This window comes from Colossoma macropomum, unplaced genomic scaffold (genome assembly GCF_904425465.1).
Source record: "Colossoma macropomum unplaced genomic scaffold, Colossoma_macropomum, whole genome shotgun sequence".
Classification (NCBI taxonomy): Eukaryota; Metazoa; Chordata; class Actinopteri; order Characiformes; family Serrasalmidae; genus Colossoma; species Colossoma macropomum.
The window spans coordinates 1,734,113-1,874,542 of record NW_023494796.1 but is presented as its reverse complement, the minus strand read 5'-3'; the positions used below and the strand labels follow the sequence as shown (position 1 = coordinate 1,874,542).

Sequence of the window (140,430 nt, the reverse complement as noted above, 5' to 3'; positions counted from 1 at the left end):
AATCTCTCACACTCACTATCAAATCTCTCACACTCACTATCAAACCTCTCACACACACCAACAAATCTCTCACACTCACTAACAAATCTCTCACACTCACTATCAAACCTCTCACACACACCAACAAATCTCTCACACTCACTAACAAATCTCTCTCACACTCACTATCAAACCTCTCACACACACCAACAAATCTCTCACACTCACTAACAAATCTCTCTCACACTCACTATCAAACCTCTCACACACACCAACAAATCTCTCACACCCACTACCAAACCTCTCACATTCACTATCAAACCTCTCACACACAGCAACAAATCTCTCACACTCACTATCAAATCTGTCACACTCACCATCAAATCTCTCACACTCACTACCAAACCTCTCACACTCACTATCACACCTCTCACACTCACTCATACTCTTAGGCATTCTTGATAGTGAATGTGAGAGAGTTTGATAGTGAATGTGAGAGAGTTTGATGGTGTGTGTGAGTTTGATTGTGAGTGTGAGAGAGTTTGATAGTGAATGTGAGAGTTTGATGGTGAGTGTGAGAGGGTTTGATAGTGAATGTGAGAGAGTTGAACAGTGAATGTGAGAGAGTTTAACAGTGAATGTGAGAGAGTTTGATGGTGAGTGTGAGAGAGTTTGATGGTGAGTGTGAGAGAGTTTGATGCTGAGTGTGAAAGAGTTTAATAGTGTGTAAGAAAGTTTGATCGTCACATTTTCTGATTGGCTCACAGGTTTTGATTGTCACATTTTTTGATTGGCTCACAGGCTTGCCAATGTGCAGTTACTGTTTCTGATTGGCTGATTAGCGTTCTCCATGTACCAATGTACCATCCTCTTCATCCTCTTTTCGTCCATGATGGTAAAGAAAGTGAGCTGGAAAAAATGTTTGGCTGCATTTCTCATCTATTTATGACAAGAACTATGAATTTTTTACATTTTTCTTTTCCAAGTTCATGTTTTGTTTCTGGAAGTGAAGGAAAATGATAACATTATCAAGTTCTTTGATAATGCTTTTCAATGTATTCAGGACATTCAGAGGGAAACTGAGAGATCGGACAACAGCATGGGACTGGAAAGGTTGCACAGACAACTTGATGACCATACAAGGACTATTTCTTTTTTCCTACCCATTGTACAGGAGTCTGAAGAGGCTGGACGTAGGGAGTGCATGCAGCAGCTGGAGGCAGTCTACATGTGTTTTCGTTGCTTGCTTACTGACTTTCAAAACAGACAAAGATTTCTTGAGGGAACTCGGAGGCTGAGGTCTAGTTCATTTGTGCCATCAACGATTCGCAATGGACAACCTGGTCATCCACGAAACAGTCTGTCATATCAGCAAATTGCTCGTTGTGTATCTCTTGGGATGAACTGGCAAAGGCTTAGGGATCAGCAGACGAACACCGTACAGATACAGGCAACTACTTGACATCCCACCACAAACATATACAGCAATGTCCAATGATGCATTCAATGTGCTGAAATACTACAAAACACCCCAAATGCAGGAGAAAGATATGTGATAGGAAGTCTTCGATCACGCAATATCCGAATACAACGCTGGCGTGTCAGACACAGTTTGCAACAACTTGATCCAATTGGTCGGTCCTTCAGACGCTGTCAGGCAATTTGGCAACGGAACTACAGCGTCCATACCTCTAATGAACTATGGTGAGTAACAGGCAAAAATTTACCCTCTAGTTAACTATTCCATGCTCTGCATTCTTTCATAGTTAACATTGCTAGGTTGGACAAGCTTTAAATGATCCTGGCAAAAGTTCCATTCTACCCTATGGGAATTTTCTGCTCACAACTTGCATAAGTTGTCTTTGTTGAAATAGCTGAATTTAGAGTGTGTTAATAATTTTGATTGATAAATTTTAATTTCAGATGAACAATTGTGTGTGTATGTGATACATCACCCTGTTATAACAAAGCAGTGGAGTTTTTGTCATTTAATCAAAGATTTATATATTGGGATATGTTTTAGAAATATATTTCTAGGATATACTAAGCAGAAAATTTCTAAGAACCAAAAAAAAAATTATTATACACATGCAGTTTTTAAACCTCCAATTCTTTTGACCTTCAAAAAGAACGTAAGTGATCATAAATGGTCTCAGTAGGAGCTATGTACCATATTCGTTATCCTAAAGATGAACAGATCAGAAAATTAAATCATTATTTACTTTAATATCTTTTCCACCCATTACTCTAAAACCACCGACAATGAAGATTTTAAGTAATTTATTTTTCATTCTTATTTTGTTACTATATGAATTTTAGAAGACTCGGAATATGGCACACGAGTCTTATGTCAAGGATTTCAGTGGTTAGGTTTTTCCTTTTTTTTGGTCAAAATAACTGGTCACCATCCACTTTCATTTAAAAGAACTTTTTTGCCATGAAACAAAGGTACTTTGTTTGGATCTATTCATTTCTTACCTTACGGTTCTTGATACATAAGAATGTAGAAATAGAATATTTAGCACACAGTTTGACTCCGAACTTAGTTTAGTACATAACTTGCTCTATTATCCTCTCTTGACAGGCACATTAATGGGAACCACAAGCTTGTTAGATGGAGAATGATCTTTCATGGGTGTGTTGATGGCAACAGCCAAACTATCATTTACTTGCATTGTCTCAACAACAACAGGGCTTCTAGCATCTTAGAACTCTTCCGCAATGGTGTAGCAAATTTTGGGCTACCATCAAGAGTTTCTCGTTATATGTTGGAGAGATGGGGACCCAACAGACAAAGTGTAATCACTGGCCGCAGTGTTCACAATCAGGGGATAGAGAGGTTGTGGGCAGAGCTGAATAGAGTAGTCACAGTTCATTTTTAGCAACCTGTTCACCTTCATGGAAAACTATGGTGTCCTGGATTCAACCGACGAGCACCATCTTTTTTGTTTACGCTATATTTACTTGCCAAGAGTTCAGAGAACAGCTACTGAATTCAGAAATCAGTGGAATAACGTTGGTCTGTCTACACAGGGTGGGCAGACCCCCTTACAATTATGGCAGAAAGACATTCTTAATGTTGCAGGAACTCGTAACACTGCAGTCGACGGTGTTTCAAGCAGATGAAGACTTTGGAAGTGACGAAGATCGACCTATTCCTGAGATGCAAACTGAAAACAATGTTGTTGTTCCTGAAAACGAGTTTATGATCAATGAGACTTGAGACATTGATTCAAGATACAGTGCACCCACTTGAAGACGACGATAACAATGGCATAAATTTATTCTTGGAACTTGTGCATTTTCTTCAAGAAACCCAATGAAAAAAAAAAAAACACAAAGAAAACTGCAAGTGCCTACAAATCATATTCATCAAAGTAAAAGATTCAAAGAAATTGGACAAAGAAACTCCCAGCACAACTTTGTGATTTTCCTGCTTTAAGACCACTAAACCTGATAACTAACTGATGGCATGAACTGAGAATGTTTGAGCAGGAAAATCAAGCCATGCTGGACTGAAGCCCTCCAGATTAATTGAAGTTTAAATTGAAAAGAAAAAAAAATGCTAATGTGCATGCTCCTGGCATTCATTTCAGACGGAAAAAATAAAGACACACGTAGTTATCCAAAGCTCAATTTCTCTGCCTACTTTTTTTTTTAATCTAGCCACATTTTTAAAATCACCACCAGAACATACACTATATTTCCAAAAGTATTCACTCACCCAGTCAAATCATTGAATCCAGGTGTTCCAATCACTTCCATGGCCACAGGTGTATAAAACCAAGCACCTAGGCCTGCAGACTGCTTCTACAAACATTAGTGAAAGAATGTGTTGCTCTCAGGAGCTCAGTGAATTACAGCGTGGTACCGTGATCGGATGCCACCTGTGCAACAAGTCCAGTCGTGAAATTTCCTCGCTACTAAATATTCCACAGTCGACTGTCAGTGGTATTATAACAAAGTGGAAGCGATTAGAAACGACAGCAATTCAGCCACGAAGTGTTCGGCCATGTGAAATGACAGAGCGGGGTCAGCGGATGCTGAGGCGCATAGTGCGCAGAGGTCACCAACTTTCTGCAGAGTCATTCGCTACAGACCTCCAAACTTCATGTGGCCTTCAGATTATCTCAAGAACAGAGTAGAGAGCTTTGTGGAATGGGTTTCCATGGCCGAGCAGTTGCATTCAAGCCTTACATTACCAAGTGCAATGCAAAGCGTCGAATGCAGTGGTGTAAAGTGCCACCACTGGACACTAGAGCAGTGGAGACGTGTTCTCTGGAGTGACCAATCACGCTTCTCCGTCTGGCAATCTGATGGATGAGTCTGGGTTTGGTGGTTGCCAGGAGAACGGTACTTGTCTGGTAGTTGGCAACCTCTGCGCACTATGTGCCTCAGCATCCGCTGACCCTGCTGGAATTCACTGAGCTCCTGAGAGCGACCCATTCTTTCACTAATGTTTGTAGAAGCAGTCTGCATGCCTAGGTGCTTGGTTTTATACACCTGTGGCCATGGAAGTGATTAAAACACCTGAATTCAATGATTTGGATGGGTGAGTGAATACTTTTGGCAATATAGGGTATCTGATCCAGCCAACCAGGGAGTTGGGAAGTGGTTGATTAGGTGGAGTAGGTGTGGAACTAGGCTCTGCAGGAAAGCAGCTCTTCAGGACCATGGTTGGAGACCACTGCTGTATCTGGACAACTTCAGTATTAAAATAACTGACAGGAAATTGAATTATAATAATGTAAGATTTGTGCCATGACCTATTGTCTTTCATAGTTGTATTAACTTACACATGACTTTGAGGACTAGCCAGTATTGCTTGGTTCAATTCTTCATCATCTGAAGACATGCACGTTTGAAGCCATGATTGAGAGATAAGTAGCATATCCACTGTCACTTACTGACGCAACCTGGCTCAATGAGGTTACCTCACCCAAGGAATGCTGCAGCCCTCTGGCTTGGTTTACAACAGTCACTGGAGCCATGCTGTACTGCTGTAGTCTGGTCGACATTGGTCACTGAGTTGCCATTATCACCAGAGTCTTGCTGTATTGTAGTGGCGTTGTTTGCCCTGTCCCCTTGAGGAGACAGGATTGCTCAAGGCTTGCAATGAAGCAGTGTTCTGGTTTGGATTGGCGCTTCTCATCATATTATCACTGAATTGCTGCAGTGCTGTGGTCTGGTTAACACTGGTGATCGAGTTGCCATCACTGGATGTTGGTTGTGGTCTTATGATCTTGTTTGCCATGGCCCCTGTGGTCATTCAATTATTAAGCTGAGCCGTTGTGCTCTGGTTCATGACTACCATGTGATCGCTGGAGACACTTGCAGTGGATAGCGTGTCCACTTCCACACAACTATCACCATCATCAGAGTCTGAGGAGTCAAACGTAACAAGAAAACAGATAAGGCAAACCTTGGCAACTAAAATAGCCTAAGAAAGTAAAACTCATTGTTACTGATTTCTGAAGATCTTACCGGAAGGGACCTTAATGGCCTAAAATACAAGCTCCTTGATTTAAATACTTTGTGGATCATAAAGCCATTGAGCTCCTGGCCTTCACGTAACTTTGGGGAAACAAGCAGGTTTTTCAGGCTTATGCAAGAGAAAGGCACAGATTTTTCACATTTCAGTGTTTCAGTTTTTACAGAACAAATAATGAGAACTTTATAAATAACACAAAATAACACAACATAAGGTCTAAATGTGCCAATGTATTTATATCACACAGTGCAAAAATCAACCCCCACCCCCACTGAGCCATGTTGCACCAATAAATGACAGTGGGTGTAGACCTTATACCCATCCTTATTGTAACTGCCGCACCAACCGTACTGTGGTATTTAAGCCACTGGTAGCTGTAATACATTCTTTAAAAAGCTGGTTCTGCAAGGGTTCTATAGCAAAGATAATGGTTCTTTAGGAACCATAAGCACTGAAAGAACCCTTTGTATGATTAAAGGATTACATCATGAAAGGATTCTTCAGATTAATGGGGAATGTGCTGTAGATGGTTCTATTTAGAACCTTTTTGAAAAGGCTTCTATATAGCAATAAAATGGTCCTTCTATTGTGATGTCAAGTTTATAACAATAGAAAAAACATTTTTGGGTGCTATATAGAAACTTCCTGAAAAAGATTCTATGTAGAACCAGCTACAGCACATTCTCCATCAATCTGAAGAGCGCTTTCACGATGTAAAGAATCCTTTGATCATACCAAGGGTTCCTTTGAGTGCCCATGGTTTGACATGGAACCATTTTCTTTGCTGAAGAATCCTTGAAGGACCATCTTTAAGAGTGCAGATTTTTATCCTAAACAAGCAATCAGTGACAGACTGTTAACAGTATAATTAGGGGTGGCCCATAAAGCAAAAACATCATATCACAATACTTTTTCATCATACATGATGTGCATCACAATATTTTGAGACATTGAGACAAAACACTAGTGGCACTACATTTAACAACAAATATCAAAAACTCACTAAATTCAGCAAATTCAGTTAAACAGGACTAATTACGGGGCGGCACGGTGGCGCAGGGGGTAGCGCTGTTACCTCACAGCAAGAAGGCCTGGGTTCAGTTCCCGGCCGGGCGGCCAGGGTCCTTCTGTATGGAGTCTGCATGTTCTCCCCGTGTCTCCCCGGGTTTCCTCCGGGTACTCCGGTTTCCTCCTATGGTCCAAAAACATGCAGTTAGGCCAATTGGACATACTAAATTGCCCCTAGGTGTGAGTGTGTGTGTGATTGTATATGTATGTATGTCTGTCTGCCCTGCGATGGACTGGCGACCTGTCCAGGGTGAACCCTGCCTTCCGCCCAGTGACAGCTGGGATAGGCTCCAGCACCCCACTGCGACCCAGGAGGATAAGCGGTTTAGATGATGTATGTATGTAGGACTAATTACGCTCTCTTTGTAAGGAACATGGAGTTGGTCACTTTTCCACGATATGCTTAGAAAAGCACTTTATGATAATTTATCACGCTAATGGTTAAAGACCAATATATTGCCCACCTCTAAGTATAATGTTGCTAGCTAGCTATATTTAGGAAGCAGACTAACTTACCTCACATGCTCAGGAATCTTGTCTTTAAATGCATGAAACTGCAGAAAGTATGCAAGCCTGTAAGCTCGCAAAGGCGTTTTTTGGCTTTGCGCAAACCTAGAGAATTTCGTTTCGCAAGAAGTGTGCTGAGGCCTTAATTATTGAGTTTAGGTGTTTCATCGACACTCATTGCTGACAGATGTATAAAATCAAGCACATAGCCATGCAATCTCCACAGACAAACAGTGGCAGTAGAATGGGAGCTCAATGACTTTAAATATGTCACTGTCATAGGATGCCACCTTTACCGCAAATCGGTTTGTGAATATTTCTGCCCTGGACTTCTGTAAGTACAATTATTGTGAAATGGAAGCGTCTAGGAGCAACAACGGTTCAGCCACGAAGCAGTAGACTACACAAACTCACATGCTGAAGCATGCAGCATGTAAAAATCTCCTTGCATTACTCAGTATAGAGTTCCAAACTGCCTCTGGAAGCAACATCAACACAAGACGTGTGTGTTGGGCACTTCAGAAATGGTTTTCATGGCCGAGCAGATCAACACAAGTCTAAGATCACTATGTGCAATGCCAAGCGTCGGCTGGAGTGGTGTAAAGCGCCGCTACTGGACTCTGAAACAGTGGAAACGTGCCATCTGTAGTGATGAATCAAGTGTCCCTATCTGGCAGTCTGATTCACAAATCTGGGTTTTTTTTGATGACAGGAGAACGCTACCCACTGGAATGCACAACAGTAAAGTTTGGTGGAGGAGGGATAACGGGCTGGGGCTGCTTTTCAGGGTTTGGGCTCGGGCCCCTTTAGTTCCAGTGAAGGGTAATGTTAATGCTTGTGCTAATATTGCTCCCAGAGGCACTTTGAAACTCTGTAGTGAGTGATGGGTGTGGCTGCAACACCTGAACTGAATAATTAGGAGGGCTGTCCACATACTTTGAATACAGTGAACACTGGCAATGTCAAAGAAGGCATTGGAAACACAACACACGCTTACAAAAACATATCAAACTTTATTGTGTACAACACCGCCATCCCAGTTAAAGATGGTAAACAGTTCGTCAAATACAATACTGTAAAAAGACTTATAATAATCAAACAAATCACATCAACCACATCAACACACAAAAGTAGTTAGTACTATTTAAGAGAAAAAACCCTGTTTAGAAGTGTTACTAGTGCCAAATAAGGAATCTGTGGTTTTCATACGCCAATCAGATTTCTCAATTCTGATTGGCTGTGTAGAGAAAAGAAGCTTCAAGTTCAGTCATTTACAGCAGCAGTAAAAAGTTTGGCCACGCCCACTCCCAAGGTAGAATTAGAACTAGAAAATGAAAATATGTGAACAGTAAGGTGGCTTAACGGAAAAAAAGCTAAAATAGTCGAAGATTGTTTTTAAACTGTATTGCTTATATTGTGTTTATGTGTTTTGGGGGTTATTTTAAGCTGAAATTTGACATTGTTTGGTAGTGTAAAGTGGTTTTCCAGGTGGTTGCAAAGTAGCCGGTTTTAGTGATATTCTGGGTAGTTGATGTGTTTTTGGGTTATTTTAAGCTGAAATTGTTATTGACTTTGTTCGGTAGTGTAGAGTGGTTTTCCAGGTGGTTGCAAAGTAGCCGGTTTCAGTGATATTCTGGGTAGTTGATGTGTTTTGGGGGTTATTTTAAGCTGAAATTTTTATTGACTTTGTTCGGTAGTGTAAAGTGGTTTTCCAGGTGGTTGCAAAGTAGCCGGTTTCAGTGATATTCTGGTAGTTGATGTGTTTTTGGGTTATTTTAAGCTGAAATTGTTATTGACATTGTTCGGTAGTGTAGAGTGGTTTTCCAGGTGGTTGCAAAGTAACCGGTTTCAGTGATATTCTGGGTAGTTGATAGGTTGTTGCTTAGCAGCTGCTATGGTATCGCAGTTGGTTGCTAGGGTGTTGACAGGTGGTTGCTAAGGTACATCAAGTGGTAGCTAAGATGTCGTTAGGCCATTATGTTATCCCAGGTGGTTCCTTAGATAGTTTGTTTGTAGCGTTGATGAGCGTTTGTAGTTTGTATTTAATGCATTATTGAATAGTAGCCGTATTATTATTGTGTATAAGTGCGTCTATGTGCATGTGTATGCAGTGTGTAATAACTGTGTAACTACTGTGTAATTACTGTGCATTAGTGTGTTTATATCGGAATCTGCTGGTAATGTCCATGAGTTTGAGAGTTGTCCATTGGCACATCTTATCATAAGCATATCCTTTGGGCAAAGTTTGTTGGTTCTAGCTCATAAGATAACTTAATTATTCCAAATTTCCCCTTGGCGAAATGAATAAAGCATATCTATCTATGTAATTGTAAAGACATCAAAACTAAAAAAAACACATGAAATTCCTACATTCCTACAAAAAAATTAAGCATTTAAGCATAAATCTGCAGAGAAAACGTCTTTAAGGTTATGAAAAACACACATTTAAGCAGGAGGGTCCAAACGTTTAACTGCTACTGTAAACCGACAGCACAAATATGCTTTCAGTCAAAGTGAAAAAAATAATATTCATCTGTATTGACACATCCTGCCCAGCGAACATGGGAAATAGCTTGTCCTGTAAGCTAAATGTTGCTGGACGATCATGACTACAGAAGCTTGGGGAAACCAGAGTGCAGGTGTTTAAACATGAGGAGCCGGAAAAGTTAAAATAAAATGAAAAAACAAAAAGTGCCACCGTCACAAAATATATCAGTCGACTGTCTCGGCTTGCTTAATAAACCTTGCTACGCTAACGTTACATCTTTAATTATTAGAACAAAACTTTGCATAAAAAACAACAAAAGAAAAACAGAGTTACAAGGTTTTGATCTGACAAAGCAAACATCTTTTCTCCAGTTTCGGCAAACTAAAGTCAAAATTGACGCTACAGTCCAAACTAAAGGGAATTTCTGTAAAGCTAATTTCACAGAAATGTTCAAATTTTGAAAGAAACAACAGTTTCACCAACATTTAAGCTAATAATTTATATCATCATGTCTATTATGAGATCATGAAACTTCCTAATTTTGGCGGAAGGTCATCACAAAAAGTACAAATCACTAAACTAAAGACATCCAAGAACAATGTAGTTGGGGAATCATCTGAACTGTTAAGCCGCAGTCACACTAGAGACGTGTTTACAGGCGAGATTAAAAATTTACAATGAAAAAAATTCTTCTATTTTGGTGAAGCTAAAAATAATAGTAGCTGTACTGTCTGTACTTTTGCTAAGCTTGCCAGTACTTGCTAGCTACATTAACTACATTATGCTATGCCATGTGGTTGCTAAGGTGTCGCTAGGCTGTTTTCTATGCTATTCCAGGTGGTTGCTAAGGTTTTGCTTGGCCAGAGCTATGCTATCTCATGTGGTTTCTAGGGTTTTGCTAGGCCATTGCTGTGCTAAGTTGGTGGTTGCTAAGGTTTTGCTATCATACTTGTATGATGGTGATGTATGGTGTCTTTGGCGGACTGTGGTGGTGAACTATTAAGCCACAGTCACACCAGAGACGTGTTTACAGGTGAGATTAAAAATTTACAATGAAAACAATTCTTCAATTTTGGTGCAGGTAGCAATTTAGCCGTGACTTTAGCAGCATTTCAGCTGTGGCTAGCGAGACTGTGGTGAAAATGAGGAAACCATCTAAACTGGCTGCTAGCCTAGCTAACTCGCTACGCTAAGATAGTCATACCATTTAATTCACAAAGACAGCATATTTATAATAAACTGTATATAATTATATAAACTGTTATGCTAAGAAGCTGCTAAAACGAGCTCTTTCTCCATTTTGGATCTGCTATAGGACGTTTTGCATGCGAAATTTCATTGCTAGCGTTAGCATCGGTTTGCTAGTGTGACTGGGCCGTTAGCATTAGCTCAAATGATAAACAGCCACAATGTTCTTGGGAAGCTCATTCCAGAACCTCAGTTCAGCTATTGGGAAGGAAAGTTGTCGCCCCCTGCTGTCCGCGTTCAAAACGCAGGTTAACAGCTTAACGTAAATATATTTGACATGTCTGAATTATTAGTTGACGATTAAGAAATACAGTTTTTAGGAGCGTTTCCCCCCAAAAAACTGACCACACAGCCCATGAGGTGCCACCAACACCGAGCTTTTGAAGCTCGACTGTATTTTAGCCTTTATACTTACATGGCTCAGCAAAACGTTCTGTTATTATATTGTATTTGTCGCTAATGTTGTTTTATGGTCACAAATTGACTGTTTCACCAAAGGTCTTAATCGGAAAAAAAACTCCCTTTGGCGAAATGAATGGAGATTCAAGGTTTGAACGTAGCCAGCAGATGGCGCGCTTTCCTTTCCCACAGGTTTTCCACCAGCCCAGCTGCCTCCTGGGGCACTTTCTGGAATTTCGCCCTTCATTTACAGACCTCCAAGCAGCATTCAGTAACATCTGTGTGCATTAAAAGCAAAACTACGCTATCCAGGCTATCTATTCAAAACGTTCAGCTTTAATTACGCTAACTAAATGAGCTAACTTAGGTGCAAAGTGCTCTCAAGTGGAGAAGGATACAAATTAGCATCGCATTCCGATGTATCTTTCAAATCCATTTAACATTCAAAGCAGAATCCGACCGACCGACATTCCGAGCCGCGTCTGAGCCGAGTTATCGCAAGGGCTCGAGTGGGAAAACATCGCAGTCGATGTTAAAATCTATTAAATCCATACTGATATACTTATCGTCGCTCACGACAACAAAAGAAGAATGTTATAATTTAACACTTTAGGAAAGTCGAATGTTAGTCCAGTACGCATGCAGTGCCTTTGTCTTCTCGACCTGAAACGAGGTGTGTTTTTACACAACTGATTAAAGAGGCAATGTCTGACACCACCTAACTTCTGTTTACAAAAAAAAAAGCAGTGCTTACAAATGACTTCTTATGTACACTTCACATCTTAATGAAAGCGACGTCTCGAGAACTTCATAGAAAGATGCAGATGAGTGACTGTGGTGAGAGATGAAAATAGGTCTGAAGCCCCGTTCGGTAATTGTTACAGCACCATGGATGAGTGTATCTGCAGGACTCCCAGGTTAGCTATGGATTCAATTTAGATTAGCTTAAATCGAGCTGAACAGACTAACTCTGGGCAGCTCCATGCTGGCTTAATCTGCACCAGTTAGCATGCTAACTTGACCAGCGGGCTTTGTTGCATTGTTGTTGTTGGAAGGCCTCTGTTGGCCCACCTGTTGAAGTGATTCCAGACCAGATCTTCAAAGGAACAGTTTAGTGTAATATCTAATTTACAGTTTCCCTCCTTACTGCAAATGCAGTCAATCAGCCAAGACAAGTTTGCTGATGTGCTCTCTGGCTCAGTACGACATGTTGGTAGCTATAAAATTGGTCAAAAGTATGAAAAATATAGCTAAAAATAACAGTAGCTGAACTGTCTGGACTTTTGCTAAGCTTGCCAGTACTTGCTAGCTACATTATGCTATCCCATGTGGTTGCTAAGGTGTCACTAGGCTGTTTTCTATGCTATTCCAGGTGGTTGCTAAGGTGTGGCTCGGCCAGAGCTATGCTATCTCATGGGGTTTCTAAGGTTTTGCTAGGCAATTGCTGTTCTAAGCTGGTGGTTGCTAAGGTCCTGCTAGGCCATCGCTGTGCTAAGCTGGTGGTTGCTAAGGTTCTGTTAGGCCATCGCTGTGCTAAGCTGGTGGTTGCTAAGGTCCTGCTAGGCCATTGCTGTTCTAAGCTGGTGGTTGCTAAAGTCCTGCTAGGCCATTGCTGTGCTAAGCTGGTGGTTGCTAAGGTTCTGTTAGGCCATCGCTGTGCTAAGCTGGTGGTTGCTAAGGTTCTGCTAGGCCATTGCAGTGCTAAGATGGTGGTTGCTAAGGTTCTGCTAGGCCATCCCTGTGCTAAGCTGGTGGTTGCTAAGGTTCTGCTAGGCCACCGCTGTGCTAAGCTGGTGGTTGCTAAGGTTCTGCTAGGCCACCGCTGTGCTAAGCTGGTGGCTGCTAAGGTTCTGCTATCATACTTGAATGGTGGTGATGTAAGGGGACTTTGGCTGACTGTGGTGGAATAATAGGTATTAGCATTACTTATTTCATAAGTGGAATGATTCCATTTCAGGATGTTGAGCGTTCCTCCATTCATTCCTATGGAAAAAACTCAAACGCCGTCTCAACACCGCTAGCCAAACCAGTTAAAAAGCACAAGCAACCTACTGGGGTAATGGAAACGTATACCCCACCAGTTAGCACTGTAGAAAACCTCGATGAGTTGCTGAGTAATCTCAAATAGACTTTCTGACACCGTATGACAAGTTGATGTCTATTAAATTGGATAAAATTATGTCACTTAGCTAAAAACAATAGCAGCATCTTGTCTGTACTTTTGCTAAGCTTCCTATTACTTGTTAGCCACATTAGCATCATAGCTCCAGTGCTAAACTGAAGAAGCGAACATGTCTTGTCTGCGTACATCTGAGTTACAGGAGGGAACTGGTTCAATCAGATTTCTGTCAAATACTTCTTTGAAAGGAGGCAGTTTTCTCGAGTTCTACAAAACACTGGGCGGCTCTTCATGGGCAATACTGTAACTACAGTGACATCCTGTGGTCACTGGATGTACTGCAGCCTTTCAACAAGTCTATACAACAGGAACACGAGACGACTATTTCTCTATCCGAGGCTCTGAGCCGTATTTGAAAAAGTGACAAAATCTCTGGATGTTCACTGTCGTCATGGTAACACTTTTAACCGCTTTAAGAAGAAAAAAAAGATGAAAGTATGAAAATGGAGCTCCTCGTTGGTTGCTAGGATACCGAGATGAGGCTGTGTCGGCCGTGTTGCCAGGCGACGGGGAGTTGAGTGGGTTCGGCTCATCAGGTGAACAGACTGAAAGGATTTTAGGAAGAAGTCAGATGAGATTCAGGAAAAGAAAACAAATAAGGTTTACTGTCATTTTGTAAGAGTGCAAAAACAAAGGCTGTTTCTGTATCGCTTTTACAGGCCATGACTGACTTGTACTCACATTTTTCGCATCTTAAGTGTTGTTTTTCTACTAAATTAGCTTAAAATACGTTTATTAGAGATGAGCCCATGGAGAGCGAGAGATTAAGACAATAAATGTAGACTTCAGCAGCAAAATGTGCCCAGAAACCACTGAAATTTGGCACGTTTTACATTTTAAAGCCATACAAATGGCAACAGAGCAATAAAACACTGAATATTTCAAAACTAAACCGTTCATTCATCATTATTAGAAACCTAAATGCTATATTTCTGACAGCAGCAAAATAAGAGGGCCATTGTGCCACCATTTTCATTCAGGATCTGAAGTTCAAGCCTCACAATCATTCACATACACCGATCAGGCATAACATTCTGACCACCTCCTTGTTTCTACACTCATTGTCCATTTTATCAGCTCCACTTACTATATAGGTGCACTTTGTAGTTCTACAGTTACAGACTGTAGTCCATCTGTTTCTCTGCATACTTTGTTAGCCCCCTTTTACCCTGTTCTTCAGTGGTCAGGACCCCCATGGACCCTCACAGAGCAGGTACTATTTGGGTGGTGGATCATTCTCAGCGAGTGTCCACTCACTGTCCACTCTATTAGACACCCTTACCTTGTTGGTCCACCTCGTAGATGTAAAGTCAGAGACGATAGCTCATCTGCTGCTGCACACTTTGTGTTGGTCATCCTCTAGTTCTTCATCAGTGGTCACAGGACGCTGCCCACAGGACGCTGTTGGCTGGATATTTTTGGTTGGTGGACTATTCTCAGTCCAGCAGCGACACTGAGGTGTTTAAAAACTCCAGCAGCACTGCTGTGTCTGATCCACTCAGACCAGCGCAACACACACTAACACACCACCACCACGTCAGTGTTACTGCAGTGCTGAGAATGATCCACCGTCCAAATAGTACCTGCTCTGTGAGGCTCCATGGGGGTCCTGACCACTGAAGAACAGGGTAAAAGGGGGCTAACAAAGTATCAGAGAAACAGATGGACTACAGTCTGTAACTGTAGAACTACGAAGTGCACCTATATAGTAAGTGGAGCTGATAAAAAGGACAATGAGTGTAGAAACAAGGAGGTGGTCATAATGTGATGCCTGATGTATGAGCCGAAGTCAGCGACGGCATTTAAAAAAAACAGGGCTATGAATTAAAAGCTGTATTGAAACTCCACGTCTTGTCAGTTCTTACCAGCTCTCTCTCACGGCCTCGATGTCACTCAGCAGATTCTGAGCCAAACAAATCCCAAAAATCTGAAACCAGAAAGAAAAACCTGCACATTCACCTTTATATCCTTTACATTTTTGTCCATTTTTGACATCAAAACAAACAGAAATTCAGACTCGAACCTGTCCACACAGCACACGTACGTAATGTATTACGTAGTTGGGTAATATTACATTATTATTAAATAGTTATGTAATGTAAATAGCCTAATCCAGTCACCTGTAGCAGCGCGATTCCTATGAAAATCCCGGCTACCACTGTGAGATGCTCCTGCAGCCACTTCTCAAACTGCGGCACACAGCCTTTAGTGTAAATAAACGTCTTCTGCTCCGACTCCTGCACCCAAACACACAAACACACCATCTGGTTTTCAAAAAGGTACGTTTTGGAAAAGGCCTCTGAACCCTCCTAATGCTGACCACACACTGGAAGACCTCGCGAAGACCTCGAGAAGACCTTGAAAGACTAAAGCCTGACACCCTCTCACATCTAAAGACAGTGTCACAGTTTTTAGTCACAGACTGTGATTTTGCAAATCTTGCAGGGTCACTATTTGCAAGACTGCAACTAGAGTTCTGAGTTTATTTCCCATCATGCACCTGGTGGAAATTTACAAGCAGATAAACCCTTTCCTTCCATTATATAGTGATATAGATGGGAAAATGCATTGGCTGGGCGTGTAAAGATCTGGGGCTCGGATTAGTTCATTGTAGAGCTGTTTACTCTGGCAGATCATCGCCCAGAATCTTTTAAATGAACCTGTAAAATAACGATTTACACATCAACACAACATGCAGCGATTCAGCATTGCTGATTGGGTGTTATGAACTAAACCAGGGGTGCACAACTCCGGTCCAGGAGGGCCGATGTCCAGCAGATTTTGGTAGCTGCCCTGTTCAAACACATCATCTAAACCTGGCAATTGACAGATGAGTATAATCAGGTGTGTCTGAGTAGGTAAATCACCAAAATGAGCTGGATGAAGCCCTCCAGGACCAGAGTTGTGCACCCCTGAACTAAACCATAAGAAACAAAATAAGAAACCAGTGTAACAGAAAGCAAAAAAAAAACATAGATGATTCTTTAATAAAGCCATTCTTAAAGTCATCTGCACATTTCCTTACATCACTGTTACACTCAGTGGACCTGAAATATTAAAACAGCCAGTTTACAGTTTAGGGTAATATGATTATTGTTTTAAAAGGGAGCAGATTTGCCTTTTTGTATAGAGATTTCAGGCACTCACGCATGCATTTTCTCCCTTGCCCTCTCTCTCTCTCTCTCTCTCTCTCACTCTCTCTCGCGCTCTTTCGCGTCGCGCCCATGCGCTCGCTCGCTTGCACTCGCGCACCCCTGGCACGTCACTATTTGCATGAGCCAAGACTTAAAACTTGTGATAATATTAAACACGGTTGATTTTGTCGTAGCGTCAAGACGAGAAAAAGACTGACTTAAGACGGCCGTCCGGACCACCTCACACTACACAATCGAGTTGACGCGAGTGCGACACGACTCTAGCAAGACTCTCATGATTTTATTCCGACACTGCAAATTTGTCTCCGACAGTGAAATCGCTTGAAAAGGTGTGAGGCCGGCATAATATAAGACTCGGCAGAGCAGAAAATGTTTTCAGCGACAGGTGTTATGGGTCAACAACAAGTTCTAAATATCTAACAGGTGCAATAACACCTCTAGAGGGCGGCGGTGAGTAATGTTTGTTTATTTGAGCTGGAGCTCATTGTGTTTTTAGTTTTAAATTCTCCTTGCAGTTGAGGCAAACGTAACTGAGAAACAATAGCTATGCTCACGTTACAAGCCTCGTTGCTCAAATCCGATTTTTTGCTCAAATCCGATCTCTCTGACACGATGGTTCACACTCGTTTAGGTGACTCAAATCTGTCATTAATGTGACGAACCGGCGTCCTGAAATGACCCTCATGAGCACATCCTACTCAGTAACGTCACGTTAATGAATCACGTTCATCATCAGCAACAAACTAACGAGCAGAACGAGCTTCGCTGAGAAGATAATTAACTCTGATCAGCTCTCAGCTTCATTATTAGAGCGAGACGAAGGAGAAAAAGGTGAGATGAGCTGCTTTTCCACCGTTACAGGCTTTAACTTCTGTTTGGCGCTGCTGCCATGGTAATGCTGAATGATGGTCCAGTGGAAAAAAGCACATGAATTCCGATCTGAGCGTCACATTAAGGTCACATGGCCACGAATCGGATACGTATCCAATCTAGGACCACATATGAAGGTGGCTCAGGTCGGATTTGAAAAGATCAGATTTGTGTCCACACAGCCATGAAAACATCAGATCTGAGTCACATTAGGGCAGAAAATCAGATTTGTGCCACTTCAGCCTGGTAATGTGAACGTAGTCAATCAGACTTACAGAACTCTTTACTCTTCCAGGTGAGGATAAAATCACCTCGCACTATTACATCACCACTAATATCACCAGAACAGAAACTATATACACTACACGAATGCTACTTTGAAAAACTTTGTAAAATGTTTGCTAAGGTATTAATAGCTAGCTAGGTGGCTAACATTATTAGCATGTTTGCAAACACTGTCCCATTACTGTCCAGTCAAAAATGAACAGATACGGTTTTGGGAAGATGATACAGGGTTATGTTGTGCTTGATTGGGTGATAAGGTCAGTGCAGATGGTCTAATATGGATGATGTTTCCTAAATGTTCTTTTAGCAGAACAATCTAGATGGACGAATGACAGAAGACAAAGTAATATTCAATAAAATGAAGATTTTTTCTGTTGTACTCACAACTTTAGCTCTGATGTCGTAACCACACTGAGTATTAATCACGTCCTCCTGCAGGGAAAGAGAGAAGAGTCAGAAAGAAACGCCTGCAATATCAGAAAAAAAGACTTTAATGTCTGCTATAGGGCAGCACTGCTGTGTCTGATCCACTCAGACCAGCACAACACACACTAACACACCACCACCACGTCAGTGTTGATTTTATCAAGAGAGCCACGAACAAGAGCACTATGATCACAGATTCTATCAGAGCAACATACAGCGTGCTGCAGCTGGGCTTCAGCCTGCACTACTACAGACGGGACTAAGGGGCAAGCATTAATGACACTGAAAAAATGTGTGGTGTTAATACAAATTATTTACATTTTAAATGTGAATTTCTTTACAGTCGAGGTGATATGAACCAGGGGTTGCCATGTGCACAACGCAACACCAATATAGTGTTATATGGAACGTTGATGATGATGGTAAAATAGTGGAAAAAACTGAGAAAATCTGTTTTCTTTCGGGGCTACTTTGCCTCGCATCACCTGCATCTACCCCTCCTCCATGAACGGATTTTAAAAAATCTGTTTTATTGTTCACATATATTTCACGTAATAACTTCCTGTGAGGGAGCTTTTAGAGGTGGACGTCTGGTTCCTATCACCACCACTGTGAACAACCCTGACTTTCTCTAGAACAGAGCATTTCACAGCAAACCACTCTGAATGATCTGTTTACATCTTAATCATTGAATTATGTTGATTTTTTTAAATTCCCCTTTTAACTTTGACATGACTATTAACTACATTTTAAACGTGTGGGAAAATAATGATAAAAACTCTGGACTCGTATGGGTTAACGTTCTGGACATTCTGTCGCTGTAAGTGAAAGACGACCTTGAGTGTTTGTATTGTGTCTGCCACAGACAGGAAGCCGCTGCACCATCCTGTTTACAGTCTCGGGGTCTCTGGAAATGAGGAGTGACGTTCTGAGGTGGTGATATAAGTGGTGGTACAGTGTGTGGTGTCTGGACTCACAGCAGGGTCTTTTGTGCAGCAGGAAAACGGCACTCCACATTTCTCCCGGCTCAGGTTGGTTTCGGTGCAGTTGAAGTAGATGTTCAGATTCCAGTCCTCCGGCCCAAACGCTCCACAGCACTCCCACTGCACACACATACACACGCACCTATCATCTCAGTACCTATATGTAATATACACCGGTCAGGCGTAACATTATGACCACCTCCTTGTTTCTACGCTCATTGTCCATTTTATCAGCTCCACTTACTATATAGGTGCACTTTGTAGTTCTACAGTTACAGACCGTAGTCCATCTGCTTCTCTGCATACTTTGTTAGCCCCCTTTTACCACTGTGTCCACTCACTGTCCACTCTATTAGACACTCCTACCTTGTCGGTCCACCCTGTAGATGTAAAGTCAGAGACGATAGCTCATCTGCTGCTGCACAGTTTGTGTTGGTCATCCTCTAGTCCTTCATCAGTGGTCAGAGGACGCTGCCCACAGGACGCTGTTGGCTGGATATTTTTGGTTGGTGGACTATTCTCAGTCCAGCAGCGACACTGAGGTGTTTAAATACTCCATCAGCACTGCTGTGTCTGATCCACTCAGACCGGCACAACACACACTAATACACCACCACCACGTCAGTGTTACTGCAGTGCTGAGAATGATCCACCACCCAAATAGTACCTGCTCTGTGAGGGTCCAGGGGGGTCCTGACCACTGAAGAACAGGGTAAAAGGGGGCTAACAAAGTATGCAGAGAAACAGATGGACTACAGTCTGTAACTGTAGAACTACAAAGTGCACCTATATAGTAAGTGGAGCTGATAAACTGGACAATGAGTGTAGAAACAAGGAGGTGGTCAGAATGTTATGCCTGATCGGTATATATATATATATATATATATATATATATTTACATATAATAATATTATTCTTATACTTACGAATTCCTGTGTGAAGTCGATGAGGTTCTGCAGGTCGATGTCGTCTCTGTAGGCTCTGATGTTGTTGTTGATGAAGAATTTAAGCTGATCTTTGATCCAGTCTTTAAAGACGAATGCCAGAACTCCAGTGGTCAGCTCCAGGAAAAATATAATCCCCAGGAACACGGAAAACTGGAGGAGAGGACGGAGGACAGAGAATGACATTAGCTGTGAAGCTGTGATTTGTGTTTTAGGGCACTACTGAGTACATTGGTCATTTTTCTCCTAGTGTCCAAACTGTGGGATGGACTTCCAGAATGATTCTGAGGGCAATATATTCTCTATTGTGAGTCTCTTGTTACTGAGCAATGGGCCGAATTTTAACCACTTATTTACCCACATATGAAATATCAATGATCAACCTAATCATTAGTTCATTGATAATCACAATTCATACATTTTTAACATACAATATTAATTATTCACTTAGTTGCATAAAAACTCATAATGGTCATGAATAACAACTATTTGTCTTCATCCTGTTTTAAATGATAACCTTGCCACAGCTGGATTACCATAGCAATGGCCTAGTGACACCTTAGCAACCACTTGGAATAATATAGTAACAAAACAGCAACACCTTAGCAGCCACTTGGGATAACGTAGTAATGATATAACAACACCTTAGCAACTATGTGGAATTCTGTCGCAATGACCTAGCAACATCCTATCAACCACTTGGTAAAGCACAGCACCACCTTAGCAACCACCTGAGATTTCATTGCAACGACCTAGCAACACCTTAGCAACTCCTTGGGATAACATAGCAACGACATACCAACACCTTAACAACCACTTGGGATTACATAGCAATGGCCTCGCGACATCTTAGGCACCACCCAGGAAAACACAGCAACAAACAGTTGCAAAACAAGTCATGAGACTCCTGAGAGTTAAGGCGCTGCACTTCTCTCACTTTGTACTCGCTGACCGCCAGAAAACACAGCCCACCCTGATGACATCACTGACTGTAAGCAGATGTTGGTGAAAGTGAACGAAGCCACTGAGTCTCTCTCTCTCTCGCTCGCTCACTCACTGGGAACAGACGCTCTTTTATTCAGTTTCTGAGAGACTGAGAGAGAAAAACAAGAGAGTGGAAAAGTTCACAGTCCAGTCTGAACCTGATTCAACTCCTCCGGGCGGTGGATTTTGGCCTTAAAGGGGAATTCCACCACAGTGGTGGTGATAGGAACCAGACGTCCACCTCTAAAAGCTCCTTCACAGAAATTGTTGCATGAATAGTTATTAATACACTACCTGATGTCTGAGACACGGTTATATGATAGATTTGGGAAGATTTTGGCCTCAAAATCCATTCATGGTGGAGGGATACATTATATGCAGGATGTTGTGAGGCAAAGTAGTCCCCAAAGAAAACTTTCAGATTTTCCACTATTTTGCCATCATCAACGTTCCACATAAAACTCAGAAGACATGTGTAGGTTCACTGGTGGTTTTGGATAGGAACCACCTTAGCAACCACCTGGGGTTTCATAGCAATAACCTAGCAACACCTTAGCAATCACTTTGGATAATGTAACAACAACATGCCAACACCTTAGCAACCACTTGGGATTCCACAGCAATGGCCTAGCAACATCTTAGCAACCACTTGAGATTCCACAGCAATGGCCTAGCAACATCTTAGCAACCAGTTGAGATTCGACGGCAATGGCCTAGCAACATCTTAGCAATCACTTAGTATAACAAAGCAACACCTTAGCAACCACCTGGGATTTCATAGCAATGACTTAGCAACACCTTAGCAATCACTTGCGATAACATGGCAGTGACATGCCAACACCTTAGCAACCATATAGGGTTCCATAGTAATGGATAGCAACATAATAGCAACCATTTGGGATTCCACACAATGGCCTAGCAACATCTTAGCAACCACTTGAGATTCAATGGCAATGGCCTAGCAACATCTTAGCGATCACTTGGTATAACAAAGCAACACCTTAGCAACCACTTGGGATTTCATAGTAACAGCGTAGCGACATCTTTGCCACCAACATAGCAACACCTTAGCAATGACCTGGGATAACATGGCAATGACATGCCAACACCTCAGCAACCACTTGGGATTCCATGGCAATGACCTGGCAACATCTTAGCAACCACCTGAGATAACACAGCAACACATTAGCACCACCTGGGAATTCATAGCAATGACCTAGCAACACCTTAGCAATCACTTGGGATAACATGGCAACGGCATCCCAACACCTTAGCAACCACCTGAGATAACATAGCAACACATTAGCAACCACCTGGGAATTCATAGCAACGACCAAGCAACACTTTAGCCACCAGATTTGATACAGAATGTTAAAAAAATCCATAATTGTAAAATCTCTTTGTTTCAGCATTTAGACAAAGTTTCAATTCAAGAATCGAACTTTAAATTATTATTTTAAATACTTAAAATGTTTTATGCAAGCAGCCCCACGACTTCCGCTGCAGTCATGACAACCAGGAGCTCCTACTTCCTGCCTAAAAGTGCTCCTGCAACTTCAGTATTCCAGAATCAGACTCACAAACTTGAGCAGGAAGGAGTTTTCCCGCAGCGCTCCGATGCAGCCGGCAAAACCCAAAACAAACATCACCCCACCGACCACCAGGAACAACCAGACCGGATCAAAGCCCCCCAGATCAGTGATGGAGGAGATGTTAGAGAGAACTCCCTGAGAAAGAGACAGAGAGAGAGAATGGGGAGAGAGAGAGAGAGAGAGAGAGAGAGTAAAAGTTATTACATTGTATGTGGTAATTTCAGGTCATGTAAATGTACTTAGTGCTCATGAACGATCAGGTGTGATAGTGAGTGATAGTGAGCGATGGTGAGCGATGGTGAGTGACGGTGAGTGATGGTGAGCGATGGTGAGCAATAGTGAGTGATGGTGAGCGACAGTGAGCGATGGTGAGTGATAGTGAGCGATGGTGAGTGATGGTGAATGATAGTGAGTGATGGTGAGCGATGGTGAGTGACAGTGAGCGATAGTGAGTGATAATGAGCGACAGTGAGCGATGGTGAGTGATAGTGAGCGATGGTGAATGATAGTGAGTGATAGTGAGCGATGGTGAGTGACAGTGAGTGATGGTGAGCGATGGTGAGTGATGGTGAATGATAGTGAGTGATGGTGAGTGACAGTGAGCAATAGTGAGTGATGGTGAGCGACAGTGAGCGATGGTGAGTGATAGTGAGCGATGGTGAGTTATAGTGAGTGATGCTGAGCGATAGTGAGTGACGGTGAGAGATGGTGAGTGATGGTGAGCAATAGTGAGTGATGGTTAGTGATGGTGAGTGACAGTGAGCGATGGTGAGTAATGGTGAGTGATGGTGAGCGATAGTGAGTGATGGTTAGCGATGGTGAGTGACAGTGAGCGATTGTGAGTGATGGTGAGTGATGGTGAGCGATAGTGAGTGATGGTTAGCGATGGTGAGTGACAGTGAGCGATGGTGAGTGATAGTGAGCGATGGTGAGTGATGGTGAATGTGTTCACCCACCTTCTCGCTCCAGGCCCATAAAGCCACGGAGAGGAACGCCACCCCCAGCAGCTAAGGAGCAGAACACAATCAGACCAGCTCAGTTTCACTTCACAAACAGCAGCGCCGACTCATAACACTTATACAGAGCCACCATCAGTTCATATAACACCCCACATTCTTTACCATTACAACATAAGAATAACCCAAACCATTCGTATTGTTTCCCATGTAATTACTGCGTTATAATACTTAGGATGTAATCAAATTCTGAGAGTTTAAGAGGTTAAACATATTACTACTTCCACAACTACTATTATTATTATTATTATTATTATTATTATTATTGTTGTTGTTGTTGAAAATGGCAGAGTATTTTAATAATATGCATACAATATTGTGAAAAAGACATCAAAGCATGGACTTTAAATTATTTAAAACCATTTATTTTTGCAATTAGTCTGATGTAAATCTGCATGTAGAGCACCATATGTCATTAGAATTAATACAAATTAACATAAACAAGAAATTATTGATTCTAGAAAAAAAAACTCTGTTATGAGATGATAAGAAGAACAGAGTTTGTTTCCACATCTCCTCAAACGGGTTTAACTTCCATAACAGCACACTTGACGTAACATAACGAAGTAGGGAATGGATGATAACTTCGAATAACATTGGGTTTCCTTAAGGAGAAGTCTGGAAATTCTCAAACAAACACAATGACAGATGCAGAATCACTACTTATTGTATTAATGTAGTGTTTTCATTCTAATGTTAGCGGTTTTTTTTGAGCAAATAAAAGATTACTACCCTATTACACCTTTATTTAACCCCTTAAATTCCCAGGGCCCACCGCCAGGCCCAAAGTCTTATTACACACTTCTATAACCTAAGAATTGCTCAACCAGTTTGCACTGAAGTCCCTGTGGTTAATGAATAATAAGCCTTAGTATGTAATAAGCCTGAGATTTTGGGGGTTAATTACATTTTCTCAAGTGCCAATGAATTTTTTCATATTGAGTAATGTATATAACAATAACAACAATGCTAACTGTATATTTGCTTAAAGAGTAACTCCACCATTTTTTTTGTATAGAAATCTGGACCTTTACAATCAACCACTTCACACCAGACCACTCTGAATGACTCTGTTTACACCTCAACCTCGGAACTCTTTTGAAAAATTGGTGGAAATCCCCTTTCACTTCAGTGCTTGGACCCCTAAGAATCGCAGATGTAATGGGACTAAAACGTGTGGCTAAAGCAGTGATTTAAATCTGGGGTTAAAATTGAGGAGGTTCGCCAGTTTAATGTTCCGTTTTTCCCGTTCCACCTTAAAAGCTGCAGCAATTACATTCTGGAGCCTCGGTCGCCACAACGTAACAGCTGCACCATTTAACTCTGCAGACATTTTGAAAGATTGGTGGAATTCCCCTTTCACCTCAGTGCTTGGACCCCTAAGAATCGCCGATAGGACTCAGCTCTGTGGTGACACCGATCTGACAGATATGTTGATTTGGGGTTCGTAAAGGTGCTGCAGCCAGTAAAACAGATGTTATGGGACTAAAACCTGTGGCTAAAGGAGTGATTTAAATTTGGGGTTAAGACTGAGGAGAAACAGCCGCGGTTCTCCAGCCTAATGTTCGAGTTTTTCCGGTCCACCTTAAAAGCCGCAGCGGTTACATTCTGGTGCCTCGGGCGCCACAACGTAACAGCTGCAGCATTTAAGGTGGACCGGAAAAATTCGAACAAGAAGCTGTGTCCTCACCCAGAAGATGATGTTGAAGCCGAAGATGAAGTATTTGATGCAGCAGCCCACTTCGTGGACGTTGAAGTGTTTTCCCGACATGATGTCGGCGTTTTAAAGCGATTCTTCAGCCGCCGTTTCGACACAGAGCGCTGATCATCGTCCGTTCATCGCCGCTCTGAGCCTCAGCATCCACACCGCCCCGGCTCTCTCTGCGTATATATCACTGAAAATACACTGAAATACGAGGTCTAGTTGAGCGGACGAAGCCTGACCGCTGATCAGGTCCGAATAACGGAGCGGCGCTCCCTAGAAAAAAAGGACTTTTGTGACGGCAGAGGCCACTTCCGGTCAATTTAATCTCCCCCAACGCATTTTCTTCAAAATAAAAGTTGGGTTATTTCAGGAGGCGGAGGGTTTCGCGCTACTTAAAGTGAGCGAATGACTCGCCTTCAAATTTCAAGTTCATTGAACTCCACATAATAATTATGATTATTGTTCTGTTAACTTACTTTCAGACATTCACTGATCTCATTTTTTTTTTACATTTTTTTTAAATTATACCATCAAATCATTTTCTACAGAGTGAGGTGAAAAAAATTTGAAAATGAATATTAGCCAGCCATTCCAGTATAAAAGCTGTGAAGGTTCGCTGGTGGTTTTGGATAGTAAATGAAATGTCTATATCTGTGTCGTAGACATGGTGACCCCTGGTTCCCATCACCACCACTGTAAAGAGCCTCTACAATCAAGCATTTCACACCAAACCCCTCTGAACGACCCTGTTTACATCTCAAAGCCTAAACTGTGCAGGAATATCGGTGGAAATTCCCCTGAAATTCAGAGACGTCCAGAGAGAGAAAGTACAAGCTTGCGTAGGACTTTTAACATGTCACAAAGAGAAGCGGAAGCTGCGTCTATAGCATGCAGACTTCCTCCGTTCGGTGTGGCGGTTGGAGGAAGAGCAGAGCGCGGCTCCGTTTCTCTCTCCGTTTTCTCTCCGTTTTCCGCTCTTTGCTCGGTTTATCTGCTCGGAGCTTTTGTGTTCGGGTTCTGCTCTCTGTTTCAGGCGGGTTTGCGGGATAATACGAGCTGAGATGTCCGCGGAAGAGGCGGAGAAAGCGGCCGTGCAGGAGCCGAGCAGCGCGGGGGACGAGGAGGAGGAGTGGCTGTACGGAGGTCGGTTAACTGTGTGATAATATACATAAATACACTGATAGGAGGAGGAGTGGCTGTACGGAGATCAGCTCAGTGTGATAATATACATAAATACACTGATAGGAGGAGGAGTGACTGTACGGAGATCAGCTCAGTGTGATAATATACATAAATACTCTGATAGGAGGAGGAGTGGCTGTACGGAGATCAGCTCAGTGTGATAATATACATAAATACACCGATAGGAGGAGGAGTGGCTGTACGGAGATCAGCTCAGTGTGATAATATACATAAATACACTGATAGGAGGAGGAGTGACTGTACGGAGATCAGCTCAGTGTGATAATATACATAAATACACCGATAGGAGGAGGAGTGGCTGTACGGAGATCAGCTTAGTGTGTGATAATATATATAAATACCCTGATAGGAGGAGGAGTGACTGTACGGAGATCAGCTCAGTGTGATGAGATGCATAAATACACCGATAGGAGGAGGAGTGGCTGTACGGAGATCAGCTCAGTGTGATGATATACATAAATACACTGATAGGAGGAGGAGTGGCTGTATGGAGATCAGCTCAGTGTGTGATAATATACATAAATACACCGATAGGAGGGGGAGTGGCTGTATGGAGATCAGCTCAGTGTGATGATATACATAAATACACTGATAGGAGGAGGAGTGGCTGTACGGAGATCAGCTCAGTGTGATGATATACATAAATACACTGATAGGAGGAGGAGTGGCTGTACGGAGATCAGCTTAGTGTGTGATAATATACATAAATCTACTGATAGGAGGAGGAGTGACTGTACGGAGATCAGCTCAGTGTGATGATATACATAAATACACTGATAGGAGGAGGAGTGGCTGTACGGAGATCAGCTCAGTGTGTGATAATGCACTGATAGGAGGAGGAGTGGCTGTACGGAGATCAGCTCAGTGTGTAAACAATAGAAATAAATGTTTACATTTATACTGATAAACACTGTTTATTCACTCTGTGACTGGAACCGGATTGTTTCCTATGAAATGTGAACAGGAACAAAAATCCAGAATCCACTTTCTTCGTAATCCTATTCATACGTGTTCCTATGTATTTGTGCATGTGTAGTTTGAAATCGTTTGATGTGAATGATGGACAAATAAACAATCAAGAAAACGCGAAGAAGAAAAATCAGATTTTTTAAAATTCCAGTGTAAACCCATAAATTAAATAGTACGTTTTCATGTAATTTTAAATTTGAGTTCAAATCTTAATCATACTGCATGAACAGTGAACCAAAAAAAGAAAACACAGAATCAGACTTTTTTCCCCAGTTTGTCCAAACCACATGTTCATACATACTCCTGAATTCGAATTATCAGATTTTTTGTGCATGAAATTGGAATTTGATCGTTTTTATGAGGGAAGCGAGTAAAGAAAGGCCTCAGAGTCTGGATTTCTAATGTCCACTTCAGACCCATATTTTAATTTGTATGCTTTTCGTGTGTGATTTGAAATTTGATTCCAAATCTGATTTATTTCCACATCAGGTTGTAATCGTAGTGTGTGAACAGTGAAAAAAGGAACAGAATCTGATTTTGTTTACATCTTAAATGTTTAACTATGCAGAAATTTTGAGAATTCTGCTTTAATAAGCGAGTGACCGGTTTAGCTTTACAGGCTTTGCTCTTAGCTTGATCTGGTCAGCGTCTTTCTGCTTAAATGTTGTTTCTGTTTATGCAGATGAAGGAGAAACCAAAGAAAACGAGGAGGAGGAGGAGGCCAAACTGACCGCAGCCATCAGGTGAGCAAGTCGCTTCTAATAAGTATCACAACACATCAAGCGTATTGAACGACCGGGTAAAATAAAGGGGCTTTCATGGAAGAGCTTAGACTGTATTTTAGTTCTGATCATTCGCTGAATCAGACGTCTCGGTGAAAAAGTGTGAATGCTGGCAAATCGTGATTGAAACGTCTGTTTGGGTGTGATGTCGTCTTTAGGGATGCCTGTAACAATAACCAGTAACTAACACCTGTAGGAGTGGGTGATGTGACAAAAACAAATGATCATACTATAGAAAAAAGGCCCAATCCCATTTCACCCCTCGCCCCTACCACTCAGCCCTTAGCCCTCTGTTTTGTGCCTTCACGTCTAGGGGTAGGGTCTCCCGGTTTGTGTTGAGATAGAGGGGTAGGGCGAAGTGTTAGGGGCTACATGACCCTCCAAACGGAGGTTTTTCAGAGACTCCAAACAGAGAGTTATGAGAAAAAAGAAAAACCGGCAAGACGGCTGAACAAGAGACCAAAGAAACCCACAAATGTGAGAATTTTCTCTGTTAAAAATTACGATAATCACTGTTTTATCTTAGTTTAGTGTCGTTTCAGTGTATTTTGGTTGTTTTCTTCATAACAAGCATAAAAATTGCTAATAGCATGCTAATGTCTCGGTAGCTAGCTAGCTAACTTTCCCGTTCCACCTTAAATAGTCCAGCAGTTCTGATGCCTGAAGCGCCAGAATGTAGCTGCTGCACCATTTAAGGTGGAACGAGAAAATTTGAACAAGAAGCTGGTGAATGTCTGACTTCAGCTTCGTATCACTGAAGAATTAGTGGTGGGTGATAATAAATAATTGCCCCCCTCTTTGAAGGCATATGATGCCCTAAATGTAACTAAAGCCCAGCAGTGAGGAGCTGAACTTTACCCTCCTCTGCTGTCACTGCAGACTGGCAGGGTCGCCTACAGAGCAGCGCTGGTAGCTGTTAATGAAGTGATGCTCTTTTTATTTGAGGGTCACATTTCAGAGGGAAGATTTCAACCACTACTCTGTAACTCAGTTCCAAGGGGTTAGGGTGATGCTCAAAAACAAGGGGTAGGGGTCAAAAGAAGCAATGGGATTGGGCCTTAGTGACACGTAAAAATTACTGTCAAACATTCAATGATTTTTTTTTATTTTATTTTTTATAATTTAACTTTTATTTTGTATGTGGAAGAGTGGGTTATATTTATGGGTCATATGTGTGGATTATATAGAGAATTATATTATTTTATTATTTATCTGTAAACAGTTTACTGGCAGCCAGTATCTTGTACAACACCAGTCTTCCTGTTTATATGTAGAAGTAACAGAGGCGGATTTGGAAGCCTAAGTTGAGCCTAATTGGTCAGTCCAGTTCATGCTGTAACTGGTGTGGTTTGATTGATCTCCCTGCTTTTCTCCTCAGCGCCCCAGCTGCCCCTCCTGTTACTGACGAGGTCCCCGCTGGCAATGGAGTGGCCACTAAGGTAAAAGCAGATCTAGGGTTACAGTGAATTTAAGTCCTGACCGAAATATTGATCATCTGATAATATGGGTAAATACTGAGGTCTCTCAGATTTATTGGTATCAGTGTAAGAAACGGGCACCTGTGCTCTTTTTCAGCCAAGTTAAGGCAGGTAAACATCTACAACTTCGAAAATCATGATGGAATTTTTTTTTGTTAAAATCAGTGGAGAGTTTAATGTGTCGTTACTCACTGGAAGCTGATTTAGAACTTTGGCAACCAAAGCTGTGACAGAGTTGAGAGATTTAGGAGCAAAATGTGTAAACATGAGGCTTGACATCCACCAATAGGGGAACAGCGTGGCTCAAAATCCATCAATAGGGGAACAGCATGATTGAAATCCACCAACAGGGGAACAGCATGATTGAAATCCACCAACAGGGGAACAGCATGATTGAAATCCACCAACAGGGGAACAGCACGATTGAAATCCACCAGCAGGGGCACAATGTGATTGAGATCCACCAATAGGGGAACAGCATGGCTCGGAATCGACCAGTGGGGTATGGCGTGGCTCAGAATCCACCAATAGGGGAACGGTGTGATTGAAATCCACCAATAGGGGAACAGCATGGCTCGGAATCCACCAATAGGGGAACAGCATGGCTTGGAATCCACCAATAGGGGAACAGCATGGCTTGGAATCCACCAACAGGGGAACAGCATGGCTCTGTATCCACCAATAGGGGAACGGCGAGGCTTGAAATCCACCAATAGGCGAAGGGAGTGGCTTAAAATCCACTAGTAGGGAAACGGTGTGGCTTGGAAACCACCAATAGGGAAACTGCATGGCTCAGTGTCCACCAGTAGGCGAATGCCATGGCTCAGAATCAAACAACAGGGAATTGCCGTGGCTCGGAACCCACCAATAGTTAAATGGCTTAACTTGAAATCCACCAATATGGGAGCGCCGTTGCTTGAAATCCAACAGTAGGGGAACTATATGGCTCGAAATTCACCAAAAGGGAAACAGCGTGGCTCAGAATCCACCAACAGGGAATTGGCGTGGCTCGGAACCCACCAGTAGTTAAACGGCTTCACTTGAAATCCACCCATAGGGGAGTAGGGAGACTCTGAATCCACCAATAGGCAAATGGTGTGGCTCGTAATCTACTAGTAGGGAAACTCATAATCCACCAGTACGGGATCAGCGTTGGAAGCACAGATTAAGTGGGCGGAGCTGAATGTGATCATTTTCCTGCGTTGCTCGCTGATGATAATGATCACTATGTAATCTGACTGCAGCCCATGGCGACATACATGGTAACACAGTATGAGGGAATTTTACTGAGGTCTTATAGGGATCGTCTCGTTCAGTGTCTCATACAGTAAACTGCTGTTATTCCATAGTTTACTGAGGGCTTTACACTCTCACAGAACCAGACCGTTAAACAGGTTCTTACCGTTTTAATAGAAAAGGAACCTATTTAGCCTCAGCATATCTAGGAGAAATGAAACACTGTTCCTGTAGCTTCAGCGGTGTGACGGTGCTGTGTTTTACAGGAGGAAGCCCCTGGAGAGGATGAAGACAGCGAGAGCGACAGTGATGATGATGACGATGATGTCCGCGTCACCATCGGTGACATTAAGACGGGCGCGCCGCAGTACACGTGAGTATGATGAGTTACTGAAGGGAGCCCTACGTTTAACAGGAGTCCTCATCTAGTCTGAGAGACCCGGCCTTGTTTTAACGGACCAGTATGAGCCACATTAGTCCTGACTCAGTTCTGATCCTTTATTAAGCCTCTTTTTACCACCCATTAAAAATAAACATAGTGTCCGATGTTTGTGTTCAGTGTGTCGCTCTTCACCTTTATTCCAGCTTCCCTTCTTTTCAGGAGACTCACTTTCAGTTCCTCAAAGAATCTGCAGACGCTCCTCCAAAGTTCAGTCTTAGAAGTTTTAGGTTGATCATTTTCTGAAGTAATCAAACACATTCAGTGATTTTTGAGGCCTGGACTCTGGGGTGACCAATAGGGGGAAAGCCATGGCTCAAAATCCACCAATTGGGAGCTTTAAGTGCTGTTTGTCTGAGTTAAAACACTCAGATTGGGAGGGGAGCTGAAACAATTGGATCATGAAACCCCATTCAAATGACTTACACTGATGTTGCTGTTTGGTACTTTGCGTGACTGTGATGTGCTGCATTGTAAATTTGTGCTGTGCTGTGTTTTTTCAGGTCATACGGGGCAACACCGGTCAATCTGAACATAAAGACCGGCACCAGCAGGCCTTATGGAGCAGGTACAGACAGCGACTCTGTCCATGTTACTGTCATTAAATCATAGTGTTAAAATGAATCATGTTGGCTGGGGGCTTTACAGATAGGCGAAATGTGCTACGATCAAACCACCGTTATTAGAGAAATAAAAATGAATTTTCTATTATACTGTTTTCAAAAACTCTTTACATCCAAAATAGTCGATACACAGCATTGTGGGATTAAACTCTACAAACGACATGATACAAATCTGTAAATTAGACAGACTGTGCGGTTCTATTGTAAAGCTAATGGATGTTATCAGTGGATGTGTTGTGCACATTTGCATTGTTATTGCTGGGAATGCTTTAATTAGGCGTTTTATATCAGATATTAATAGTTATTTGTGTCCAATTTTGACCGTATTGCTCCTCCGTCTCAGTTAAGGATGGTAACGTATTTGTTGGTCGTGTGTTTTTGCGATTTAGTGGGAACGAAGGTGAAAGGTGTGGATCTGGACGCTCCAGGAAACATTAACGGCGTCCCCGTGCTGGAGGTGGACATGGAGTCCTTTGAGGAAAAACCCTGGAGAAAACCTGGTCAGTGTCTTTTAGTATTTATTTTTAAATGTTCCTCACTTTTTACAAAAAAAATCTGTACTAGTTTAATGATGAATGTAAACACTGTTAAACTTTTAAAAACATATTGTTCGCTTGACAGTTCATAAGTGGAAACTAAGCCTGTGATGTCACAAAAACAAACATGTTTACATATATTGCATATTCAGTGTAGCCCCGCCCACTCACACTGAGGTTATACAGAGTGTTCCAGCCCGGGCTGCTTTTTTGAACGAGGCACAGCCAATCAGAACCAGAGCTCATTCAGTCTTAAGGACGCAGTAACAAAAGCAGCCTGTTTAATTGTGAGGGATAAAGAGAGGCTGGAAAACGGTCATGTAGAAATGAATTATGATATTTTTGATACATGAAACCACACAAACCAAGTGGACCTAAATAAAATAAAAGAAAAAAGACAAGAAATGTGTAGGATATGGGCCTTTTAATCTCAGATCCAGCTCATTACATGTGACTAGTATCTGAATTCAGTCAATCGTTTAACCTGTATGTAAACTTGGAGTACATTGAGGGTGACTCACATTCACAGTGCAGCCCAGCTTTATACAAAAAGAAGGGACTGAAAAGAGTAAATATGCAGTTGTGATAGTAAAAGTAGTGAAAGTATAGCAACGAAAATAAAATATGACACAAAAAAAATTGTATTAAAACAGTACATAAAAATAACAGTTAGGAAACCTTAAGACAAATCAAGAAAGCCGAATTAAACGCATTAGTAATAAAATCCATTAATAATAAACATAAGTCAAGAGAACAAAAAGAGAACAATAAAGTTAATGATATTAAAACAATAATAGCAATGATGAAGTGGTAAAATAATAAGTGAAATAAATGGCAATAAAAAAAGATAAATCAACCGAAAGAACTAAAATAAAATAGTTTTATAAAACACATATGTTTTTACACACACACACACACACACACACACATATATATATATGAATTATGATATTTTTATTATATATATATATAAACTAAATCAACTAAAATAGTTGAAAAAAGTAGGCAAAACTACAAAGTCAGTCATTTGTCTGATGCGTATCTGTGTATTTATGTGCTGCACTTCTTATTCACTACTTATTCTCTCTTTCGTGTTGGTCTGCAGGCGCCGACCTGTCAGACTACTTTAACTACGGCTTTAATGAGGAGACGTGGAAGGCCTACTGCGAGAAACAGAAGCGCCTGCGCATGGGCATCGACCCCAACATCAGCTCCACCACCAGCAAGATCTCCGTAAGTCCTGCTGAACCTTCTGACTACTGACTAACCAGATGTTTCCCAATAGTGTGATCTATAAAAACAGCTAAAAACACACCGATCAGGCACAACATTCTGACCACCTCCTTGTTTCTACGCTCACTGTCCATTTTATCAGCTCCACTTACTATATAGGTGCACTTTGTAGTTCTACAGTTACAGACTGTAGTCCATCTGTTTCTCTGCATACTTTGTTAGCCCCCTTTTACCCTGTTCTTCAGTGGTCAGGACCCTCACAGAGCAGGTACTATTTGGGTGGTGGATCATTCTCAGCACTGCAGTAACACTGACATGGTGGTGGTGTGTTAGTGTGTGTTGCGCTGGTCTGTAGAAACAGGGAGGTGGTCAGAATGTTATGCCTGATGAGTGTTTATAAGAACGTATATGAAAGTAGTGTTTTAATCTAATATTTTTAGCTGCCGAGGTCGTTAACTCTGCTAATTCTCTGAATAGTCAGTGCCGTTGTGAGTGAATGGTCAGCTGCCTTTGTCCTCCTTTCCAATAAAGAGCCCAAATGTTTTCGCGTTCAGCGACTGAACCACTCGGCATTCCTGAAACTGCGAACGGAGATTTGAACGCAATCAGCTTCAATCCATGAAGTCAAGCGCCAGCCTACTAGCACCTCATTTGCATATCATTTACATGAAGCAGGCCCTAATTCATGCGGATATTTCGGTCGGGAGCCAATAAAACGACAGCGTTCAGCAGCTTGCGAACCGATGGCTGTGCTTATTGGAGGAGTTTGAGGTGGGGCAGTGAGTGCACAGCTCCCCCTGCTGACCAAACTTAAGTGTTAAAATTATGACAACTGAAAAAAAAATCAAATTGAAAATAAACAAAACAGCTTAGTTTGTTTTTAGGCAGTGGAATGATGTGATTGTGTAATGCGATTAAAATTATTTTAGGAAAATATTTATATAATATTTAAAAGCTGTATTTCTGCAGTGTGTGACACTATCTGCGTTTTGCATTGTTTATTTTGTGGGCGGAGTCAGTCTTTAAAAAGAACATGGAATAATTGCAGGATTTGTTTATCAGAAGTGTTACTTTTTGTCTATTTTCTAATTTTATTCTTATTATTGGTATTATGGATGATGCTGGTTATAGTTTTGGTTACTGCAAATCAAACTCATCTGTTTTTTTCAGGTTGTTAAACTATTATGCTGTAAATTCCATGCAGTCCTACTAGATGTTAGTTTGATCATACAGATACGCCGAAGATGAAACTGACAAACAGCAAAATCATGGGTGGAATTCGCGTGCGCTCATTTTTGACGGCAACTTTGGTGAGATAAATTTTGGATTTATGTCTTTTTTATTTATGTATGTATTTGTTTGTTTCTGTGTCTCTCAGGTTCAGCAGGGCAGGACAGGTAACGATAAAGAAGTCTCTGTTGCTGCTCACGTCACTAAAACTGACTTCACCTCCCCTCCCAGCATCTACAAGACCGCCCTCAACCCGGCCAGGTACGCCCACCCCCACCCTCGGAACACGCGCCTGAACGGGTTCTCACAGCCGAGAACTGTGACTATTAAATTTATTAAAATTTATTAAATTCTGTTTATTAAAATGTAATTTACTTTAATCTACAGATTGGAGTCTATATGCTTATACAACGCTGCATATAGAGCTGAAATGTAACATAACACTTCAAGAAGTCGTCATGATACAAAATATATAACAAAATGTTTATTTTTTCTTACATCTGTTCATTTAGAACAGACAAAGGTCCAGTCCCATTTCTTCTTTTTACCCCTACCCCTTGTTTTCGAGTGTCACCCTAACCCCTTGGAACTGTGAGTTACTTCCCTTGTAAAATGGGACAACCCTCAAATAAAAAAGGACATTATTTCATTAACAGGCTACTAGCGCTGCCCTGTAGGCGACCCGGCTTTAGTTACATTTAGGGCATCATGTGCCTTCAAAGAGGGGGGCAATTATTTATTATCACCCACCTCTAATTCTTCAGTGAAGCTGAAGTCAGATATTCACCAGATTCTTGTTCAAATTTTCCCGTTCCACCTTAAATGGTGCAGCAGTTACATTCTGGAGCTTCTGGCGTCAGAACTGCTGGACTATTTAAGGTGGAACGGGAAAGTTAGCTGGCTAGCTACGGAGACATTAGCATGCTGTTAGTGGTTTGTTATGCTTGTTATGAAGAAAACGACCAAAATACACTGAAACGACGTTAAACTAAGATAAAACAGTGATTATCATAACTTTTAACAGAGAAAATTCTCACATTTGTGGGTTTCTTTGGTCTCTTGTTCAGCCGTCTTACCGGTTCTTCGTTTTTCTTCATAACTCTCTGTTTGGAGTCTCTGAAAAACCTCTGTTTGGAGGGCCATGTAGCCCCAACACTTCGCCCTAGACATGAACGCGCAAAACAGAGGGCTGAGGGCTCAGTGGTAGGGACGAGGGGTGAAATGGGACTGGACCAAAGTAGTGCCACGTTTTAAAAACTACTATCAAGTAAAATTACGCCTAACCAGATAATCATTATTTACATCATTTACATGTTTTTCAATATCGAATAGTACAGATAATCACGTTTCCCCATAGTGTGACAGACAAAAACAGCTTAAAATATATAAGAACGAATACAAAAGTAGTGTTTTATTCCCATATGTATAGCTACCGAGGTGGTTAACTTGGCTAACTGAAAATGGCTAATGCTATTTAAAAAATATTTAAAGGTAGTTACTCTCTACTAACTGAAAATAACTTTGCTAGCTGTAAATATTGACAAAAGTATGCTGCAAAGCTGAAAACATAACTTTTTAAGTTGAGAATTTACTTAAATCTACAGATTGGAGTCTATATGCTTACATAGTGCTGTATATAGAGCTGGATGAAATGGCAGAAATATAACTATAATTATACTTCAAGAAGTCGTCATGAAACAACATATATAACAAAATGTTTATTTTTCTTACATCTGTTCATTTAGAACAGACGAAGTAGTGCCACGTTTTAAAAACTACTATCAAGTAAAATGATCAGTATTTTATATTCCCCACACTGCGCTGCACTAAATCCACCAACACAGGACTATTATCAGTGTTTCAGACATGCGGCTGGGAGGCGTTCGTGCTGACGATGCCCAGAATAGACTCAGAGAAGCGTATTGTGATATAACTTCTCACAATAATGATATTTATTGTCCAGTTATATTGTCCTGTAGTTGTCGTATTTAGATCCTGCTGTGGTTCGGCTCCTTTCACTGCAGAAAACAAATGGAAAACGGTTCTGTGTAGCACCAAAAAGGTTCTTCTGTTGTTATAATTGTCAGAGCGTATTCGACAGAAGAACCCCTTTTTGGTGCTTTATAGAATGCAGCACGTTTTCCATCAATCCGAAGAACCATTTCACTTTGCAAAGAACCATTTCAGCATGAAGTGGTTCTATGTAGAACTCATGGTTCTACATAGAGACATTCTCTTTATTAAAGAACCACTCTTTTTTTTTAAGAGTGTGATGCTACTACTACTACTAATAATAATAATAACTATGAAAATAATAATTATAATTGAGCCCCTCCAATAAAAAAAACCATATATTAACCATTCCACTCTTTTTTAGATTATCAGTTATTTTGTTTTCTGTTTTATTTTGTACAATCATTTACATTAAAAAGCTACACTGTGCTTTATGTACATTTTAGTGATGTCTTTATTTGACATACAGGGCATCAAGCAATGTCAAACCGTGTTTACATGTTTTATTTTAAAAAATGTCATCATTGGGTCTTTTTTTTTTTTGGGTGAACTACCCCTTTAATGTCACTAACAGGTCCTCACAAGTGTGGTATTGTAAGTATTTCATATGTGTGTGTGTGTGTTGTGCAAGAGAGGGGGCGGTAACTCTTCTCTGCCTGTCTCCCCTTACTCATGCCCTCATAGGATATCCCCTCCGCAGTGGGCGGGGCCAGCCACTCAAGACACGCCCTATTATACGTAAGTGGGTGTGGACACGGGCCTGGCCAAAGAATTCATGAGTTCAATTAATCCACTGAAAGGTTTCTTGTTTTTTTAAAGGGCTCATATCAGGGAAAACTGACCAATGTAGTTCTACAGTTACAGACTGTAGTCCATCTGTTTCTCTGATACTTTGTTAGCCCCCTTTTACCCTGTTCTTCAGTGGTCAGGACCCCATGGACCCTCACAGAGCAGGTACTATTTGGGTGGTGGATCATTCTCAGCACTGCAGTAACACTGACATGGTGGTAGTGTGTTAGTGTGTGTTGCGCTGGTCTGAGTGGATCAGACACAGCAGTGCTGCTGGAGTTTTTAAACACCTCAGTGTCGCTGCTGGACTGAGAATAGTCCACCAACCAAAAATATCCAGCCAACAGCGTCCTGTGGGCAGAGTCCTGTGACCACTGATGAAGGACTAGAGGATGACCAACACAAACTGTGCAGCAGCAGATGAGCTATCGTCTCTGACTTTACATCTACAAGGTGGACCGACAAGGTAGGAGTGTCTAATAGAGTGGACAGTGAGTGGACACAGTGTTTAAGAACTCCAGCAGCACTGCTGTGTCTGATCCACTCAGACCAGCACAACACACACTAACACACCACCACCACGTCAGTGTTACTGCAGTGCTGAGAATGATCCACCACCCTAATATCTGCTCTGTGAGGGTCCATGGGGGTCCTGACCACTGAAGAACAGGGTAAAAGAGGGGCTAACACAGTTGATACTCAGTGTTAACAAACACAGCCCGATTTCTTTATTTGTTCATTTATTTGTTTATTTATTTTAGTGCATAAACTCGTGTCCTAATTGGACGTCAGGGACCAGAAGATGTAAGAATAAAAGCAGGATATGGGCCCTTTAACGCTTTTTTGTTGTTTATGACTTTTCACCTAAAATCACAGATGGTGATTTTTTTTTATTTATATTTTGATATAAAGCTTTTTTTGTTTTGGTGCATAAATCTGATGTAGTCGGCTGGTCTGGCTTACAGCTGCCGACACATCAGCAAAGCATTTTGTTTATGATTTCTTTAACACCTTTTTGGGATAATTTTGATTTCTGTATGTTTGTGTGTGAACCTGTTTCACTCTCTACTTGACAGATAAACCAGTGATTCTGTGTGTTTGTGTTTTGCAGGAAGTCCAGTGGGACCATCGACGTGATCGGTGGACAAACGGCCACCATCAGCCGAGTGGAGGGACGACGCCGACACAACCTGGAGGGAAACAACATCCAGGTAAAGAAACAAAAAAACAAAGCTCTGTGTAGTATCTAAACGATCCAGACTGACCCCAAACAGTCAGCAGACCACTAAACACTAGTACGAGTTGTATCTGGGGTTTTGCAGTGCTTGTGCAAAAGTTTGAGCGCCCGGTCAAACGACATGCTTTATTGATTAAACACACTGAAATTTTCCATTTTTTCCTCATTTTAGTGCAGTTTCTGTTTATATGCTCTAATGTTTAAAACATCATGTTGAAATGACATAAAACATATGTGAAAAAATAATATAGAAAATATTACTATAAAATAAAAGATTTAAAAATATTCACCGCCGTCTGAAAAAAAAGTATCTCCAGAATAGTAACTTTACAGGAGAAGGCAAAAACACTGACGATTCAATGTAAGTTAATGTAAGGAGATTTTATTCCGAGTAATTTTGGAGCATTTCTATTGGTCCGTTCATCATGAAATTCTCAGCATCCTCAGCACTGCAGTAACGCTGACGTGGTGGTGGTGTGTTAGTGTGTGTTGTGCTGGTATGAGTGGATCAGACACAGCAGTGCTGCTGGAGTTTTTAAACACTGTGTCCACTCACTGTCCACTCTATTAGACACGCCTACCTTGTCAGTCCACCTTGTAGATGTAAAGTCAGAGACGATAGCTCATCTGCTGCTGCACAGTTTGTGTTGGTCATCCTCTAGTCCTTCATCAGTGGTCACAGGACTCTGCCCACAGGACGCTGTTGGCTGGATATTTTTGGTTGGTGGACTATTCTCAGTCCAGCAGCGACACTGAGGTGTTTAAAAACTCCAGCAGCACTGCTGTGTCTGATCTACTCCTATACTGTAAGTGGAGCTGATAAAATGGACAATGAGCGTAGAAACAAGGAGGTGGTCGTGATGATGTGCCTGACCGATGGACGTTACATGTTTGCAAATAGTTTTATATCAGAATTAAAGCGAGGCCGATTGAGTGGGCGTGTCAGTAGTGTAAGCCCCGCCCCTTCACTCTGATAGGCAGGTCTCAGATGCGTAGTTCAGTCCCTGGCTGGTGTAGCTGAGTGGAGACCGTAGACAGTGAGGAGTGAGTCAGTGCAGCTCTGCAGTCTCTGTTTACAGTCGTTAGTGTTCCCGATTGATGCTGTGCTGATCGTTACATTGTTGCTATGGTGATGATCAAGTTCTCTCTCTCTCCGTCGTCCAGGTGATTTCGGAACACTCGTCTACAGAGGCTGAACCCATGCCCGCCAAAATGCCCGCCTTCTTTCCCCCGGGACCCTTGCCTCCAAACTTGCCTCCCCCACCCTTCCTGCCCCCACCGCCGGTCAGCCAGGCTCCACCGCTCATCCCTCCGCCAAGTCAGTGTCTCTCTCTCTCTCTCTCTCTCTCTCTCTCTCTCTCTCTCTCTCTCTCTCTCTCTCTCTCTTTCTCTTTCTCTCTCACACTCTCTGTCTGTCTCTCTCTCTCCCCCTCTCTCTCTCTCTCTGTGTCTCCCCCTCTCTTTCTTTCTCTGTCTCTCCCACTCACTCGCTCTGTCGCTGTTTCTTTCTGTTTTTTCTCTTTTTCTTTCTTTCATTCTTTCTCTTTTCTCTCTACTTTTATTTCTCTCTTTCTCCCCCTTTTTTTCTCTCACCCTCTGCCTCTCTCTCTCTCTCTGTCTCTCTCTCTCTCCCCTATTCACTCGCTCTGTCACTGTTTTTCTCTCTTTCTCTTTCTATTTTTATTTCTCTCTCTCTCTCTCCCCTTTTTTCTCAACCTCTGCTCTTTCTGTCTCTTGTGCTCTTTTTTGTCTTTCTTTCTCTCCCTTTTCTCTTTTTTCTCTCTTCCTCTGCTCACTCTCTCTCTCTCTCTCTCTCTCTCTACCAGTTTCGCCTTCTGCTCTTTCTTCTTCTGTTCTCTCGTCTCCTCCTTTTTCTCTCTTGCCTTCTCTTTTCTGTCTTTCATCCTGTTTTCCCTTTTTCCCTCCCCCTTTTCTCTCTCATATTCTGATTTCTCTCTCTTTTTTGCCTTTTGCTCTTTTTCTTCGCTCTTTTCTCTCTTCTCCTTTTCTCTCTTGCCCTCTCTTGTCTGTCTTTCTTTTTGTCATCCAGTTTTCTTTTTTCCCTTCTTCCCCCTTTCTCTTTTCTTTCTCTTCCTCTGATTTCTCTCTTTCTCTCTCTCTACCTTTTTCCTTCTGCTCTCTTTCTTTCTGTTCTCATCTCCTCCTTTTTCTCTCTTGCCTTCTTTTCTGTCTTTTTTCATCCAGTTTTTTCTTTTTCCCTCCTTTCCTCTCTCTCTCTCTCTCTCTCTCTCTCTCTCTCTCTCTCTCTGTGTGTATATATGTATATAACTCTCCCGTCTTATATATATATATCTGTTTCTGTGTTCATGGACATTTTTTGTTTATCATTGACCTGAATGTGTTTCTCTGTGTCTGATGTTGTTTACAGGGCTGCCCATCACTGTTCCTCCTCCTGGTACGTTCTGTTCTCAGATAAACTCTTTATTGAAAATTTGTAAATCTGTGTAAAAACGATCAAAGCTATAAATTAAGATCTAAATGTTTCGTTTGTGTTGCAGGTTTCCCTCCACCTCCTGGAGCTCCGCCCCCTTCACTCATCCCAACCACAGACACGTAAGATCACAGCCAATCATCTGTCAGATTCTCACCGTGTGGGAGGGGCCTGATTTTCTATTGAAGTCAGTGTGACTGTTTCAGTAGGACATGCTGGGCAGATGAATGTGCTAAAGAAGCTCAGACAGTTACTGTTTTAATGAGAACCGAACATTAAAACCCGCTTCTTTCTGATAACGAGCGTCTTTTATAAGGTGCTGGAGGAGGTAAGCAGCTCTGTGGTCTCCCTGCAAAGCACACGGCAGGACAAACACGCGTTTACAAAGCTATGATCTGAACAGACAACCGGAGTGAAACTCCTGTACGGTTTACACAGTGCTGTGCAAAAGTTTGTGCACCCCTGGTCAAATTATTTTCACGTTTGTAAGTGTAAATATGTTACTACACCCTCCACGGGGAGCACACTTACGCACATTTTAATACTCAATTACCGTTTATTTAGTGATTTTAACATCACGAAGATGAAAAACAACATAAAACGTGGCCTGTGCAGAAGTTATGGCACATTTTATGCTACACGTTTTATTTTCTCTGACATGTTTAAGGGCCCCATGTTCCACATCGTTGTATGCCATAGTTTTGGTCCACTAAATTTCATACTGTTTGTTTACCAAAAAAAAAAAGTCATAATTCATTTTTCATGACCTCTCTTCATCCCTTAGAATTAAACGGGTTGTTTTTGTTGCTGTGCCTTTAAGACTGATGTATGTAAATGAGCTCTGTTCTGATTGGCTGTGCCTGTCTGACCTGAAACACTCCTTATAACTTCAGTGTGAGTGTTGGGAGGGGTTATACTGCTATAGGCTGGATAGGCGGATGTTTGACATCACAAAAAGGATGAAATCAAAACGATCTGTTCTTGCAACTTGGTTTACGTTTATAGACGGGTACGTTTTTAAAACGTCAGCAGTGTTTACATACTACAGTGAACTTAACAGCCTGTTTAATTCTAAGGCATAAAGAGGGGTTCGAAAATGGTCATGATTACCATATATGGTACATAAAACTGAAAAAAAAATACAGGGAAAATGTGGCATATGGGCAGTTTAAAGAGGGCTTTGTTTGAGCACCAGAATAAAGCGGTCCCCTATCGGGCAGCTGTTACAGAAGGTTTCCTGTGGTTTTTTTATAATGACTGTTTCGTTCTGCAGCAGTGGGCACCCTGGAGGATACGACTGCCGTCCGGTCGCCCCGTACCCTTTCCCACCAGGTCAGTGCGAGACTTGATTCAGTACTCCTACAGTTAGGTCCAGTCCCATTTCTTCTTTTGACCCCTACCATTTGTTTTCAAGTGTCACCCTAATGGAGTTACAAGCAGTAGTGGTTGAAATCTTCCCTCTGAAATGAGACCCTCAAATAAAAAGAGCATCACTTCATTAACAGCTACTAGCGCTGCTCTGTAGGCGACCCTGCCAGTCTGCAGTGACAGCAGAGGAGGGTAAAGTTCAGCTCCTCACTGCTGGGCTTTAGTTACATTTAGGGCATCATGTGCCTTCAAAGAGGGGGGCAATTATTTATTATCACCCACCCCTAATTCTTCAGTGATGTGAAGCTGAAGTCAGATATTCACCAGCTTCTTGTTCAGATTCTCCCGTTCCACCTTAAATGGTGCAGCAGTTACATTCTGGCGCTTCAGGCGTCAGAACTGCTGGACTATTTAAGGTGGAACGGGAAATTTAGCTAGCTAGCTACAGAGACATTAGCATGCTATTAGCGATTTTTATGCTTGTTATGAAGAAAACGACCACTACCCCTAGACGTGAACGCGCAGAACAGAGGGCTAAGGGCTGAGTAGTAGAGTCGAGGGGTGAGATGGGATTGGGCCTTAAAAACAGCTCAGCTGAGTTTCGTCCAGCAGGTGGTGCCGTTGTAGTATTTATGGATTTGAAAGTATAGTATCAGATGTACACTGCAGTCCACTTACACCAGGTGTAGTAGGACACAGTATGACGTGCTGTGAGCTATGAAAACGCTCCCAGTAGCTTTTTCACATAACAGTGGTGTAGTGCCGAATTCTGACTCCCCCGCAGAATCTAACACACTTCACACACAAACCTCTGGACACTACAGAAAGCCTGTGGTGCATTCAGTGAATGTTTCTGTCCATCACAATCAGCTTAAGAGTTCCTGTGTGTATTAACTAACGTTTTATTTAGTTCAGTTTAGTATTATTATGTATTTATTTATCTGTCTGTGTTTTTTTTTTTATTATTATTTTATTTTCAGGTGGTTACCCCCCACCCCTGCAGGGTCCTGTGAACAGCTGGTCCGGAATGATGGATAACTCTAAGCAGTGGGATTATTACCCCCGCCGAGAGAAGGAGCGAGACAAGGAGAGGGAGAGAGAGAGGCCGAGAGAGCGAGCACACGACAGAGAGAGGGAGAGAGAGAGAGAGCACAGCCCGGCTTCCATGGCCTACAACAGGTCAGCTCTGAACTCTAAAAACCATGACAGCATTTCAGAAAATATGTATGTATATTTTTATTTATATATATAAATATATACGCATACACATACATACATACCGATCAGGCATAAACATTATAACCACCTCATTGTTTCTACGCTCTTTGTCCATTTTATCAGCTCCACTTACTATACAGGTGCACTTTGTAGTTTGTAATAGTGGATCAGACACAGCAGCACAGCTGGAGTGTTTAAACACTGTGTCCACTCACTGTCCACTCTATTAGACACTCCTACTTCGTCAGTGAACCTTGTAGATGTAAATTTTATATATATATATATATATATATATATTATATGAAATTTACATTAATGACAGATTTGAATCACTTACCTAAACGAGTGTGAACCATCCTGTCAGAGAGATCGGATTTGAGCAAAAAATCAGATTTGAGCAACTAGGCTTTGTAATGTGAACGTAGCTTTGATTTGATATTCAAACGTATCACCAGCTAAATATTTTGTCCACCCCTCCAGTGATGAAGAGCGCTACCGCTACCGCGACTACGGCGACCGAGGGTACGACAGGCACCGCGAGCGGTCGAGCCGAGAGAAGGAGGAGAGACACAGAGAGAGAAGACACAGAGAGAAGGAGGAGGGCCGACACAAGTCGTCACGCAGGTAACTTACAGGCTTTCTAGAGAAGCGAGTTTAGAGATTGTATTTCTTTATAATTTTCCTCGCCTTGGTGTTTCAGCAGTTTTGCCTGGACTGATTTTTTTTTTTTGAATGAGACACAAGATGGCCAGTCAGAGCAGAGCTCATTTGCATATGTCAGTTTCAAAAGCACAGTAACAAAAACAGCCTGTATACCTGTAAAAATCACCTGTTTTTGGACATGAAGCCACTTAAATGGTAAGAGTGGACCTGAAGGTTGGAATCAAAAATGAAACAGAAAATAAATGTAGAAGAGTGAATCTCAGAGTGGGACGAAGGTCATTGTGCTTTCATCCTCTCACACCATCTCTATCATCCCTTCTCTCTCCCTCTCTCTCTCAGCAGTAGCAGAAGGAGGCACGACAGTGAAGAAGGCGACGGCCATCGCAGACACAAACATAAGAAGTCCAAGAGGAGCAAAGAGGGCAAAGAGCCAAGCGAGGAGCGAGCAGCTGACCAGGAGAACCAAGAGGCCATGGAGTAACCACCCTGAACTGGGGGTTATTTCACAAAGCAGGATTTACTGGGTTTACTGGAATAACTGGATATCTTTAGTCCAAAAGGAACGGATCCCTTTACTCCTGTTGGATAGGCTTGAGTTCTGGTTTAAAGGGATTCTCCAGGATTCTCCAACCTAATCACCATCTACCGCAGATGGTTAACTACCATTAACGGCCGTTTTTAGGCCTTTCGTCGTAATAAAAAAAAGAACAGCCAGACAGAAAAGACTGAATAGAAGCCAGTGTGCAGTTGCTTCAGCGACAGCCCATTGACTTCCATTATAAGTGTGTTTCAAGTCAAGGTGTTTAGTTCTTTTACTGTTGAAATTGTCGTAATTAATCACACGTTGCAGACGCAGCAGATGGAGATTAGGGCAAACAAAGTACTGGAGGCCTCTAAGTTATCTGGCTAATGTTCGATTCCAGCTTTGTGAAATAACCCAGGAGAACCAGGAGTGGAGAACCATGGAGTAAACGCTGTCCTCCAAACGCTGGGGGTCAGCAGGATCATGCTCGCAGTAACCTAACCAGATCGTCTGTAGTGTCTCTGAATCGCAGCAGTTTTGTCATCTTTTGTGTTTTAGTTTTTGTCCTTTTTTGTTTTTGTTTTTCTAAGTACCATGTAGGTGTTGATTTGTTGGATTAAAAAAAAAAAAGGCATTTGGTAATTTCTGTAACGACTGTGGTGTGGTTTTTGTCCGGCAGCATTCGGATCAGAACGAATTCCAAAGCATATTTGAACCTGGTTAGCCTTGCTTTTCAGATGAAGTCATGATATAAAGGAAGAATTTGACACAAAAATGTTAATTTCTACTCCCTTTCAGCCCAAATGTGTTTATGAGTCAAGACACTGGACCTACAAGGCTAATGTGGCTAATAAGTGATGGAGGCCTATTAGCTGGCAAATTAGCATGGCGCTAACTGCAGGCCTAACTCATCGCACTCGCCTCAAACCGTGTACAGCTGTGATCTCTTATAGATCTAAACTTGATTATGTGGTTTCTGACTTTGAAAGGCACACTTATCTATAAACATGGATTAAATTAGCATAGCTAAACCCAAACGCTAACAAGCCGTCTTGAAGCCTGTGTGTGCGCACTTTCCTCATTTTTAATATATTTTGAGCCAAATTGAACAACAAGAAAGGAACTTTATTCATTTTCCAGCCAAGACATGTTCGGGGTCTGAAGTTAGCTTCATTAGTATTGAACTGCTACGATGCTAACACAGCTAACAACTGAAGAAAGCTTGAGGGCTGGAGCCGCAGATATACACATTTGGACTTGGTTAGCCTTGCTTTTCTACGGAGCCCCGCTGGTGACATCCTGTATGAATAAAAATAATGCGTGGCCACGACTTAGTAAGGCGTGGGAACGAGATCACGGCTTACTAAGTCGTGGCCACGCGTTAGGATCTCGTTCCAACGCCTTACTAAGTCGTGGCCACGCATTATTTTTATTTATACAGGATGTCACCAGCGGGGCTCCGTACTTTTCAGACAAGGTCATGAAACCTAGATGCCGCGTTGTCTGTTGTTCTCTATCTGAGGCGATACGTCTGCGCGTCCGCCATGTTGGAGAGGTCAAGATCTGCTTGTGAACAAATTCACTTGTATCGAGAGACGAAGAGTCTCAGGATTAAACCGGCCACAACTTCCTTACTACTGAACCGATTTTCACCAAATTTGTTTAGTTATAATCCTCAGACACAGATTAATCTAGGTTACACTGCTCTCGGTAGCTTTTATTACTTTAATAACTGATTGTGGTAATTAGCCGTCCGGACCGGCAGGAAAGTATTCAGTACGCACCTGACGTTAAAAACTGGGTTTAGCGCTTCAGTAGAAACACAATCAGCAAATCCATCAAAGTGTGAGTCGCTTCTAATCTTTATACACATAAAAATAAAACAACCCCCCCAAAACACAGAATGACGAAGAATGACACAATAAGAATGACGATGATAAAGTTGGCTTCCTATTTGCCAGCTTCTTGTTCGAATTTTTCCGTTCCACCTTAAATGGTGCAGCAGTCCCTTTCTGGTGCCTGAAGAGGCACCATTTAAGGTGGAAGGGGAAAATTCGAACAAGATCCTGGTTGATGCATCATTTAAGGTGGAACGGGAAAATTCGAACATGAAGCTGGAAAAGCTAACCTCAGATGCCTCAGGTGCTAACGTTCATCTATTATGAATATCTATAGGGATTAAGGAATGCTATAACGTACCTAGCTCCAAAACATTAACCACCATTGTAAAAATATAACTACTACATAAAGTTAAAATAAAATAAGCTTAATATAAAACCAGACGAAAAACAATCACATCAGCAGGTTCTCTGCGCCTCACCAACCACACGGCCATATCTACACATAAACACCACACAAACAATACGCATCACACAAACATGAGCGTGGATCACTGCGTTCCCTCCGTTATATAATCCTATCCCACTTTCTGAGTGTAATATTCCTGAAACAGTGTAATTCTGGACAGTATCTGTCTCAAACTGCCGCTCTGTGATGGTACTAAATGCAGTCCAGCGGCGATGTTGACCGCCCCAAAATGGCGGTGCCGTTGACGCGCCTGGCTGGACCCAACGCGGCACCTAGGTATGTATATCAATGGCTGGAGCAGCGAATACAGACTGCACTGCTGCTACTGCTGTTATTAGCTATGCTAACACACTTTAGTTCATAGATAACAGTCAGAAACCACTTAATCGAGTCTGTTAGAGGTCACTGAGCAACAAAGGGTTCCATTACATATTAGCTACATTAGCCTGATAGACTGCTTTTAGAGTCAGAGGGTGCACTGGGTACATGTTTCTCCACTGATGTTTAACTTAAACCCTGATTTTAGGTTAAATAAATGTAACAACTGATGTACATTTGGGGAACCAGAAGCATCCACTGGTGGTGTTCAAGACATTGAACAGTCATTCACTCTTTCATATGGAAATGTTGATAACAGATCAAAATTCATTTTAAAGGGGATTTCCAGAGGAATTCCACTATTTGTTTTTCCACAAACCCTCCATAATTCAGTGAGAAACAGTCGTTCAGAGTGGTTTGGTGTGAAATGGTTGATTGTAGAGACTCAGATCTCTTTACAGTGGTGGTGATAGGAACCAGGGGTCGCCATGACTACAACACAAATATAGCCACTTTATTTACTATCCAGAACCACCAGTGAACCTACCCGAGTCTTCTGAGTTTATATATTAAATGTTGATGATGGTAAAATCGTGGAAAATCAGGAAAAAAAGTTTTCTTTGGGGACTATTTTGCCTCACAACACCCTGCATGTATCCCTCCATCATGAATGGATTTTAAGGCCAAAACTACTGAAAAATATCATAAAAAGTGTCTCAGTCATCAGGCAGTGAATTCATAACCATTTCACGTAGTAACTTTCTGTGAGGGAGCTTTTAGAGGTGGATGTCTGGTTCCTATCACCACCACTGTGAACAATTCTGACTCTTTTTTGTAGAATTTCTGTAGAATGGAGCATTTTACTCCAAACCACTCTGGATGACTGTTTAAATCTCAACCATTTAATTATGGAGAATTTTTGAAAAAGAAATAGTTCCTCTTTCAAGCTGGAAAATCTGTAAAACAGTCATAGTAGCTATTAATACAGCATATTAGAGGTATTCTGCTGCGCAACATAGCTACAACACCCATGGCCTAGTATGGGTGCTGCTTCGTGAGGTGCCGTCCGTGTGACTGCTTGTCAGCAGTTTTGGAAAACGCTGGTAAAAACCATCTTTTGTCAATTAATTATTTTGCTCTCTGACTGTTTCCATCGACTCTGTGTGCAAATTAGGCGATTAAATAAAACCGCGCTGATGTTTTTGCCCAGCTGCTTGTTTCCAGCAGACTGCTTCCCTGACTTCCACACAACCTACTGATAAGGAAATTTAATTAGTTTATTTTGTGTGTAAGGAATCGGTCAGGCCTGCTGAGAAAAACATCATTGTCCATTTTATCAGCTCCACTTACTATATAGGTGCACTTTGTAGTTCTACAGTTACAGACTGTAGTCCATCTGTTTCTCTGATACTTTGTTAGCCCCCTTTTACCCTGTTCTTCAGTGGTCAGGACCCTCACGGACCCTCACAGAGCAGGTACTATTTGGGTGGTGGATCATTCTCAGCACTGCAGTAACACTGACGTGGTGGTGGTCTGTTAGTGTGTGTTGTGCTGGTACGAGTGGATCAGACACTGCTGGAGTTTTTAAACACTGTGTCCACTCACTGTCCACTCTATTAGACACTCCTACCTTGTCAGTCCACCTTGTAGATGTGAAGTCAGAGATCATAGCTCATCTGCTGCTGCACAGTTTGGGTTGGTCATCCTCTAGTCCTTTATCAGTGGTCACAGGACGCTGTTGGCTGGATATTTTTGGTTGGTGGACTATTCTCAGTCCAGCAGTGACACTGAGGTGTTTAAAAACTCCAGCAGCACTGCTGTGTCTGATCCACTCAGACCAGCACAACACACACTAACACACCACCACCACGTCAGTGTTACTGCAGTGCTGAGAATGATCCACCACCCAAATAGTACCTGCTCTGTGAGGGTCCATGGGGGTCCTGACCACTGAAGAACAGGGTAAAAGGGGGCTAACAAAGTATGCAGAGAAACAGATGGACTACAGTCTGTAATTGTAGAACTACAAAGTGCATCTATATAGTAAGTGGAGCTGATAAAATGGACAATGAGCGTAGAAACAAGGAGGTGGTCAGAATGTTATGTGTGATCGATGTATATATATATATATATATATATATATATATATAATGAACATTGTGAAAGTATTTGCCTTATTTCATGATCAGCTTCAGACGTACGCAGGTTTATGGGTATTTTATTACTGTACATACACAGTACTTAAATACTCTTTAAAGAGATAAAATAAAAAAGAAGGATGGCCAGGTCCTGGGTACAGACGGACGTAAAGAAAGGTGGATTCGCCATTTTAGTACAACATAAGGAACATTTCTCACATACACACCAACATGTACAGGGTGGATTTGGTGTTTTAGCGCCGCGTGGTTCACATTTAAACCAGAACCCTGACTTAGCGGCACAAACATGCTCAACATGAGGTACACGCTTTAAAAACGATGGTTGTTCAAGGGTTCTTTAGTAAAGGGAATGATTTCTGCAAAGAACCATTTAAGCAAGAAATGCTTCTATATAGAACTCATGGTTCTAAACAGTTCCATTCCCAAAGAACCCTTGAAGAATCACTGTTTTAAGTGTGTAGCTGAGTTGACACCAGCAGTTTTACCTCAACCAGTTAGCTCACATGCTAATTCACCCAACACGGTTTTGTTCTCCCCTCATATCAGCTTTGAAACCAAGGAACAGCCTTAGCTTCCGAAACCAAAGTAGGGCACAACACCACAGAGTCTACTTTGCCGAGGCTAAAAGCCTCTCAGCCACTTTAAAAAGTAAAAAGAGAATATTTGAATAGCAGGATCTGATCTTCACAACGCTAACTAGCATAGCATTGACTTATTAACAGAGTGATGTGTTCTTTTAAAAGGATAACAGATCCATTTGCTTAGATTCTGCCTTTCTGCCAGATGTGGTCATCATCCAGGACGTGTTTGGTGTCTGAAGTTTGCTTCTCGGGTTTGAGCTCTGCAGCTATGAGGCCAGTGTAGCTAACATGTAATGGAAGCGGTCAGCTGATTAGCGTGGTGCTAACCGCACGACTAAATCACCACACACTGGTTTTAAACCGTGTTCAGAATCTCTGTTAGACTTAATTATGTGGTTTCTGACACGGTGCCACATACTTTTAGCTGTAAACACAGACAAGTGTACATTAGCATGGCTGTAAACAGTGTCGAGTAAAGCTAGTTTTGAATTTTGTCTGTGTTTCTTGCTACTGAAACACCTCAATTTCCCTTCGGGAGCAATAGAGTTCTATCAGTCTGTCTGCCTGTTTGTCTGTCTATCTATCTATCTATCTATCTATCTGTCTGTCTATCTTTATAGATAACAGTGTATTATTATGCCGGCGTTTTAGGGCCACTGTTAATAAAAATAAAAATAGCAGACTTTGAGAATAAAAGTCATAATATTTCAAGAATAAAAATGTTACTATTTTGAGAAAAGTCATAATATTTTGAGAATAAAGTCGTACGGCATGATATTTCAAGAATAAAGTAGAAAGATTTCGAGAGTAAAGTCATACTATTTCATGAAAAAAAGTCGCAATATTTCGAGAAAACAGTCGTAGAATTACGACATTAAAGTGACATTAATACCAGGAAAGGTCGCAATATTGTGGCCAAAGGCTTTGTGAAGGGAAGCAGCGCCTCCTGGTGTTAAATGAGAGGCGGTGAGTTGGTGGAGTTATACTTTCATATCAATTCACCCATAAAGAAACACTCAGTCTCCCTGTCTCTCCTGCACATCAGCACCAGCCTGTTATTAGGATAAGACCAGGCTGAGCAGGAAACTGAGTTTATCTAGAATAAAGAGCCAGATGGACTCGGAGGAAACTGTCTGTCTGTGTTGTTGAAGGAGAATCTCAGGCAGGGTCGTCTACGCGGCTATCGGGGGCTACATCTCCCCCCATTCAAAGAGGGCATGAAGTTTCACAGACAGTGAGAATGATGATCAAAATGATCCACAAAGAGACAGGAGTGAGTGGAGCTCCGGCGCCAGTACAGCAACCGAGACCCCAACACGTTATGGCAGCCACCCTACAGTTAGCCCCCCTACAGTTAGCCCCCCTACAGTCAGCCCACTTTATCCTCCAAATATTACGACTTTACAAGATATTACAACTTCTACTACTTGTTAGCTACATCAGCCTCGTATCTCCAGTGATAAAACCCAGTTCTGTAATGGAGATGAAGGAATGTATCTGAAGGATGAATCGATCTGATAACATTGGGCCTCATTCACCAACAGTTCTTAAGAAGAAATTTCTTCTTAAACCCCACTCAGGCAGTTTTCATGAATATTCTAACATTCACCACTGTTTTCTCATCTGGGATTTGTCCTTAGTAAGTAGACTTTGTAGACATTTTCTTAAGACCTTTCTCAAAAATAAATTTAATAAAAAATTTAAGACATTGGTTAATGAGGCCCGCAGTCTCTTATTCGTTTTAATGTTACACAGAAGCTTAAAATGAGACTAAAATACAATCTTGTGCTTTATGACTTTCAGGATTCGTCAGTCCAAAAGCTAGTAAACTAGCTACCTTCGCAAGCAGCCGACGAGCTCTGTACGATTTAAAATTTGGTTTCCTTTTAAATGACGGAAAACTACGTCCAAGTATTCCCTCCAAAAATAAAAAAATACAGATTTTTAATCGTTGGGTTAAACTGGAATGATTGAAAGAAGATACACTTAGCCTAATATCAGAGCTTGGAAACTGCCTGTTCATTAATTAGACCAATCAGAAGCAACCAAACGACGACAGGCCGCGACATCACAACCACCACTAACTGGCAGTCTGGCATGTTCAGGGTTTCAAGCCAGAAAACGTGGTCAAAATAACAAGCCTGGACTTCAATTTATAGAAAATAACCGCAATTTGAATCACAGTCGCAATATCGATCAGAAAGATCACAATTAGAACAGAGATTTTTCCTCCAATCGTCCAGCCTTTACTGTACCAAAGGGGCTGCAGGTCAGATATCATCGTATAGAAGTTATCTAATGTGCTTAATTATGATTTCCTATGTGATGAAAGTAGAAACACATTAACAATAAGCTGTAAAGCATTTCTTAGCAACCAGTGCTCTGGTGAGGGCTACAGTTGTTCTGGGAAAAACGTAGCTTAGCTCGAAAAAGCTAGAACGCTTCTAAACCAGACTGTGTTTTATTAAACAACACAGTTTAAGGTGAACGTGTGGTTTAATCATTCAGCGATATGCTAACTGGCTAACTTCCAGCACTTGTTAGCTACATTAGCCTTGTAGCTCCAGCGCTAAAACAAAAGACGCAAACTTCAGACACCAAACGTGGCTCGGATGATCGGCTACGTTTGAAGTAAATGAGGACATTAAGACTTTTTGCCAGGTTATAATTTTAAGGAGGACCGAATGAATAAACAGGTCATACTTAGCCAAAAGTAAAAGACCAGGGTTTACAAGAACGTCAAACATGACACAAAAAAAATCTTAAAATATATAAAACAAAGTATAGAAATAATCCACATCTTTGCATTTCATTTCATTCTGTCTCCTCACACTAACACTAGACCCACGGACAGTCGGGGCAGGAAGGAAAACTGGTGTATTCATTGGGAAAAAAATGCAGTCATCTTTCAAAACTGACCGATCCGCTCGGCTTGGGAACCAAATAGAAAGATGACGGGGTTTTATTCCCCATTCAAGGACGGACCAAATACAACCACTCGCACACAAAATCAAGTCAGAAAACATCAGCTGCTTGTTATTTACCACCAAGCAGCTAAACGAGGCTAAAAAATTACCATAAAAAAAGGACGAGAAAAACAAAAACAAAAAAAAACGAAATAAAACACAAAATCATTCTGTGCTGCATCGCTGAAACCCGGCTGCGACTCCCAGGAAAGTCTTTCGAGTCTGAAACGTGTTCTTTTTAATCAGACTTGGACGAGATTTAAGCTCTTTGAGTCTTGTCTGAGTTTCGGCCCTTTAGCGGCGCAGCCAGTGTGATTGTCTCTCTCAGGGTTTGCTCTGTGGGCAGGTTTATTATGGGATGATGCTGCAATCCTTCGTTCTTCCGCTCGTCTGTTCAGAAATCCTCTTTCTTAAAAGAAATTCCACCAATTTTTTCATAACTTTCTGCAAAATTCAACAGTAAAGATGTAAAAAGAGTCATCCAGAGCGGTTTGGAGTAAAACGCTCCGTTTTAGACAAACTTTCCGAGTCAGAATCGTTCACAGTGGTGGTGATAGGAACCAGACGTCCACCTCTAAAAGCTGCCTAATAGAAAGTTACTACATGAAATGGTTATGAATTCACTGCCTGATGACTGAGACACTGTTTTACAAAGGTTTCGAGAAGATTGTGCCAGACTTAAAATATTTTCCTGGTGGAGGGATACACGCAGGGTGCTGTGAGCAAAAATAGTCCACAAAGAAAATTTCAGATTTTACCATCATCAACATTCAATTTAAAAACTCAGAAGACTCGTGTAGGTTCACTGGTGGTTCTGGATAGTAAATAAAATGTCTATATCTGTGTTGTAGTCATGGCGACCCCTGGTTCCCTTCACTACCAGTGTAAAGAGATCTGAACCATTTCACACCAAACCACTCTGAATGACTCTGTTTACTTCTTTTAATGAATGAATTATGCAGAATATTTGAAAAATCTGTGGTTTTTAAGATCCAACATAAAGGAAAAGGCATGAAATTAAATTTACGTTTATTTATTTTCCCCTCTTAGCCCAAATGTAGTGAATCAGCCGAGACGTGTCTGGTCATGTCTGGACATGTCTGGAGACTTTAGGTTCAAACTGCTACGATGCTAACACGCTATGGGCAGGTGCAGTGCGCTATTAGCAATGTGCAAACTGCACACAGATCTATTTCATTTTAAAATAGACTTGCTTATAAGGATTCGGACACTTGTCTGTGAAAATGGACCAACATTCAAGATGCCGCTAATACTGTTTTTAGCCTGGGGCTAACTGCACAGATCATCTTACTCGCCTCAAGGCGTGTGGAGATTCAGTATCTCTAATGAACTTGATTATGTGGTTTCTGACACTGTATGACACACTGTTATCTATAAACATGGACTGATGTATGTTAGCATAGCTAAAAACATTAACAACCACCTGGAATCCCCAAGTTTGCCCTTACTTGTTCATGTCCATGTGTAACAGCACGTCATACGGTGTCAGAAATCACTTAAATCAAGTCTACTTTAATTTACTGAACTCCATACGTGATGGTTTAGTCGGAGAATTACCACTCTGTAATGTCTTCTGGGTTTCCTCAACACTAGAGGGCGCTCCTGAGCGAGTCCAAAATGAATGGGTTGATATGGAGCATTTGAGCAAAATCATAGTTTATAAATGCTTAAACATTTTTAATGTAAAACAATCCAACCTTTTCCTGAACAAGGAATAGCATAAAACATGCACTGAGCTTTTAAACTCGAGATATAAGAGTTTAAAACGGCGCCTCATGAACGTTCATGACATCAGTGAGCGCGAACAGCCAATGAGCTGCTCCGCTCGCCAGCCAATCAGCACTCAGTAGCAGTAATGCCCGCCTTCTGCTGCCCAAAACCCGTTTGCTGTGGAAAAAAAGGAAACATACAGGCGAGTTTTCTTTGTTGTTTTAGTGAAATCCATCCTTTTACTGTCTAAAATTAAAGAAACGTTCTGGTTCAGTGATTAGAAACTATTTTAACTTTTCGTTTTTAGCCATTGAGCTCCATTCACTCCCATTCATTGAGGACTCACTCGTGGGCGCCCTCTGCTGTTTAGCAGTCCTGTTTTTGATATAACGGGGGAAATAGGAAGCGGCCAGACTCCTCATAAACCAGCTCTGGTTTAGCTTCTCCGTTAGCCTCCGTTCAGCTCCGACGCTGAAGTAAAGAAGCTGTGTTCGGACTACATTTGTGCTAAGGGGGGTAAATCTGATTGTTTGCCAAACTGTTCCTTTAAAAAGGCGGCTAGCAGACGAGCCTTGTGCTGTGGAATAACTCCGCTTGGTTGGCTCCTCGCTAGCTGCTCCACTGGTGGCCAAACGCAGCTTGTGGTCATCGCGCCGGTGTGAATGAAGGTGCAGGTCTGAAGGTCGGGGGGGGTTCCAGTTTTGGGGGGGTGTTAAGATGTATGCGTGTGGGATCCTCACAGCTTCATGTGAGCCACAGTTACAGTTTCTCGATGCTTTTGAAAAACATAAACGTTGGTTCTGCGGTCCGTGAGGGTGCGTGGAGGTCGTAAACGATGCTCTGTATCGTTCAGAGCACTGACTGTGTGATAAGTAGCATATATAATATATATAAGGAGGAGAGTCTGTAGTCCAGGTGAGGGGTCAGAGGGCACATGGAGACCGTGACAGTACCAGAGAAAGGCACCATAAGGCAGAGAACAGCCGCTGCAGCTGCTAGTCCGGCCTGAAGATGGGGATTTTGGGTAGAAACTCTATTAGGATCACCTGCGCACATAAGAGACAAGAGAGAACCGGTGAAAACAAAATACTGAGGTTACGATCCAAAAGTCTCATACTTGTACACCAGAGAAGCACTTTACTCGTGGTATCCAGGTTCTGACAGTTCATTGCAATATAGGTAATTAATTTGATTCTTCAGCTTTTGAAGGACAATTTAAAAGTCCATAAAAGCTACATAAATAATAAATAAATAGGTTTAAAAGCTAATCAGCAAACAAAAAGAACAAAAATAATAATTAAACAAATTGTAAATAAACAGATTAACAAAAAAAACATTAAACTACAATAAATACTAAATAGATCAGTTAGAAAAAATAAAATAAATAAAAAGCCCATAAAAACAAGCCATACTATAAAAAATTTGGTTGAAAAACTAAACGACTCCATAAAAACTAAATAAAAAGTGAATAAATAGGTTTAAATTCTGACAAAAACAAAACAAAACAAAAACTGCAATATAATAAAACGTAATAACAATAAAAAAAAATAAATATATATATATATATATATATATATATATATATATAGTATATATATATATATATATATATACACACATATATATACACACACACACACATAAAAAAAACATTTAATAACTTTTTATTATATTGTAGTTTTTGTTTTCTATTATAATTTAAACCCGTTTCATATATATGTATATGTATATATATATATATATATATATATATATATATATATGATATATATGTATATATATATATATATATTCACACGAGGAGGGTTGAACCAGTACAGTTTCACATTTCAGTGAACTCGTTCACTTTAAGGATTTATCGATGCAGCACTGAAACAGCTACACTCTTCATAGGCTCACTGTATGAGGGCTGCGTGTGTTTGAGGGACTTACGTATTCCATCATGTTGTTGGTTTCACACTTCCTTTTGCTCAGCCTCCAATGCAAACACAGCTGAAAACAGAGACGGGTCAGCGAGAGGAACTGGACACGAGAGAGAGAAAAAATAACTCGGCGCTGGACACAAACCACGCAACCACACTTACCTTGTGATAGAGTCGACTGTTCTCCCACTCCAGTAGCTTCTCTATGGATCTGCGCGTCTGAGAGACAAAGAGGGAGGAATGAACATACAGACTCTGGACAGCCAGGTTATTAGATACTACTACCTTGCATCTACACTCACTGGCCACTTTATTAGAAACCCCTACCCTATACATCCCCTTTATAGGCGTGCAATTAGCTCCTGTACCCCGTTCATCACTGGAAAGGGACCGACAGCAGTGACTGTAGTCTTGTAGGGTCATGCATGTTATGTTACCGGGACAACTTGATAACCTTTCAGTGCTGGATTATGATGAAATCCGCCACTGACAAGCGTACGTCCCCTTTAATTTATAGAGATGGACGTGGCGGACGGTAAGAGAGGCTGGTCATTGTGTTAGTTTTATCCTGGGCTTGTAATGAGTGGTATATAGAATTTTAAGTAGCCCATCATGCACCGGTCAGGCATAACATTATGACCACCTCCTTGTTTCTACGCTCATTGTCCATTTTATCAGCTCCACTTACTATATAGGTGCACTTTATAGTTCTACAGTTACAGACTGTAGTCCATCTGTTTCTCTGATACTTTGTTAGCCCCCTTTTACCCTGTTCTTCAGTGGTCAGGTTCCCCCATTGGACCACTACCCCTTGTACCTCAGTTCCAAGGGGTTAGGATAACGTTGTAATCGAAGGTTAACAACTCAGTATTAAACACACTGTGATTCGTTTAATATTCAAAAGAGTTTTAAATATGATAAAATGTGGTTAAACACATTTTAACTGGCAGTGAAAGTTTAGTCCATCCTTTAGTCTCTATCCTTATGCCCACCCCAATCACAATCAACTTTCCATTTCATCCTCAGGGTCTTTAGGGAGCTCAGTCATGCTGGAAAAGGAGAGGGTCTTCCCCAAACTGCTGACACAAAGCTGGAAGCATATAATGGTCTCACATCAGCCCCAGCCCATCATCCCATCTCCACCAAACTGGTAGGTAATGTTCTCCTGGCATCTACCAAACCCAGATTAATCCATCAGACTTCCAGATCGTGAAGTGTGATTCATCACTCCAGAGAACACGTTTCCACTGCTCCAGAGTCCAGTGGCGGCGAGATTTACACCCCTCCAGCTGACGCTTGGCATTGCACATAGTGGTTCTTAGGCTTGTGTCCAGCTACTGGGTCATTTTACAGAAACGTCCATTTTTGTGTCTCTAGCATTTACAGATATATTACACTTCAAAAACATGTTAGGTTTACAATTTGTTTATATTTGAAAATAAAACACTACATTGTTTTAACAGTTACACCTTTTTGAGCCTCAATTCAGCAATATTGGTTTTTAAATCAATTATCTAGAATTCCAAGCATTGCAGAAGAGCTCGTCCCCACCTCACAGTCATGTGTGAAGGGTGAGGCCATATTTTGAGGTAAAAAACTTTTTTTTCTTTAGTTTTAATTGCAATAATCTATACATGACTATGAAATATATGAATTAAATGACATTAAGAAAACAAACAAATATTATAAAATATATAATGAAAGTTGTGTCCCCAGGAGTCGTGTCACTGGTGTTACTGCGTAACAAAAATCTCTTATTTTGAAATAAGTCACACTGATGACATCACTCGACTTCCTTTTACCTGTTTTCTGAGGATCTATGAGGAAAAGCACATGGTGAGTCCACTGTGTCTTTCAGTTATCAGAGATTTTCTCATTTAGCTCATGATTTCATATGAAGCTTTTAGCTGAAGTCACTGGTGTGACCGACTTTATTCTGAGGTAGTTGTGAAAAAATAGAATACAAATGGATTAAATTACATATTTTAGTGGATATTCTATGATTGATGACATGTGGTTTGATGCTCTGTAGCAGGTATTTAGTAAAATGCATTTTTCATTAAAAATGTCTCTGGTGTTTCCTTTCTTATGTGTAACACCAATGAGGTTCAGTAACACCAGTGACTCCTATGGAGAGACAGAAAAGTGGACGTTACTTTAGAATGACCCTACTCAGCCAGGCAAACTCACTTTATGAAGCTCCCAATGCAAAGTGATTGTGCTGATATTGTATTCAGAGGCAGTTTTGAGCAAAAATAGATGATTTTTATCCGCTCTGTGAGTTTGCATGCGCTACCACTTCGTGGCTGAGCTGTTGTTGCTCCTAGACGCTTCCATTCCAAACTGACTTGTAGCAAAGGTGGCATCAAATCACTGAGCTTTTCAGTACGACCCATTCGACTGCCAGTGCTTGTCTGTGGAGATGTGTGAATACTGTGCTGGTCAGTGGGGTCACTCACCCGTTTGCTGAGGCAGATTACAGGCCACAGGCTGAACCCCAGCGTGCAGCAGCAGCACAGACAGCCGCACAGCAGCCACCGCACGTTTACAGGCAAAGTCTTCCTCAGGCAGCCGTTCACTCGGTTTATGCTGGCTTTAAACTCCTCCGGTGCTACCTGACCAGGAGAGCAGACACGTACACGTTAATCGTCCGGCTCGATGACCGGCGTGAATGAGAGGCGGAAAGGTCAGGAAAAGGACCGACACTCTAATCCACTGATTTTTCAACATGTCTGCATAACTGAGAGGCTAAGCTGTAATCAGAGTCGTCATTTACACCGATCAGGCGTAACATTATGACCACCTCCTTGTTTCTACGCTCATTGTCCATTTTATCAGCTCCACTTACTATATAGGTGCACTTTGTAGTTCTACAGTTACAGACTGTAGTCCATCTGTTTCTCTGCATACTTTGTTAGCCCCCTTTTACCCTGTTCTTCAGTGGTCAGGACCCCTATGGACCCTCACAGAGCGGGTACTATTTGGGTGGTGGATCATTCTCAGCACTGCAGTAACACTGACGTGGTGTTGGTGTGTTAGTGTGTGTTGTGCTGGTCTGAGTGGATCAGACACAGCAGTGCTGCTGGAGTTTTTAAACACCTCAGTGTCACTGCTGGACTGAGAATAGTCCACCAACCAAAAACATCCAGCCAACAGCGTCCTGTGGGCAGCGTCCTGTGACCACTGATGAAGGACTAGAGGATGACCAACACAAACTGTGCAGCAGCAGATGAGCTATCGTCTCTGACTTTACATCTACAAGGTGGACTGACGAGGTAGGAGTGTCTAATAGAGTGGACAGTGAGTGGACACAGTGTTTAAAAACTCCAGCAGCACTGCTGTGTCTGATCCACTCAGACCAGCACAACACACACTAACACACCAACACCACGTCAGTGTTACTGCAGTGCTGAGAATGATCCACCACCCAAATAGTACCCGCTCTGTGAGGGTCCATAGGGGTCCTGACCACTGAAGAACAGGGTAAAAGGGGGCTAACAAAGTATGCAGAGAAACAGATGGACTACAGTCTGTAACTGTAGAACTACAAAGTGCTCCTATATAGTAAGTGGAGCTGATAAAATGGACAATGCGTGTAGAAACAAGGAGGTGGTCATAATGTTATGCCTGATCATTGAACATTTCTTTATATTTAATATTGCAATATTGCTTTAAAACGTGACTAAAACAGTGAAACGGTGTACTCACCTTTCCCGTAAGTGCTGAGGGAAATTCCGACTCAAATTTATTGCTGAGTCCAAACCTGGGGGTTGATTAAAAACAAAGCGCAGTCAACATTTGACCTCATTTCTTTCAGCCACATTTATCAGTCTTTTATCACTGTGTTGTGGTTCTTACTGCCTCGGCTACAGCTTTTTTACCTCACCACCTTCATGGCACACTTCCACATTTTGCTGCTCTAATAAAAGTGTTTTAGATCAAGAACGACTTGATCTTTAGCTAATGATGTGATTTGGACGGAGAGGAGAGAATGAAACTGGCCACTGGCTCAAAACATAATTATAAAATCCTGCTTCCTAAAAGATCCACTGTGCTGCAGATCAACCGCTGAGGAAATCTATAAAAATGTCTGCATAATTAAAGGGTTAAGATGTAAACCAAGTCATTCAGAGTGGTTTGGTGTGAAACGCTCTGTTTTAGAGTCAGAATTGTTCACAGTGGTGATGATAGGAACCAGACATCCACCTCTAAAAGCTCCCTCACAGAAAGTATTTACATAAAATGGGTATTCACTGCTTGTTGTCTTAGACACTAGTTTTGAGAAGATTTTGGCCTTAAATGTTTTGTTGATCCATTTATTTTAATCTATTCATGGTGGAGGGATATACGCAGGGTGTTGTGAGGCAAAATAGTCCTTAAAAAGGTCTTCATATTTCAGATTTTCCACTATTTTACCATCGTCAGCATTCCATATGAAAAAAACTCACGTCTAGGTTCACTGGTGGTTTTGGATAGTAAATAAAATGGCTATATTTGTGTTGTAGTCATGCTGACCCCTGGTTCCTATCACCATCACCTTAAAGACCTCTGAGTCTCTACAATCAACCATTTCACCCCAAACCATTCTGAATGGGTATTTCACAAAGCAGGACCGTCCTAATTAAATCGCTAATTGAGCCAAAGCTTAAACCTGTCCTATAAGGGAAGATGCTGGGGACGTTCCTACTAGGCATTCCTCAGTTTGGGCTTAAATGATCCAGTACGCTACAGTAAGTACACTGTGATTGGTATGCTTTCCTTCATTGCTGGTCTTAGATGGTCACTATGGTGGCCAAACCATTTTTAGCCTAATAAAAGCACCTTACAGTTAATTCTGCTAGACTACAGTAAGCTCAGTAAGGTCATCATCTGTCAGGTGGTGGTGGACTGTATGATGCCAAACCATGTACAGCTTTAAAAACATGCTTTATGGCCTCCTGCCATTCCCTGGGGGCCAAATGGGTGAGTGAGGTGGTGAGTGGACTTTACGAAGATCCAAAAAGCTGAAAAACTAACAGAAGAACTTTAATATCAATTCCACTAGAAAACACTAAGCTCAACAGTTCATCCACTGACCAGTCTTCTGCTTCAGCACCAACAATATGAGCCTCCTACCATCCCTAACAGGTTGGTGGTGGGTGGACTCTATGAAGATCCCAAAGGCTTAAATTACAATTAACAGAAAAAAAAACATTGAAATTTATTTTATCAGACAAAACTAAGCCCATCTGACCAGGCTGCAGCTTCAGCACCAACATTATGAGCCTCCTACCATCCCTAACAGGTCAGTAAAGGTGATGAGTAGATTGTATGAAGTTACCAAACCAATTCTAGCACTAAAAACTAACAGAAGAACCTTAAAATCAATTCTGTTACAGAACAAAAGGCTCGACAGTTCTACTTCAGAACCAACCTTTTGGGACTCCGACCATCCCGAACAGGTCACTAAGATGGTGAGTGGACTGTATGAAGATCCAAAAGCCTTAAAACTAACACTAAAACCCTAAAACCAGTTTTACTAGGCAAAACTAAGCCCATCCACTGACCAGCCTGCAGCTTCAGCCCCAACACTATGAGCCTCCAACGGTCCCTAACAGGTCACTAAAGATGATGAGTAGATTGTATGAAGTTACCAAACCAATTCTAGCACTAAAAACTAACAGAGGAACGTTAAAATCAAGAACCTTAAAATCAATTCTGTCATAGAACAAAAGGCTCGACAGTTCTACTTCAGAACCAAAATTTTGGGACTCCTACCACTGAGGAGTGGTCACTAAGATGGTGAGTGGACTGTATGAAGGTCCCAGAGGACTAAAACTAACAGAACGACCTTAAACGTAGGCTGTATGAAGATCCAGAAGCCTTAAAACTAGCACTAAAACCCTAAAACCAGTTTTACTAGGCAAAACTAAGCCCATCCAGTCACCAGCCTGCAGCTTCAGCCCCAACACTGTGAGCCTCCTACCATCCCTAACAGGTCACTAAGGCGCCGAGTGGACTGTATGAAGACCCTCAAGGCTTAAAACTAATAAAAAACCGTTAAAATCAATTATATTGCATAGAAATAAGCCAAATCATCTCAGTAGCCTTCTGCTGTCCGGCCTCCTGCCCCTCCTCAGGTGTCAGTGAGATGGAGAGTGGACTGTCCGGTAAAAGCCGGTAAGTCAGCTTCTTATTCGCCGGCTTTTTCTCCGTTCCACCTTAAATGGAGCAGCAGTTCCATTCTGGCACCTCAGGCATCATCATCACCAGAACGTAACTGCTGCCCCATTTAAGGTGGACCGGAAAAATTCGACACAAGAAGCTGGCGGACAGGAAGCGGACAGTTAAGATGGTCCAGTGGGCTGCTGTTAAGTGTGTTAAAGGTGGTCTTACACTGTGACCCGGCCCGATCCCCGAACCAGCACCGGCTCCGGGGCGTATTTGAGCAGCTGCTCCTCCGCGGCCCTCTGCTCGTCCTCCTCTTCTTCGTCCTCCTCCTCTTCCTCCTCGTAGATCTCATCAAAGTCCTCCATCATGACCCGCCTCGGCCTCCGGAGAGCCGGAGGAGACTCTCTAACCCGCTCAGGCTTCAAAACCGGCGCCGGTTTATCGATTATCGGCGTTTTATTCCCGTTTTCGTGATTATTATTGACGAGCCGAGCCACAACAACATCAACATCCGCCTCACCTCTCGCCACTTATCGCGAGGTTTCGAGGCGAGAGCGTGACGTCGCAGCTTCTCGGTTCTGAACTTGATAAATATTTATTAACTCCAAGTTACACAGTGAATGGGCAAAATTATTATTATTTAAAAAATATGAAAAAAAAAATAAAATTCCGCGTGCTTAAAGCGTTTGAGAGCTTCGCGCCATCCGCTGGAGTATAACTACTATCGTTCTGTTAAAGGGGAATTCCACCGATTTTTAAAAATTCTTCCATAATTCAGTGTTTGAGATGTAAACAGAGTCATTAAGAGTGGTTTGGTGTGAAATGGTTGATGGTAGAGACTCTTTACAGTGGTGGTGATAGGAACCAGGTGTCACCATGACTACAACACAAATATAGCCATTTTGTTTACTATACAAAACCACCAGTGAACCTACAGGAGTCTTTATACAGAATGTTGATGATGGTAAAATAGTGGAGAATCTGGAAAAAAAAGTCTGTTTTGCCTCACAGTGCCCTGCCTGTACCCGTCCACCATGAACAGATTAAAATAAATAGATTAACAAGATATTTAAGGCCAACATCTTCTCAAAACTATCGTTAAACAACGTCTCGGACATCAGGCAGTGAATTCATAACCATTTCATATGTGAACTTTCTGTGAGGGAGCTTTTAGAGGTGGACATCTGGTTCCTATCACCACCACTTCGAACAACTTGAACAAATCCATGAATAGATTAAAATAAATGGATCAACAAAACATTTAAGGCCAAAATCTTCTCAAAACTAGTGTCTAAGACATCAGGCAGTGAATTCATAACCATTTCATATGTGAACTTTCTGTGAGGGAGCTTTTAGAGGTGGACGACTGGTTTCTATCACCACCACTGTGAACAACTCTGTCTCTAGAACGGAGCGTTTCACACCAAACCACTCTGAATGACTTGGTTTACATCTTAACTATTTAATTATTCAGACATTTTCTAGACTTCATCAGCTGTTGATCTGCAGAGATCTTTAATGAAGCAGGATTTCATAATTAATGTTTGAGCCTGCAGTGTGAGTCTAGGCCTGTGACCAGTTTCAAGCTCTTATCTGTTTTTAAATGATGTAAACTGGGTGGTCCTAATCTTGGGTAATGCTTCCGTAAGCACTCCCCTGACCAATCATAAGGCTGCGTCTCTTGCTCCGCCCACACAAACCAGTTTCAGAGTCAGAGAAACTCAGTGAGCTAAAGTTAACCCAGCAGAACCAAAAGCTAGCAAGCTAGACCGCCTGTCTGTCGCCCGTTCATTCGTTTATCTACACACCAACACTGTTCGCCCACCCACTCCTTCATTCACATATTGCTTTGTCCGTCCATCTGCATGTCTGTTCGTCCGTGACTTTTGTCGTCCAGTTAGCGTCACATAAAAGCTGAATAATGATTTTAGTACTGTATGAGCAGCAGAGCCATAGATATACATACCGAGATGCCGCGTTGCCTGTTGTTCTCTATCTGAGGCGATACGTCTGCACGTCCGCCATGTTGGAGAGGTCAAGATCCGCTTGTGAACAAATTCACTTGTATTGAGAGACGATGAGTCTCAGAATTAGATCAGCCACAACTTCCTTACTACTGAACTGATTTGCACCAAATCTGTTTTGTTATAATCCTCAGATTAATCTAGGTTACACTGCTCTCGGTAACTTTTATTACTTTAATAACTGATCGTGCTAATTAGCCGTCTGGACCAGCAGGAAAGTAGTCAGTCTGCACCTGACATTAAAAACCGAGTTTAGCGCAAGTAAGAAGGACGAAGCCGAAGTTGGCTTCCTATTCGCCAGCTTCTTGTTCATATTTTCCAGTTCCACCTTAAATGGTGCATCAGCCAGCTTGTTGTTTGAATTTTCCCATTCCACCTTAAATGGTTCAGCAGTCACTTTCTGGTGCCTGAAGCTGCACCATTCAAGGTAGAACGGGAAAATTCGAACAAGAAGCTGGCTGATGCACCATTTAAGGTGGAATGGGAAAATTCAAACAAGAAACTGGCGAATAAGCAGCTAACTTCGGCTTCGTGTGAGAAGATGCTAACGTTAATCTATTATGAACATCTACATGGATTAAGGAGTGCTGTAACTTACCTAGAAAGCATTAACCATCATTGTAAATAAATAAATACCACGACGTTAAGATCCCCTGAATAGACTATTAAATGAAATAAGCTTAATATAAAACCAGAGGAAAAACAATCACATCAACAGGTTCTCTTATTTTTTATTTAAGCTTTGCTGGATGTTTAATATAACACTCAAGTTTAGTTTAGAGACTGTTCACTGGTTGAATAACAAACAGGGAAGCTCATAACACTCAACATGGCGTCTGTCTGCAGAGAAAGTCCCGGCCTTCAAGACAAAGAGCCAATCAGCTTGCTGGAGGAGGGTCGACGATATTGTGCTGCTAGCGGGAAAAGACATTGTGGAAATCTGGCCAGAACAAGTCGAAAACCGCCATGGCAGCGGTGAGAGATGCTGTAATTTGTAAATAGTTGTCATTGTGCAGTTAAAAGATGTAGATATGGGTTACTTGTGTGCTGCTGTGCTGGGTTGTGGGTAATTGGGGTAGTGTTGGTAATTACCGTCAGGGTGAAGTGCTGAGCAGCGGGTCTTCCATACTGCAAGGTTAATTAAAGCACTTGATTGAGGCGCTACGATTCCCGTGTCGTCTTCTTTTACGCCGATGCCACAATTTGATTATTCAACAACAGGTTTCAGTTAAACTGAAGCATCAAACTGTAGATTTAGCAGCTTTTATTTTATCCATAAATATGCAAACATTCCACATTTATTACAGTGCAGTCGGACAGAGCAGTCTCGATATTCAGCCGTTCAGCAGCAGCGTTTTCAGACAGCGTTTCTGCCTTCACTCCTCCCACGCATCTCCATATTTGTTTTTCTTCACTGCACAGAGAGAAGAGCAAAGATCAGACTTCAGAAACCTAAAATCTGTTCTACACGGTGTTCAATACAACCTTATAACTAGACTTGCACCGATTTAAAGTTAGACATACAGTCAAACGCAGTATTGATGACGGCGATGAGGAAATGATACCAATGATAAATTCCAACAAATAAATGCCAATCATTCATAAAGTGGAACATTATAAATACCAGGACCTACAAGCTAGTCAGGTTAGAGAGCGTTATTATTGGTATTGATACTTAGTACTGGTCGATATTCAAGGATCAGGTATCAGTATCGGAAGGGGAAAGTAGTATCGGCACATCTCTGATTATAATTTCTTGAAGGAAGACTAAAGATGAAAATGTAGACAAATAATGTGCAGTACTGTTACTGCTCGATCTAAGGAGGAGGAGCGACTAACTGCATGCTAACTGAAAACAGCAGCGCTAATTAAACTGGTTGTATTAATTCACTGAAGTTATAAAGACTGTTTCAGCCTGGGCTGCATTTTGAATAAGCCTACTTACCACAGGTAAAGGGGGGTTTACGCTACTTTACTCCATGCCTAACAACACCCCTTAAAATCCCAGTAACACACAGGTAAATGGGAGGTTTACTCCACTTTACTCCATGCCTAACAACACCCCTTAAAATCCCAGTAACACACAGGTAAAAGGGGGGTTTACTCCACTTTACTCTATGCCTAACAACACCCCTTAAAATCCCAGTAACACACAGGTAAACGGGGCGTTTACTCCACTTTACTCCATGCCTAACAACACCCCTTAAAATCCCAGTAACACACAGGTAAATGGGAGGTTTACTCCACTTTACTCCATGCCTAACAACACCCCTGTAGCACAAGTCCTCTCATGGATAGTTGCTGTAATCAGCAGCAACAAATGTTAACAGTGAACAGTTCTGACCCTGGTGGGATGGTCTCTGCTGGGGGTTTGTTTCCTGTTTCAGAGTGACCTCATAGCTCTCCCTGTTCCTGCTCCACAAATCCCCGCAAAGAATCTTCCTTTTCTGCACCTAATCATCATCAATATGCTCTATTACAGGTGAGGAGTTAGAGATTAGCCACTAGCCAACAAACAATGGAAGCTTATACCCCACCAATTAGCACAGCGCTAACCTCAGCCTCAAAGCAGAGACCATCCCACCAGGGTTAGAACTGTTCACTGTTAAATTTGCTGCTGCTGATGACAGCAACTATCCATGAGAGGACTTGCGTTACTGGGATTTTAAGGGGTGTTGTTAGGCATGGAGTAAAGTGGAGTAAACCCCCCATTTACCTGTGTGTTACTGGGATTTTAAGGGGTGTTGTTAGGCATGGAGTAAAGTGGAGTAAACCCCCCATTTACCTGTGTGTTACTGGGATTTTAAGGGGTGTTGTTAGGCATGGAGTAAAGTGGAGTAAACCCCCCATTTACCTGTGGTAAGGAGGCTTATTCAAGAAGCAGCCCAGGCTGAAACTTCAGTGAATTAATACAACCAGTTTAACAGCCTTGTAGCACCAAAACCAAGGAAGAAAGGAAACTTTAGATGCCAAAGATGACGTAGCTGATTTAAAGGGGGTTGATTCTGCATAATTCAGAGGTTGAGATGTAAACAGAGTCATTCAGAGTGGTTTGGTGTGAAATGGTTGATTGTAGAGACTCTGATTTCTTTACAGTGCTGGTGATAGGAACCAGGAGTCGCCATGACTACAACACAAATAGAGCCATTTTTTTTACTATCCAAAACTACCAGTGAACCTACAGGAGTCGTCTGAGTTTTATATGGAATGTTGATGTTGGTAAAATATTACAAAATCTAAAATACAATTTCTTTGGGGACTATTTTGCCTCGCAACACCCGGTGTGTATCCTTCCACCATGAATGGATTTTGAGGCCAAATCTTCTTAAACCTTTTGTAAAACAGTGTCTCAGACATCAGGCAGTGAATTCATAGCCATTTCACGTAAGAACTTTCTGTGAGGGACCTTTTAGAGGTGGACGTCTGGTTCCTATCACCACCACTGTGAACCATTCTGACTTGGTAAGTTTCTCTAGAACGGAGCGTTTCACTCCAAACCACTCTGAACGACTCTGTTTACATCTCAGCCATTTCATTAATTTAATTTTGAAAGATCAACTGAACACGTCTGGGGGGAGAGTGGAGGGATTAGAGATTACCCTTTGACTGAGGGTAGCTGTGCTGTGCTGATTGTGTACTCTGGCTGTCAGACTGGAACGAACTCTCAGAGTGACGCTGTTCCTCATTCAGCTCTGACTGACCACAACCGAACCTGAACAACAACAAAGAACAACATGTTATCAGCTGTTCATTGGCTGATCATTGTCACAGGGCTGTACAACATGGGCAGACACTAGATTACATTCCTGATTTCTGCAAAATGATCAAATTCAATGCTTTTGTTAAGAAGTTATTTAACTGCAGGAAATATTAGTTTCGGTAGTGACATTTCTTACAGTCATAAACTGATTTTCAGACTTTATGACGCATTTACTTCAAAACAACGAGATCTAACTGCTCACCATGTGGCCACAGGGACAGGGATGCAGTCTCACTTCCTGCTCTAAAATGCAGGGGCGTGGCTAAAACAAGGCTCCGCCCACATACTACAACTTTCTGTGTTTTGGAAGTGACGTGAAAATGTGTCAGCATTTTTTTTTAAATTAAACTCTCAGTAAATCTAAGTCTTTCAACTTAACTTTAAAAGAACTCAAAAGATCTTAAAAAAACAGAACATTTAAAGCTGCACTATATAAGATGTTTCAGTGGTCCAAATCTGATTTTTTTCCTCATATGTGACACAGAAGTGTGTCTGCGTGTCAGTGTGAACAGCAAAAACACACTGAATCTGACATTTTCAATTCCGATTTGAGACGCTTTCATATGTGGTACTGAAATCCGATACGTATCCGATCTGTGGCAATGCGACTCAGTCTGAACAGCCAGATCGGAACTCATGCGGTTTTTACATCAGTCCAACTCGACATTCGTCATAATTTTGCGCTGCTGAGACTCAAAAACATTTGAGGTGATATTTCTGAACAAACATTATTAGAGACGTATCCAAAACTCTCCGCAGTAGGAGAACGAGGCTGCAGCGTCAGAGAACAGTTAAAAGTCTGAAAGTAAAGTTTAAAGAATCCGAGGACGCGAACCGAAGAAGTGACCAAACGCTTTTTACGGCTCGAGCACATTGTGGGTGATGAACCCAGCTGTCAGTCAGTGAAGCTTGGCAGTCGTCATTGTTTACTTCTGGATGAGCCACATGAAACAGTAACGCGTTGTTCTTTTGCACATGAGGGTCAGTTTAGGAGCTGATCTGTTCAGACTGATGTCTCAAGAAAACCTCGTATCTACATTTTTTGCTGTTTTTTTACTTTTTAACATAATTCAAAAATACTTGTTGCCCTTTACATTGTATGTAAATTTCATGATGAATGGACCAAAAGAAATGACCTAAAATGACTTGGGGGAAAAAGTCTGCTTCCACTGACTTACATTAAAAGTAAAGTATGTTTTTTCCTTTTCCTGTAAAGTTACCATTTTGGAGATACGAGGTTTTTCTTCCGACAGCAGCGAAATGTTCTCTAAAACGCAGCACTGTGTTTGTTTATTTCACTCTGTATGTGTATGTGCGCTCACGGTGGACGACGTCCCGCTCTCTGCCGGAGCGCTTCTCCTAACGGCGAATTCTCCAATCGCTTAAACTTCTCCTGGCAGGTCTTCATGTAGGAGAGCTTCCCTGCGAAGTAGCCACAAGCACCAGCGACTACACACAGACACACACGTTCAGCACCAAACGAAGTGCTAACATGATAATAAACATGACGATACTACAACTCACAGAGGACTTTCGGCACTGATCCAAACCGCGGCGACGCCGTCAGGGTTCCTGCAACGAAGGAACACACGACATAATCCCGATTTGCATTTCCAGCGAACGTAATGCAGCCGCTTGTTTACTGAGAGATGATGTGAACAGTAAACAGGGTAAACTGACCTCTGGAGATTAGGAACTGTGTGAGAGCCATGCTGGAGACGGATATGGGCACCGCTGAGGGAGAGAGAGGTTTCAGTCAGCTGTGCATCTTAAATTCAGTTAACATTCACCGGTCAGTCATAACATTATGACCACCTCCTTGTTTCTACGCTCACTGTCCATTTTATCAGCTCCACTTACTATATAGGTGCACTTTGTAGTTCTACAGTTACAGACTGTAGTCCATCTGTTTCTCTGCATACTTTGTTAGCCCCCCTTACCCTGTTCTTCAGGGGTCAGGACCCCCATGGACCCTCACAGAGCAGGCAGTATTTGGGTGGTGGATCATTCTCAGCACTGCAGTAACACTGACGTGGTGGTGGTGTGTTAGTGTGTGTTGCGCTGGTCTGAGTGGATCAGACACAGCGGTGCTGCTGGAGTTTTTAAACACTGTGTCCACTCACTGTCCACTCTATTAGACACTCCTACCTTGTCGGTCCACCTTGTAGATGTAAAGTCAGAGACGATAGCTCATCTGCTGCTGCACAGTTTGTGTTGGTCATCCTCTAGTCCTTCATCAGTGGTCACAGGACGCTGCCCACAGGACGCTGTTTAAAAACTCCAGCAGCACTGCTGTGTCTGATCCGCTCAGACCAGCGCAACACACATTAACACACCATCACCACGTCAGTGTTACTGCAGTGCTGAGAATGATCCACCACCCAAATACTGCCTGCTCTGTGAGGGTCCATGGGGGTCCTGACCCCTGAAGAACAGGGTAAGGGGGGCTAACAAAGTATGCAGAGAAACAGATGGACTACAGTCTGTAACTGTAGAACTACAAAGTGCACCTATATAGTAAGTGGAGCTGATAAAATGGACAATGAGCATAGAAACAAGGAGGGGTCATAACGTTATGCCTGATCGGTGGTTTCTAGGCTGTGGCTGTGGTATCCCAAGTAGTTGCTAAGGTGTTGCTAGGCGGTTGCTATGCTATCCCAAGAAGATTTTTTTCCTCACCAATGTTTCAGTCCAGCCTCGATCATGCAAGACAATGGAACTGCAAAAGTGCGAATGTATTAGGTATTTTAGAGATGAGAGCTGTTGTTATGATGAGTCCCAACAAAGGCATTTACTGCTGTCTTTTATTTCCATTAATTTGCCTCAACCCAACGAACCCAGTACAAATTAGATCAAGGAATCCAATAACTGAGGAAAATGACTGGGGGCAACTTAAGTAATAGGCAGTTCATGGTTTCACTCGGAAATCATTCATCAAAAAGATTTGCCATTTCTTGTGGAGTCCCTCAAGGTTCAATCTTAGGACCTTTGCTTTTCTCTTTATACATGCTACCTTTAGATGATGTCATTAGGAAGCATAGTATAACGTTTCATAGCTATGCTGACGACACCCAGCTATACATTTCTATTCCTTCTGAAGATCGGGACTAGCAGACTAACCAGCTGTGTGTCAGATATTTCTCAGTGGATGTCGCAAAATTTTCTACAATTAAATCATGAAAAAACTGAAATACTGATCATTCATAAAGAAATTTAGAGAAAAGTGATTTATGGGAAACTTGGTTCTTCAGCTTCATCTACCAAACCTGCAGTACGAAACCTGGGTGTGATCTTAGACTCTGAACTGTTTTATTATGCATGTAAACAAAGTCACTAAAGTAGCTTTTATCATTTAAGAAATATCACTAAAGTTCGGCCTTTTCTGTCTCAGAGCGATGCAGAGAAACTTGTTCCAGCAGAGTTGATCACTGTAATGATCTTCTTACTGGACTTCCTAAGAAAACAATACATCCTTTACAACTCGTACAAAATGCAGCATCCTAACAAAAACAACACAGAGAGATCAGATCAGTCCTGTTTTAAAAGAGCTGCACTGGCTGCCTGAATCATTCAGGATAGATTTTAAAGTTCTGTGACTAGTTTTTAAAGCTCAAAATGACCTTAAAGCACCGTTTACATCACAGAGCGTCTGTCTGTTTAAGATCTTAGATCTGCAGATTCTGACCTTCAACAAACACCCTCAGTAAAATACAGAAAACGTGGAGAGACTCGTTCAGTTATTCTGCTTCTAAACTGTGGAACTCAATTCCACCTTTTATCTTCTAATTTGATCGTTTTCTTCTGATTCTAAATAAATACTAATGATTTCTTGTATAACTATGTTTTGTCATCTGTCTGTAAAGCACCTTGAGCTGCCACCGGCATTAAAAGTGCTATATAAATAAAAATTATTATTATTATTATAGTTTTGGCTAATGTAATAATAATTAATAACAGTCCTATCCACATGCAAAGGAAGTACACATCAAAATATGTGTTCTTTTTTTAAATATGTGTTTTTTTTTTATATGTGTTTGTAAAATACGTCCATATATGTTTGGCACATATGTAAACATTAAAAACGTTGGCACTATTGCATGAGTAGGAAACTTTTATTAACTAAATGACTAAAACATCCATAAAGGAATGTTGTAGAAACTCTATTACACACTTATTATACTGTTATTACCTTTATTATAAGCGTTAATGTTGTGAACTCACATCTGTACCAGAAGCTCTCCTGATTACACTCCTTAAAAACCCTCCTCTCCTCCTCTGTGGGCATGTAGTCCATCCCCAAGGGACCCTAAACATCAAAATAACAAACATTCCTGTGAGAAAACGACGCTGAAACTGGCTTTTTATTGGATTTCTTTCCGTTCCACCTTAAATGGTGCAGAAGTTCCAGGCGCCAGAACGTCAACGGCTGCACCATTTAAGGTGGAACGGAAACTCTGATCCACAGCCCACACTGACCTTCGCGCTAGCTGACTTCAGCTGTGTGGGCGTGTAATCCGTCTGCTCTGCCGGGAGCGGGGTGGTCTCCCCCGGGTGGTCCGACCCTGTAAAGCCCGATAAAGATGATCGATCCATTTTCAAACCTCTACCTTTTCCTTCAACGCCACACGCTGCTTCTTCTGCGGCGCTGTTCAAGGTGACAAGTGTGCGCCTTACTGCCACCCTGTGGTCGGACAGCGCTACGACAGGATGAAGTGGACGTGCCTATTTTACACCACAAGGTGGCAGCAAAGCTATGCATAAAAAATCGGTTTAGGGTTGCTCTGTTACACGTTTGACCTTATATATATATGTGTGTGTGCTTATATAGTCTCTGATGGGATAAACCTTGTATCCCCGATTTCTGTCTATTGTTTGTTTGTTTTTGTACATAATTTGTAAACACCAGCAACTCCGTGGAAATCTCATGATGAATGGACCAACAGAAATAATCCCAAGTTACTTGGAAAAACATCCGTGATTCCCCTTTGGGGTTAATAAAATGTGATCTTATCATACCTTATATTTTTACACGAACTGCCGTTATAATTTAACAATGTTTTTTTTCCATTTTCCTGAAAATTTACCATTTTGGACATGCAAGGTTTAGTTACGACACTGACGTAATATTATATGTGGTAATAAGAAATATGTAAGAACTAAGTAAGCACTAAGCACTGTATGTAGTAATTAGTAATAAGAAGTCTTCAGAACTCATAATGGATGTCGCTGTTGATGGAACAAAACCTCGTATCTCCAAAATGGTAACTTTACAGGAGAAGGAAAAAACCTTCTTCACTTTTAATGTAAGTCAATGGAACCAGATGTTTTTGCAGGTATTTTTGGGCCGTTTCTTTTGGTCCATTTATCATGAAATTTTGATACAATGTAAAGGGTAACAGGCATTTTCAAATTATGACAAGAACTGATTATGAAAGCAGCGACACACGCACATACATACATATATATGGCATAATGAATTCTGAACACTTCTTATTACTGAAGTTATTTAATAAATAAAGTGAAAGTGGGAATAGACATTTTTGTTCACATAAACTTCTCAATGCACACAAAATGTAAGAAAGTCCTATATAGAGATGTACAGTATATGAAAAATGATGAGTGGACCCCAAAAGTAAAATTATGGACATCGAAAATGAGCATAGTAGGTCACCTTTAACACGTCCTCTACAGAGAACACACGTAAATATGACATTTTCTGCTAGTGTTAGGCCACAACTTTAAAATATTAGAAATAAATAAAACACGAAATGTGCCGTTACTTTTGCACAGGCCACACTGTATGTTTTTTTTTCTAATACGTCAAACTCAGTAAATAAACAGTACCTGTGTATTAATAAGTATTTTCTCTGTAAAGGATGTTTTAACTTATTTTAAACCAACACATTTATCAGAAATTCAACGCAACGTGGAATTTGACAGGGGCACCAAAACTTTTGCGTACCAAATAGTGAAGACTTTTGGAGCGAAGCGTTATCTCTTCACTGCAGTGTATGGTAGTACACTGTGTTTAATGGCCAGGGTCCGCCGGCGGGCCCAGAGTTTGCTTACACAGAACAGCTCAGCCGGTTTGCACTGAAGTCCCTGCAGTTACTGAATAATAAGCCTTAGTGTGTAATAAGCCTGGGATTTTAAGGGTCTTTACTTGGCTTTACTCCTCTGTGTTTGGTAGCTTTCGGCCACATACGGACCTCAATGCGTGTTTATGTTTTGTTTGTGTACACAGAAGACCTCAAAGCCGGGTTTGAATAGTGGTCAGTGTTTGCGTAACATGTAAATTAGTGTAATGCTTTATGGGGTTTATGGGGATCTCAGTGTTTGTGTGGTGCATTATCATAGTTAATGCTTACACATTCAGCAGTGCTGTGTCTTATACAAAGGGATTTACATTTGGATGCGTTGGTGGTTGTTTGATGGTGTCACAGTACAGGTGATCTGCAGACTGTACTGTAGTTTCTATAGTAGTGGTTACAGGGAGGATTTGCATGAACTAAGGCAGATCTCTCATTTATATAAGAGGGGCTCCTCTAGCATGTGAAGAAGAAGAAGAATCAGGTCGCGTCTGAGCAAGAACCCATCACAAAAAGACTTGAATCGTCTTCGTTTTCACACGGTAAGTCCAACCCAGGTTTCCCTCCGACTCAGTCATTGGATTTTAGCAGATTTTGCAGAGAAAAAATCAAATTTAGTCAATTTCCCCAACTACCACCAATGTCAAGACCTGTTTGGTGTCTGAAATTCGCTTCTCCAGTTTTACAGTGATGCTAAGAAATTCTATAAAAATAGATGTGTGAACAAAATTTAGACCTTAATTGTCCAAAACTGCCGTTTTCAGCTATGCATTGTACTTCTGAATGAGAATTCTGTTGTATATTTGTGCATTTTTATAGATAACCAGAACAACACCTCGTATCTTTACAGAAAAGTCCTGTAAAGTTACCAAAAAGGTAACTTTACAGGACAAGGAAAAACTCTATCAACTTTTAATGGAAGTAAATGGAGAAATATATCTTTACAAGTAATTTTGGACAATTTCTGATGATCCGTTTATCATGAAATTTTGACACAACTTAAAAGGCAACTGCCTTTTTCAAACTAGTCCAAAAATTTAAAAATGCTACAAGAAACAAGGTTTTGTCCCGATATGCATTCAGTTAGCACAACGCAAATTGGCGTACATAAGCTTCCATTACTTATTAGCTACATTAGCTTCATAGCTCTGGTGAAAAACTAAGGAAGCAAACTTTAGACACCAAATATGTCTTGGTGGGTCGACTACGTTTGGGAAAAGGTGGTAAATTGTGTAGATTAGATTTTTTGCGTATGTATAATGGTGTTTTTATCACCTTCTGTTCATGTCCTTCTGTTTCTTTGTGTGATAGACGAAGCTGCTCTGTCTGATCACTGAATCACTGACAAAGATTGAAGCACCATGGATTCCCTTCTGGACCTTCTCCAACCTGAAAGCAATGTGACAGAAAGTCCTCAGGACGTCGACAATTTGTCAAGCGTGCAACCAGAACCATCTGTAGACTTTCTGCACTTTGACACTGTGGCTCTTTTATTGTGTAAAGTAGTCAATGAAAGCTGCACCAAACCAGGACCCTTCAACCCCACCTCGGTGGCTTGGACCCTCACACAGGCTGTGGGGTGGGCAACATTCTCTGTGGAATTACCCACAGTTCTCTTGGCCTCATATGCCCTGTTTCGATTGGTCAGGGCTGGTCATGTGGCGCCGGTGTATGTGATCAACCTCCTCGCGTCCGATTTGATCCAGATCGCGGTGCGGCCAGCGTTCATGAAGTTCTACAGTGATGCCTCGTCCATCTATCTTTCCTTGCGTTCAAAGAACAGCATGTTGTCCGTTACAACCTTCTACGATGAACGTTCCCCGGTTCCTGCTGTCATTTTCTACTTCGGCTTGGCAGCTAGTGTTGGCTTCATGTTATGCATTGCTCTAGAGCGCTACCTGCTGGTGGTCTGGCCACTCTGGTACCGCTGCAGGCGCACCATCCGCCATTCCCTGCTGGCCTCTGGAGGTGTGTGGGTGTCTGTAGGTGTCTTCCTTATCCTGCAGTCCCAGTTTGCCCATGATCAGGTCACCTTCTTCAAGAGCCCCAAGACTGGATCTAGTCAGGTGGCTGTGGCCCCATGTGGCTCCTTCTGCTGGCCACAGGCCGTCCTGTTACTGCTGCCTGTTCCTCTGCTCCTTGGGTTCCTGATGGGCACTTGGAGAGTCCTGCGTCGCTCAACATCTGTCTCTGCAAGCGAGCGAAATAAGGTTCCTTTTTTTAGATTTCTAGAAGCTCCCTCATATAGTAGACCTGGGTTCCCATGGTGGCCGTATTACAGAAACATCCTAGCTTTTATCTGTTTAATTACCATGACAATGATCCTAGTGAATAATGAGTAGGCAGAGCTGAACGTGTGTCTGTTTATCAGGAGGACTAACGTTAGCGTGCTCGGCTAAAGTGATTGGGAAATGGAAACTGAAACCGTAGAGCGGCGACACTCTGATAAACAGCAGGAGGCGCTCTCACAATATTCATGATCTCCAGTTTATCACACTTTAGTTTTGTTTTGACTTTTTTACATCAGTAACAGTAGCTGTAACTTACATTTTTAACATTATTTTGATGACGTTTACTTTTTAGCTGTGTGCGGATGATCGGTTGCTAGGCAACAGACATGACAGTTAAGTGTTGATTCAGTCGAGCAGGTTTCCTAACTTGAGATAAGATGCTGTAAAATAAGATAAAATTCCTAAATCTTATCTTGACCTGTCAGGTCTTAACATAGGAGATAAAAACAGAAAGTTTCCGTAAAACGGCCCCTGGATTTTGTACAGTTTGGAGACTGTAACTAAATCGAGTAATTAAATGATGAGTTGAATTAGGTGGGTTTGTGCTGGGAAATCACGAGAAGTGCTTGACAGAGGCCTTCTAGAACCATTACTGATTTCCTCTGCTGCAGAACTCTCTTTTCAATAGAGGTTCTCAGATCCAGCCCCTGTCCTGCACAGGTTTAAGTATTCCTTACCCCCAAGAAACCTGAGCAAACCCCTCAGGTAATTATGAAGTATTGCATGACTTATGGGTTCTTCAGATTGATGGAGACTGTGTTGTATATGTCTATGTGTATGTGTTGTTGAAAATGGTTTTGTATAGCACCAAAAAGGGTTCTGCTATTCACTCTCATAAAGATGGTTCTTTGGGAGTTCTTTAGTAAATAGAAAATGTCTCTATATTGAACCATGTACACTGAAAGAACGCTTTGCTTGATTAAATGGTTCTTTGCATCATGAAATTGTGCTTCAGATTGATGGAGAACGTGCTATGGATGGTTCTATCTAGTACCCAAAAGGGCTCTGCTATGTTATACAAGCTTAACATAACAATAGAAGAAGCCTTTCGACTGCTATATAGAACCCTTTCTATACACATTCTCCATCAATCTGATGAACTCTTTCACCATACAAAGAACACTTCAATCATGCGGATGGTTCTTTTAGTGTTCATGGTTCAATATAGAACCATTTTCTAAATTAAAGAACCCCTGAAGAACCATCTTTTTAAGAGAGTGTATATAAGCTTAATATCATAACCATAGAAGAACACTTTTGGGTGTTATATAGAACCATATACAACACTTTCTCCATTGTTCTCCATGGAAATGATTCTAGATAGAACTTAGGGTTCTAAATAGAACCATTCTCTTTACTAAAGAACCCTTGAAGAATCAATTATCAATCGAATCAATTGAAGAATTAAAGTAAACGGGTGACCAACTCACACTTCAACACTGATTAAACACTGATTCTTCATGATGACTTTCTAATGTTTATGCCTCCTAAAACAAAGTGGTGAACCATTTGCACTTTATTACTGATTAAATACTGGTTATTCATATTTGTGCCCCCTAAAGTAAAGCGTTTAATTATTCTGACTATGGTACAGATTAAATGGCAACAAATTAGTAGGTGTCAATCATTACTCAACAAAACGACAGCCTTCTTTTTGCCCTCTGAGAACAGGGATCGCTCATATGGCTTATATAAAAACAGGACATTGACAAAATCCAAAGGAATTAAAAATATTTTGTTATTGTCTTCTGACTTTTACACTTATATCATCACTGTTGGAACAAAACCTTGTATCTCCAAAATGGCCACTTTACAGGAGGAAGAAAAAGCTTCTTAACTTCCAATGGAAGTTAACGAGGAAATGATTTATTCCTAGTTATTTTGGGGCATTTATATTAGTCCAGTCATAATGAACCTTTGACACAATGTAAAGGGAAGCTTGCCAAAAAATGAGGAACAACAAAAATGGTGATACGAAGTTATGTCCCGACAGCAGGGTTGGGATAGCTACTGAAAAATTAGTAGTTAGCTACTTTGTAGCTACTTTCCCAAAATTTGTAGCTCGCTACAATTTAGATACTTTTCCAGAAAAAGTAGTGACTACTTTTTAGCCACTTTCAAGTGCGACTGTCAGAATGTTTTCTCCACCTGACACACCAAACAAGCCCAACTGACAGTGTAAACAAGACACTGTATTTAATCCTGTGCCAGAAAGAAACAACTGAAAAGCTGCAAGCATACGAAAGGATTACTAAAAAGTAAATTTAAGTGTAACCAACAATCAAACTTACACAACCAAAGGCGTCATATCCAACAAAAATTTAGATTTAGGGCAAAGTCAATCATTCCAGATTTTTCCTAACAGAAATCAACAAATATAACTGAATACAAACCAAACAATTCTGTGCAAAGCATTGTCAACTGCTGAAATAAAACTGCTCCAGCTTAAACATTTCAGTAAGATACAGACATTCATAGTCCTTTAAACTTCAGCAACACTTTAGCCTCAGAATTCTCATCAGTGTCTCTGGCTCTGTTTGGGGTGAGAATCAGGCCTGAATAATCTCTCCACTGCTGCAGAGCTGCTGCGGCTCCGTAGCAAAACTAGATTTTTAGGTAAAATGACATAACACAATATAACATAACATAACATAATCCTCCTTTGCTGTAAAATCGTTATAACACGCAGACTGCCGGACACACAGCAATGCAGATAACGAAACGACAAAGAGAGAGATTTAAGGCGAACATCGGTAGTTTGGAGATGAATGGCGCTCAGCTGGCTTCCTCATACGTTTAATCTGCAACAACTTGCGAGGCTGAAGTCAGCTTGTCATTCTCCTGCTTCTCGTTCAAATTCTCCCGTTCCACCTTAAATGGCACAGCAGTACAATCTGGCACCTCAGGCACCATTAAAGGTAAATGGACAATTCGTAAACGGGACAATTCGAACAAGAAGCTGGCAAATGAGAAGCGACTTCAGCCTCGTAAAAATCAAACATTGAGAGACATTTTACAAGAAACTTGCGGAGAAGTTTCCTGAGATGCAAGGAAAGCGGCTACAGCTGAGCTAAAGCTTAAAGCAGAGCAGAGTAAGTCTGCGTTTTCGTTTATATTATATCTTTAGCCTATACTAGTACATCAGCACATGCTGGGACACATTTACAGCCAAGATGGTAAAACAAACATAAAATGCTGTGGCTCCCAAAGTGGTTTCAATTTTTTTGAAAGGACAAAATGGCTCTTCTAAACATTTGGGTTGCGACCCTGAGCTAAGCCTACTAGTAACACATTGCTCTGAGAATGTGTGAGGTGTTCCAGTTTGCCCATGATCAGTTCACCTTCTTCAAGAGCCCCAAGACTGGGTCTAGTCTGGTGGCCGTGGCCCCATGTGGCTCCTTCTGCTGGCCACAGGCCGTCCTATTACCTCTGCCTGTTCCTCAGCTCCTCGGGTTCCTGATGGGGCACCTGGAGAGTCTCTGCAAGTGAACAAAATTAGTCTCCTTTTTTAGATTTCTAGAAGCTCCCTCATATAGTAGACCCGGGTTCCCATGATGGCCATATTACAGAAACATCCTAACTCTGAAATTTTATCTGTTTAATCACCATGACGATGATCGTGGTGAATAATAAGGAGACAGAGCTGAACCTGTGTCTGTTTATTAGGAGGAAAAACATTCGACTAAAGCCTTTGGGAAATGGAAACTGAAACCGTAGAGCGGTGATGTGTTTTACACATTGCTCTAAGACGTCAGGCCTGAAAATGCACATGAGCATAAAACTTGTAACACTCAGACAAGGCAAAACCACATGTAAACATTACATCTGCCACACAAATTGTGTATATAAAACAATACGTGCATGCATTATTTTACCAACTCGCCTATAAAAGTAAGAAAAATGCTTTTATGCCGGTCAAAACTGCTTTTAGTTCAGTAATATTTCATGAAAATATTTACTCAAGACTCTGTAAGCCTGTTTGCACCTCGCATTAATGTGTGTTTTGTGTCTGAATAGTATCTGGATAAACTTTGCCTGGATTCCACTTTGAACTAAAATGCGTCCCCATTTAGTGATCTGATCATAATCCGCTCACAGTGCGTCCTGGGGGTGTTTACACCTGGCTTTTAATGTGATCCAATCACAAAACGCATGTTAATGCAAGGTGTAAACAGCCTCTATGGCTGCTTGACCTATAGAGACTACCGCAATCACTGCCATCTACTGGTGAAGAAATATATCTGTAGTTTTCGGCTGTGAAAACAGTTGGAGTTTCATTCCAAAATCCCCTTAACAAGCCATGGGCCCCCCGGTGGACCCAAAGTATTATTACACACTTCTATAACCTAAGAATAGATCCATTTGTTTGCATTGAAATCCCTGTAGCTACTGAATAATAAGCATTTTTATTTATGAGAAGGTAGAATATATTAAGACAACTCACAGTTTTAATGAAATAAAATGCCTGTTTTTGGTAGATAAACTAAATAAACACAACAGTTCATGTTAATCTTGCCGCATAAGCTACGTAGGTAACAGCATGATATTACAGAATGACATAGGTAATAGTACAAATTCTATAAATAAATTTGTACTATTAATAAATAACACATTAATATTTGATAAATTCAGACATTGAAAAAAGCCTTTATTACCTTCATTTTCATTCAGAAATTAATGCTCAGTAATTTAATCGTATGATTGTTTATATACGACTCATTCATTTGTTCCTGATTAGTGGCTTGTTACTTTCTGATTAATTGATGGTTGATGGTTCTTCGAGGGTCCTTCAGAAATGGGAAAGGTTCTATTTAGAACCATAAGTCCTAGAGTTAACCATTTTGTGCGTAAAGGGTTCTTTGCATTGCAAAACGGTTCTTCAGATTGATGGAGAATGTGTTGTATATGGTTCTATATAGAACCATTTTGAAAATGGTTCCATGTGACACCAAAACAAGTTCTTCTGTTGCAACAAGCTTGACATCATAACAATAGCAGAACGTTGAAGGGTTCAAGCTTTTACACAATAGCAGAACCCTTTTAAAAAAGATACTAAATAGAACCATTTGTAACACATTCTCCATCAATCTGAAGAACAATTTCGTCATGTAACGAACAATTTGAGCATGCAAATGTCTCTATTTAGAACTCATGGTTCTAAAACCATTCCTGTTACTAAAGAACCCTTGAAGAACCATCTTTTTTAGGGCTGTACTATAAAGTATTACCATTTCTGGTTACTTTAAGTTCGATGAATTTGGTGACCTTTGGTTTAACCCTTTCACAGCTGTTCTGTAAGGCTAATGAGGTTCTTCTCTGGCAAGGTTTGTCACTCAGAGAAGGAACTCTCAGAGGTCATTCATTGATTAAAGTGTTGGATCAGGAACACCATAGATTCCAGTTAAGGATCCTTTGTTTGATAGTGCAAGGGTTCTTAACCCCAGTCTCACCAGCAGGGCTCACCAGCAGGCCCAGAGCTTTATTACACACTTCTATAACCTATGAATAACTCAGCCAGTTTGCATTGAAGTCTTTGTAGTTACTGAGTAATAAGCCTTAGTGTGTAAAAAGGCAGGGATATTAAGGCTTAACAAGTGCCTTACTGGCTGGCTGAGGTGTTCGGAGAATGGAAAACACAAAAATGTGCAGAGGGTTGCCAGGACTGGGATTTGGAGCCCCTGATATAGTGAATTGATTGTGTAATGAAGGCCAAAGTGACTTCTAGGGAGGACAGATAAAAAGTCAAGCATCATTTTGAATTTGACATTGAACCTGTGTTTGTATGTGTGCATGAAAGATTCTCGGAGTGCTGCTGCTGGTCCTGGGGAACTACACGCTGCTGTTTCTGCCCAGCATTGTGGTGCTTCTGTACTACAACTCCCAGCCAAGAGGCAGATTCCCAGCGTCCAGTGAGCGGATCGACTACGCCACCGCTGTGCTGATGGATGCTGTGGCCCTCGCTCTCCTCTACGTCAGCCCTCTAGTGGACACCCTGCTCTACATCTTCCTTCGCCAGCACAACGAGGACTCCAGGGATGCCTTCAGCTGCCTGTCCAAGTCCTGCTCATGCATGTCTTGCATGATGTAATGACTAACCAATGGGAGATGAGTGCTAGAACTGTATTACTCCTGTTGTGACCACACCCCCTTCATGTTTGGGTGCAAAGGCACTAGGTGGTGACAAAGAGTGGGGTCTAATTGGAGAGGTACACCGATCAGGCATAACATTACGACCACCTCCTTCTACGCTCATGGTCCATTTTATCAGCTCCACTTACTATATAGGTGCACTTTGTAGTTCTACAGTTACAGACTGTAGTCCATCTGTTTCTCTGCATACTTTGTTAGCCCCCTTTTACCCTGTTCTTCAGTGGTCAGGACCCCCATGGACCCTCACAGAGCAGGTACTATTTGGGTGGTGGATCATTCTCAGCACTGCAGTAACGCTGACGTGGTGGTGGTGTGTTAGTGTGTGTTGCGCTGGTCTGAGTGGATCAGACACAGCAGTGCTGCAGGAGCTTTTAAACACCTCAGTGTCACTGCTGGACTGAGAATAGTCCACCAACCAAAAATATCCAGCCAACAGCGTCCTGTGGGCAGCGTCCTGTGACCACTGATGAAGGACTAGAGGATGACCAACACAAACTGTGCAGCAGCAGATGAGCTATCGTCTCTGACTTTACATCTACAAGGTGGACTGACAAGGTAGGAGTGTCCAATAGAGTGGACAGTGAGTGGACACAGTGAATAAAAACTCCAGCAGCACTGCTGTGTCTGAGAATGATCCAGCACCCAAACAGTACCTACTCTTTTTAATTAAACATAATTTATCCTTTTCACTCCATTACAATGTTGCCACTTCTCTCCTTCTATTGTGTTGTATCCATGGAAGACATTGGGGGCTCGTCCAGGATCTAAAACTGGGGACCTCATGCACATGAAGTGAGAATCAAAACTCACCTTTTTCTGCCACCTACTGTACTGGAATTAGACTACAGGGACCCAAACATGATAAGGGGGGGGGGTGGCTCATAAAACTCAGTAAATGTAATTTAACTCAAAGCCCTGACCTAATGTGCCATATCCATCTAATTAATATCGGGTTAATATTGGATTGTATTCATTCATAAACATATTTTCTTTATCCTTCTAAACATTATACACTTCCTGCACATTTTCATATTTACAATCTTATCCAATCAGGCAGCTGTTGGGTTTATGGAAAAAAGAAACGTTTACTGTCAACTAGTGTGACTGATGTGAGCTGTGTGTGTGTCTGATGTTGGGGTAGCTGAACATCTTAAACGTTAAACGTTAATTGATGCGTTCACTCAAAGTCCTAATAGAACGCATAGTGCTAAGAGTAAAGTTTGGAGGAGGAGGGATGATGAGCCTTGTTTTTTGGGGCTCCTCAGTTCCATTGAAGGGCGATGTTAAAGCTGCAGCTCACAAAGACATATTAAGGGATAATTACATGCTTCCAACTTTTTGGGGGTTTGGGGATGACCCTTTCCTGGCAAGCCAGCAAGCCTGAGCCCCTGTGCACAAAGTGAGCCCCATAAAGACATGGTGTGATGAATTTGATGTGGAGGAACTCCAATGGTCTCCACAGAGCCCTGACCTCAACCCCACTGAACACCTTTGGGATAAACTGGAACGTTGGTTGTGAGCCAGACCTTCTTGTCCAACATCAGTGTCTGACCTCACAGATGCTCTTTTGACTGAATGAGCACAAATTCCCACAAACACACTCCAAAATCTTGTGGAAAGCTTCCCAGAAGAGTGGAGACTGTTATAGCTGTTAAGGGGGGACCAACTCCATATTGATGCGTCCACATACTTTTGGCCACATAGTGTGTTCATAAACGTATACATTTGGAATTGTTAATTAGATGCCGTTTTCTTTTTCCAAACAGGAAATGGAAACACCACTGAGGTTTCCATGAAAATACAATCGATACACTTTATTTTTTCCATATGTTTTAATGATCTGTACTGTAGTACGAGGACACTGTGTGTCATGTGATCAGGAGAACCGATCAGTGTCCTAGATTCATACACACACACCACACACACACACACACACACACACACACACACACACACACCACACACACAGACCACACACACACACACACACCACACACACACACACACACCACACACACAGACCACACACACTCACACAGATTTTTGTGAATTCAGTCTAGTTGGTTCTCAGAAGCTCGTAAAAGTTCTACTATTCTAAAAAGTTTGGAAGTAGTTCAGTAACTAAATACAATATCAGATGTCTGTCTGCCCTGTGATGGACTGGCGACCCGCCCAGGGTGTTTCCTGCCTTCCTCCCAATGACAGCTGGGATAGGTTCCAGCACCCCACCGCGACCCAGAAGGATAAGCGGTTTAGATGTGTTTGAGTGTTCAGTGTGTCGCTCTTCACCTTTATTCCAGCTTCCATTCTTTTCAGGAGACTCACTTTCAGTTCCTCAAAGAATCTGCAGACACACCTCCAAAGTTCAGTCTTAGAAGCTGGTTGATCATTTTCTGAAGTAATCAAACACATTCAGTGGTGTTGAGGTCTGGACTCTGGGGTGGTCAGTCCATCGTTCAGCTTCTTTGTTTGATGTGTCCGTCTCCTTTTCTCAGTGAGGTTCTTCTTGAACAGCTACACATCCTTTCAGACCCACAGCGCTGAGTCGTCTTCTCACAGTGGAAGGATGGACAGAAACACCTGTGGATGTTTTCAGATCTGAAGCAGCTTGATTTTCTCCTCTCTCTCAGAGATGAAAGCTTTAAGTGCTGTTTATCTGATGTGGGCAGTTTTCGTGTCTACCAGGTCTTCCAGGTGGTTGTTAGGAGGCCCATTTTCTCTGTAGCTTTTAATCAGTTTTTGAGCTTTAGTTTTGGAGAATTCCTGCTTTTTTCACTTTGGACCTCTCTTTCCTTAAGTGAGTGGAATATCTTAAATCTAATCTCCTCAGATATATTTCCTGAAGAATAAGTAACTTGTACTTAATAAATGGTGACAGTGAAAGAAATGAAGGATGGTCTTTAATGTTTGAACAATACTGTATATTAAACTCAGTAAATAAACAGTAATTGTGCATTATATTGCAGATGTGTGTTTTCTGTAGATGATGTGTTCAAAACATGGCATTTCACAAAACCTTCACTGTATATGACCAGTTTGTCTGTCCCCTCTGTCCTCTTCTGTAGTAGTCGTTAATCAATGTACTTCCATGCACATTTAGCTCCGCCCCCTGCTCTTCACCATTGGTGTTGTCAGCACTGGTGAGGGGGAATCCTCACTGAACAGCTATAAAACACTCACACTCACACTCACACAAGTGAGTTCAGCGACACTTTCTGATTCACCTGACCAGGTGTGTGTCCACCCTGACAGGTGAGTGTGGGCATATTTATCCACCTCCACACAAGTGTGTGTTATTGTACATTAACTGGACGGTTTACACTGAGAACAGACACACACAGCTGGAGGAAGACTGAATATCACAGGATTCCAAACTCTCTCATTTTTGGGAACCCCCACTTTCGGACGCAATTCAGTGACGTTCCCACCCGGTGTGGGTCAGCAGGAGTGGACACGGACCAGCCAATGAAGGTAAGCGCTGCCAGGCAACTTATACCTTAGCACACTCTGCTTTTATAAGGGAATTTTACTGATTTTTTCCAATCTTTAAGCTAAATTAAATGGTTAAGATTAGAGTGGTTTGGTGTGAAATGCGAATTATCATCGTTTTAGCTGTTGGAGAAAGCTGTACTGTGTTGTATTATCGCTTTAACTGTTGTATTATCTCGTCAATTATTTTACAATTGCTTAAACTGTTGGAGAAAGCTCTTTTTTGATGTATTATCTCTTTAACTTTTGGAGAAAGCTCTTTGGTCCCACTTTATATTAAGTGTCTCTTATAACTGTGTAATTACATATGCAACAACACTGTGACTGCTGATGATTTGGTGAGTGTTACAGATGGATTACAGAAGTACAGCCTATGTAATTATGCCAGTGTATCTTTTTGATACACTACAGATCAGCAGTAAAAGGAAGTATGTTTTACATAACATTACATTTATGTTTTACATAATTACTGTGTAATAACTGTGTTGTAACAAGGTAACCTACTCACATCACATTGATTAATACCATTCTGTAATTACACAGTACCTACATAACAACTACACAACTTTCCTGTAGTGTTAAAGTTAAAGTTATACTTAAAAATAAGTGGACAGTTCCTGTGTAGTTGTTATGTTGCTATGTTATTACTGTGTAATAACAGAGTGGTAATATAATGTTACACATTTAATTAATGACTTAAAGTTACATTTTAAGATAAGGGGATGTCTGCTGTACTGTCACATTACAGAATGGTTTAAAATTGAAAAAAACCTGCTCTAGTCTGATTACAAGTGTAATTACATTTATGTTATTACCCTTGTGTAATTACATGAGTGAGAATAGGCTGTAACAACTATTAAGATACACTTGTGTAATTACATGAGGCAAAACTGGAGTTGATACACGTGTAATTTCATAAACTGTACTTCCATAATCGATCTGTAACAGTGACTAAATCATTAGTAGTTGCATATGTCATTCACATGTAACTACACAGTTATTAGAGACACTTAATATAAAGTGGGACACTTTTTTGTTGTATTATCGCTTCAACTGTTAGTGAAATGTGTTTTGTTGCATTGTCACTTTAATTCTTGGAGAAAGCTGTATTTTCTTGTATTATCACTTCAACTGTTGTATTATAGCTTTATTGTGTTTCATTATCATGTTAATTATAAGACAAAGCTGTATTTTGTTGTATTACCGCTATAATTGTTAGCGTAAATGCTCAGACAGGCCATGATCTCCCAGAATGAATATGGAAAAGTCCCTCAGAGCAGTCAGATGGAAAAATCCTGGCCCTGATCACATGCTGCACTACAGACTGATCAATACTGCCCCATGTGAGTGAGCAATGGGGCTGGTGGGCATTTGGGGTTTTCTGGTCCATGTGCTGCTATTTCTGAGGTGAATTTAGGTGACTATTGACCTTAAGCCATTAATATTACTGCCATCCAGTAAGGAATATTTTAGAAGGGAAAATAAATATTTTACAGTTCTTCATTTTGTCAGAAGAAGACAAACTAGAGTTTAAAAAAAGATTAAAACAAAGAAAATGAGACTCCTAACAACCACCTGGTAGACACCAAAACTGCCCCCATCAGATAAACAGCACTTAAAGCTTTCATCTCTGAGAGTGAGGAGAAAATCAAGCTGCTTCAGATCTGTCCATCCTTCCACTATGAGAAGATGACTCAGCGCTATGGGTCTGAAAGAAGCCTCACTGAGAAAAGGAGACAGACAAGATCTGCAGGAGTGGAGATACCTTTGGAAGTATGTTGCAATGAAAGACCCTTTGGCCATCGGTCAAGCATGGTAGAGGATGAGTGCAATTTCGAGGATGTATAACAACAACTGGAGATGGTGGCATTATCAGTGCCGATATATACAAACCTCTAATCCATTGTGCAGCATCATCTGGAAAACATCTGACTGGAAGGAAATTCTTTCTACAGCAAGATAATGACCCCAAGCACACTGCTGAGAAGGTCGAGATGTACTTCTCAATCAAAGAACAAAATAATTAACTGACCACCCCAGAGTCCAGACCTCAACATCACTGAATGTGTTTGGGAAGGAAAGCCAGAAGTACAAAGTTCAACCAACTTCTAAGACTGAACTTCGGAGTTGCTGCAGATTTTTTCAGAAAGACTGAAAACGGGTGTCTGACAAAAGTGAAAAGAGTTCAATGTTCTTCTAGAGTGCTAAAATAAGCAAACACTTCAATTAACTAAGCTATGGAGTAACTGAAGTTTTGAGGGCTGGCCATGCCTGAAACTCCTCCCCCTTCCAATCTAAGGCCTCATTAATGCTTTATTGTCCATTTTCTATGAAAAAGTCTTTGCGATCCCCACCACCATCCCATCTCCTCCCTGTTCCCCAGTCCTATGTCAGTCCTACCACAGTTAGTATGGGGGGGTCCGGCCTCCTAGCTCTAAGCAGAAGCCTACCAGGTCTCCAGCTGAAGTTCTCAGGGTTCCCTCCATTGGTTTTCCATCATACAATCACCAGACATAAAGGCACAGTCCGAACACACAAACTGTGGCTTTGGTTATAAAATGTTCTTTGGTTCTTTGGATCTTTATCTTAGCCTTACACTCATGGCTCCACTGCAAAAAGCTGAAATAGCTAATAAAATCAGGCCTGAGCGCGAGTTTAGTTGAAAGTGAGTGTACATTGATGTGTTTGTGTTTTCAGAAGATGGCACCTCGGCCCGACTTCGAGGGAAACTCACTGGGCCAGCAGACAGATGGACTCGGTGGTACGTGCAACGTGCCTATCACTGCTGTCGGAAAGATTTTTACTGTTTTTGACATAATTTGAAAGTGCCTGTTGCTCTTTACATTGTTTGTAAATTTCTCAAAGAATGGACCGAAACAAATGGCCCAAAATTACTTGGAACAAAAGTCTGATTCCATTGACTTACATTAGACGTGAGGTGTGTTTTTTTCCTTCTACTGTAAAGTTACCATTGGAGATACAAGGTTTTGTTACGACAGTGATATGGAGGTTTCATTATGAATATCTAGCAATAAGAGCATCTTAATATCTACATAATACAATGTCTAAGGTGCTGAAACTATCGCTTTAAAAGCCATTTAAAATCGGTATTTGAACTAGAGGGCTGGAAGTGAGGATTCTATCAGAGCAACAGTCAAACTTGTTGCAGCTGGGCTTCAGCCTGCACTACTGAAAATGGGTTGAAGAGTCAAACTAGGAAAATGCATCAGTGGTGTTACAAAAAATAGTTGCCATAAAAGTGTTTATTATTAATATTATTATATATTATTTTATGCAGTATTATTATAGCTGCATTGACTCTCTCTCTCTCTCTCTCTCTCTCTCTCTCTCAGTTCAGAAACAGAAGTCGGTCTGCATGGCTCCTGCTGTTTCTTCTGTAGCTCTGATCCAGGCTGGACCGGAGAGGGAGGAGGACCCCTGGGACCTGCCAGAGCTTCAGGACACTGGAGTTAAATGGGCAGGTATTATAGATACCATTACAAACACACTACAGCACAAAAGAATGAGAAAGAGCAGTGCTTCTATAAAAATATTTTAGTATTGAATAAATTTTGCCAACAAACAACACATTGAGATCATGGCCATCCAGGTCAACGAAAGCAGTTTGTCCTAAAATATTCCATCGGTGCTGTACTCTTAACACTGCGTCCTAACAGCAAGCGAGTGCTCACATGTAGCATGAAAGCCTTCAGGATATCTACACTAGAAACGTGATGTGTGTCAAGTCAGACCGTAAACAAACCTTGATCAGAAAACAGCTTGAGCTTAAATGGATGAGCGTCCCAGATATCGCTGTTGTCGGAAGAAAACCTCGTATCTCCAAAATGGTAACTTTACAGGAGAAGGAAAAAACCTACTTTACTTTTAATGTAAGTCAATGGAACCAGAGTTTTTTCCAGGTCATTTTGGGTCGTTTCCTTTAGTCCATTCATCATGAAATTTACACACAATGTAAAGGGTAACATGTATTTTCAAATGATGTCAAAAACTGAAAATGACAAAAATGGAGATACAAGGTTTTCTTCCGACAGCGGCGATATGCTATTGTGTAGGGCAGCTCAGGTGTATCTGCCTAGTCTACTTAGTTAAATATCCTCACTACAAAACAACAGTTTCACCTTCCATTCACCTCCAACTTCCAGCACTCTGGCAGTTTCTCTCCAAATTGTTTCCTTACTGTTAACGTCCTTATGAGGTTCTCATCTTCCATTCCGACGTGGAACACCAGAGCAATGCGACTCGTCCGAAGTAGAAATGGGGCGCCTGTCAGAAAACAGTGCATTACAGTGCATCACGCTCTGCTGCTTGCAGGTGGTGTAGACGGCACCACTGATTATAACGGGTGCGTTTCAGTTTTGTCGTAATTGTTCGCTCACGTCACTCTTTTAGGACACAGCGTTCTGACAAGACCATTAAACACAGAACGCTGTGTGAATAAAAAGACCCGAAAGTGTGAAATATTCAGGCGCGATTTTTTTATGCATCAGAACTATAGACACTGGATTCGGCGCAATTCACTGGAATTCCGCTGTTTTATTTCGCACTGTGAACAAAACCGTACAAACAGGCAGAATGTCTTCAAGTGAGAAAAAGACACCCACAAAATGGGCAAAGAGTGACATCTGGTGGGCTACTTTTCATTCTGGAAAAGCAAAAGGAGAACTAAGAGTTTCATCCGTTCATTCAGGAGCTGAAACCTTACAACTGCATTCAGCTCTGATGCTCATACTGTTTTCCAGTTTGAGCTGCTTTTTAGAGTTCCAATGTGTCAGGCTCCAGTCAAAACACTGTAAACTTCAGCACACAGCCTCATTAAACACACCATCTCATCAGCTAAATAAGCAAGGCCTTCATGAACTGAACTCAGAGCGTTAGATGAGGGTAAACGCTGATCTCTGCAGCACTTTGGCCCGAAAGGTCCCCAGTTTTTTTTTTTTACCCAATTATTTTACCCAATTTAGTCATCTCCAATTCCAACCGCTAGTTAGGACTCCCCCAATCACACGATACTATCAACGCTAGGAGGGCGAAGGCTAACACAGGCTTCCTCCGAGACCTGTGAAACCAGCCACCGCATCTTTTCGAACTGCCGCTCACGCAGCGTCATTGGACAGCCGAACGCGCTCTGAGGAAAGCGCCCGATGACAGGGTCAACGCTTAGACGGTTGCGCCACTTGGGAGCCCCCAAAGGTCCCCAGTTTGACATGCCTGGTCTAGTGCCTGGTCAGCTCAGAAATCGCAGGAGTAAGTTCTTGTCATTTGGACATGTGCACAAAAATTGATCAGCAGGCGAATAAAATAATAACTGAGCAGCTTTAAAATTCTTTCCCCTCTCCTGATTGAGGTGATGGAGCTTCAGGAGCTCCTGAACGGAAGAATAATGTGGATCTGATTAGAACTGCAATAAGAGCTCCCAGCTCATTAACGCTGTCCATTTGTACCTGCTGCCTTCTGTCACATTTCACAGCTATGCCTGGACCAATAAAATGGAAAAACGTGATCAGTCTTATGAAACTATTATGGGAATGCTGACAATTTTATGCAGTATTGGCCGTTTAAAGTCTTTATTCAGGATCAGAGTATGAAAAGCATGACAGCAAACAAAACTCTGTATGTCCTTATTGTTGTTTTTTTATATATATATTTTTATATTATATTATTTATATTATATTATTTACTTGCTGTAAAGGGTTGGGACAGCAGATGCTGATTTTGTTGCGTTCCAGTAAGTTTCAGACACTCTGCACAAGAAATATACAGACTGTCTGAGGTAAACTGCACTATAAAATCACCACAGCTCTCAGAATCTCACCTCTCACTGAGAATTCAAACCAGCCCTGGTCCTGCTGGAGTTCTTAAACACTGTGTCCACTCACTGTCCACTCTACTAGACACTCCTACCTTGTCAGTCCACCTTGTAGATGTAAAGTCAGAGACGATAGCTCATCTGCTGCTGCACAGTTTGTGTTGGTCATCCTCTAGTCCTTCATCAGTGGTCACAGGACGCTGCCCACAGGACGCTGTTGGCTGGATATTTTTGGTGGACGATTCTCAGTCCAGCAGCGACACTGAGGTGTTTAAAGACTCCAGCAGCACTGCTGTGTCTGATCCACTCAGACCAGCGCAACACACATGAGCGTAGAATATATATATATATATATATATATATATATATATGAATGTTGTCATTTTTGTTTCTGCAGTGTATATAACTGTTCACTGTAATTATTCTTAACTAATGTTTGTAATACTCTCTCTCTCTCTCTCTCTCTCTCTCTCTCTCTCTCTCTCAGATTTAGACACTAAAGGAAAAGTACTGAGGGTTTTTATTTCAGTCCTAAAGCTGGTGACGCTGTTGGGTTTGCTGTATCTCTTCGTTTGCTCTCTGGACATCCTCAGCTCAGCGTTTCAGCTTGTAGGAGGTAAAAATCGCACAATAAACGGTTACTTTTATATGTATTCAGGCTCTAGTCATGTTCTTTTATAGCTACTGTTTTTTTGACTATGCAGGATAAACATTTGGTCAAAACAGGCCAGCTTAAACTGAGAAAGGAAAACTTTAACCTCAGTGTGAGTTGGAAAACAATGATGCAATCAGCGGTGAACTCTTTGAGCAATTAACAAGATTGCCAGGTTCAGAAAAGGCTTTCAGACATGACGAAAGCAAGACGAAATAGATCTCTGATGAAATACACATCCATGTTCTACAGTTTCTCATTAGGTTGAATGAATAACCAGCTCTAAATGTAGGTATTGTGATATAAACCAAGTCATGTTTTTTTTTTAGGTAAGGCGGCTGGAGATATTTTCCAGGAGAATGAGGTGTTATCTAACCCGTTGGCTGGACTAGTCATTGGGGTTTTGGTCACTCTGCTGGTCCAAAGCTCCAGCACATCCTCATCTATAGTGGTCAGCATGGTCTCCTCTGGATGTAAGTATAAACCAGCATATGAGCATAACACAATGTTGACAACAAAAGTTCCAAAATTTCCAATTCCAATTAATTTAAGCTTCAAAGTTTTAACTGTGATAAATCAGGGGTGTAAATCTCTTTTTGATCCACTTTGATTCTCGGTCCATTGTGATATTTCAGATTTCACAATTCAACTTGTTTTGATTAATCGGGAAACGATTCAGTGCCTTATGAAATCTTAAATGTGACCAAGATTTGGTTCAACTCCATTTGATTCTTTAGGAAACGAATCAGGGCTCCACAGAATCTTAAATGTCAGTATAATTTGACTCAACTCCATTTGATTCTTTAGGAAACGAATCAGGGCTCCACAGAATCTTAAATGTCGGCATGATTTGACTCAACTCCATTTGATTCTTTAGGAAACGAATCAGGGCTCCACAGAATCTTAAATGTCGGCATGATTTGACTCAACTCCCACTTAAAGATAATTCTTTAGGGAGCAATTCAGTTTATAATGAAATTGAATTCTCAAATTTCACCAAATAAACACAAAACATTTTCGAATTTTTGCTTGAAAACAGTCCTAGATTTTTATTTTTGTCCACAAATGAGCACATATTTTTTTGTATCTATTATAATGTTATTATAAAAGATAAAAGATGATATATTTTACCATTCTAAACTGCAAGTTGCCACCTTCAGACTTATTGAACTCATCTGATGCCAGTGATACTTTAAATGCATCTGAAAATGACATTATGGGTAATGATGATGATGATGTTCACCTCTTCCTCCCACAGTGCTGCAGGTGCCCACAGCGGTCCCTATCATCATGGGCACCAACATTGGAACATCGGTCACGAACACAGTGGTGGCCATGACTCAGGCAGGAGACCGGAGCAAGTTCCGCAGGTCAGACTTCAACCTCACAGTGGACAGTCTTTATTAAGCTGCCCATATGGAGGAGAAATACATGGACATGTGTTGTTTTTAAATGTGATACATTTTAGATATATTCCTTTGCGTTTTGGTTGACCTGCTAGACCAGCAATCGACCAGCACTAGACCAAAATGGAATGCATTATGGACGGTGCTGTTTTTTTAGCATGGTGTTAACGAAATACTGTAGCCTATCAATGTAATTATGAGGGGGAAATAATTAAATTTATACATTTTTGCCCTTAACCCAAATGTAGTCGATCAGCAGAGACATGACTGGTTTTGTTTCAGCACCGCAGCTGGGTCATTCTCCAGAAACGTCCACTTCCTGTCTCTCCATAGGAGTCACTGGTGTTACTGATCCTCATTGTTGTTACACATAAGAAAGGTAACACCAGAGACATTTTAATGAAAAATGCATTTTACAAAAATGCTAGTAAACGCTGGGGACACAAAAGTGGACGTTTCTGTAGAATGACCCAGCTATGAGGCTAATGTACCTAAAAAGTGAGGGAATTGGCAAATTACAAACTGTAGTTGAACTACAACTTATGGCAGGTGACATTTTTAGCGTAACACCCCTTCGGTTCTCAATTCAGGGCGTTTGCCGGGGCCACGGTGCACGACTTCTTCAACTGGCTGTCCGTGTTGGTGCTGTTGCCATTGGAGGTTGCTACGGGATACCTGTACCGCCTCACTGAGGTCATAGTGAGAACCTTCAACATAGAGACCGGAGAGAATGCCCCGGCACTGCTCAACGTCATCACTGACCCGCTCACGCACTCCATCATAGAGGTGGGTATGTGTGTGTGTAGCAACGAGTCATGTAGTAGCTATCTCAGCACTGCAGTAACACTGACGTGGTGGTGGTGTGTTAGTGTGTGTTGCGCTGGTCTGAGTGGATCAGACACAGCAGTGCTGCTGGAGTTTTTAAACACTGTGTCCACTCACTGTCCACTCTATTAGACACTCCTACCTCGTCAGTCCACCTTGTAGATGTAAAGTCAGAGACGATAGCTCATCTGCTGCTGCACAGTTTGTGTTGGTCATCCTCTAGTCCTTCATCAGCGGTCACAGGACGCTGTTGGCTGGATATTTTTGGTGGGTGGACTATTCTCAGTCCAGCAGTGACACTGAGGTGTTTAAAGACTCCAGCAGCTCTGCTGTGTCTGATCCACTCAGACCAGCACAACACACACTAACACACCACCACGTCAGTGTTACAGCAGTGCTGAGAATGATCCACCACTCAAATAGTACCTGCTCTGTGAGGGTCCATGGGGGTCCTGACCACTGAAGAACAGGGTAAAAGGGGGCTAACAAAGTATGCAGAGAAACAGATGGACTACAGTCTGTAACTGTAGAACTACAAAGTGCACCTATATAGTAAGTGGAGCTGATAAAATGGACAATGAGCGTCGAAACAAGGAGGTGGTCAGAATGTTATGCCTGATCGGTGTAAATGACATATGAATATATGTAACCATGGAGAATCCCTGTGATGTCACCCATTCCTGACTGCTAGCCTCGCCTGATTTAGACACTAATAAATATGTGATGTACTGAAGGGAGGTTTTCTAGATTTTAAACCAGAAAATATCCCAAAAGCATCCCTTTCAATGATATTTTATAAAAGATTATCAATGCAAAGTGTGGATTTGACCAGATTAGCCGAATGTATCATGTGTTGTTTACGTGTCTCTGATGCAGTTGGACGAGTCAGTCATCAGCGGCATCGCTACTGGAGACCCAGAAGCCAAGAATAAAAGTCTCATCAGAACATGGTGTTCAACTTCAACAAACACGGTAACTAGAATAAACCAAGAACATGAGATAAAATACCCAAAGAAATGTTTTAATTAACTGCTTTTAAACACAGGTTATCTCCCCAAACCCACATGTCGTTGATTGTGTTTGGTGTCTAATGTTCGCTTCTTTAGTTTTGCACTGAAGCTATGAGGCTAATGTAGCTAACACTTCATGGAAGCAGTTAGCATGGTGCTAACTGCAGGCCTAAAACATCTCACTCTTGCCTCAAACTGTGTGTTCTGAGTTGTTCAGGAATGTCTTATGGACTTGACTGTGTTTTCCGACACTGTATGATCCATTGTTACCTGTATGATACTGTATGATACACTGGACACACCCAGATAACAAGAGGATAGCTGGCCACTGCAGGCCAACTGATGGCAAAGCTGGCAGCCCACTGGTGGTAAAAGCACAATGTAGTTGTTTCTAATTAAGTGGCCAGTTAGTAGTAGCGCAAGGTAGGTGTTTCTAATAAAGTGGCCGGTTAGTAGTAGCGCAAAGTTGGTATTTCTTTTTTTTTTTCTTTTTACCCAATTTTCTCCCCAGTTTAGTCGTATGCAATTCGCTAGTTAGGACTCCCCCAGTCACACGATACTATCCACACTAGGAGGGTGAAGGCTAACACAGGCTTCCTCTGAGACCTGTGAAACCAGCTACCGCTTCTTTTTGAACTGCCGCCCATGCAACATTATTGGACAGTTGAACACGCTCGGAGGAAAGCGCCAACCGCTAGATCTGTTACATCAGCTAACAGATGCCTGCGCTGACTAGCATCGCGTTGAGTGATGGGGGGAGAAGGGGGGGCCATCCTACCCACCCAGAGAGAGCGAGGCCAATTGTGCTTTCTTGGACTCCCGGCTACGGACGGCTGCAGCATCACCAGGGATCACACTTGCGATCTCCTGATGACACGGCCAACGCTTAGACGGTTGCGCCACTCGGGAGCCAAGTTGGTGTTTCTAATAAAGTGGCCAGTTAGTAGTAGCACAAGGTAGGTGTTTCTAATAAAGTGGCCAGTTAGTAGAAGCACAAGGTAGGTGTTTCTAATAAAGTGGCCAGTTATTAGAAGCACAAGGGAAGTGTTTCTAATAAAGTGGCCAGTTGGTAGAAGCACAAGGTAGGTGTTTCTAATAATGTGGCCAGTTGGTAGAAGCACAAGGTAGGTGTTTCTAATAATGTGGCCATTTAGTAGTAGCACAAGGTAGGTGTTTCTAATAAAGTGGCCAATTAGTAGTAGCACAAGGTAGGTGTTTCTAATAAAGTGGCCAGTTAGTAGAAGCACAAGGTAAGTGTTTCTAATAAAGTGGCCAGTTATTAAAAGCACAAGGTAGGTGTTTCTAATAATGTGGCCAGTGAGTGGAAGTACAAGGTGGGTGTTTCTAATAAAGTGGCCGGTTCGTAATAGCGCAAAGTAGGTGTTTCTAATAAAGTGACCAGTTATTAAAAGCACAAGGTAGCTGTTTCTAATAAAGTGGCCAGTTATTAAAAGCACAAGGTAGCTGTTTCTAATAAAGTGGCCAGTGAGTGGAAGACCAAAGAAGGTGTTTATATTAAAGTGGCCATGTTAAACAGAGTATTAGACAAAAATGGCACTTTTAATCGTTTGTTTTGCACTCAAAGTCCAATTTACTCACTTGTCCTTTAAACTTTTTAAATTCGGCCTAGTCATTATTTTTTTCTCTCAGTTGTTTGTGATGCTCGTCTTCGTTTATTTTCCAAAATAAAAGGCTGTGTGCTTTTAAAACTGTTTGATGAGATTAAAATCTAGTTAGATCTTGCAATCTGGTTGGTTTTAGGGTGGTCCACCAGTGGCATAAACCAGTGAACCAATATATGCATGCTATATGGGAAAGCCTTTAAGATGGGTTGAGCGCTGCTAAAGGCTAAAATCTTCGATTACTTGTTAGCTGCACTAACAGCTTCAGTGCAAGACTAAAAAAAACAAACTTCAGACACCAAATATTCTGACAGATACACAGGTTTACCTTTAAGACGGGAAGTAAGAAGGGATGGAGTAGATTTTTAGTTGAACTAACGCTTTAAACGAATAATTCTCTGGTTTCTCTAACTGTGTGACATCACTTTCCAGACCCTACAGAACGTGACCATAGTAAACTGCACCAGCGCCCCCTGCTGGGAGTGGAGGAATGTGTCTGAAACAATTAACATTCATAAATGTGAGTCTGGCTGCTCATTTGTTATGGCTGAAATGACTATATGCTCAGTTAGCTGAACTCAATAAAGCCCAGAGGTCTGGATTATGAGACCCCCGTCTTACTCAGGTGTCTAAATCTCCTCTCTTTTTCTCTCCGTCTCTTTTTCATTTTCTCCTATCCACTCCTGTCCTCTTTTCCTCTTCTCTCTCTGGCTCCAGGTCGTCATATCTTTGTGGACACTAACCTGCCGGACCTAGCGGTGGGGCTAATCCTGCTCGCCCTGTCTCTGTTGGTGCTGTGTGCCTGCCTCATCTGCATCGTCAAACTCCTCAACTCCATGTTGAAGGGTCAGGTGGCTGCTGTCATCAAGAAGATCATCAACACAGGTCAGATTCTAACAAAGCCTTTGTTTTAACATTGGAAATGAGCATAGCGTGACCATGGAAATGGGGGAAGTGTTGCCATGGAAATAAGAATCACGCAACCATGGAAATAGAGCATAACCATTAGAAATGCGTATTCCTTTAGTGTAACATTACTGTAGAAATCAGTGTAGTGTAACCATGGAAATGAGTGTAGCATTACTATAGAAATTAATGTAGTGTAACCATGGAAATGAGTGTAGCATTACTATAGAAATTAAGGTAGTGTAACCATGGAAATGAGTGTAGCATTACTATAGAAATTAAGGTAGTGTAACCATGGAAATGACTGTAGCATTACTATAGAAATTAATATAGTGTAACCATGGAAATAGGAGCAGAGTAACTATGGAAATGGGAGCAGAGTAACTATGGAAATAAGTCTAGCATTACTATAGAAATTAGTGTAGTGTAACCATGGAAATGAGTGTAGCATTACTATAGACATTAGTGTAGTGTAACCATGGAAATGGATCTTGTGTAACCATGGAAATGGGTGCAGTGTAACTATGGAAACGGGAGCAGTGTAAGCAAGGAAATGAGTGTAGCATTACTATAGAAATTAGTGTAGCGTAACCATGGAAATGGCAGCAGTGTAACTATGGAATGAGTGTAGCATTACTACAGAAATCACTGTAGCGTAACCATGGAAACGGTAGCAGTGTAACTATGGAATGAGTGTAGCATTACTACAGAAATTGGTGTAGTGTAACCGTTCAAATGGGTGCAGTGTAACCATGGAAATTAGTGTAGCATAACCATGCAAATGGATCTTGTGTAACCATGGAAATGGGTGTACTGTAACCATAGAAATGGGTATAGTGTTACAGTGGAAATGGGTGTAGCATGGCCATAGAACTGAATGTAGTGTACCCATGAACCTGGATGTATAATAACCATGTAAATAAGTGTAAAATAACCAAATAACTGTAAAGTAACCATGAAACCAGGTGTAGTTTTACCTTGGTAAGACAGTCAGTATATCCATAGAAATGAGTGTAGTCTTACTATAGAAATGGGTGTAGCTTTACCATGGAAATGGTTGTACTGCAGATGTGAGGAACGGTTATATTTCATATAGCTGTCTATAATTATACTAACTTAACGACAGGAATACAACTGTACTTCTGTCATCTAGAGTGGACAGGCACTGTTTACAGTTTTACCCACAACTTCTTGAACACTTTAACAAGTTGGCTTCTGTTTTTAATATAACCACTAACTGATGCTGAACTCATTAAAATGTCATTTGCTTTCGGATGCAGATTTTCCATTTCCACTCGGATGGCTGACCGGATACCTGGCCATCGTGGTGGGAGCAGGAATGACCTTCATTGTCCAGAGCAGCTCAGTCTTCACCTCAGCTATTACACCTCTAGTAGGTCAGTGTCACAAAAACATAAACGTGCCCAATGTGTTCATTCATTCATACCAATATATTTACACTCACTGGCCACTTTATTAGAAACCCCTGATTTATAGCTCCTCCATACAGATGTACAATTACAAACTGTAGTTTTTACTGCATTTAGGTGCACTTTGTAGTTCTACAGTTACAGACTGTAGTCCATCTGTTTCTCTGATACTTTGTTAGCCCCCTTTTACCTTGTTCTTCAGTGGTCAGGACCCCCATGGACCCTCACAGAGCAGGTACTATTTGGGTGGGTGATCATTCTCAGCACTGCAGTAACACTGACGTGGTGGTGGTGTGTTAGTGTGTGTTGTGCTGGTACGAGTGGATCAGACACAGCAGTGCTGCTGGAGGTTTTAAACACTGTCCACTCACTGTCCACTCTATTAGACACTCCTACCTCGTCAGTCCACCTTGTAGATGTAAAGTCAGAGACGATAGCTCATCTGTTGCTGCACAGTTTGTGTTGGTCATCCTCTAGTCCTTCATCAGTGGTCACAGGACGCTGCCCACAGGACGCTGTTGGCTTGATATTTTTGGTTGGTGGACGATTCTCAGTCCAGCAGTGACACTGAGGTGTTTAAAAACTCCACCTGCTCTGTGAGGGTCCATGGGGGTCCTGACCACTGAAGAACAGGGTAAAAGGGGGCTAACAAAGTATGCAGAGAAACAGATGGACTACAGTCTGTAACTGTAGAACTACAAAGTGCACCTATATAGTAAGTGGAGCTGATAAAATGGAAAATGAGCGTCGAAACAAGGAGGTGGTCAGAATGTTATGCCTGATCGGTGTATATAACCTAAGAACAGTTTCCTGTAGTTACCGAAAAATAAACCTTAGTATGTAATAAGCCTGAGATTTTAATGGGTTAAACTCAGCAAATAAATAAAAATTGTGCACCAAACATTTTACAGAAAAATACCATATTTAAGCTGGTTAACCTAGAGGATGTTATTTGACCGAGGGTGTTCAAACTTTTGCATACGGCTGTATTTCTATCACTATTATCTTATCTGTTTCGTAGCTGATAGGCAGTTGACAGAGATACCTTTGGAACAGAACAGTGTGGTCTATTGGTTTTGAACTCTGTGGCAGTGTATGATAAAGTTAATGGGGCCTAAAGGCTATTAGGCTAACTGTATTATCTTATATCCAAATATGTTACATTTAAATAAGCTTAGAGTTCAGATCATAATTTAAAACTGGAGAATTAAGAGTTTAAATCTCTTATAAATGTTTTTTGATATATAAACAGACAAATAGGTCATTTTTTTCTTACCCTTTATGTGAAAGTTAGATATTTGCATGTTATCACTTAAGCGTTAAAGGTTAAAACCACTAAATTTAAAACCAGCTAATTTGAATATTTTAGCTATATTAATTTGGATACAGTTACTTCAAACCACTTAAAATCCTTTAAGTTGATTCAAACATATGTCATTTAAAAGTATTTTAATTTTTAGGACATATTATAGTCACTTAGAAGTGGTTTTAATTGAAATAGACATGTTATAGTCACTTAATGTTTAAAGTTAATTTGACCATAAGTCACTTAAGAATGTTTTAAGTTGATCTGAACATTATCATTGCTTAATTATGCTTTTAAGTTGATTTTAATGTTATAGTCTCTTAAAGGTTTTTTTTTAGTTGATTTGAACATTATAGTCACTTAAAGGTGTTTTAATGTTGATTTGAACACGCTATAGTGACTTAAAGGTGTTTTAAGTATATATGAACATATTCTAGTCAGTTTTTTAAGTTAAAAGTAATTTAAAAGAACTGAAATTAGACATAAAATGTTTGTATTGAGCTAGTAAACAACTTTTAGATGTGCTAACTTAGGAAGGTCTGTTTTAGTTGATCTTTTTTTATTTCAATATTAGAAAAACGTATTATGTATTATGTGAATGTGTGCAGGTATCGGGGTTATAAGCATTGAAAGAGCTTATCCACTCTCTCTGGGCTCCAACATTGGAACGACCACCACAGCCATACTGGCAGCTCTGGCCAGTCCAGGAGAAACACTGACCAATTCACTGCAGGTGAGATGTACAGACACACTGAGACCCCCCACTATGTGGTTTCTGACACCACCAGGAACCAAAAGACACTTTTAATGGTTTCTGTGATTTTTTTATTTCAGCAGGCTAAACCTGGACTAAAGTATGTTTGCATGGCTAAAATCGCTACTATAAGTCATCTTGAAGCCACATTTTCTCTGTGCTTTCATCCATTTTTAAACATTAAGTTAAAGCTTTACACCGATCAGGCATAACATTATGACCACCTCCTTGTTTCTACACTCATTGTCCATTTTATCAGCTCCACTTACTATATAGGTGCACTTTGTAGTTCTACAGTTATAGACTGTAGTCCATCTGTTTCTCTGATACTTTGTTAGCCCCCTTTTACCCTGTTCTTCAGTGGTCAGGACCCCCATGGACCCTCACAGAGCAGGTACTATTTGGGCGGTGGATCATTCTCAGCACTGCAGTGACACTGACATGGTGGCGGTGTGTTAGTGTGTGTTGCGCTGGTACGAGTGGATCAGACACAGCAGTGCTGCTGGAGTTTTTAAACACTGTGTCCACTCACTGTCCACTCTATTAGACACTCCTACCTTGTCAGTCCACCTTGTAGATGTAAAGTCAGAGACGATAGCTCATCTGCTGCTGCACACTTTGTGTTGGTCATCCTCTAGTCCTTCATCAGTGGTCACAGGATGCTGCCCACAGGACGCTGTTGGCTGGATGTTTTTGGTTGGTGGACTATTCTCAGTCCAGCAGCGACACTGAGGTGTTTAAAAACTCCAGCAGCACTGCTGTGTCTGATCCGCTCAGACCAGCACAACACACACTAACACACCACCACCACCACGTCAGTGTTACTGCAGTGCTGAGAATGACCCACCACCCAAACAGTACCTGCTCTGTGAGGGTCCATGGGGGTCCTGACCACTGAAGAACAGGGTAAAAGGGGGCTAACAAAGTATGCAGAGAAACAGATGGACTACAGTCTGTAACTGTAGAACTAAAGTGCACCTATATAGTAAGTGGAGCTGATAAAATGGACAATGGGGAGGTGGTCAGAATGTAATGCCTGATCGGTGGGCTAATGTAGCTAACTAGCTTATGTGACAGTGTGAGCGTCACTGTTGCTGCTTTTAGCCACATTTTTTTTCATTTTATAGACAACAGGAGAGAAAAGACAACATGTTTCAACTGATCAAACCGTTTAGTGAAGAATCAGATTAATGCAATGCACACAAATATGTTAGCGTAGCTAAAACAGATGTCATACAGTGTCAGAAACCACATAAGTCTATTAGGGATTACTGAACAATTTAGGCATGCAGTTGGCAGCATGCCAATTGCTAACTATATTAGAATTCCATTACTGGTTAGCTACATTAGCCAGACACCAAACATGTCTCAGCTGATCGACTGCTTTTAGGGTAAGGAGGGTAAAAATTGAGTAAAATTGATTTAAAATGGTTTTAAATGACAAATTTAATCTTTTAGCTGAACTCAATTGGATGAAGTCACTTTAAAGTCATGTAAAGTCTTTTAAGTTGATTTTAAAATGTGATAATCATTTTAAAAAGTTTCTTTGGACGCATTTAAAGTCATTTTTGATCATTTTGAATGCTTTAGTCACTTAAAAGTGTTTCTAAGTTTAATTGGACACATTTAAAGTCACATAAATCATGCTATAGTTGCTTAAAAGTGTTTCTAAGTTTAATTGGACACATTTAAAGTCACATAAATCGTGCTATAGTCGCTTAAAAGTCTTTTTACATTTATTTGGATGTATTATAGTCACTTGAAAGTGTTTGTAAGTTAACTTGCATGTATTTAAAGTCACTTGTAAACATGTTTTTGATTAATTTGACTGTTAGTCACTTAAAACGGTCTGTTAGAATTTAGCCATGAGGTTAGCAGCATGCTAATGTGCTAACTATATAAGCTTCTATTATTTTTAGCTTCATTAGCCTTGTAGCTCCAGTGCTAAAACTAAAGAAGCGAAACTTCAGACACCAAACATGTCTTAGCTGATTGACTGCATTTGCAGTAAAGGGAGGTAAAACTGAATAAATTTGATTTGATATTGTTTTAAATTACTAATGTGATGCTTTTAGATTTTTTAAAATTATTTAAAACTATTTCTGAAGTAAATGCTAACTCGCTCTCCTTGTTCTCCCCAGATCGCTCTGGTTCATCTCTTCTTCAACCTGTCGGGCATCGTGCTGTGGTACGTGCTGCCGTTCATGCGAGTCCCCATCATGCTGGCCAAAGCGCTGGGCAACGTCACGGCTCGTTACCGCTGGTTCGCCATCTTCTACATCATCTTCTGCTTTTTCTTCATCCCACTGCTGGTGTTCGGCCTGTCCCTGGCCGGCCTGCCCGCGCTGCTGGGCGTCCTCCTGCCAGTGGCGCTGTTGCTGCTGTTTGTGATCATCATTAACTTGATGCAGTCGCGCTGGCCTCAGCACCTTCCCACCTGCCTCCAGAGCTGGGACTTCCTCCCACTCTGGGCCCATTCCCTGGAGCCCTGGGACAGGATGGTTACCGCGGCAACTGCCCACTGCTGCTGCTGCTGCAAGTGCTGCCAAGTCATCACCCCCGGCGACGAGGAGGCGGGGTCAGTGGATAAGAAGGACGGTGGCATGGAAATGCGCGACAACCCAGTTTTAGCCAACGGCAGCGAAGGGAAAGAGAAAGCACCGCCCACTCCAGTGATCCTCAAAGTGACAGCGTTATAGACTCTGTATTAGCATGCATTTACCTTATAGTTATTACACATTTATAACACATCCATATCAACCTCAAAAATGACGAAGGACGAGCTGGAGAGTGCCAGTGGACTCCAGAACGAGGGCAAAAACGCAATGTTTATGAATGTCATTTTGTAATTTATATGTATTTTTTGTTATTGTTGTTTTTTTTACCTTCTTTTGTTCTTACATTACACAGTTTTGCCATTTACCACAAATGTAGTTGATCAGCCAAAGCCAGACGTTTGCTTCTTTAGTTTTACCACTAAAGCTACAAGGCTATGTAGCTAACTAGTTTATGTAACAGTGTGAGCGTCACTGTTGCTGCTTCTGCTTTAAGCTAACAAGTGATGGAGGCTTATTCCCCACCAATTAACATGGTGCTAACTGCCTGACCATCATAAACACGTCTGTATGAGATTACTAAACAATCGATGAGTTTTGAGGTGTGTTGTAATTCATACATTCTATAAAGCTTCCATTAGTTGTTAGCTACATTAGCCTCATAGTTCCAGTGTTAAAACTAGAGAAGTAAACTTCAGACACCAAACATGTCTTGACTGCGTTTAGGGTATCGGGGAAAACTGTGTAAAAGTGCTTTGAATTTAAAGGAATGGTGTAAAGCTAATGTTGCTAATGAATATTCGATACGTATGCTAATTGGCGACTACTAGCACACATTAGCAACATTAGCACATGAGCATGCATGGTTGAACTCTTCCTTCGGGAATTCAAAAGCTACCCAAGGACTCTAAGGTTACAAACATGATTTGTACACCGTCATGTTTTAAAGGGAGAGGTTTTGTAGTGTTGTTGTACTATGGCTGGAGAATTTTAACGTTACCTCAGAAAGACGCTAATTTATAGATGAAAAGCTACACTTTTTAAGCACATGCTTAAAGCAATGTGAATTTCTTCTCTTTTCAACCTAAAGACAATTTTTTTTCGCTGTGTTATCGGATTTAATACACTTTCACCACTAAGTCCTCGTTCACACGTATCCACACATTTTTAAAAGCATTCCAGCCCTGTAGGGGGCGATAACACCTCATAAAATCTGACGTAAAATGCAGCAAGAAGAACGCTGCAAGCACACTGCACAAAATTCAGAGCTACAGCCACAGATCTGTAGTTGTGACAGCGGCGAGTTACAAACACGGTAGAACCACAGACCATATTTCACACAGAGTCTGATTACTGCCAGAAAATAAAAGCTCAAAAAGGTGATAGAAAACCTACTGCTTTCTGAGTTCTTCTAGCTTTTCGCTCCATTTGAATTATGGAGGTAGGATTTTTTTTCTCTTAACGATCATCAAGCCACACATATATTTAGAATAACTGAGGTATTTTTGAGGTGTGTGCAGTTGAGGTGATGCTCCAAGTGATGCCTTTGCACTGAGGTTTAATGAAAAAGCAATGCTAAATTAGTAATAGACATGCTATCAATCTCTATCAAACTTCAGAGCAATAAATGAAAATGGCAACAGGCATGAGGCAAAGCATTTTCAAAATACTTAGTTTCAGTGAACAGCGTTTTCGAGTAGACAAGAGGCGAAAACGCAGAGAAAAAAAACAAAAAATGTACAGATTACAGGTGTGGACGGGGGATTGTTATAACACATATGTTGAGTTCAAAAGTGTGATAACAGAAAATCTGTGTTGCTTATTAACATCTCGAGTGTATTACAGTGAAACACTGAGTGGTGCAAGAGATGCTCTCTCTTTATAATTTATAGTTTTTTATGGTCATGTGTGAAAGCCTATATTATAATTGTATGTTTAATGACACTTAATGACTTAGTTGTTTAAAAAAATGTGAAAAAATTTACACTAAGAATTAAACTTTCCTACTTATTATTAAATAAGCGTCTGTGTTTTCTTGACACTTTGAGTATTGGTGTTATCCAATTCAGATTATTTTGATTTATTTTACATATTTACTTAATATATTCCACACGGTACGCAGAAACCTTGAATTACATCGACTGAAGTAAGTTAGGACTGAACTGATTTTCGTACTGTATTTTTCGTGGCCCACCTGGATTATTTTACTATGAAAACATATGTTGCCTCAAATCTTTGAAATGCTGCCCTTACAGAAGATTAAAGAAGCGTTCGTAACTTTAATGTACTTTTATTCGGTCATGTTCGATCCCCTCTATTTGTCGATTCGTTTAGAAACTAATTTTTCTTTTCATTCTAGTAAAGGACTTGGGGATTTTATCCACCATGAATATTTGCTTGTGGGAAAATATGTATGCAAATGAGCAAAAAATAGCCCCAGCCCATTATCCCTCCTCCACCTAACTTTACTGTTGGTGCTATGCATTCCAGTAGGTGGCGTTCTGCTGGCATCTGCCAAACCCAGATTTGTCCAGGCAGTGAAGCATGATTATCAATCTGGAGAACATGTTTTCAGTGCTCCACAGTCCAGTGGTGGCGTTTTACACAACTCCAACCGACGCTTGGCATTGTGCATAGGTTGACGTCCGAGTCGAAGTCCGAGTCTTTGGTGTTTAAGTCAAAGTCGAGTTGCAAGTCTTTCACGATTTTCTCGAGCCGAGTCTCGTCATCAAATTTGTGACTTGAGTCGGACTTGAGTCGTATGACTTGGGCTCAAGTCTGACACGAGTCACAAATTTGATGACTTGCAACTCGGACTTCGAGACGGACTTAGAAAGACTCGAAACCCAAAGTGGAAGAAACGTGAAGAGTCTGACTGCAGATGGCTACGCAGTCGGTTACTTTTCATGTGGACGTTTTTGTTTTCTGCCGTAAACTGAATGTGCAGCAACACCGTCAGATGTCCGTTACTGGGTTTATGCTCGGCTTATTTTATTTTGGAAGACAACTAAAGCGTTAGAGCTCAAGTTCGCCTCCATACACTGGAAACAAGTGAAGTGTCAGCATCAATAAGCCCTCGTTCAACGCTTAAACTCTTACTGGAGAAACTCCCCAGGCGAACTGACCATTTTCCTCATGTGAGCAAAACTTAAGACCAAAATAAACACGGCTCTCGCTATTTGACTGATTTTAACTGCTTCTGCAGGTAAAACAAGTACAGCGTTCACCACAAAGTTTGTGTTGACTTCTTATTTGCCAGCTTCGTATTGGAATTTGTTGCTCCACCATTTAAGGTGGAAGGGAAAATTCGACTAAGAAGCTGGCGAAAAAAGTCAACTTCAGCTTCATACATTCACCATCATATCACTGTCTGTTCTGTAAACTTTGTTCAGCTCGGTCGTTTTGGTTTCTGTTGTTGTCTAAATTCAGTTCAAACTAGTGGTTGTTTTTAGCGGTGAGCTAGTTTTTGTTTTAATGCACCCAATGTTCCCAAAAATCATCAGAATTTATCTTCAAATATAAAGTTTTTATTTTAATTAAGTTCAATTGTACTTTTAAAATTCTTTTCATGTGTATCTTTGTGTATGCCAGTATGTCTATCACTCACTCTTAAAAACAATTGCACTTAAAAGGTTCTTTAGTAAATAAAATGAACAATCAAAGAACCCTTTGCATTATTAAAGGGTTATTGCATCATGAAATGGTTCTTCGGATTGGTGGAGCATGTTCTATAGGTGGTTCTATATATATCCTTTTTGAAAAGGGCTCTATAGAGCATCCAAAAGGGTTTCCTAGTGTTACAAGCTTGACATCGTAACAATAGAAGAAGCCTTTTGGATGCTCTATAGAACGCTTATCAAAAGGTTCTATATAGAACCATCTACAGCACATTCTTAAGAAGGCTTTCATGATGCAAAGAACACTTTAATCATGAAAAGGGTTCTTTGAGTGTTCATGGTTCTTTTTAGAGCTATTTCTTTACTAAAGAACCCTTGAAGAACCATCCTTTTTAAAAGTGTGGTTGTCTGTGTACCATGGATTTATTTTTTTAGGTGGAAGGGTAAAAAACAAACAATGAAAAATTAATATATTAAATTAATATGAAAAGGCTACAGTACTGTGACCAATATTCAGTGTTGTGGCCTTAAATTAGCTGAAGACTTGTTTAGGACTTGAAAATTAGGACTATTGGCTTGGGACTCGACTTGAGACTCGCTTGTACTGACTCAGGACTTGAACTGAGACTTGACTATCTTGACTTGGGACTTGACTCGGGACTCGAGTGTCAAGACTTACTTGTTACTTGTAACTTAGGCCCAATCCCATTTCACCCCTCGCCCCTACCACTCAGCCCTTAGCCCTCTGTTTTGTGCGTTCACGTGTAGGTTTAGGGTGTCCCTAATTTTTGTTGAGATAGAGGGGTAGGGCGAAGTGTTAGCGGCTACATGGCCCTCCAAACTGAGCTTTTTCAGGGACTCCAAATGGACTGTTATGAGGAAAAAGAAAAACCGGCAAAACGGCTGAACAAGAGACCAAAGAAACCCACAAATGTGAGAATTTTCTCCATTAAGAAATTACGATAATCACTGTTTTATCCAGTTTAATGTTGTTTCAGTGTATTATGGTCGTTTTCTTCATAACAAGCATAAAAAATGCTTATAGCATGCTAATGTCTCGGTGGCTAGCTAGCTAACTTTCCCGTACCACCTTAAATAGTCCAGCAGTTCTGACGCCTGAAGCGACAGAATGTAACTGCTGCACAATTTAAGTTGGAAAGGGAAAGTTTGAACAAGAAGCTGGTGAATATCTGACTTCAGCTTCATATCACCAAAGAATTAGGGGTGGGCGATAATAAATAATTGCCCCCCTTCCAAGGCATGTGATATCCTAAATGTAACTAAAGCCCAGCAGTGAGGAGCTGAACTTTACCCTCCTCTGCTATCACTGCAGATGGGCAGGGTCGCCTACAGAGCAGCGCTGTAGCTGTTAATGAAGTGATGTTTTTTTAAATTTTTTTTATTTGAGGGTCTCATTTCATAGGGCAAGATTTCAACCACTACTGCTTGTAACTCAGTTCCAAGGGGTTAGGGTGACACTCGAAAACAAGGGGTAGGGGTAAAAAGAAGAAATGGGATTGGGCCTTAGTGACTTGTTCCCACCTCTGGCATATAGTGATCTTGGCTATAGTGAGCTCGGCTGTGGAAACCCATTTCGTGAAGCTCCCAATGCAGAGTTCATGTGCTGACGTTGCTTCCAGAGGGAGTTTGGAACTCAACAGAGGAGAGATGATTTTTCATCGCTTCCGTTTCACCGTTTGACTGGGGAAGATGTAGCAGGACACAAATTGCAAAGGTGGCATCCTATGACAGGGCCACGTATAAAGTCACTGAGCTCTTCAGTATGACCCATTCTACTGCCGGTCTTTCTCTATGGAGACTGATTTGGTTGATTTCATACACCTGTCAACAGTGGGTGTCACTGAAACACCTGAACTCTTAATAAGCAGGGTGTCCACATACTTTTGGCCATGTAGTGTATATGGCGTTCTTAAATAGGCCTCTGCCTTAGAAGTTCCATTACTTGGAAACAATGCTTCTTAGCAGTGTTATAAATAGGATCAACGTCTATCACTGCAGTTCAGGGCATTTTGTGTCAACACAATGCAGTTTACTTCATAAAACGTTATGAATACTGACATAAGCTGTTCATATATACTAAACTATTGCTTTATAAATGTTATTCAATGCATGTGTCATAAAGTCTCTATGTAGGTTGCACTCAAATAAAGCATTATATGAAGGCGGAAGTCTATGAACTGGTTAATTATGCAATAATTGTGAGAAAACGAATGTGTAATGAATACATCAGGCAACATATTAGTTTAAATATAACAGCGATTTACTCCGTATAAGCTGACATGTCCCAGCATTAAGTTCCCGGGTGGCGTTGCGAGGCCACCGTAGATGCATCTGCAAAACCAATAAAGCAGTTCAGAAGCTCATCAGCATGCTGTGAAAACGTTTCGGGCAGCATTTCAAACTCGCTGACCGCAGAAACACTCCTGTTCTCAGTATCAGTGGGCTATGTTAGGTCATTGCCATTGACAAGCACATTGATCACCAATCACATGTTCAACTGCCAACCCAAACATGTGATCTTCTCCAGGGTGGGTGGGAGGCTTGAGGGGGCAGGATCAATGTTTTCTGTATTTATCTTGTTCCAGGCACTCCATTAAAGTTGGTATCTTTTGAAAGGCAAACACATTCCCTGTACGGTCATGTGCAAAAGTTTTGGCACCCCCGGTCAAATGGTTTGTTTTTTTTTGACATTTTTGCTCTACAGAGAATCCACAACCTGCACATGTTAATGCACGACTGCTGTTTATCTGCTAAATTTATCAGCACTGCTGAAAGAGAGACCTTTAGGATTAGAACCTAGGATTAGCATTAGGATTAAAACCTGATGGTTTTGCTTTCTAATCGGAATCTGCTTAATGGTTGCCATTTAGAGACCACTAATTTTCTGTAGGACACCTTTAGATCCAATTAGGAAACCTATCAAATGGTTGCTGGACACCACCAGGAACCAACAGAAACTTTTAATAATGGTGATTTTTTTTTCAGCAGAGAGGATGGAAACAAAATGAAACATAAAATGTGGCCTGTACAAAAGTTATGGCACGTTATACTTCATATTCCAGAAATGTGTTAAAAGTTTCAGAAAAAGGCCATATTTAAAGTTGTTCCTTGTAGAGGATGTGGAAACCAACAAAACATCAAATTTGACCCTGGGGCGCCTAAACTTTTGCACATGGCAACACATCCTACATTTTATTCGCCAGGTGCTCCTGTCTTCATCAGGAAAAGTGGACTACTTGTAGATTTATGATCACATCACCTCTAATCATGGTCCAGATAATAAACTGTGCAGCTCGTTAAAGCAATTATGAGGGCTGTAAATCCCTCTTAACCTCTTGACTGTTTGATTCAGTTATGATTTTTAGGAGATGATTCAGTGTCTTATGAAATCTCAAGTTTTACAACCTTTCAATTTGATTCAATCACAGATAAGAAATACTTAAATGCTGTGCGATCTGAGTCCATGTACTGCACTGTGCAATGTTTTGGATTTGGAGACCTCTCTGGTGGAAATGTGTAACTGCATGCAAGTACATTTTTTAATATGGGTTGTTCTTTGGACCCCTTCCCTGAGTGGATGAATCTGATGATTGATAGAGAATTCAGTCAAAACTCGGTCTTGCAAGAATGTGAGTGAATTAGCTACTATTGTTATCATATCTTTATCAGTACAGTGTTGATTTTGAGATCATTTGACATCGAGCCGTGCCTTCTTTTACATCTGTTTGTGTGATGAGAAAACATAAATCGTGCTGTGTAAAACTCTGACTGCTATCTGAACAGTTACAACTGTTTAGGGACGAAATGCATTGTAAAAATCTCAAATTTCACCATGATTTAATTTGATTTATTTATAATTATGTAAGAATATTTATAGTTACTCACTGGGCCAGTGGGGTCACTTGCCCAGGAGCCTCTGACTACCAGTGGCCTCAGGTGGCTTCAGACCATACAGCTTGAAGCAGCTCAAAGACTGTGGACGTAAAACATTGATGAATGAAGAGTTTTTGTATAATCAAATTCGTATCATTATAAAAATTGTAAAGAATTACAATGTAAGACATAAAAGTGTGCAGAAAAACAATCATGAAGTAAGCAATTAGCTATTACATATTAACTGAACAGAAATAGTTCTGCTTATATTCATTTTATTTCAGAGATTTAACTTTTTCAAAGACATAAGACCATGATCTGCCTACAATTCAATTTTGTTTTCATTATTTATGAAACAGTACAGTGCACTGTGCAATCTTGAAGTTCCCCACTATTCAGTTTGATTTGATTATTTTTGGTAAATATAGAATTATTTAACAAATAGACTAAACACTAAAAAAGCTTTTTGCATTACTAAGCTCTTTTGACAGTTTAATGAAAGTCATCAGTAGTGGACATATACAGTGATAATAAGACATCAGTCTCTAGTTTTAATATTGTTTTTGTCACATCTTTGTCACAATTTGTTCAGAAATAAAAGGGTTAAATTCTAAAGAAAATCTGTCCAGTCAGGATTGTTTGCCCCATGGTATGTAGGTAGATACAGCCAAGCGAGCTCTCCTATTGGTTAGACTTCAGGAGCTCGACTGAAGGCCTTAAATGTTAGATTAACTACCAACATAATGAAAGAATTAACCAATGGGTATTTAGTTGAATGTTATTGAAAGGCAGACTGTGCATCTACCGTGAACCATCCAAATAAAGTGTTACCGTTAATAAATGTAAAACAGGCTAAAAATGTGTTTGTAGCCCGGCATTAACTTAGCACTAACATAGTATTAGAAATCCCTCAGGAACTCTAGCAGAAATTAGCATCATCATAGAGGCCCAACGTGACATTTATGGCCCAAAGTGAAGGCCTTGCTCTAATAGTCATTGTGAGTTTTGTATGATTCCACCCTGAAAATGCACTGAACATAAAGAAATCAGGCTGTCAGGCTTAAACTGAACCAATCCGGTTAATAATTCTGCTCTGCTGCCCTTCCTGTTGGTTCTTATCAGTCATGTGGGCCTTGCATCCACACAATCTTTATGACCACAGTGGTTAAGTACATGGATGAGGCCCAGTTATTTGTTATCACTCTGTTTATAACACCCCGCTATTAAAATACATACTGTACTGGAATGGGGGGGTTAGAGAAAGTAAGAAAGACTACAGGATTGGTGATAACAGATGAAAGGAGCACAAAAAATGCAAAGCTACATTCTTAACGAAAGGGCAGGATTACAGCCAAATGCGTCTCACTGACTAATTAATAATTAAGATATCTTTACGACAGTCTGCTTTATCTCTGGTTAAAATGTGCAATAGCTGTGATTATGTAACTTGGCTCTTTTCACGTTTCATCCTGTTTTTACCTGCTGGAACAGACCGTGAATGGTACAGTAGTCAATTAATGCTTATCGTGTGCTAATGTCATAGCTATTAGCTACATACAGGGCAGGCGAGGTTGGAGCGATTAACTGTAAGCTGTAAAGTTGTTTTACGGACAAGGAACAACCAAAAAGCCTGAATCTTAGGATTTGATGCCTTAATTAAATTGGCCTAAAAAGCCTTACTTACTTGCTGTTTTTTGTTTCCTTCTTATTACTATTCTACTACAGCTTTCAAGCTAGAACCATGAAACTTTGCAGGATGGCTAAACTTGAATAGGTTGCTTGTGCTTTTTTGACTGATTTGACTCGATTTGGTGAATGTACAGTGTTTGTTTAAACACAGAAATAAATAATGCCCAACACCACTTATATGATATGTAATGTTAATACTTCTTATTCCACCTCACTCAGCCAAACTCATCTTATGTCACCACAAGTGTGATAACAGCCCTTAGTAACCACCTGGGTAACCTTGCAATGACTTAGCAATACCTTAGCAACCACCTGAGACAGCACAGCCACTGCTTAGCTACAACTTAGCAACCACATGTAATACCATAGTAATGGCCTAGCAACACCTTAGGAATCACCTGGGACACCACAGCAATGGTCTAGCAAACACCTTAGTAACCACCTAGGATAGCACAGCCACTGCTTAGTTACAACTTAGCAACCACCTGGAATATCATAGCAATGGCCTAGCAACCACCTTGGCTACTGTAATAATAGCCTAGCAACGCCTTAGCAATCACCTGGGACACCACAGCAATGGTCTACAAACAGCTGAGCAACCACCTGGGATATCACAGCGAAGGACTAGCAACCACCTTGGCTACTATAGTAACGGCCTAGCAACACCTCAGGAATCACCTGGGACACCACAGCAATGGTCTACAAACAGCTTAGCAACCACCTGGAATACCATAGCAATGGCCTAGCAACCACCTTGGCTACTGCAGTAATAGCCTAGCAACACCATAGCAATCACCTGGGAAATTACAGCAATGAACTAGCAACCACCTTGGCTACCATAGTAATGACCAAGCAACCTGGGACACTATAATAATGGACTACAAACAGCTTAGCAACCACCTGGAATACCATAACAATGGCATAGCAACCACCTTGGCTACTGTAGTAATAGCCTAGCAACACCTTAGCAATCACCTGGGACCCCACAGCAATGGTCTACAAACAGCTTAGCAACACAGCAATGGATTAGCAACCACCTTGGCTACCATAGTAATGGCCTAGCACCTTAGCAACCACCTAGGACACCATAACAATGGCCTACAAACATCTTAGCAACCACCTGGGACAAATACTTTCTAAATCAACATAGAATTTTGATTATTTTTAAAACAGACTTCAGAATTCTGGGCAATTTATTCCTATGATTACAGATTTTCTTATAATTATAGAAACACTGGGAAAAAATAAACATCAGCACAACTTAAAACTGCAAGACAATTTGAGACAATTTGTTTTCATTTAAAGCTGCATCATGTAAGATCTAAAACATGGTGAGGGTGCGCTGCTGCGAGTCGCCCTGTAAAGCCTGAAACGACCATCTAAAAGTCAGAGGCAGGACATTCATAAAACCTCTCGATAACTCAGCTTCATTGGACTCTTGTCTTGTCTTGACCAATTGTCAAGTTTGAGATCAGATGTTTTCAGAAATCAGAGACGCCTGCAGGTCATCACTCACTGTCAGAGAGGTTTTTACAGCTCGCGTTTTTCTGACTCGTACTTCACCTGCTCGTGTTTTTACACCTCACACTTTGATCTTATCCGCTCTGACTATCAGTTCGGGCTCAGGTCCAGCTGATAGAGTCCTGTGTGAGGTAACACTAAGGTTAGGGTTCGGGGACAGAAAGGCCGGCCAATTCAATACTACTGTATTCTCATTGACACAGAACTGCAGAGTACAGTGAAAAGCTAGTCAGATAGACAAAAAACAGTAAAATAGACAGTAACAGTAAACATAATACCAACAACCACAGCTCTTGCATTAAGATATTAGATTTAATACTTCAGGCTGTTATATTTGTAGCCTTTTTGTGTTGTCTAATAGTTGTTTATCAGAAGGGAAAGATTTTTATCATCCTGAAAATCTGTTTCTCTGCATACTTTCTTAGCCCCCTTTTACCCTGTTCTTCAGTGGTCAGGACCCCCACGGACCCTCACAGAGCAGGTACTATTTGGGTGGGTGATCATTCTCAGCACTGCAGTTTTTAAACACCTCAGTGTCACTGCTGGACTGAGAATAGTCCACCAACCAAAAACATCCAGCCAACAGCGTCCTGTGGGCAGCGTCCTGTGACCACTGATGAAGGACTAGAGGATGACCGACACAAACTGTGCAGCAGCAGATGAGCTATCGTCTCTGACTTTACATCTACAAGGTGGACTGACAAGGTAGGAGTGTCTAATAGAGTGGACAGTGAGTGGACACAGTGTTTAAAAACTCCAGCAGCACTGCTGTGTCTGATCCACTCATACCAGCACAACACACACTAACGCACCACCACCACGTCAGTGTTACTGCAGTGCTGAGAATGATCCACCACCCAAATAGTACCTGCTCTGTGAGGGTCCATGGGGGTCCTGACCACTGAAGAACAGGGTAAAAGGGGGCTAACAAAGTATCAGAGAAACAGATGGACTACAGTCTGTAACTGTAGAACTACAAAGTGCACCTATATAGTAAGTGGAGCTGATAAAATGGACAATGAGTCTAGAAACAAGGAGGTGGTCATAATGTTAGGCCTGATCTCCTGAAAAATGAATAACTTGTACTTAATGGCTGTTTTGGCAGGAAATCAAATAAATGAACTTCAATAAATCCTTGACTTTTGCACAGTATTGAATGTGTAAATATGACTCGCCTACACGAAGTGGTTTGCAGTGTATTATAGCACAAGCATCACTGTTTAACAGCGTCTTTCGGTGTGTTGTGTAAAGTGGGGAAAGACCAAAGCTGCTGTCGTTTTATCTACTCTTATCTGCCTCTCTTCTTTCATCTCACATCCGCAGTCTTAGTCACTGATGACACTTTGTTCACCTGATATCCGTTCCAGCCTGAGGGGCAGATGTTTTAAAACAAGGGAGGAAGCTAATCCTTTGATCCCTGCCTTAATTACCTCACATTACTTTTAATATTCGCTGGTAACAAATATTTCTTAGCTTCTTTTGTGTTTTTCCACGATTTTGTTTTGAAAATGCTAACTGCCCTTTCCATTGTGTGCACATTTCCTGATGAATGGATCAGTGGAAACGGTCCTGAAATCACTTATAGTCTTACATTGAGGCTACATTAATTACACTGAAGCCTCAGCAGCTAAACAGCAGCATGCCTAGCTAATGATGGTGATGGTTGGACAGTGCAGTTAGCAGCTGGCAAGAACAGTTGAAATAGGTGTCAAATTTCTGTTCAACATGTATCTCAACCTATGGGCCGTGGCCCCCGGTGAGCCAGGTAATACTGCTAGGGGGGCTCTGGCGCTCACTTTTTATTTCATTTTTGTTTTTTAAAACAAAATTTCATGTTTCATTTCATGTTTCATAAGTGTTGTGGCCACCGGGCCCCGATGGCGGCCGCGAGAGCCGGCAGGAAGGTGGGGCCTGAGTTTCGAGCAAGGACAAGGTCCGGCGAGGAACACCATGAGTGAGTGGGGGGGGGTTGTGGCGTGTGAGTCCCGAGATCTGTCTCTTTGCAAAACGCATCACTAACACAGAGAGCTAGATATGTTTATATTTCTCTTTTTGATTGTTTGGAATTCATCCATCATGGATATCTGGCTACAAACAGAGAAATCCTGGACCTTTTGGTGTTTATTGTGTTGTGTGATTACACAGTGGAGTGAATTTCGATAGGGTCCCTTAATTCTTGTGCTAAATTGTCTTGCATTTAAAAATAATTTAAAGCTTTTGTGGTCAGTTGTACACTCTCAGAAATAAAGGTACTAAACTGTCACTGGGGTGGAACCCTCAAGGGTCCACCTCAGTACCTTTAGTCAGGGAACATAACTGAACCATAATCCACTGAATGATATGTTTCTAAGCTGTACTGACTCCACACACCCCGTCTCGCCTCCAGGCTTTTATTTTACTGTTCTGTTTTAAAACATTCGGTTATGAAAAGGTACAAATACGAACTTTTCACCTGGAAAAACTTATTTAAGGTTCACAATCAGACCTTAAATTCACTGTTGTACCTTTGAGGGAACATTTACACTGTTTGTACCTTGATGAATGAAAAATGTACCTGAACAGAACCTTTATTACTAACAGTGTGTGGTCCATGAGTTGCAAAAGGTTCAGAACCCCAGATCTAATGAATTGCCAAGTATGGTGTGTGGAGCTGTTGGCCCGCTGGCTAAGCTAGCTCTCTTCTATCTGAGTTAGCACTAGATGCAAACCCATCTAGCAGGCATTCTCAGAGTTTGAGGGGTTAACTTCGTAAAAAAGTGACTGAAAACCTTTTGTAAAACTCAGAGATCGACAAAAACCGTGTGGAAACGTGCTAACGTGCTAATTTTTAGAAAAACAGCTAAATAAATGGTTCTTGATGTTGGTGATGTTGAATATTTTATCATTTTTTAATATTTAATAAAATCACACAAAATAAACTAAAAATAGTCAAGTCTGTAAAAAAGTATTCTGCACAGATTTATGGTTAATAATAATGTAATTGTAATGGATTTATTTAATAATAGTAGCACCAAGCTAATCACTGTCTAGTCTTTTTGAACGGCTGATTCTTGTTCTCAGTATGTTTCCACAAACCTTTGATCTTTTGGTGTAATGTACAGTTTGACTGTATGAAAAAGCTGGAGCACAGTCCATTGTAAAAAAAGGTTAGCATACCGAAATTAATACTAATAACTGCTAATAAATACGTGGCCTATCATACGCCTGCCTACTTTCATTTGATATCTCAACATGAATTAAATGATTGGGCTGTTTATCAGTTCCATCAGAGAGATAAAGCCATTATTGGCTTTGGATAAACAAAAAATATGTATATCAAACTTTAAACTATCATCTACAGCAAAGATACTATCTAGGTAAAAATAATTAGCTATGCTAAAGCTAGCTTTAAAAAGCAGCTAAAGAGCTGCTAAAGTGAATGACAACAACAACAACTACTTTATTTTTCCTAGGCAATCAGAGTAATGACCTCTTACAGTACAATGGCCTGACTGTGCTAAACTTTGGAGTCTGAAGTTGGACTGTAGCCTTTTACGCCAAAGATTATTCAGATTATTGTATTTAAATTGTCTTATGGGCTTGATAACAAGCTGAATCAGGTGTATTAATGCAGGAAAAACACTACTTCAAATGTACTTTATTGGGCTCATTTTAGGGTATTGAGTTTTTCATATGTCGGTTTTTTTAGATTTCCCTGCTGAATAAAAAGACCACCATGAACTCCATGCTGGTCTAAGCTGGTCTAAGCCGGTTTATGCTGTTCTGGTTCTGGTTCAGCTGCGTAACCAGCGTGGTGGTACTGATTGACCATCATACCGGCATCCACAACACAGCATATCTGACTTTATTATACTGATTAGTATGTCCATTTTCAATGAGCGACTGGACTCAGTTCAGAATTCCTTGTATATTAGAGCAGATGACCCTTGTTTGGCATAACATTATGACCACCTCCTCGTTTCTACGCTCATTATCCATTTTATCAGCTCCACTTACTATATAGGTGCACTTTGTAGTTCTACAGTTACAGACTGTAGTCCATCTGTTTCTCTGCATACTTTGTTAGCCCCCTTTTACCCTGTTCTTCAGTGGTCAGGACCCCCATGGACCCTCACAGAGCAGGTACTACTTGGGTGGTGGATCATTCTCAGCACTGCAGTAACACTGATGTGGTGGTGGTGTGTTAGTGTGTGTTGTGCTGGTCTGAGTGGATCAGACACAGCAGTGCTGCTGGAGTGTTTAAACACTGTGTCCACTCACTGTCCACTCTATTAGACACTCCTACCTTGTCAGTCCACCTTGTAGATGTAAAGTCAGAGACGATAGCTCATCTGCTGCTGCACAGTTTGTGTCGGTCATCCTCTAGTCCTTCATCAGTGGTCACAGGACGCTGCCCACAGGACGCTGTTGGCTGGATATTTTTGGTTGGTGGACTATTCTCAGTCCAGCAGTGACACTGAGGTGTTTAAAAACTCCAGCAGCACTGCTGTGTCTGATCCACTCGTACCAGCACAAAACACACTTACACACCACCACCACGTCAGAGTTACTGCAGTGCTGAGAATGATCCACCACCCAAATAGTACCTGCTCTGTGAGGGTCCATGGGGGTCCTGACCACTGAAGAACAGGGTGAAAGGGGGCTAACAAAGTATGCAGAGAAACAGATGGACTACAGTCTACAAAATATAGTAGTCAGCACCAGTAAAGAAATCTGAGTCTCTACAACCAACCATTTAACACCAAACCACTCTGAATGACAAGAATATTACTGCAGTAGTGGCCAATGCTTGTTCTATAGGAGCGTATTATTAAGCAACAGCACCATCTGGTGGCGCCAGAAAGGTTTACAGTCTGGATACTTTTAGTGCAGCATTCAATCTACACAGAGGGAAAAACGTGACGAGCTAGAAAAACGGTGACTTTGTTAAATTGTTGAAACTAGGTAAACGTATGAAGCCCTGAGGTGATATGATGATTATTTTAGGCATGGTCACGAATTAATATATGAAGGCCACAAATTACTAATTACTAAATAACAAATGCAAGTTACTATACTGGGGCCATTACTGTATTATATTGAAGCACAATTTACCATATTGAGGCCACGAATTAATATAGCTGCAACCCACTACTGGCTGTGGAGGAGCCAGTACAGTATACTACAAACAACTATACTGAGGCCACAACTTAAACTCGTGGCTTCAATATTTGAGGCCTCAGGTTACTAATTCGTGGGCACGCTTTAGTTGACTATGTTACCTTCGGGGCTCCGTACAAAACGCATGCACTCTCTCTGAGTTTTTCTCTTCAATGTGAGTCATTTTTCTCGTTTTTCGTGCGACCCGCCTGTGGCGTTTTCTCACGCCAAGCTTCACCAAATCTCGCGATAAGACCAGACTCGGCTCTTTGCCTTCGCCACTTCTCGCGTGTTTTGAGAACTTTCCCACGCCTGCCGCTGCCCTCCCTCCCCCTTTTTTCCCTCCTTCTTACTCCTCCTCCTCACACCTCATAAACCGGCTCGTCTCACACTCCTCTTCCCTTCACCCTCCCCATCTTTTCTTCCGTTCCCACTTTTGTTGTTCTGTGGTCTGTAAATGGGAAGGGGGAAGTCTCGCGATACTTGGACTTTATGAGAGAGTTTGTGGAAGATGGCGCCTGTTGTGACAGGGTAAGCGATGAAATTAACAACGATGGAAGGAAAAATAGCTCGAAAGTTTGGCTTTCCGCGCTCTGGTTTTGATGAGAGGGCTTATTCATGTCCTTCCCTTTCGCCTAAAGCGTTGAATCTCCCCCCGAGCCGGAGATATTTGCGCTTTTTGAGCGGTTTAGCCCCGCTCTTTTATCCAGTTAGCCAGCGTTAGCCAACTTTTAGCACACATTTGCACTAAAACCGCGAACTTTGGTTAAAACGGGCGCTTTGCGGTGAACATAAAGGTCGTTTTTCGTGTCCGTGAGCCTCGTAAATGTTTTATACGCGTCTGAAATGAGAGTTAAAGTTTGCCGTGGGTATTTTTTTACACGCTGCTCGGTGTCAATAGCGTCAGCTTCTGATTCGCCAGTGTGTTGTTCGAATTTTCCCGTTCCACCTTAAATGGTGCAGCAGTTACGTTGTGGCGCTCGGGGCTCCAGAATGTAACCGATGCCCCGTTTAAGGTGGAACGGAGAATTCGGAGAAAAAGCCGGCGAGAGGGAAGCCAACTTCAGCCTCGTTTGTTTTCAGCAGGTATAAACTCGAGTTCAGCCTTGTTTACAGCTCGTGAAACCCCTCAGGAGCTCTTTAAAACGTGGTGTAGCTGCTGGAGCTTTTGTTTACTATGAAATATTAAAAAAACAAACAAACAAAAAACTTCGCTTTGTTTAGTTACCGTTTTCTGTGTTGACTAAAAGTTTCAGACTCAAAGGGGAACTCCACAGACTTTTCAGAATTCCCTGATAAATTAATCACGGGGGTGTGAACAAAGTCACTTAAAGTGGTTTGGGGTTAAGTGGTTGATTGTAGAGACTCAGATGTCTGTACAGTGGGGGTGATAGAAACCAGGGGTCGCCATGACTACAACACAAATACAGCCGTTGTATTTGCTATCCAGAACCACCAGTGAACCTACACGTGTCTGAGTTTTTATATGGAAAGTTGATGATGGTAGAATAGTGGAAAATCTGATAAAATATATATTTTTGAGAGACTATTTTGACTCACAACACCCTGCATATTATGTATGAATCATGAATGGAGTTTGAGGCCAGAATCTTCTCAAAACTATCATAAAACTGTATCAGACATCAGGCAGTGACCCTTTAATGTAATAACTTTTTTTGTGAGGGGGCTTTTAGAGGTGGACTTCTGGTTCCTATCACCACCACTGAGAACAGTCTGACTAGAACGGTGCATTTTACACCATACCGCTCTGAATGATTTGCATCTTTATGTCGAAATTTTGAAAATCGGTGGTATTCCCCTTTACATTGTGTGTGTGCGTTTTGCAGGAAATTTGGGGAGCTTCCTCAGCCAAAGCGTCTCACCAGGTAACTATGCTGGGCTTTTTTTTTTTCCTCCACAGTAATATATTTGTGATGCGCTTGATCCTGTTCACTTTGTTTTGTATGATATTCGTCCTTCTGTTCTCTTTAGAGAGGCAATGCGTAACTACTTGAAAGAGAGAGGAGATCAGACGGTGCTCATACTGCATGCAAAAGTCGCACAGAAGTCATACGGCAATGAAAAGAGGTGAGAATTAACTGAGTAAGTCTGTAACTTGGGGCGCTCTGTCTTTCAGGTCTGTGTTATATTGTTATATATATTCCTGTAGCATCACTGACTGTACAGACTAACGCAGGGAAAAATGGCAACGTGGGTATTTCATGTAGAATGTGCTTTTGGTCACCTTCTTGTATTACCGGAGCACCATCAGCGATTTTTGAGGGCGGTCAGACAGATATTTCCCAGCATTCGTCCAGAAGACTGCTGTGTCTGATCCACTCGTACCAGCGCAACACACACTAACACACCACCACCACATCAGCGTTACTGCAGTGCTGAGAATGATCCACCACTCAAATAGTACCTGCTCTGTGAGGGTCCATGGGGGTCCTGACCACTGAAGAACAGGGTGAAAAGGGGGCTAACAAAGTATCAGAGAAACAGATGGACTACAGTCTGTAACTGTAGAACTACAAAGTGCACCTATATAGTAAGTGGAGCTGATAAAATGGACAATGAGCGTAGAAACAAGGTGGTGGTCATGATGTTATGCCTGATTGGTGTATAAACCGTATGTATGTATCTCATTACTAAAAAAGTTTCTTATAAGGACTTTACAACTTTTGTCACTCAGTATCAAGTGTAAAACACATCATATCAGTTACTAACTAAACTGCAAAGCAGCCTGTTTTAAATGTTTTGATCCTTATTCCTGAAAGTAATTCTTGAGGTCCAGCCAATCAAAACAGAGCTTATTTACATCAGGTGTTGACCAGAGGAGGATGGGTTCCCCTTTTGAGTCTTGGTTCCTCCCAAGGTTTCTACCTCTTGCTCTTAGGGAGTTTTTCCTTGCCACTGTTGCCATTGGCGACGCTGATAGGGGCTTGGACCTGGATTTTTCTGTAAAGCTGCTTTGTGACAGCACCTGTTGTAAAAAGCGCTATATAAATAAACTGACTTGACTTGACATAAAGGTACAGTAACAAAACCAGCCTGTTTAATTCTAAGGGATAAAGAGTGGTTGGAAAATGACCATGCAAAAATGAATTATGAGGCTTTTGGTACATAAAACCACACAAATGTGGACCTGTAAACATGGTGCAAGCTGACTTGTTTGCGTTCAGGTTCTTCTGCCCGCCGCCATGCGTGTACCTGATGGGCTGTGGCTGGAAGAAGAAGAAGGAGCAGATGGAGCGGGAGGGCTGCTCAGAGCAGGAAGCTCAGCCCTGCGCCTTCATCGGCATCGGAAACAGCGAACAAGAGATGCAGCAGCTCAACCTGGAAGGGAAGGTAAATCGGAAAACGCGCCTTTTACCCCAAACGTAGTTAATCAGCCAAGACATGCTCGGTGTCTGAAGGTTGCTTGTTTAGTTGGAGCGCTGGATCTACATGTTTATGGATAACAGGATGTTACAGAGTGTCAAAAACCACACAAGCAAATCTGTTAGAGATTACTTAAGAGGGATTCCACTGATTTTGCCGAACCTCTGCATAACTCAGTGGTTGTAAACAGATTAATTCAGAGTGTTTTGGTGGGAAATGGTTGATTTGTGGAGACTCAGATTTCTTTACAGTGGTGGTGATGGGAACCAGGGGTCACCATGACTACAACACTAATATAGCCACTTTACTTACGATCCAAAACCACCAGTGAACCTACACGAGTTTTATAAGGAATGTTGATGATGGTAAAATAGATATAAATCTGAAAGAATACATTTCTTTAGTCCTCTCAAAACTTTCATTGATAACCATTTCACGTAATAACTTTCTGTGAGGGAGCTTTAAGGTGGACGTCTGGTTCCTATCATCATCACTGTGAACAGTTCTGATGCAGCATTTCTTACGAAACCACCGTGAATGACTTCGTTTACATCTCCACCATTTAATTGTGCAGAAGTATTGAGAAATCGATGGAATTTGCTTTTAACAACTCAAGAGATTTTGAGGACAGTGTCCCAATACTCCAAATTATCATCAAAAATTAATTTAAAATTTGACACTTTTTTTCGAAGTCGCTTTGTTGTTGTTCCTCTCCCTGTAGAACTTCTGCACGGCGAAAACGTTGTACATATCAGACTCGGATAAGAGGAAGCACTTCATGCTGTCAGTGAAGATGTTCTACGGGAACAGCGCAGAGATCGGAGTCTTCCTCAGCAAGCGCATCAAGGTCATCTCCAAACCCTCCAAAAAGAAGCAGTCCCTGAAGAATGCCGACCGTGAGTGAACTAAATCCACTTACTGTGTGCCTGAGCTGCTAAACGTCAGGCTGTGTGGCTAATGCTCTGGCCCAAAGCTACTTACTTCAGAGAACATGGCAACAAAGGTCTGAGGACACTGTAAAAATTTAATAACAGTGAGCTGGACGCTCTGGATCAGCCGCACATGAGCCTCAGTTCACCTTGCCCAGTGATTAGCATGGGCTGGAGGGGTATACAGCCCCCCCAGCATAGGTCTACGACCATGAATCTGCATTCTCTGGAGTGATGGAGCTCCATCCAGTACCTTTTGTTCAACAACTCTGATGAACAAGAAAAATACTGAGAAAAAAATTAAATAACTGAAACTTAAATGTTCTTTTTTTGGACGGACAGGCGGTGATGCGTCCATTATACTGCCTTGATTAAGTAAAACAAACCTGAATGATATAATTCGTATTAGATTGTTTCTTAGTAACGTTTCCCATTTTAAGTGACCAAATTCTGACTGACGCTACACGTTAATAATAACAGTAATAATCTTTATTTATAGAGCACTTTGTGTGCTGGTGGCAGCTCAGAGTGCTGTACAGGCAGGTGATAAAGCTCAGCAGTGGTAGAAAAAAGAATGTATTTAAAATCATGTAAAAAATGACAGAGCAAACATGGGATTTTAGTTGAATGCCAAGTTAAAGAGCTACACCTTTAAGTGCTTCTTAAGTGTGCACTGATTAAAATGCACTGAGTAGGATTTGAAGGCAAATCTGTAAATGTTATTTAACTTTTCTTTTCACAGCCTGTACACTGTTGTCAGACTGAGTGTTTAAAGTTCATTATTAAGACGTTTAAATTTTACAAAATATTTTTATTTTTTCAATTTTCCGTTCAATACTCCTGCCTCACATAGACAGCCATGTTGTTTTAGTTCACATCCTCACAGTTTACAAAGAAATCAGTGAAATAAGATGTTTAAAAGTATTGCAAACTCCATCGGTACAAAAAAAAATCGGTGATCAGGACACATTGCAGTAATGACAACTACAAGAAATAGTGAAAAACAAAAAAAACTTTAAAATAAGGAAACGAGCTCAGTTTTTTGCTGTCATATAGAGCACCAGTTGATATACTTAAGCAAAAGAACACAGAGCGAGTGTGTTATCACGAAATAACATCACGGCTGTGATTTGGTCGCCGTAGATCATCACAGCTGTGATGTTATTGGCGATAACACACTCGCTCTGTGTTCTATTGCTCTAATACAACAGTTAAATAAATGAAGTAAGAGATAAATAAACTGGGTCGTTTAATATGTTTTAATGTTCGCAGTTCCTTCAGCAAATTATAGGTCCTTAACAAGCAGCTTGTTGCTACATCAGAGTAAAGAGCTCCGCCCACTCGCTGCACAGCCGGCAGTTCGTTCTCCAGCTTCTTACGCTGAATTCCCAAACTGTCATCACCACTGAGCAGCTTTTCAGTCGGAAGCTGTGACAGAAGAACAGCTAAACAACCTGGAATCAGCCAGAAATGAACCCAATACCATTCGCCAAACGTGCAGTCTGATCTTCAGAGTCTGACCAAATCGGACTGAGCCATAAAACTGCTGCAGTATCAGGTTCAGCTCAGTTTTGTCAGTTTTTGCCAGATCAGTATAAATGTTGTTTTGTTCCAGCCAGTCTGTAAAGCATCTTACAGCCCATTTAGTTTGGCGAATGGTGTTGGGTTCACTTCTGGCTGATTCCAGGTTGTTTAGCTGTTCTTCTGTCACAGCTGCCGACTGAAAAGCTGCTCAGTGGTGATGACAGTTTGGGAATTTAGTGTCGTCTCATCTTCAGAGTCTGACCAAATCGGCTGTCGGTCAAATGTGATCTTAAAAGTGTCCATTTTCTGTTTGTGCAAAGTAAGAAGTAACGTCCAAATGTCTTCTACAGCTGTCAAAGTCGTTGCTTAGCAACTGCATCTCAGCGGAGTGACACAGTGTTTGTGGAAAAAACGTGATGTTATGGTGAAAGAACAGCACAGTTAGAACACCTCTCAACCAATCAGCTCGCGTGGCTGGAACTGACTGTTGCGTAATAATTGATATGGGTAGTTTTTAATCTGCGTCATGATGGTCTGTATTTATGGATGTTTTGAGGCAGTTTCGTCGCTCTTTGGGATGAGTTGGAGTTTGTGACCCAGAACTAATTATCCAACATCAGTATCTGATATCTCTCTCTCTCTCTCTCTCTCTCTCTCTCTCTCTCTCTCTCTCTCTCTCTCTCTCTCTCTCTCGCAGTGTGTATAGCGTCGGGGACTAAAGTGGCCCTCTTTAATCGGTTGCGCTCTCAGACGGTCAGTACACGGTATCTCCACGTGGAGGGAGGAAACTTCCATGCCAGCTCGCAGCAGTGGGGAGCTTTCTACATACACCTGCGTGAGTAACACATGTATAGGACTGTGTGCGAAAGTCAATTATTTGATTTTCAGTCAAAACAGCCTTTAAAGTTATTCATTTTTTAGGAAATATTTCTCAGGAGATAGGATGTAATAAAATATAGGTATAAGATAATCCACTTCCATAATAAAGTCAAAGGAAAGGAGTTTCTAAACCTGCTGTTCAAGAAATGTTTAAAAGCTACAGAGCAGATGGGGCTCTTAGTTCAGGAAAGATTTCTGAGGAGATCAGATACAACTTGCACAAAGAAGGAAAACGGGAGTTTCCAAAACTGGAGCTCAATGATTACAAGCTACAGAGAACATGGGACTCCTAACAACCACCTGGAAGACCTGGTCGACACCAAAACTGAGAGAGAGAGAAGAAAATCAGGCTCCACTTTTGGTCCGGATCTGAAAACATCCACAGTTGTTTCTGTCCATCCTTCCACTGTGAGAAGACGACTCAGCGCTGTGGGTCTGAAAGGATGTGTAGCTGTTCAAGAAGAACCTCACTGAGAAAAGGAGACGGACACATCAAACAAAGAAGCTGAACAATGGACTGACCACCCCAGAGTCCAGACCTCAACACCACTGAATGTGTTTGATTACTTCAGAAAATGATCAACCAGCTTTTAAGACTGAACTTTGGAGGCGTGTCTGCAGATTCTTAGAGGAACTGAAAGTGAGTCTCCTGAACAGAATGGAAGCTGGAATAACAGAAAAGAGTGGACAGAAAAATTGTGAAAAATCTTAGATTTAGTTGTTGAGGCTTCTGTGTAATTTTGTTTTAAATGTTTTTCCTTTTTTCTTCGAACACTGGAAAATTAATATCTTGTACTTAATGGCTGTTTTAACTGAAAATTAAATGAATGAAGAGATCTCATGATGTGTGTACACACCATATGTAGCCTTTTTGTGTAGCCGTCTTAAGAAAACTGGAAAAATGTTAATTTAGTAGCATCACTTAAAACAAAAACTTGGAAGATTTTTAAAGTTATGTTGTTTTTTTTTGGTTCTCTCTCTAGTGGATGATGATGAATCGGAGGGGGAGGAGTTCACAGTGAGAGACGGCTACATTCACTACGGTCAGACCGTCAAGCTGGTGTGTTCAGTCACGGGCATGGCTCTACCGCGACTGGTGAGTCTTTGTTCGTTTTTCAGGTTCTCAAATTAAGCATTTGTCGATACTGAATAATGCACCGGTCAGGCATAACACTATGACCACCTCCTTGTTTCTACACTCATTGTCCATTTTATCAGCTCCACTTACTATATAGGTGCACTTTGTAGTTCTACAGTTACAGACTGTAGTCCATCTGTTTCTCTGCATACTTTGTTAGCCCCCTTTTACCCTGTTCTTCAGTGGTCAAGACCCCCATGGACCCTCACAGAGCAGGTACTATTTGGGTGGTGGATCATTCTCAGCACTGCAGTAACACTGACGTGGTGGTGGTGTGTTAGTGTGTGTTGTGCTGGTCTGAGTGGATCAGACGCAGCAGTGCTGCTGGAGTTTTTAAACACTGTGTCCATTCACTGTCCACTCTATTGGACACTCCTACCTTGTCAGTCCACCTTGTAGATGTAAAGTCAGAGACGATAGCTCATCTGCTATAGTTGTTGGTCATCCTCTAGTCCTTCATCAGTGGTCACAGGACTCTGTTGGCTGGATATTTTTGGTTGGTGGACTATTCTCAGTCCAGCAGTGACACTGAGGTGTTTAAAAACTCCAGCAGCACTGCTGTGTCTGATCCACTCAGTACCAGCACAACACACACTAACACACCACCACCACATCAGTGTTACTGCAGTGCTGAGAATGATCCACCACCCAAATAGTACCTGCTCTGTGAGGGTCCATGGGGGTCCTGACCACTGAAGAACAGGGTAAAAGGGGGCTAACAAAGTATCAGAGAAACAGATGGACTACAGTCTGTAACTGTAGAACTACAAAGTGCACCTATATAGTAAGTGGAGCTGATAAAATGGACAATGAGCGCAGAAACAAGGCGGTGGTCATGATGTTATGCCTGATCGGTGTATTTGTGCTTTATATTTCATAATGTATACTAATAATACATAGGAATTACTGGATATTTACTAGAATATATTGGGTAACTTGTGGTAGTTGTTGGGTAATGTATAGTAGTTACTGAGTAATTCATAGCAGATGCTGAATATTTCACAATAGATACTGAATAATTCATAGAATGTACTGTTGTAGTAGATTGTACACTGATGTATATTGAAGGGCATATTTTGTGACATTTTTGCATATGAAGTGAAGTATTTGCTGTGTAGTACCTGGAATCTTATATGTAATAAGCACGATTAATGTAGATCTGCAGTATTGGAGCATGTACAGTAAATGACTGTTTTCTGTGGTTTGTAGGTAATCCGTAAGGTGGATAAGCAGACGGCCCTGATGGACGCAGATGATCCTGTATCTCAGCTTCATAAGTGTGCGTTTTATCTGAAGGATACAGAGCGCATGTACCTGTGTCTGTCTCAGGAGCGCATCATTCAGTTTCAGGTCAGTCTACAGACTCACTGATATTTCGTACGGTAGGTTGATATTAAAGTTCCACATCCTGATGAGCTTTTGCAGAAACCCTGTCAATAAAACATTGATAATTGTCTAAGATTTTGTCAGTAAGATGTTTTCTGTGTTTGAAACGCACACAGGCCACTCCCTGCCCCAAAGAGACGAACAAAGAGATGATCAATGACGGAGCATCGTGGACCATCATCAGCACAGATAAAGCGGAATATACTTTCTATGAGGGAATGGGCCCCGTCACACTACCTGTCACACCTGTGCCTGTTGTGGAGAGCCTACAGGTGATATGCACACATGCAGATATGCACTGCACCTCTACACATCCTACAAATCTCGTATCTCCATTTTTTTGACGTTTTTCTGTTTTTGACATAATTTGAAAAAACCCGTGGTTCTATATATTTTGTGTAAATTTCATGATGAATGAACCAAAAGAAATGACCCAAAATTACTTTGGAAAAAAGTCTGGTTCCATTGACTTACATTAAAAGTAAAGGTGGTTTTTTCCTTCTCCTGTAAAGCTACCGTTTTGGAGAGACGAGGTTTTCTTCCGACAACAGCGACATGTTAGATGAGCATGTTTTCTTTGTCTGTTTAGATTTTACCTTGAAAATGTAATATTTAAACAAGGCAGTGATTGATCTGTACACTGATTGAGTAACTAAACCGATTGACTGCTTTGATTAAATCAGGCAAATCAGTGGCGGTCTCTTTGTGTTTCGTAGCTGAACGGAGGGGGTGATGTGGCCATGCTGGAGCTGACCGGGCAGAACTTCACTCCCAACCTCAGAGTATGGTTTGGAGACGTGGAGGCGGACACCATGTACAGGTGAGCCAATCACACGGCTCCTTACTGCTGGTCACCTGATGCTGCTGTATATTTGATGTTATGGGCAGGTGTAGGTCTGTACGGTGTATCCGTAACATTTTACAACAATTTTTTGCAGTGCTAATAATGTTATGATAAAATGTTATTAATTTTTGATGAAATGATGGTGCGATTCTGTATTTCAGTCTGGTAAGGTCATTTACTCTTTAGACAAGGAGGGGGAAGAAGTCTAGCCGTTCACTGGTTCACTCTCAGCAGCTCGAACCAGTAGGGTAGTTAGTCAGTGAACTCCACAATTATTGGCATTCCTCATGAAAATGACCTAAAAATCAGTATACTAAATAAACCACACATGCAGTGCATTTGAGATATAACTGAATGTGTGTGTGTGTGTGTATGTGTATATATATATATATGTATGTGTGTATATATATATATATATATATATATATATATATATATATATATATATATATAATATATATATGTATATATGTATGTGTATATGTGTGTGTGTGTGTGTGTGTGGGTAGGTAGGTAGGTCGGTAGGTAGGTAGGTAGGTAGATAGATAGATAAAAACGTGTATGTTACCTTGCTGAAAGGTCCATCCACAGATTTGGGGATACAATGTCCTCATATTTAGTGGAATTCATTACGCCATTGTTTTTCACAAGAGCCCTTGGCCCACTAGCAGCATGTGTGCTCATGCGTCCTCTTCCTGCCAAATTTTCAACAGTTCCATGCTTTTCAAACATGACGTAATATTCTATGTTAGGATAAGATGGCGTCACACTTCTTTGAAAAATGTAGTTCAGATTTCTTATTTTCAATCCACTTTCACTGACAGTGTTAAACCTGTAAGGATTTTCTGGTAAATTATACTAACTACACAGTGTTTCATGTCCACTTGGAAGTAAAATGACGTTCTTGTAGATTTCCGTTAAATGGGAAGCAATTTCTCCAAACATTTAAGGAACATGGGATGCCAGTAATTCTTGAGTTGACCTTATATTCTGTTGTATATCTATGTAAGTCCTGGATAGTGTTCTGATGCCTGATGAAACAAAAGGTTTATTGTGGTGTAATATGCAAATGTGTAAACTACGCAGTATCTGAACGACGGCCAACTCGGCTTCAGAAACAGCTTTGAATTCACCCTGGCCTGCAGCAGTTTAGCCCCGCCCCTCATTCTAAAGTTATGAGGTGTGTTTCTGCCTGGACTGCTTTTTGAAAGAGGCCCAGCCCATCAGAACAGAGCTTATGAGAAGATGCCAAGCTTAAAGGGACAGAAATCAAAGCAGGCGGTTTAATTCTGAGGGATAAAGAGATGTCATAAAATAAAAAGTTATGGGTATTTTTAAATACTTGCTCAAATATTATAAAAAATTAGTTTACAAAAATAAAATATAATAAAATGTCACACATGGGCTCTTTTTAATACAGGGAGATTCACTCGAAAGAGGCCCCGAATATTCTGTTGTAATTCCCTTTAGGATGAAGCAATCTGAACCAAACAAATCCGCTACATAACTTAACGGATGTGTAATCGATTGCATTATATGTGATGCTGGAAGTGATCTCCGTTTTCTGCCAGACACATGAAGGGGTACGGGGGTATGCACCCGGAAGTTGCAAATGGAGGTTAACCTTTTCAACTCCTTGGGACCACCAGTGGTTCCAAAACGCACTTCATCATATTCTTCATAACTTTCATATTTCATAAGCTACATTCTAAAGGTGGGGGTCGTATGAGAGCTGTAACTGTCTTCTCTCCAGTCAAATAGATGGGTGATGTAATTTTACACCCTTATAATAAAAGAAGCTGAACTCACAATTTTTGTTTTACTGAAAGTCGACCCATTTTTCCACAAATCTGGGCTATAAACTATAAACAGATGGCGTCTCTTCAGTGATCTGCTCTGTAAACATTATTTTTATAAAATAATACAAAGAGCGTCTAAGATTTTTGGCTTTCAGCAGTAAATTGTAAGCATATAGCAGTATGTGTGATCATAAAACACATGTTCTGTTAATTTGAGAGGAACTTTTACAAAAAATAAAAAATTTACATTTATTTCATGCAGTTACTGAATAATTTGCCTTACGATTTTAGCATGTAAATTCAGATGAAAAAAAACAAAAATGTACCCTGGTCAATAAGAGGTTAAACGTTGCAACGTTTTTGTTCAGATTGCTTCGTCCTAGTGAGAGTCATTACAGAATAATCAGGGCCTCTTTCAAGTGAATCTCCCTGAATAATAATGAATGTTTCTGTGATCCGTGTAGGTGCGGAGAGAGCGTTCTGTGCGTGGTTCCAGATATCTCGGCGTTCCGCGAGGGCTGGCGCTGGGTCCGGCAGCCGGTGCAGGTTCCGGTCACTCTGGTGCGAAACGATGGCATTATTTACTCCACCGCGCTCACCTTCACTTACACGCCTGAGCCGGGGCCCCGCCCACACTGCAGCGCCGCGGGGGCCATCCTGAGGGGCAGCAGCACCTCCTCCATCTCTCCATCATCCTCCTCATCCTCCTCCTCATCTTCATCGTCATCTTCATCAGCGTCCAGCCTCCTCCTACAGTCCAGAGTGGACGGCCCGGCCGGTTACCAGGCGGCCGGGGGCGTGTCTTCGTCGTCCTCTTCCTCCTCGGCCATGTCCGTGTCCTAACCTGTGCGAGTGAAAAACGCCACGTTTTGGATTCTCCGATTAAAAACTTGTAGGAAAAGGACAACCGTGAGAAAGAGGAGGAAAAAAACGAAACGGAAAAAAAAAAACTCAAGACCAGAATCGGCTCTTAAATCTCTTCTTCGTCTTCGAAACCAGCAGAGCTCCTTCTGTGAATCCTCAGCAGTGCAGCGGCCAAAACCTGACGGATACAAAATTACCCGCTGCCTTTTTCCTCTGTAAGTACGGCTGCGGCTCCGTTTTCTAAAAGGGCTCGATGCTCTGGTGCGCCAGGCATGGAAGAGAAGCTATCATAGTAATATAGTTTTCAAGGACCAAGGAATATTATTATTATTATTATTATTATTTTTATTGATATATAATTTTATAAGCTTTAGCTAAGGTACATTTTTCACCTTTTTTTTGGTTTTATAACATATAGTAAACTTTTGTTACCAAATAGTTTTGTATATTTCTTGTGAGCGTATTTTGTGCTCAGAAATAAAAGGTTCAGGCGTTTTTTTTTGTTTTTTTTAAACGCTTGAACTCTTTTTCATAGCTGCCTTTTAATCCTCCTGGCAACTGCCTTAAATCTTCTGGACTTGTACCAGACTCTGTTTGTTTGTATGTGTTTGTTTTTTTTTGTTTTGTAATCCTGTTTTTATGTCTTGTATATTTGTCCTTTTCCCCAAATGGAAGTGTAATATTGTGTGGTTATTTTTTGGGGTTTGGGGAGATGGTGGCTTTTCTTTGTCATATGAAGTCTTTAACACAAAAGCTTTAACTGACACCTGTCTTGCCTAATGACTGACCTTGTAACTGGTCCGAAACTGCCACTATCACTCTGTCCATCTTTTATAAACAGACTGAAAAGCTTGGTCTTGCCAATATAACTATACCAGAAACGCACTTGGACTGACTTCCCCCAAAAAACGATCCTAAGTTTATCTAGAGAATATTACTTCAGATCCTTTTGCTGACAGTAATTATCATTTGCTTTCAAAAATATTTGTCTCATAAACGCTGCCATAATCCAGTACAGATGCCTTGAAGCTGCAGGACACACAGTTCCCCAAAGATTTTCACTTTTTTTCTTTGAAAGTCCCCTCTTTTTCCTCGAAATGTAGACAATTGGCCACGACATGTTTGTTTTCTGAAGTTTGTTGTTTCTCAGTTTTGCGTGAGGCTAATGTAGCTATCAATGGATCACACAGTTAGGGATGGGCAGTATAGCAAATGCCGATTATTGACTTATCAACATTGAAACCTTGAGTAACGGCCGATACCGATACTCAGACCTTGATACCTGCTAACCTACCAACATTGAAAATGTCAGTATCTCCCAAATACATCATTGAAACCTAGAGTCTCTGACGATACTGACTTCGAAACAGTGAGTATCGGCCAATACCGACACTGAAACCTTGTATCAGCTGAGACCAATATCGAATTTTTTTTGTTTTTTTTCCCCCAGTTTTCTCCCCAATTTAGTCGTCTCAATTCCACCCACTAGGGGGCGAAGGCTAACACAGTCTTCCTCCGAGACCTATGAAGTGCCACCGCATTTGTTTGAACTGTTGGTCACACAACGTCACTGGACACCCAAACGCACTCGGAGGAAAGCCAGTTCTGTTACGCTAACCGACCCCTGCGGTGACTAGCATCACGCTGAGTGATTGGGGGGGAGAAGGGGGCCCATCCTGCCCACCCAGAGAGCGCGAGGCCAATTGTGCTCTCTTGGACTCCCGGCTACGGATGGCTGTAGCATCACCAGGGATCGAACCCGCGATCTCCTGATGACGCGGCCAACGCTTAGACGGTTGTGCCACTTGGGAGCCCCACCAATATTGACTTTTAAACTAATTTACAATGAGCTGTTTTTAGTTAAAGCACTTAAGTTGAGCATCTAAACGTACATTAACCATGTTGTTCCAGTGCAGCATGACAGAAGCAAAGTTCAGACACCAAATTAACGTCTTAATTTGAAGATGTTCTGGAGGCTTAGAGCTGCTCTACGCCGAAGGTCATCGATACCCCTCTGCCCGTCCACCTGTGTCTAAAACAGTGACCTAAAGAACTGAAAACAGCAGCTGTAAACCACTGCAATGGAAAAGTGGTGAATGTTAGATGTAAACACTACAGTTCTATGTTTTTCCCAGAGGGGAAAACAAAATCTATCCTTGGACTTAACGTAGAAAAGCAGAAAATTGCCGACAAGAATATAAATTAGTGCAAGGCTTGTATATTGGGGCTTCTGTGACCATCACTGTGGATAGTAGGGGTGGAAAAATATTGCTACATCATGATATTTTGGATGTAAAAATAGTATCGCTACACAGACGCCCAAGTATCGATATATATTACTTTTTGTAAGTATGTGTTGCGCCCATGGTTAGAATAATAGGTTGCCAAAATGCAGTTCTGTCTTCATCCACACGGTGCCGCTGTTTCTTTCTGTGGCGATTCGGTCAGTTATGAGTAGTTAGATGGTGTAGCGTATAACACCCTGCACACAGGAGAACTTAAAGTATATGCACTTTAAGTTTAACTGTCTCGACTGAATCTTTTAATGCCTCAAGTATCGTGATAATATCGGGGCCTTTAGCGATTCCCACCCTGATAAACAGGAGATGTTGCAAACACGGTTAACAGATTTGACTTTTTTTATTGCCTATAAATGCTCTTGAGATGTAGACGACAGGAGTTGTGTTGAAACCAGTGTTTGACGTCTTCTGCTTGGTCTTTCGTTCAACAGTTGTGTCCTTTTTTTTTTTTTTTTTTTGTTTTTTTTTAAACTGTTTTTGTTTGTATGGTTTTGACCCAACTACATATGCATTGTCCTGTTTTGTTTTTTGGTGTTTGTGAAATTGTAGGCTGGTTTGGTTTGATATCTGTAATTATGCTTTATCTGTATGAATTATGTGCTAGATGCTTCCACTAAGACGCGAGTCACATATGCCTTCCAGCACCTCCAGCTTGGACACAAGTTCTTCTCAAGTGGTTGAGGGGTTCTTATGTGTTTCTTCTTCATCTTCCTCACTGAAGAATCTGAATCGTGTGTCCAGCCAACGCACTGGTCAGCTCACATGGTTTATGTATTTGCCTGGGCTCACCTAAGAGCAGTTCTCTGATTTAATCATATTCCCAGTTTTTCCTTTCTTAGCCTAAATGCAAGACATGTTTGCTTCTTTTGTTTTGCGCTGGAGCTACGAAGCTAAGAATGGAATGGAGGCTTACATCCCACCCAATGCATGTGTAAATTGCCTCAAAGCATTGTTCGGGAATCTCTAATGGACCTGATTGTGGTTTCTGACACCTGTTGTCTATAAACATGAACTAAAGTGCAGACAATTCATTCATGATATTGGTTATTATTAGCTTGGTTGTTATTTTTATTGATATCACTGCGTCATAAGGTGTCAGAAACCGCATAGTGAAGTCTCTTAGAGATTCCTCAACAAACTCCAAACACTTTGAGCTACTAAATAGGGGGAAAAACATGGACAGTTCCTTAAAAGGCAGTACTGTTAGCAACAAGCGACAAATGATGTTAGTGATTTTTAACAATCATGATGTATTTACCTTCTCAAAGCTTTATGAACTTGGCACTACTTTATCTGTAGTGAACTGGTTCTTTATTACGGTTGATGGTGTTAGCAGCCATGTCAATCCCACCTTCGTTGAAAAGAGTTTCTTAAGGGGGGGCAGTCGTGGGCTGGGAACCAGCCTTGTGACCGGAAAGGTCGCCGGTTCGATCCCCTTGGCCGACAGTACGTGACTAAAGTGCCCTTGAGCAAGGCACCTAACCCCCAACTGCTCCCCGGGCGCTGTGGATAGGGCTGCCCACCGCTCCGAGCAAGCGTGCTCACTGCCCCCTAGTGTGTGTGTTCACTAGTGTGCATGTTTGTGGGTGGGTTAAATGCAGAGGTCTAATTCCTGTGTGCAAAACACAGTTGACTAATGGTTCTGAACTTAATTCGATTTAATTTGACTGTCCCTGAGTTTCCGAATATGAATTCCCAGCTGAGGGAGTGTTGTTTTTGGATTTTTCCCACCTTCGACTGGGAAATTGAGTTTGTCGAATGCAGGATTAGGCAGTGCTAAACGTTTGCCTCGTAGCTCCAGCCTAAAACTAAGGAAGCAGACTTCAGACTCCAAACGCGTCTCGACTGATCGACCACACTTGGGATTGTGGTGGGAAACGTCAGTTTGATTTTTCTTCGTAAAGCTGTCGCTCTAAGTTCATCTGTTCTAATCTCCCCTCAGTCACTGAAGAACAGGTTGTGCCAGCGGAAGCGAAGCGAACCCTTTGTGCCTATAAGGAAACCGAACCACGAATAATATCAAACCACAACGACTCCACTGCTGTGTCAAACTTAGAGGTCAACGTTTGAAGGTCAGGACCTTTTCAAGGACGTTTTCAGTGTTATTTTCCTCCAGCTGTCTTCCGGAGAATTCTACAGAGGCCTTCGTTCGAGTCTGATGTCAAAGGCCTTAACTGTGCTAATAACTCGTCGCTTCTGTTCTCTTAAAACAAGCTAGTTGCCTTTTCATCTGTGCCACTTTACCTGCTTTAAGAAGCAAAAAAGGAGTGTATCAATGAACTGTTATTGTCTGTCTGTTGAAAAAGAGGGAATAGTTGCAAAAAAAAAATCATGTTTTTTAATGCCTAGTTTAGTATTTTTTTCTCATTTGGCCAAACCCTTGCCACCTAATTCAGAGCCCATGTGTGTCGAACGTCTCAAAATGGACAGATTGCAGGGATCGTTCGACCCTACATGCTAATGCTGTCAATGAAAGCTTTGCACGACTTGTAATTTGAATAATTTGAGTAACGTTAATGTGACTTTTCACTTTCGCTAATTGTTGCCATCTTGGTATGATTGAAATGACCAGGCTCATTTGTGACTACGAGCTTCCAGTCATGGTTAGCCTGCATTCTAATGACCCTAACGATGAGTGGAAGCTAGTCGTCAGCACTCAGCATGGTGAATTAGCGACTATTCGCTTTCATTCATAGTTGGTGCAGTTAGCATGATTCAAATGACACCCTGCTATTTACTTGCCCTTCATTGTTAGCCTGTATGGTAATGTCGCTAATACTGAATAGAAGCCAGGAGTCACCAGTTCCCATGATGCCACTGGAATAAACTTTGTCACTGACTTCATTTTTTTTATTGTTAGCCATGTTAGCATGATTGGCATGACAATGCCAGCTTCCATGCATTGTTAGCTTCCATGCTAGCGTTCCTGAGGATGAATGGAAGCCAGTAGTCGCCAGTTAGCCATTGGAGTGATGCTGATTGGTGACTATTCACTTTCATAGTTAACTTGATAAACATTATTCAAATGTTTATCATGTTAACTTTCGACTGTTAGCTTCCATGCATTGTTAGCGTACATAGTAATGGTGCTAACGATGAGTGGAAGCTACTGGTCACCAGTCAACATGTGAAGTGAATATGCTTATTGGTGATTTCACCTGTGTTCATAGTTAGCCAGGTTAGCATGATTCAAATTGTTGACTAGTAGCTTACATGCTAATGTTATGCTAACATGAAGTCATAGTGCTTATTGGTGACCCTCCACTTTCATTCGTAATTGGTGACCACTGGCTTCTATTCATTGTTGGCTTACATGCTAATGTTCCTAGTGATGAAGGGAAGTTAGCAGTCATGCTTATAGGCGATTACCTTCATTCACAGTTAGCGAGGTTAGCATGATTGAGTGATTCCTTCAAGCAGAGCTGTTTGATGGATTTGGGCTCTGGCTCTGAGTGCATGCTCTCTTTCCAGTCGGGACGATATTGGTGCTGTCTAACACTTCATGGGCCAGTGTATCTGTTGCTTTGGGAATGGATCACTAAAATACTGTAATAGATGCAACAAATGTCTCAACTTGCTGTTTTCATACTGTTCCTTGTATTTTCTGAGAGAATAGCAGTCTGAGCTCTTACAATTGGTCTATACGTTCTCCATCCAGAGATGTTCTTTCTTAGCTTCTGTTGTTTCACACTGGCTAAAAACAAACTCAACCTAATGAGAAACTGTAGAACAGACTGAGTTTATATCACAATACCTACATTTAGAGTCGGTTATTCATTCAACCTAATGAGAAACCGTAGAACAGACTCAGTTTATATCACAATACCTACATTTAGAGTCGGTTATTCATTCAACCTGATGAGAAACTGTAGAACAGACTCGGTTTATATCACAATACCTACATTTAGAGTCAGTTATTCATTCAGCCTAATGAGAAACTGTAGAACAGACTGAGTTTATATCACAATACCTACATTTAGAG

At 41.3% G+C, this 140,430-nt stretch overlaps 7 protein-coding genes across 14 annotated transcripts; 4 read left to right on the top strand and 3 right to left on the bottom strand.

Moving 5' to 3' along the window:
- Window positions 1-8,038: 8,038 nt before the first annotated feature.
- Window positions 8,039-25,643, bottom strand: tspan5b (tetraspanin 5b). Its single transcript, XM_036583611.1, has 9 exons — window positions 25,305-25,643; window positions 23,555-23,605; window positions 22,587-22,733; window positions 20,005-20,175; window positions 19,073-19,198; window positions 18,054-18,101; window positions 15,480-15,596; window positions 15,225-15,286; window positions 8,039-13,904 (listed from the first exon to the last, which is right to left on the bottom strand). The coding sequence occupies exons 1-9, from the start codon at window positions 25,383-25,385 to the stop codon at window positions 13,892-13,894; spliced, it is 816 nt and encodes a 271-aa protein (XP_036439504.1). The 5' UTR covers window positions 25,386-25,643; the 3' UTR covers window positions 8,039-13,891.
- Window positions 25,644-26,197: 554 nt separating this feature from the next.
- On the top strand, window positions 26,198-45,493 carry fip1l1b (FIP1 like 1b (S. cerevisiae)). Of its 6 annotated transcripts, none has more exons than XM_036583599.1 (17): window positions 26,198-26,462; window positions 28,174-28,234; window positions 29,652-29,712; window positions 31,254-31,360; window positions 31,930-31,994; window positions 32,439-32,549; window positions 33,691-33,818; window positions 35,197-35,309; window positions 37,746-37,799; window positions 38,962-39,061; window positions 40,252-40,405; window positions 41,477-41,503; window positions 41,607-41,661; window positions 42,816-42,871; window positions 43,888-44,086; window positions 44,606-44,749; window positions 45,131-45,493. In XM_036583599.1, the coding sequence occupies exons 1-17, from the start codon at window positions 26,381-26,383 to the stop codon at window positions 45,267-45,269; spliced, it is 1,656 nt and encodes a 551-aa protein (XP_036439492.1). In that variant the 5' UTR covers window positions 26,198-26,380; the 3' UTR covers window positions 45,270-45,493. The 6 variants fall into 6 exon arrangements, with proteins under 6 accessions (XP_036439492.1, XP_036439491.1, XP_036439490.1 ...); XM_036583598.1 differs by having other exon boundaries at window positions 42,813-42,871; XM_036583597.1 differs by having other exon boundaries at window positions 26,199-26,462; window positions 45,128-45,493.
- A 10,202-nt stretch (window positions 45,494-55,695) lies between these two features.
- Window positions 55,696-63,971, bottom strand: chic2 (cysteine-rich hydrophobic domain 2). Its single transcript, XM_036583617.1, has 6 exons — window positions 63,671-63,971; window positions 61,004-61,058; window positions 59,755-59,910; window positions 57,458-57,514; window positions 57,306-57,365; window positions 55,696-56,419 (listed from the first exon to the last, which is right to left on the bottom strand). The coding sequence occupies exons 1-6, from the start codon at window positions 63,811-63,813 to the stop codon at window positions 56,369-56,371; spliced, it is 522 nt and encodes a 173-aa protein (XP_036439510.1). The 5' UTR covers window positions 63,814-63,971; the 3' UTR covers window positions 55,696-56,368.
- Window positions 63,972-66,716: 2,745 nt separating this feature from the next.
- LOC118816985 (OCIA domain-containing protein 1-like) lies at window positions 66,717-73,887 on the bottom strand. Its single transcript, XM_036583614.1, has 7 exons — window positions 73,706-73,887; window positions 73,451-73,535; window positions 70,910-70,963; window positions 70,754-70,801; window positions 70,552-70,678; window positions 69,069-69,181; window positions 66,717-66,883 (listed from the first exon to the last, which is right to left on the bottom strand). Exons 1-7 carry the CDS (start codon window positions 73,820-73,822, stop codon window positions 66,846-66,848), a joined length of 582 nt encoding a protein of 193 aa, XP_036439507.1. The 5' UTR covers window positions 73,823-73,887; the 3' UTR covers window positions 66,717-66,845.
- Window positions 73,888-76,679: 2,792 nt separating this feature from the next.
- si:ch211-132e22.4 (oxoeicosanoid receptor 1) lies at window positions 76,680-83,697 on the top strand. Its single transcript, XM_036583830.1, has 3 exons — window positions 76,680-77,030; window positions 77,097-77,528; window positions 83,407-83,697. Exons 1-3 carry the CDS (start codon window positions 76,680-76,682, stop codon window positions 83,695-83,697), a joined length of 1,074 nt encoding a protein of 357 aa, XP_036439723.1.
- A 3,231-nt stretch (window positions 83,698-86,928) lies between these two features.
- Window positions 86,929-106,484, top strand: slc34a2a (solute carrier family 34 member 2a). Of its 3 annotated transcripts, XM_036583588.1 has the most exons (14): window positions 86,929-87,011; window positions 87,091-87,230; window positions 89,946-90,009; window positions 90,602-90,730; window positions 93,563-93,691; window positions 94,057-94,200; window positions 94,986-95,097; window positions 95,724-95,919; window positions 96,835-96,930; window positions 99,023-99,110; window positions 99,308-99,475; window positions 100,777-100,893; window positions 102,841-102,965; window positions 105,128-106,484. In XM_036583588.1, exons 2-14 carry the CDS (start codon window positions 87,225-87,227, stop codon window positions 105,683-105,685), a joined length of 1,932 nt encoding a protein of 643 aa, XP_036439481.1. In that variant the 5' UTR covers window positions 86,929-87,011; window positions 87,091-87,224; the 3' UTR covers window positions 105,686-106,484. The 3 variants fall into 3 exon arrangements, with proteins under 3 accessions (XP_036439481.1, XP_036439482.1, XP_036439483.1); XM_036583589.1 differs by having other exon boundaries at window positions 86,939-87,230; window positions 89,949-90,009; XM_036583590.1 differs by lacking the exons at window positions 86,929-87,011; window positions 87,091-87,230 and adding an exon at window positions 88,275-88,591.
- Window positions 106,485-121,745: 15,261 nt separating this feature from the next.
- Window positions 121,746-134,634, top strand: rbpja (recombination signal binding protein for immunoglobulin kappa J region a). Its single transcript, XM_036583602.1, has 11 exons — window positions 121,746-121,932; window positions 123,249-123,287; window positions 123,394-123,489; window positions 124,587-124,752; window positions 125,507-125,681; window positions 127,936-128,073; window positions 129,101-129,213; window positions 130,465-130,605; window positions 130,758-130,913; window positions 131,358-131,461; window positions 133,749-134,634. Exons 1-11 carry the CDS (start codon window positions 121,913-121,915, stop codon window positions 134,125-134,127), a joined length of 1,527 nt encoding a protein of 508 aa, XP_036439495.1. The 5' UTR covers window positions 121,746-121,912; the 3' UTR covers window positions 134,128-134,634.
- The last annotated feature ends 5,796 nt before the right edge of the window (window positions 134,635-140,430 follow it).

Bases quoted from the DNA above. Each gene is read 5' to 3' on its own strand.
- slc34a2a (XM_036583588.1), top strand. The intron at 90,731-93,562 runs GTATTATAGATA...TCTCTCTCTCAG, and splicing joins CACTGGAGTTAAATGGGCAG to ATTTAGACACTAAAGGAAAA. The intron at 99,111-99,307 runs GTGAGTCTGGCT...CTCTGGCTCCAG, and splicing joins AACAATTAACATTCATAAAT to GTCGTCATATCTTTGTGGAC.
- chic2 (XM_036583617.1), bottom strand. From the start codon at position 63,813: ATGATGGAGGACTTTGATGAGATCTACGAGGAGGAAGAGGAGGAGGAC. The intron at 57,366-57,457 runs GTAAGTGTGGTT...CTCTGTTTTCAG, and splicing joins ACAGTCGACTCTATCACAAG to CTGTGTTTGCATTGGAGGCT. The intron at 56,420-57,305 runs GTAAGTCCCTCA...TTATGTGCGCAG, and splicing joins CCAACAACATGATGGAATAC to GTGATCCTAATAGAGTTTCT.
- tspan5b (XM_036583611.1), bottom strand. From the start codon at position 25,385: ATGTCGGGAAAACACTTCAACGTCCACGAAGTGGGCTGCTGCATCAAA. The intron at 22,734-23,554 runs GTGGGTGAACAC...TCTCTTTCTCAG, and splicing joins TATGGGCCTGGAGCGAGAAG to GGAGTTCTCTCTAACATCTC. The intron at 15,597-18,053 runs GTGAGTACAACA...GTTTGGGTGCAG, and splicing joins ACGACATCAGAGCTAAAGTT to GAGTCGGAGCAGAAGACGTT.
- fip1l1b (XM_036583596.1), top strand. From the start codon at position 26,381: ATGTCCGCGGAAGAGGCGGAGAAAGCGGCCGTGCAGGAGCCGAGCAGC. The intron at 33,819-35,196 runs GTAAGTCCTGCT...TGTGTCTCTCAG, and splicing joins CCACCACCAGCAAGATCTCC to GTTCAGCAGGGCAGGACAGG. The intron at 40,406-41,476 runs GTCAGTGTCTCT...TGTTGTTTACAG, and splicing joins ACCGCTCATCCCTCCGCCAA to GGCTGCCCATCACTGTTCCT.
- rbpja (XM_036583602.1), top strand. From the start codon at position 121,913: ATGGCGCCTGTTGTGACAGG. The intron at 128,074-129,100 runs GTGAGTAACACA...TTCTCTCTCTAG, and splicing joins AGCTTTCTACATACACCTGC to TGGATGATGATGAATCGGAG. The intron at 130,914-131,357 runs GTGATATGCACA...TGTGTTTCGTAG, and splicing joins CTGTTGTGGAGAGCCTACAG to CTGAACGGAGGGGGTGATGT.
- si:ch211-132e22.4 (XM_036583830.1), top strand. From the start codon at position 76,680: ATGGATTCCCTTCTGGACCTTCTCCAACCTGAAAGCAATGTGACAGAA. The intron at 77,031-77,096 runs GTGCGGCCAGCG...TTGCGTTCAAAG, and splicing joins CCGATTTGATCCAGATCGCG to AACAGCATGTTGTCCGTTAC. The intron at 77,529-83,406 runs GTTCCTTTTTTT...TGTGCATGAAAG, and splicing joins CTGCAAGCGAGCGAAATAAG to ATTCTCGGAGTGCTGCTGCT.
- LOC118816985 (XM_036583614.1), bottom strand. From the start codon at position 73,822: ATGGATCGATCATCTTTATCGGGCTTTACAGGGTCGGACCACCCGGGG. The intron at 70,964-73,450 runs GTGAGTTCACAA...TCTCTCCCTCAG, and splicing joins GGAGAGCTTCTGGTACAGAT to CGGTGCCCATATCCGTCTCC. The intron at 70,802-70,909 runs GTCAGTTTACCC...CCTTCGTTGCAG, and splicing joins ACAGTTCCTAATCTCCAGAG to GAACCCTGACGGCGTCGCCG.